Genomic DNA, 119,533 nt, shown 5'->3' on the forward strand with positions numbered 1-119,533 from the left:
CGTGTCGGTCGTGGGGGTTGTTTGACCATACTTCACCACGCTAGGGATCACTTCAGATGTCGCTCGCCACCCACGTGAGCAGTGGCTTGCGAATTAAGCTCACTGTGCTAACCACTGCGCCACCGCTCCACCCTGCCACCATTATGGCTATCAAAGTCCTCGACGTGTGCTTGCGAGTTACGTGGAGAAGTTCCCATGATGCACCGCGCGTCACAAAGTCGCCAACCCTTGTGCATGGTGTTGACAACACCCCAACGTAATTGTGATGTCACGTGATGTTACAATGACGGTAACAACTCAAATTCACATGGCCATTACTTTCAATTCTTATTAACAAAGCTTCAAACCGATTTTCGACATCCCCATGACATTTATCTAAGACTTTTTAGTTTTTTGGATTGCATTTTCCTTTAGGTTTAGCATTTTTCCATCAACACACTTTGGAACTATTGCCAAACCAAAAAAATCCGTTACGAGTCAGACCTCCCATAAGGCAATCCCAAGATGTCCCGGTGAGACACATTGAAGATATCAACATATCCACATCACATCCGCGTCCTGTCTTTTTGGATTTCAATTGTGGGTTTGTTCTGCTTCAATCTCTCAAGAGTATTACTGAATTATTATAATCATGAGCTCTCAGAATACAACAGCCATTTCATTATTTCAAAGGTCTTCTCCCAGACTACTGTGATAAAGAACAGAAGTAATGAAATGATAACAGTGGCTTAGCAAATTATTTATTTTCTAATGCAGAAAAAAATATTCTTTATTTTTATATGGCATATTTAACATTATGTAATGGTGTATTTATTACCTGGGCGAAACCTTTATTTATAAACATATATTTACGTTTTTATTTCTATCTTGGACTTTCTTACGTTTCACGGCAAGGTATATTAAGTAAGCTTGTTACAATTCTAATGCACACGAAAAGAGTGTATTTGGCAAACAAGAAACTTTAATTGTCACTCATTACATTTTTGGTACAGGCTTTCCATGTTTATTGTAATATTGCCTTTGAATTAAAATGCAGTATTGCAAATCTTTAAATACTTTAGTTTGACTCAAAATGTATCTGTTACCAATTGAACACTACATCACGAACGTAAAACAAAAGGCAAACTAAGTGCTTTCAAAGCATGCTAACAAAACCTTAGCATGTGTGTCTATTTAAGGTAACTAAATATAGATATCCAGAGATCAAAATAAAGTATACAAATTAATTCCATGTCATACTTTCACCTCTTAATTTCGGCAGCTTTTCACACGAGTAGAGCCTGTATTATATAACCAGTGTTTAATCAAATCGTTATCTATTGGAGCGAGCTATTTACAATGATAGCTTCCAGATGTTAAGTAAGATGATCGTGGATTGCCTCCATGTGTGTTGAATGTAATCAACAAAAACGTTACTCGTTAAAATGTACTTAGTTACTCTAAATATTTTTTGTTACCGAAAATTTTAAAAAGGTATATTTCGGTAACATTACATTAGATTAAATTGGATACCCAGAGAAAAAAAACTAGTAAAAATGGTAAATAAATCCCTAGCGTCCAAGTAATGGTGCAACAGCACGCTTGGACAAAATTTCCACTCATTTGTACAATCAACCATCGTACAAATACATTCTATACACAATAAATTAAAACGCAATTGCACACGACACAGCTTCGAAGCTAGTTGTGATTTTAAAAAATATATCATCGTCGATCCGTTATCTGTGGTGGGCCCCGTGGCGGTTCCACGCGGTGAGCAGAGATGCGTCGACGAGGCTTCAATCGATTCCCCGGAACAAACAAATTGCAAAGATCATGGCGAAGAGCTGGGGAGAGAAACAGACATAGAAGCACGGAGAATCAGTGACAAAGAGGGATTCATGGTTTTCACGCCTGGGTGAAAACAATGAAAGCAGGTAACTACGGAGCGCGTGTGTGTCAATCAACCCGTTGGCGTGTGACCTTGTTTAAAGGGGGAGGAAGCGGGCGACGCAAACACTTGGGGGCGGGCACAACACTGTCAATGCACGCAGACCTTAAATGAATGTGAACCACTAAATAGAGTGAATAACGATACAAACTGCTTGTGTCTATCGTGCGTCCTGCTCCATATGATGGTCGTCTGTGATGCCCATCGCTTAATTGTATCGGGGGCTCGGTCACATCCAGAGAACCCACCCCCCTCCCTCCCCACCAACGTTATGGGGCTCGTATGTGTGGGTATACAAAATCGTAGCGTTATGATCTTGATGAACTGGGATTGCACTAACCATGATGCCACATCGCTCCACAGCGATTGGAATAACTCTTAAAAATGTATTCATATGAATTGAAATTTTGACATCACGGAAATCTTATAAAATGTGATTTTGTGCATTCAGCTACTCTTGCAATGCATGGTTCTAGAGTGACAGACAGTGGCAATCATTAGGCTCATGTGTTGATGCATATGTGCGTGTGTTGGGTGCTATGGACCCCCGGTGAAAGTTATGAATGCTAATTAACATTTACGGCACTAATCCTAAACAATCTCATTGCCACACTCAGCGGTGGTGCGGATGTGTCTGAAATGTGTCACGGTGGGGGAAATGTCAGTACCTCTATGGCCAGCACTCCGATTCCAACCGCGCCGACCATGTACACGTACATTTGGAAGGATTTCAGCATGGTTAGGTAGCAACCCTGTGGACATGGTACATCGTTAAGCAACCTTGCAGAAATGCACACGGTGGGTTCTGTTCATTAATTACATGCAAATCACATTGGGCTATTCCACGTTAACTCATGTTACGGAGAAGCCATCTCATGCTGGGTTGTGAGCCCAGCGACACGCCACCGTAGCGAATGCAATCCACCGTATCATAGCTCCTGGTTACACAACAGCTTAGAGACACGAAAGTGCAAAGCCAGCTTACTGAAGTTCCATTTGATCCCTGTTCTGGGAGGAAGCATGGCATGGGATATTAAATATTTCAGTCCCATGAGGCGAGTTTAGAGGTAGTGCGATTTATTTTTGCACTGCACAGGATTCTGAGATGCACTTTTAATAGATGTCATGAGTTAAGAGCTCAAGATGAATCGCGTTGCAGTCTTAATGCACATGCAGTTCATTAATATATTCATGTCAGACAGTATACATGCGTGTGTACTCACACTTTGCCCCATCACACAGGAACTGCTCTCTTATACACGACTGGGTGGAGAGTAGGGTGGGAGATTTAAGCAACTTGCTAAGAGGTCAACCCGGTGACCTCTGGACAGCAGACCCAGTGTGCTAATCCTTACGCCATGGCAAAATCACATTATACACACTGAATTCAGCAGATTTCAGCTCTGAGCAATGTAAATGTATTTGTTTCTGCCACGTGACAGAGGCTCTTTAAAGGACGTGTAAGTGTGCCACTCTGCGCTGATAGATGCAGTGCTGTGAAAGTGACTTCTGACGTAGCCGTGCGATGTTAACTTCTCCGACACAGGGTGGTGTGACGCGGCTCTTTTGAAGACCCCTAAATGGAAACGTCCACCCATGACATCGTGCCAATAGTACGATTGGGAGAGGCACGAAGTAAAATATCTCGAGTGGACAATTTTACAATGAAATCGTCCACAAGGCAGGTGGAGCTCATGAGTCAGCTCAAGTGCGGGGACTTTAATACTCCAGACAACACAGGGTGAACAGTGACCGTCTGCTGAGGGTGGTGATGGAGAGCAGAGTGGACGCTGCTAAGGGAGGAGGAAGACCACCCTCTGACTGGACGTCAAACGTCAAACGCTCGACAGGATGGAAGTTTTCTCAGTTTAAAAGACACCACGATGGACACAGAGAGGTGAGCAGATTTTGGTGAAGGAAATTGACACGCGCCAAAACACCCCAAGTGGCCAGTGGACGAAAGCCGTTGAAGACGAATATAGATACCTCTTTATTGTAGAAGTCAGGGTCTTGGCTGAAGCACCTGGTCTTGTTGATGAAGTGACCCTCCTGACCGTTCATCTGCCGCTTGCAGCAGGCCTCCGGCATGGGCTGCATTTGGTAGAGCTCATGGAAGACGGAGTCCTTCCCAAAGTCATCCACGCCACTCACTCCGCAGCATTTCAGCTGCAAACGGAGACAGGGGTGACAGGGTGGGGATGGGGAGAGGAAAGGCTCATCGCACATCCTGAGCAGCGCTCAGTCAGCATTTTTTTTATTGAGCTCATCTTGGGATTGCGAATCGTGTGTGTGTGTATGTTGAATTAGTTTTGCACCGTACGTAGCCAGCCGTGCTAATCGGAAGTGTCATGTGGCTGGATTGTACATCATCATTTTTGATACAGTGTCAACTGTCTGGATTGTATGTTACCAATTTGATGAAAGTTTGGGAAATGCGGAATACGATGCACATTTGTTTCGTCAGGAACGATCATAAAATGAACGTTTAAAACGTGCATACTGTACATGCACAGTTGCCCACCTTTTCTGAAAATACATGGGGCACAGAAGTGAGGGTCATGTGTCAGCAACTAATCAGCGTAAGTGCAAGCGTAATGAGCAATATGGGGGTGTTTGGCTTAGTAATGCACAGAGGGCCATGGGTAAAATTGTACTGCAGTGCTTTATATGTGCATAGCTACGCTTCCAATGCCAAATACAATAAGTTAATGGCACGAGATCTGGCCAGGAGGCACTGTGGCTAGTGCTCGGCTCAAAATGTCATGGTTTCGAGTTCAAAGCCTGGTTCGTTGCCAGCTCAACACATTAACCTTCTGGGATGGAGGAATTATACCACTTTGTGGGCTGTCTTAACAGTGATTGCTATAAGAGGAGACTTACCCTCGTCACAGGAATGTTCAATTTCAACCACTGGCTCTGAGCCTCATTGCTGGTGGCCACTTCTACTCTGACTGGCACAAGGCTCTCTGGGATAGTTTATCCACCTTCTTCTATGTTCATGACGGAGGGGCAGCCACCATATTGTGAACACACACACACACTACACGCAGTTGCCACACAAATATACACAGCTAACAAAGACACAGATCCGGCCTATAGCATTAACAGCAAGTGCTGTTAGCGAGTTTATTTTTTCTGTCTGCGCTGGAATCCTCCCATATACACATCACATGTGTGGCTGGCCGTAGAGATGCTGACACTTATAACCCAACGTTACACGTCTCAGACACGGCCGCAGCAATGGGAGTGAGTGAGGTCGCACCATCGTTTGTGTGTATTGGGCTCATGCCTGATGGGAGGGATGCGAATGGGCAGAACGCGTGCGAGTAAATTTGCATAAACGTGCTGCTCGTGCCGTCAGATCAGAGCGCCGCTTTCAGAATAAACCCCTCCTTCGAGGTCCAAACATCACACCTCCTGGCGTTGCCATTCCTCTTCCTCCTCGTCGAAGACACTGGAGCAACCGTCAACCACATGAGAACATCACCGGCAGGCCGATGCACACCTCTCCTTCATGAATAGAATATTAAAGATACAAGCCGCAGTAGTGCGATGGTCGCCACGCAACCCAAACTATGGACCGTGAGGAAGAGCAAAACTACACAAACTCACTCTTGAAACCTCTGGTTTAGGCTAGCAGACCTGGACATTGGCGTATGCCTCCTGAACAACATATTGCTGCCACACGCACGAATAGAATAGAAAGCCCGCTCATAATTGAAGCGCAAATACATTCAAATGCACCAAAAGGCAAATTGCATTTGGCCAGATGCTGGGCATGCAGCACTGTGCTAACGGTATGCAAGACGCACCTGAAGGCAAGAGGCACATTTACGGTGAAGTCTACCGCAGAGTGTTCACAAGCGACGTTAACATTTGCCAGTCCATTGCCTCCAGTGGCTACTCTACATCTGTCGTTGTGCGGTGAATTGGAAAGCCGGAATTAGGAGCGGATGGAACAAAAGATGACGGTACAGCCCTGCAATTAGGGGTCGGCACGGTTTGAACCGACTCAAACTGGTTTCAAATTGAGCAAGCCAAACCAAACCAAACCAGCGACGACTGAACCAAACCAAACCAAAACCAAACCAAACTAAGCTAAACCAAACCTCTTGAGTTGGCTTGAACCGAAAAGATGCGCGGCAAACAATATTCGCATTCAATACAAATATCAAGTGTATTAATCGCTAATTTCTACGCAGGCTTTCTTCATATTGAGATTCACTAGCAAGTACTGGACGACGATGTCGTCCACAGCCATCTCCTCAAGCTTGGCACGCCCAATGTCCTTGAACGCAGTGTGGTAGTTCAATGGCAGTGAAACCCCAACACTAGGCAACATCCGCGCCCACGAGCGCACACACATCTCGGCCTTGAACGTGCACTTGTGCAGGTTTGGTCGGTCGAGAAAGGAGCGCTTGGCGGCCGAGTTTGCTCTCTCGGAGGGCACGGACGACGCCGGGATAGGCAAATAGTCGAGGGCCACGCGTCGTAGGCGCGGGTACTTGCCGCCGTACAGCTTCCACCACTCGACGACGTCCATGCTCAGGTCCTGAGTCGGCTCAAGCAGGAAGCGGTCGACCTCGGAGGCGGCGCCGTCGTGAGCGTTGGGCGCGTAGACCATGTCAAAGAGGATGTTAATGCCGCCACGCGGCGCCGCCTTCGGCGCCGCGTCCGTCGTCAACGCTGGGTAGCGCTGGTTGAGAATGTCCGTCATCATGTCCTTGATATTGCTGTACTCGGTGCTCGAGGCCGCGGGCTTGGGGTGGCGCAGGTCGAGAAAGCGGGCGACGCGGCTTGGTTCGGACGAGAGAAGGTCGCTGTACTTGACCATGTAGTCGGAGATGGTCACGGTGGCCGAGCTCACGACCACATGAGGACTCGGGCGGTGGGTCATGCAGTGGCTCAAGAGAGCCTCCTGTGCCGTGATGGCGTTCGAGATGGTGCAGTACTCCTCGGCGCCCATGGCATCGGAGATGGCCGCCGGCTTCTCCAAGAACTGGCAGAGCAGCGCCGCCTGCTCCCACTGCTCGTCCGACAAGCCGGCCTGGCTCCGCGACCAGCCGGGCTCAAGGCAGATGGCGTCGATCACTTGGCGCTGCCTTAGCGACGCCGTGAGCATCACGTACGTGCTACCCCAACGTGTGACCACGTCGAGGCAAGGCGGCTGCAGCGGGCACTTGAGGTAGTGCCGCGCGAGCGACGTGTAGGCCGCCCTCTTCGTCTTGCTCTTGCGGATAGCGCCGAGCGTCGCGCGGAGGCTGCGCAGCAGTGTCTCGAACGCGCCGAATGAGGCCTTGACGCCGAGGTTGACGCAGTGCGCGATGCACCGCAAGCAGCACGTCGAGCGCAGGTTGCTCCCCTCGAGGAGCGTGAGGGACTTGGCGGATGCGACGGCGTCAGAACCGCTGTCGGTGACGACGGCGAGCAGGCGCGGCCACACGCCAAAGTCGTCGAGCAGCTCGTGCAGGCGCTGCGCCATGCGCTTGCCCACGCCTTCGCCCGGGGCCACCCAAAAGAAGTCAATGATGCAGTTGCACATGGAGAACGACGCCGGGTCCATCCAGTGGAGGGTGACCGAGAAGAAGCCGGTCATGGCGTCGTTTGTCCAACCGTCGTAGGTCAAGGAGACGCAAGAGCCAAAAGTAGTAAAGTACTGTAGCACGAGTAGCTTGAGGACGACATACATCTCGAGCATGCGGCGCTTGACCGTGCGCTCAGACTTGGGCTCGTAACCCGGGGCAGCTCGTTGAAGAAGAGTCGTAAAGGGATCCGATGTTACGTGTTTATGGCCTAGACCACTCGTCGCGATGTACTCGGCGACAAAGCTGTCCATGGACTTGCTCGCGTGCGCTGACATGGGCGTGGCCATCTTGGACTGCACGAGCAAACCCTTCCCCGTCGGCGGCGACGTGACGACCATGGGCGACTCGGGGTCGACGATCCCATGGGTCTTGAGATGCTTGATACGGGTGCCCGAGGAGGTGGAGCCCGCGTACTGGAGGGTGCAGATCTTGCAGGTCCGGCTCTGCACGTCGCCCGCGGCCTGGCTCGTCTCAAAGTACTCGTCGTGCCACAGCGCTCGGGACACACGGGCCTTCTTGGGCTTGGGCTGCGTCGCGGTCTGCAGCGCTGTGGCGCCGAGGGTGCGCATGAGGCTCTGCCGCGTGTCGCCGCGCGTGGCGTCCGGGCTCTCACGTTCGCTCGCCATCGGCTCCTCGTCGCTACCGGCGTGTTTGGTCTCTTCCACGTCGTGGATGAGATACCTTGTGATGCTGGAGCCGCCGGGGATGGCGCCGTCTTGAGCCGCTCGAGCCATGGAGATGCAATTGCAAAGTGAATTCGCAGGCAAAGGCAACTACAACATGTCCTTTCGTGTCGCCTTTACAACCAACCAAACTAGTTTGAGCCGGTTCCACCCTGTCCGAGCCAAACCGAGTCGGTTTTCGTAGCCCCAAACCAAACCGAACCAGTTCAAACAGAGCCAAACCAAACCGATTTGGTTCGGTTCAAACCGCGGTTTGGTGGTTTGAGCCAAACCGTGCCGACCCCTACCTGCAATGCCTTGCTCATGCCACTGTTGAAGGGAAGGGTCTCCGCGAGAGGAGGCTCTCGAGAGCCCCTGTAGAGCGGATTTTGGGTTTATTTTCCATGCGAGCCATGAGACTTGCAACAGCCGGGAGTGCCCACAATGCACCCCACCACACGCGACCGATCGATGGCGGTGTAATCCCTTGAATACTGCTTTTGGCTGAATGTTAAATCGTTGAAACGTTACAAAGCCGCATATTCATGAACGTAGTTACGTCAGTCTATTATTTTAATTGTTTCACATGTTTGCATAGGACATAAATTAGCCATAAATTGCCCGTGGTGGTCACATGACACCGCGGGGTTGGGAGGGTGGGGGTGTGTGTAGCACCCTCGTGCATTTGTCTCTCTTCAAGAGCGTTAGTAGACTTCTACTTATTAACACTCATCTATCTCGCACGAGCACATGTTCAATGTCCACCAGAGTCATTGTTTCTCTCATATCTCATCTGAATGCATCTCTCTGTCTTGTCTGCGTAACTTGTTTTCGCGTGGTCTTGGAACTGTTTTGTTGCTGTTGTTGTTTTTGCTGCCTTGCGCAAGCTTGATAAATCGGACATAAATGTAATAATGTATTATTTACTCACAAATAGAGACGATTGTCTCTATGTTTCACTCCTGTCGTTGTGCGTATTGTTTGTTGTTGTAACTTTCTGACCCACCCCAACTGGACATCTGAAAAATAGCTTCATGGCTAATCGGATTCCTCCATTCTAAATACACATTCTGATTCTGATCTCACAACACTACTATTCTCTTTCTCTCTATGCCTCCTTTTTTCTCTTCTCTCTCTCCACATCTATTCTCATCTCATCACATATCCACCTATTGTCTGCATCTAACTGATCAATCCTGCTGTGCACCTACCAACAAGTATCTCTCCTCGTGGCATCTTTGTCTTTTCTCAAATCGCTCTCAATCTCATCCGTTCTCCAATGATGTCTGCCTCCGTCTCGTCTCTCACCTGCCCTTTGCTCTGTTTGTCATGTGCCTGACGTGTAGCTCTCACGTAAAAATGCCGCTGATGTTAGCCGCGAGTGAGAATCGAACACGGGCCGCGGCGTCCACAGCGCAGTGTGCTGACCACTCCGCTACTACTGCACCCTTCGATACAAGTCGGTAAATCCCCAAAAGAGGAAGGGGCTGATGCTTGTGGCTCATGGCTGTGGTCATGTGTGTGCTAATCAGAGGTGCGGGAAAGGACAAACATACCCATGGCTGGCGCGGCATACGGGGGAGGCCTTCATCCGATGGCGAATTGAGAATGGCACTACGTATTGACAAACACTGTTTGGTGGTAGCGCTTGCTTTCGTGCTGGCTCTTGTTGGGTGCTTAAGTTTCGAATGAGTCTGATGAAGTATCACACCGGTGTTCGTTCAGATCATTGCTATTGGGAGCGCGCCTTCGGGCTTTTAGTGAATGATTTGAAACTAAAAACTGTGAAACAATTGTTTTTATTTTACCAGGTAAGGCCCGCTGAGCTCTGAAGCTCCTGGTCAGACATGATAGCTCAACAAAGTGGCTAATTAAGTGGAAATGTATCGCAACCAAATACTCCAAACGGAAGTTGCTAAATGGTGGGTGAAAAAAACTGAGGAACCAGAGAAAAATCAATCCGACCACGGGGAGAACATGCAAACTTCAAATATACAGCAGCAGGAGTCAGGGTTGGGAACGAACCCACGACCTCCTGTATACCAGGCAAGGTACTTAACATCTCTCGCCCCCGTGGTGGTACTGCGAGCACCATTCACATCTCCTGGCCTCTCTATGTGCTGTGAAAAAGGGCCATCGCCCGAAACGTCACCCCTTTAAAGGCCACAGCATTATTGGCGAATGTGTTGAGTTGTTTTTTGTGTCTGGCTTGAGTTGGCGTGCTTGCTACACCGCAGAGCGACGGGTGTGATTCCGGCCGCTCTGTGTGCCATGGCAGATGCCTGTGGGGCAGCGGAGATTTGAACGGCAAGGGTAGCTGGCTCACTTAAAGTGCTGGGCGCCCTCTGGAAATGTTACCTTAATCTCCACCAGTTACTCGGTGATGTGTGATTAGTATACAGTGCTGTATACGTGTCTCGTTCTGCAAAAATCTGAATTCGTTCTGCAAAAATCGGAATTTCGTAAATCCAATCACCGTTCTCCAACTGTAACGCTCAGATGAAAGAGCACCTGCCCAAAGCATCGGGTTTTCAATGGGTTACGGGGATTATATGACGTGGTTTCATGAAATCGGAGATCTTAAAGCACCTCCGATTATCATAGTTGGCTACGTACGGCGCGAACGAAGTTCAACATCCATACATACAGCGCATATTTCGTCTCTCCCAGCCTGCTGGATCACGAGGCGGCCAGCAGATGGCAGTACAGCAAGTGGATTAGTCATCTGCTCTGAAGTTCCAGGTTGCGGTGTATCATTTCCAGAGCTTCCCCTAACAGCTAGCATGACCGTAATAGGTCAATAGCAATTAAAGACAAAGTGTTTTCCTGCTCATACGTGAGACGGGGTGGCATTAATCTTCGTGAAGCAGTGGGTGATATCGCCTGTTCACATTACATCTCAAGGATGCCATCTGCTCACTTTTCACAAACTGGTACTTGTTGAAAAAAGACCTTGTCCCCCAATTATAATTCCAATTGCGCTGTCGGGATAATAGCACGAGGCAAACTCGCGTTACTCCGTGTTAGAGAAACTAAATAAGCAGCCAATGTCACATATCCATCTCCACGTAAAAAAAAGTATTTCTAACACAACCCGCACCTCTGAGTAGCATGGCTGGCTATACGTACCGTGCGAAAAAAGTTCTACATACAAACAAACCCATCAGCCGCAGGGCCTTCTGGGAGTGCGTAATTTCAGCAACATTGCTTCCATACAAGCGAACTCTGCAACCGATTTCGACACACGGAGTCGGGGTTGCTTGAATTACCAATCTTACAGGCGTGGACCCCATTTCGAGAAAGACCTGCAAAAGGAGACTACAGTGCCTGCGTAAGATAATATCTTCAAGTGACTCCTTTTATCCACGCGAAGAGAGGCGCCGTACACTCCCACAATCCTTGCTACAGAGAAGTGTTCCTCCCGCAGCAGTCACCATCGCAGAGACTATCAAGTGACTGTGCGGTGATTAAACTTGAGAACCTCGTTAAATATCACAGGTCGCCACCTGTGATTACAAGTCAGCAACTCGGTACTCTGACCCCAGTGTACTCGGTACTCTGACCCCATGGTACTCATTTCAAATAGCCCAGGAGAATGACGGTGCTAAGCCAAAACAGAAAGGTGACGCGACCGGGATTTGAACTTGCAAGCTTCCGGTTGTGAGTCTAGGGCTCTAACCACAACAGGGGAAATAATCACAGTCATTGGTTACTTACACTGACCTCAAATAACTGGGGGAGGGAATCACTGCAACCCCACTCTCTGCACATTTGTCACCGCCTGCGGTCACGGCATAACACACCGTAGCTCCCCGTGACCAACCGCTTTGAGCCATGACAAAAGCGGCGGTGTAGAATGTGCTTGGCCTAATGTGGCGCAGTTCATCATCACAACATCGTGGTGCACTGCAGCGCTGGGAATGGAATCGGAGGCAGGCCGGCAGGTGCATTGCATTACATTTGGAGAAAAGAACGAAAAAAAAAATCTGCTAGAATTTACTTACCAGAACGACGGCATTCCGTTCACAGTTCGAAAGGATTAAGGTGGCGTGGTGTTAGCTATTACCAAATGGCCATCATCTACGAAAGGATTGCCTCGTTGCTTTGGAGACAGAGAGACGTGATGCGACGTAATCCTTTATTTTTGAAAAAATAGCCTCAGAAGATGATGGGAGCCATTATTCATGCAGTGGCCAGCGTTCACGTCAGTAAGTGGGAGAGCAATGGGTTCACGTGAGGCCAGACAATGCTCGCCATGCTAGCCAGTTCTGTCTATTCTCTCATCATGCAAACAGGTGGCTTCATGGAGAACACTTTCCACATTAAATGAAGAAATTGGCATAATTTAATTACAATCGTGAAATGTGAATAATTGAACATATATACTGTACTATCCGTGACTCCACAGAATAAAATGACAATTTAGTGCCAAATAATTATAATTGGTAACTCAAAGCCAAATTATCTCCAAGCAATGGGTGGTGCTCATTTCTGTGGTGGAAATTCCACACTACTCTGTTAGGACAGCTGTTTCCATATTAATTACAATCACTGTTGAATTCCCACAGAGTGCTGTTAATTCTTTCTACCCTGGGATAAAAAAGAAAACAATGGGCCGAGTCTTTGCCAGACTGTTGAACGTGTGAGTCGAACGCTCTAACCACTTCACTGCCCGGTCGCTCAAATACCAGTTAGAGCGATCTACATCAGAGCTTAACAATAATCAAGTTAAAGAGCGCGAATCAGCATTCAACATTACTATACTTGGGGCCAGTCTCCCCTTTATGGCTTCCCAGAAACTGTAACCCATACCCATAATAACCAGGCTCAGCCATGCCTAGCTTCTGAGATCTAATGAGATTGCTACATTCAGGGTGATTTGGCGACATGGATTCAATTCCTGGCCACGGCTATAACGTCAGTGGCCAGTAACATCGGAAACGGTGTTGGGCTCTGTGCTTCATCTGTCGAGCACTGACCTGCATGGTGAAGTAGGGTCAAATATCCCTCATGACCAACGCAGCATGGGGAGGCCCTTATTCAGCAGTGCATTGACACGGGGCTCTGCATTATTGATTATTAAGGGACTTGAATAGGCTACCGTGCACTTACTGAAATCATGATGGTGTTCCAAGTCTTCGAGAAAACATCTGTGTTGTTGTCTCCACGGTACTGCTTTTTCAGGTCATTCTTGAAAAAATCTTCATTCAGCTGCAAATGAAAATAAACATTGGCATGAGTGATTTTTTTTTTATTGAATATGAGCACATAACTACAAATACAATTCTGTGTCTGTGCTTGTGCAAGCACATCTATAGGTGTACGTGCAAATGTGTTTGTGTGATCAGCAAAACTTTGCTTTCACCTAATTGAAGCATCACAGTTTCGCCCATTCCTTCCTCTCATCTATTTTATTCACCTCACCATTACATTCATATGCACCATTCTTAATTCTCCGTAAAGCGCCTCCGCTATGGCACTATATGAATTACGTTAAGGTAGGATAACAATAATACTCACTATTCAGACTCGCGATGTGCATGCATTAAATGTATCACACGGCATTCACTCACTCGCGAAGAGAGACAAATATTTAGGGGTGTGCAAAGAAACCACAGACAAGCGGAGAGACAGCAGACAGGCGGTGCGCTGGCACCAAACTCCACCTCCCCCCCCCCCACAAGCTCTGCCGTCCGCTGTATATGAAGTTGTTTTCGGCTAATTAACCCTTCCCTATTCCGAGACGTTTGCAAGTTGCAGGGTGGGTGTCCCGTTCACCTCTCAATCTCGGAACGTGCAATTGGCTCAGTGTTAATTTTACTTAGAGACGCATTGTGCTGCTGTTTAAAAAAAAATTGTACTCACCACAGATAACTGTAGCAACACGACCGCACTCAATGATAGCTGGTGCCAAACTGTGCCACACGCCCTCCTGCATGGCCTTGTGGGAGCCTCGGTACCGATAAAGTTATTTTTATTTAAGCTTTTCGTCCGCTTTAGTTTTGATGATGTACACGTACGTCATCGGAACGGGAAAGGGGTTACTGCGTCGAAGTGTGGGAGGAGATCGGAGCACCCGGAGAAAACCCGCACGTGCGACTGACGACCATGTGACCTGTACAGATGGAACAGATGGAGATGTGTCTGCGTCTGCTGTACTGCTTGTTGAACCTCGACACCCACGGGGATGGAGTTTCACAACATTTGTGTGATCCGCCAACCCTAGTCTCCAGTGTACAGGCTTGCAGAGCCAGCACCCGTGTATGTGCATGCATGTATTTACATGCATGCACATTACATGCATGCACATTACATGCATGCACATTACATGCATGCACATTACATGCATGCACATTACATGCATGCACATTACATGCATGCACATTACATGCATGCACATTACATGCATGCACATTACATGCATGCACATTACATGCATGCACATTACATGCATGCACATTACATGCATGCACATTACAGTAATTGTAAAAAGGTAAAATGCAAAACTGGATGACAACAATTCTGCCCACCCAACATGAGATCAATGTTCACAATTTGCAGTCGCAATGCTATTCATGGATCAATGACTACGGCGTTGCCAGCCTTTCAGTGTGGCATTTGTAGGGTCTATCAAATTCACATCGTCCATATAATCTACCGTGGTGTAAACTTGTATGAAAAACAATTGATCCCTACATGGGCAATTCAGTTTGTGTATCATGAGCGTAACACATTTAACGATAAAAATATCCCTAAATTTGACCTACGACCAAATCACACAAGAATACGCCAGCCCGACCTCATCAGATATCGGAAGCTAAGCAAGGTGTAAGCCTGGATAGTGCTCGCATGGGTGACCAATATGCACACACGAGGTGGTACAGGCTGCTATGTGCTCATGTTGCCACCAGACAGCAGTGCAACATTAACCATTGTTGTACTGCACTATGCTCCAACATCCACCCCCACGTAACAATAACCCCCATGAGTTCCATGGTGAGGGAAGGCAATCATCCAGCAGTGGATCAACAAAATGGGCTGGGCATGTGCATCTTATCGGACGAAAACCCACTGAGACTTTGAAAGGCTAACCTGGGTCAATAAGTGACAACCAAACCCGTGCAACGCAGAGGTATAAAATACCAAACTAAAACAAAATAGCAGACAGGTGAAGGCATATGCGCGACTAAACCTAAACGTACGTGTCAAACCGTGGACTATATTTGTTCGGAAAGTTTTCCCATGACTATGGAGATGATAATAAAAAAAAAATCACATTGAGGCTGCAGCTTTCATGTAATCACTGTCACGCAGCACCGTACTTTATTTCTTCATGTAGAAAAAACCCTTTGCTTTGAGCCCAAATCCAAATCAATTTTAATTTGTTTATTATAATTAAGACGTTGCCCATTATGGCTCATTGTCTTGGCATTACAGCACAATGGTTTATATATAATTGCCGTGTAGTCAGACCCACTATAAATCCATTGCTGCAATGCTTCGACAAGAAGACCACTCAGGCTGTTGAGTGGTGTTACATGCACAGCGCAAATCCCGCTGATGATGATGAAGCGGCTGCGTGAGCACGACTGGAGCGTGTGGACAAGTGATGCACGCATGTATGGTTGAACTTCTTTAGCACCGTACCTAGTCAACTGCGCTAATTCGAGGTGCGTGCGAAGCACAACAAACTAAACACAAAACGCAGTTCGAAATAAACGAGTTTTCAATCTAGATTTAAAAGTGCATAGCTCCAGTGGCTTTCTAATATCGGAAGAGCGTTCCAGACGGCCGCAGAAGCTCATCTGAACGAGCGCGATGCAGAGACCGTCTTGTTTTCGCCTCTTTTGTGAAGTGCTTTATCATGACTAGACTTGTAAATAGTTTGTTTAAAGTAACGCGTGCAACAGATTTGAAATTCCCAAGGATACAGCAAAACTTCACGAGTCCCTGTTTGGTGCCGTAGTTATGAAATAACAGGTCCAATAAAATGTTTAATTGCCCTCATATTCATTATATCGGTTCAATGGAACAACAAAACTTTATACATCGTGATTAAGTCGTATTTAATGATGAAACCTAATTTCTTGCTAATATATCTTGATGGGTAGCAGTGCACGTATGTAATGTGTAGACGCTAAAAACTGTTGAACATCACCATATCTTGGGAAAACCCTGACCAGCCAACATTCCCCCTGATGGCTCCAATAACCTCAATGAAACAATAGCAGCTCGTTGGCAAACCATTGAATTGAGGATATTTAATCTTTTCTTAAACCCACAATTAACAACTTTCCGACTGCGAGTTCATCACTGACATGGCAGGACCAACTGGTCTGAAAGTTCAAAGCAACGTGACAAACCTTTGGGCAATCATCAGTCTGGTGTAGAACTGCTTGTTACCGTCTGTGAATGAAGCTTCCAAGCATTTGAATGGTCTCATAAAATTAGCTATCAGCGTAGCTCGTACAAATATATGAGGAGCTATGCGCGTATATTAATAGGGCACCGCAGTAGCGAGATGTTAACTCTCTGGCTTGGTATGCAGGAGAACGTGGGTTCGATCCCGACCCTGAGGTCTGTATGTTTGGAGTTTGCGTGTTCTCCCTGTGGTCGCGTGGATTTTTCTCCGGGTCCTCCAGTTTTTCCCTCCACATATTTAGAAACATGCGTTTAGAGTATTTGGCTGCTATACATTTCCACGTGATAAGCCACTTCGTCGAGCTATCATATTTGTGGCCAGTCGCTTCTGAAAAAGAGCTATATAGCTCAGTGGGCCTTACCTGGTAAAATAATTGTTTGAATAGTTTTTCGAAATATGCTGTATCATGCCTTGCGCTCAAAGTTTATTTGGATGTTAGACCATTCTTAGACCATTCTTAGACCATTCTTGGTGTGTTTTTGATAGACCACTATAGGATTCAGAAAGTGGACTTTAACCAAAGCGATTATATACAACATATATTCTGGCCTTTGAATAAAAGTGCATGTCGTAATCTAGTACTGCTATTGTCACGGAAGGACGGGGTAAGCAACTTGGAAGTTTTGAATAAAACATGGCAAGAAAGCCTTCCTGATGTCACTCATAAAGGGGATACATTTGACGGCTGGGGCGTTTCGGAGGATGGAAGAGGCAGACCACCGAGACAGGGATCAACATTGGCGCCCAGAAGTGTGGCGGCCACGGTGAAGAGTTAAAGCCAGGAGGAGGCTACCGTGCGATCAGAGACCTTGGGGGGGTCAAGTGTTGTGGGTTATAGCAGAAGGAATAAAGCCATGGTGAGTTGTGGTGACATCAACAGCGGCGGCAGTAAAGACCTCTCGGTATTGACCTTGCAATATGCGGTGAGGACACTGGGGTTGAGAGAGGGCACTGCGGTATTCCATCGTAACACTGCGGTTTTCAAGGGGCTCTGCTGTTTCTAATAGAAGGAGCAGGCGTTTTAACGAGATAGTAGAGACTCTTTCCTTCCCATATATCGTTACCATTGAGGTACCCATTAGTGTAATATTCCCAGCCAGGCTTTCTTAACAGCAATGAGTGCCTTTTTCTCTTGTGGCTTACTCTTATCTCGAGTGCTGCATACAGGATGTTCGAAATGAACATTAACACATGTGGGGGTGCGGCCTCAACATGCTATGTAAACCCATGAAACACACACACAAATGTCCTCCTTATAGCCTAACACAGACTGTTGGGGCAAGTGCTGTTTGCGAGCACCTATGAAGGCCGGCACAGCACACGAGGGGGTGGGTGGCCAGGACCACGCCCGACCGCCTTTGTCTCCCCAGTGGTGATGTTTACTCACCACATCAGGTACTAATTAGAGGCTGAGTCAACCTAGGGGTAGTCCGGGACCGGTTTAGATAATCGTCACAGTTGTTGGCCGTGAACGGGAATGGAACTCAGGTCGCCGGATTTGTAGCGCAATGTGCTAACCACTGCACCACCGCTCCCCACACACACAAAGGCAAAGATCCCCCATATAGCCTGGACAGACTGTTTGGGCAAGTGCTGTTAGCGAGCACCTATGAAGGCCGGCACGGCACACGAGGGGGTGGGTGGCCAGCACCACACCCGGCCGCCTTTGTCTCCCCAGTGGCGATGTTTACACACCGTACCAGGTACTCAATTAAGGCTGGGTCGACCTAGGGGAGGCCCAGGACCGGTTCAAATAATCGTCACTGGTGTTGGCCATGAGCGGTAATCGAACCCGGGTCGCCGGGTTTGTAGCGCAGCGTAGCGCTAATCGCTAGCCCACCGCTCCCCACTGACACACAAGGCCACACCCATCAGCCGCAAGCATCAGTCCCTTCCTTATTTGGGGATATATCGACTCGAATCTGGGGGTGCAGTAGGAGCGTAGTGGTATAGCACACTGAGCTGTGAACCCCTCGCCCTATGTTCCATTACCAGCCACGGCTATCATCAGTGGCGAATGATACCTGAGCCCATCCAGGACTGCCTAATTCACGCACCCACACTGAGCAGTGGAGAAAATTATGATCAAACAACCGCCACGACTGAAATGTCATGGGCAGGTCTTCATCCAGAAAGCGGATTGAGAAGGGGCTCTACATTACATGAACGCTAATTATAATAGTGCAAACTCGAGTTGTGTGTGTGTGGATGTCTGTGTAAGGCGTATTGTATGCACATCTGTCAATATGGTGGCGTAATGATCGGCACACTGGCCACAAATGCTTGTCACCCTTGTTCATTTCCTAGTCAGGCACATCACCGTTAATTGGGTTCTGAACCTGGTCTGGGCCTTCAGCCTAAAATATAAATCTGGTGGAGAGTATCAACTTTGGGAGACAAATGTTGGCAGGCATGAGTGGCTTTCTCCACCATAACCATAACTCATTTACCAAAACAACTTTAATCGGAGAATGCTTTTTTGCGGCCAACTGGGATGCTTTTTCTTCCGATATTAGGAAGGCACTTGAGCTCCGCACTTTTAAAACTCGATTGAAAACGAATTTCTTCAGAACTGCTTTTTGTCTTTAGATTGGTCTTCCTTCCTCCGCTCCTCCGATTAGCACGGTTGGCTACGTACGATGCAAAAGAAGTTCCATCATTTATACATGGTAATACAGTATCAAGTTTAAGGTTGTTTTTTTTCAGGACGGTCCTGTTTTGAGATGTTTGGCAAATTCCACGTACGAGCGTTTAACATGTGGGAGGAAAATGGAGTACTCACAAATATTCCACACATATTAGAAAACAGCACGATTTTTTTATTGTGCATGGCAATCTATCCAGGAACAAAATGCCAAAGTCGAGGTCTGCGAGCAACAACGCGAGGGGTTCCGGAAAGAGTTTGTGTAGTTTTGCTATTCCTCTCCTGTTGAAGGAGCGGAGGCTCCAGGAATTTACGATGTGGTCCATAGTTTGGGTTGCGTGGTCACAATCGCACTTTGGCTTGTCTATCATTTTCCATTAATGAAGGTGTGCACATCGGCCTTTTGATGTTCCGATGGAGTTAATGGTTCTACCAGTGTCTTCGAGGAAAGTTGCGGTGGCGGGATGTTAACTACGTTGCCTTGTATACAGGAGGGTGTGGGTTCGATCCCGAGCCTGATGCCTGTTGTATATTTGGAGTTTGCATGTTCTCCCCGTGGTCACGTGGATTTTTCACCGGGTCCTTCGGTTTTTCCATCCACATTTAGAATGAACATGCGTGAAGTAAATTTGGCTGCTACAAATTTCCAGATGATAAGCCACTTAATTTACTTATCATTTGTGGCCAGGTCGAGCTCAGTCGGTCTCACCTGCTAATATATAAATAGTTAGTTTAGTTGTAGTCAAAACGCAGGAGGTTCCGTTGTTTGGGTCTGGAATGAGGTTTTTATTTTGGACGTCTGTGTCGTTCCACTCTGTTCGCCAGCGTTCTTCCGGACCTGCATGAGATTCTAGGATGGTGACAGCAGGAGCGCGATCCCAGAAGGGGGATTGGAACGTGAGTCGGCTGTGCGGTTCGTTGTTGAAGTCTTGGTTGATGGGCCTAAGCAACGTACATCACCGCACTCCCCATGCAGTTAGATTCAATCCACTGGTGAAGTGCCACCTGTTGGTACACCTTGCAAGCCCGAGCTCACCACACCCGGTATGCCCTGGTATATTCACAACGACCCATTCATGAGTGGAATACGCTGCCAACATTTTCCACCACCCATTTGGATAAAATATTTATTGAGGTTTTAGAATTATTAAGAGGTAGAGCCGTAATGCACAAAGGAGCACATCATTCAATAAACATGCCACTGCAGCAGGGTAGGAATGCCACACTAATTTACTTTACTCTGCAGCCTTGAGCGTTGAAGCAGGCCATGCTTGAGGCCCCCTGTTTGGGAGAGTTTTTTCAAGTAAAATAAATTCCTCAGCACAGTGTTCAACCGCAGAAGAATGACGGGGTACTTGAACCCACTGACTGGGATTTAAACTCGCAACCTGATGATTTTTCAGTGGCGCTCGAACCACTGCATTGCCAAGTCGGATACGTACATACATGCGAACATACACATGTACATACATACACATGTACATTGATACACATTGTGACCGCCAAGAATTTCACCGAGCGTGAATGCATCGTATGTGCGCCTTATGAAGTATTACCGAAGCCCTGAAGGTAACGGAGCACTCTGGTAATCCCTTCACTTACGCTGAACGTCTGGGAAGAGAGACGGCGGGGCGACCCACGCGTGTGGCATTCGCGTGGCCCGTCTATAAATATCCAGGGCCGCCTTGGGGTTGACTCTCAACGAAGACGCGTTGGGCACGTCTGCTCGCCGTGCGCTGCGCGTAACGCTACGATGAGCCGCTGCCCCCCCCCCCCCCCCGAGGTTGTCGCATGAGCAGGTTTGCACTGCGTACTCACGGTGCACTCACCCGGGTTTTGAAGACAAAGGCCGTCACAGCTCCCGCCAGCTCCACAATGAAGATGAGCAGCACGAACACGAAAAACTGAAAAATAGACGGAGGGCGTTTTGGATCGGCGGCAAAATAAATAGCGCGCGAGGACTTGCATTTCAGACTCATGTTTCATTATTTCAGCCGGTGAGGCTCCGTTGAGCTGAGCAGCTCTGTTGCAAAGGCAAAGATCCCTCCGTTTCGCCTTAACAGACTGTAGGAGTAAGTGCCATTAGCGAGCACCTATGAAGGCCTCGCACGGCACGTCAGGGGGTGGGTGGCCAGCACCACGGCTGGAGGACGACAGCCCCACAGACAATCGACTGTGGTGGTAGCTACAGAACATTGCAGGGTGGGAATGAAAAGCAAAGACAGCAAGCAAAAACAAGACCAAATATTCACACGGAACATTCATGAGGCGCTTATATTTTCCTCAGCATCTCAAAGCTCCTCACATCATGTCATGTCAACCATTCCGTTGCCCTACGGCAGTGTAGCCTAGGGGACCCCAGTGGCAAGCATCCCTACGCAGCACAGCCCTGCAAGTGGACACTCGTCTGCCAGTCTGGGGGTGATGTTGTCCTTTTGGTTTTTCTCGATTAAGTAATTTGCGGGTGATTTTTCCAACTTGGCGAATTTTTAGCACACCGGAAGACACGGCCTACTGGATCATTAATGTCCACCATGAAGCAAAAGGGTGAATATTCTTTTTATTAATCCAACCAAAGTGCTGGACAATGGTTCTTCTCTTCGCAATGAAAAAAGGGTCATTGCCCCAAATGTCACCTATTATATATGCACGGGGTGGCCCAAAAAGTCAGGATGGAGAAGGTTATTATATTTATTTTATCATATCACACAGGGTTATTTCATTTATTTTAAGAAATGTTAAAACTGACTCCCATTAACATTCACACATGCATAAATTGTCTTTTGTAATGTTTGAACGTTCATCAATTACGCTTTGTCTCAATTCATTCGGGGTTCTTGGTCGAGTTTTGAAAGCGACAGATTTGAGGTGACCCCCACAGGAAAAATAAAAGTTAATAAAATATTACCTTCAAAAATAGACTATTCATATATTGAAATGTCGGTGTTAAAATAAATTAATTTACCCTATGTTTCCTGACTTTTGGGACACCCTGTAGTTGTTTTACCTTTTACAAGGCAATGTTTTTCAATCTTGTGTTGAGTTTTTTTACAACCATACATTATACCCTGAGGTTTTTTCGGTAAAGTCACGTAGGTAAAAATAAATAATAAAAATTAAAATAATAGAAATAATAATAGAAATAAAATTATAAATCACGACGTTTCGGAGGCAACACAAGTCTCCGTCATCAGGTGGGACCGTCACAGCTAGATTTACTGTCTCAAGTGATACAGTAAATTTAGCAAGTGATACAGTAAATTTAGCTGTGAGGGTCCCACATGATGACGGAGACTTGTGTTGCCTCCGAAATGTCGTGATTTATAATTTTATTTCTATTATTATTTCTATTATTTTTATTATTATTATTATAATTTTTTACCTACGTGACTTTACCGAAAAAACCTAAGAGTATGAATCCTTGCAGTCACGAAAGCTTCAAATCTAGAACCATACTTTACTTTTTCAAAAGTAGGCGTATGTGATTCATTGAAACGTACGCTCAGCTAAATTGAAAGTGTCCCCTTTTTTGTCAACTGGTAGAAAGATATATAATTCACAAGTAGAGCAAAGTGTCCTCAAATGAATAGTTTATTTCTGGCATCTATTATTAATAATTAGAATTATTCACTCGTGTATATATATAAGGCATTTTAGTCTGAATATGCATGTTGCACTGCGGCATGAAATTCAATCCGATGTCCTTTACCTATTTAGGTCAGGGACGATTCAGATTGTTAAAACATTTTTTGCGAGGAAGACAAGAACATTCCACTCATTCGTAAATTGCCCAGGAAATTCTCATGGCGTCTTAAAACTCTTCATCAGGAACATCCTACTTCGGATTTGTGATCATTTAATTATTTTAGTTTTTGCATGTTTTCTTGCATCCCAATTGCTGCGCACATGGCCAAAACGCCGAGCAGCCAGCAACAAACAGCACCCGTGAAGATAAGGGTACATGCTCCTGGAATTGAGCGAGGTTAATTATTTTAAGAACATGAGAAAATAGACGATGGGAGGGAATTCCAAAGTTGAGCAGTGCGAGGAAAGAAACATACAGAGAAGTGGTGTGACTTGCAGTGTGGTGAGTGGGTGGGTGAGTGGGTGCGTTGGTGTGACCTGCAGTGTGGTGAGTGGGTGGGTGAGTGAGTGGGTTAGTGTGTTGTTGTAACCTGCAATGTGGTGAGTGGGTGGGTGAGTGAGTGAGACCTGCAGTGTGGTGAGTGGGTGGGTGAGTGCGTTGTTGTGACCTGCAGTGTGGTGAGTGGGTGGGTGAGTGAGTGAGACCTGCAGTGTGGTGAGTGGGCGGGTGAGTGCGTTGTTGTAACCTGCAGTGTGGTGAGTGGGTGGGTGAGTGAGTGCGTTGGTGTGACCTGCAGTGTGGTGAGTGGGTGGGTGATTGAGTCAGTGAGTGAGTGCGTTGTTGTGACCTGCAGTGTGGTGAGTTGGTGAGTGAATGAGTGCGTTGGTGTGACCTGCAGTGTGGTGAGTGGGCGGGTGAGTGAGTCGGTGAGTGAGTGCGTTGTTGTGACCTGCAGTGTGGTGAGTTGGTGAGTGAGTGAGTGCGTTGTTGTGACCTGCAGTGTGGTGAGTTGGTGAGTGAATGAGTGCGTTGTTGTGACCTGCAGTGTGGTGAGTGGGCGGGTGAGTGAGTCGGTGAGTGAGTGCGTTGTTGTGACCTGCAGTGTGGTGAGTGGGCGGGTGAGTGAGTCGGTGAGTGAGTGCGTTGTTGTGACCTGCAGTGTGGTGAGTGGGCGGGTGAGTGAGTCGGTGAGTGAGTGCGTTGTTGTGACCTGCAGTGTGGTGGTTGAGCACAGTATGGATGAGGTGCCACAGTCGGCCTGGTATAGACATCATCCTCATCATGGGTGGAGGAATCAATAAGGAATCAATTGCTGGTGTTTTTTGCTGTGTGTGTGTGTTTTGCAAATCAACGTTACTCTTCCCAGTCAAAGTATAGGTGTCTTATTGCCCTCAAGGGGCATTGGGATAACCTCATAGGAATATTCTCGATTGTACAGAGCATCAAAGGTCTTTTGTTTTTTTCATGCACCAATTCAGCGTAATTTCGATCACTCTAACTGGGCAGTTGTGTTGTCACAACTCCTAGTTTGAGGCCGCATTTACAAACGATTATTGCTTTATCCCTCTTGACATTCGTCAACCGCAATGCACCAAGTTACTCATGTGTTAATGCCATTGCATTTGAGATTGTAGCATGGCTGAGTGGTATTTTTCTAAGCCCCGAGAACACAAGCCCACACTTTGGGGGATCAGTGTCTTTCAATTATTTTCCCATGCTGGATTTCAGGCGAATTTTGTGGCTTTGAAAAAAAAAGATTATGACTTTTGGTTGAAATATTCTTGGGTCTTTCATAGATCGGCCAATGTGTGTATTTTTGTTTAATTTCTTTTGCACCGTACGTAGCCAACCGTGCTAATCGGAGTTGCGGGGAAACGACAACAAACGAAACACAAAAGCAGTTCTAAAGAAACGAGTTCATAGCTCCAGTGGCTTCCTAATATCAGAAGAGCGTTCCAGACGGCCACATAAGTGCATCTGAAAGTGCGCGATGCAGTGACCATCTTTGCCCGATGGATAGCCAAAAGCCACTGCGAGGATGACCGGTATTCATGTGATGGTTTATGCTCCTTGACGAGATCAGCAAGGTATTGTGGTTCATCTGTGGCACAAGCACTGTGTGTGTAATGAGTGTCACCACATAATATATTCGTCTGGCAACTGGAAGCCAATGCAGCTATTTTTGTCAAGATTGAATCATGTGTCTGCGCTCTCTGGATTAAAAAAAAGGATAGTGTCTGTAAGCATCTTTTGGAGAATTCAATCTCACACTGCAAATTTTATAGAATATACTGAAATAAGTCAAGGTGGCAGCTTGAGTAAATACACAGTGTATTTGTTTCTCTTTAGAGCCGAAATGTGCAGAGACAACACATTTCAGAGGGACACTTCATGAACTGTGAGCTGGAACTGCGCTCAATTGGGCCTTGAGGGACGTCGGCAACGCGAACAACAATGCCCGGTTGAGATTGTCTCGAGTAAAGCCACGGCTCCTCGTGAGTGAGCACACTTTGGCACGAACAGATGTTAACGCCTCGGGAAGAGAAATGATGCAATGTGTGTCACCGTCACCATTTTAAATCAAACAATATCTAGCTTAGTAATGAACAGTACACTAAAGTGTGGGGGTGCAAGGGTAACAAAAAAACCCGTTAAACTATACGTAATTTTTTTACATTTTAAGTTACCCGAAACCACGCAAAAACACACATAATCAGGAAGAGGGAGAGGGGTGAAAATGGAAGATGTCAAACAAAAAGATAGAATACACAGAACTCTGCAAAATCAGCAGGAAAGGAATAATAAAATAATCTCATGAAACTTGATTTCGAGCCAGGAAAAAGTGGGATATTTGTTGCCCTAGCAGTTATGGATTTAGCACACGGAGTCTGTAAGCCATAGGTGCACAGAACTGAGTGGTAACCTCAGCCTTATAATAACGTAAAGTAAAATCTCACTGCCTTCATTATTAACATTTGCCTCATAACGCTTCGGGCGACGTTTCCCTTCAGGAGCAAAGGGAGGGCAGTCAGACTGCCTGGCTTGTGTAGTTGGAGACGACACTTTCACGTTCAGGGGAATTTGAAAATGATGGGGAAAAAACAGTGGGGGAGGGTATGAAGGCAGGTAATATATGAACGAGTCTTCCGTGAGCAGATGTAATGGAAAAACAAACAAGCTCCTGCACTGTCAAAGCTGACATTTAATAAAAATGGGCAAAAACCGTGTACACATTGTACATTTATAAACGATATAATGGAAGATAAACAGACAGTGTCACTGAGGAGCAGCATTTAGTTTAATTGTACTTGTACACCACCTACCAACGATGCCCCATGTATAGCGACACATTAATTCAAATTATCACAATTTACAGCCATTTGTCAATTCAGCACTGGGTAACGGCCTCCCTTATGCCATGTCAGTCAAGGGGGTTTGTTTGACCATACTTCACCAAGCTGGTCAGTGCGAGTTGAAGGTGAGCCTATTACCTGTTGTGGACATCACTCACTACTGATGTTAACCACGGCTCGGAATGAAACCCATGTGGTCTGGCTCATAGTGTATGGACCGCTGTGATACTGCCGGCGATTTTTTTAATCGTTGCGATTCAGCATCGGGATTCATTTGAAGACACAAATGTATTGTTTTACTTTGTGGAGAATGGTGGCACCTTCAGTGGATGCAGAGGTGAAAGGAAGCCATGCCATGTAAGGTATAAGAATTTAAAAGTATTGCTCCTCACATGTGCGATTTGAAGCGTGTATCGTGAGTTATGATAATCGCATCAATGTTCATGGACTTGTCAGTTCCACCCATATTTAAATATCATGGCCCTATTACTTTATTTGCATGTTTAAATAATCAATTGCACGTAATTAGCAGCTGCCTCAGATCACATACTACCTGTGCTGGCCTCCCTGCATTGTCTGCCAATCTTACATAGGATTCAGCTTAAAATCATATCGCTAACCTACAAAGCTCTGAACCACCTCGCCTCAGCCGACATCAGAGACATGCTGCACCCGTAGATAGATCCCTTTGTATGCATGTTGAAATACGTAGCCAAACGTGATCATCAAAGATCTGTAAGATTTGGAGATGCAGATGTTATCCGCGTTCCCAGGTCAGAGAGGCTTCGGTCGATGGGTCACCGAGCTTTTTTCCCCATAGCCCCCCGACTCTGGGCTCCCTCTCTCTCTATCTTAATTTGGAGCTTTCGTGACTGCAGGAATTATTCTTTGGTTCTTTCGGTTAAGTCACGTCTACAAATAAAATAATAAATTAAAATAATAGCGACGTTTCGATTGCAACACAAACAATCATCATCAGGCATAAAAGAAATAGCAGTAAAAATCTAACTAGAAAACTATAGACAGACATAAGCAGACAGACATCACAAGGACACACAGAGAGAGGACACATATCGGCACAGAGAGAGGGGTCGTTTCTGTGACGGTCCCCGGATCTCTTAGTCTGATTCATCATTCTTTTTCTTAGGCGTCAGAGTGCGTGAATAAAATGTGTCGTAAACTTTCAACCACCCGACACAGCCGATTAGTAAAGTTTTCACGTGATGAACAAACGTGCCAGTTTATTACTGCTTCAGCAGCACCACCGGTGTATTTTAGAGCAATGTCACAACATTTAACACTTGGGTAGTCTGACGTTTCGCATTATCAGGCAGCTGGTCGAATTTGCCGCAAAAGCCTACATCTTCAATCTCTGAATGTGTGGACTTTTTAATGCTCATAAAAACAAAACTTTATACGCTTCTGTCATTCAACTTTGAGCTTATTCAGCAAATGTCTGTTAGCATTTATTATATTATTTTTTGTTTCATGAGTTATCGTCATGCTGAGTGTCTTGTGCAGTGCTTTAAGATTTTTGATGAAAGATATTATCGCTATCGCCTGGTATGCGGGAGGTTGTGGGTTCAATTCCAGACCCTGACGATGCCTGTTCTATTTTATGCGTTTGTGTGTTCTCTCTCTCCCCATGGCCGCGTGGATTATTCTCTGGGTTCCTCCGGTTTAGCCCCCCTCCGCATACAGAATCAACACGCATTTAGATTATTTGGCTGCGCCTATAAATTCACACACGTGATGATGATGTTGATATAAGCCACTCTAAAGAGCTTACTTTATTAATATTGTTATTATTAATTAGCACAAGCATTTAGAGACAATTTATTTTTGCATCGAAATGTCTTTCTAGCATGTGCCAAACGATGCCATTCAAACATCTTCATCGTCACTGAAGAGAGCTTTGCCAGGGTGTGTAAAAAACAACATTCATGTTTACATTTACTGACGTGAAAACCAAAAAAAACACTTTGAGATGGTTCTGATATATATCTCTGGTGCCGGGTTATTTGCTTGTCCGTTAACTACGCAAACTGCCGGTGTATTTCCGTATGGCCCCATTGCTCAGTTCAGTCAAAACAACACCCAGGAACAAGCCATACATTCCCAGCCGTTTCCAGCTTTGATTTCTACAGTCCCACAGAGATTTGCTAAGGGGGGCTGGGGGTGGGGGGTTCTGTAACAAGTTAAACGCTATTGACAGCTTGGCGATTTTGAAGGTTGCAGTGCTTTCTCAAGGTCTGCGTATCCTGCGCAAGGTCTAATTCCAAGAAGTGAATCATAAACAGATTTCGCTCCTTTTAGAAAGAAAAGAAAATCTTCTAAAAGGCTGGCTGCTTTCGAGCAGGCGCAATGGGAATCCTTGTTAAGCCATGCGGCAAATGTTGTAACGAGCTTGTTATTACCTGCAAATGACTAAATCACAGCTCTCGCTGTTTATTCGGAGGCGCGAGCACATGTATTTTAATGCGTTGCACATTTTTCCTGCTTTTGGAGCATGGTACCAAAGACTTGCACGGGGGGATCACCTGTCTAGATGTCCTTGGGTGCATTTATTGGTTAAAAATATAAAGGACATGTCAATGGGATGTCCTTGCTTTGTGCTGGTGAATTATACATCAGCAGGATATAGAGGAAGCAGAGAAAGTGTTCCCTTTCTAAGAAGCCAGGATGTGAATGGACATTCAAATTAATTATATTTTCTCATATATACATATTCTTTGGAGAGTGGAACCTTATACAAAACACATGTGGAAAAATGAAAAAAAATACATTTAATGGAATATTTCACCATGAAAGGAATCTGATGTAAGATTGTATTTGTGTGATAGGACATTGATTCTTTCTGTCTACGAATTCAAAGACCTTCCTCGTCTCCTTTGACATTTCTCTTTTTTCCATTTCTGAAATATGACAGTATCTATTTCTTTAAATAACAGCTATAAATAAACAATGATATTTCAGTTTAACAGAGTATGGAGAGTATGCGTGTGCAGTTTGGAATCGAACTGAAAGAAAATAAATGTGCCGCGCTATTATTATTATAATCATGCAGTCGTTCACTTAATGGGAAGTAGAATAAGTCAATATTTGAACACATGGGGTACTTTTCATATTTTACTTGAAGACGAACGTCTCTCAGCTCAAAGACTGATCTCTCCTATTCTATCCCGAACCTATGTAAGTGAAGTACTGCTACCAATGGCTGTCCACTGCTACCAAGTACGGTGTGTATATATACGTACAGTACGCTGTCTGTGGTTGTCCTGTGCAGAAAAAAAGCCCTCTGCCCTGGCTAAGTGACATGTCCACCATTGGTGGCCAATTGCGATGGGCAATGCCCATTGGCCATTTTTTGAAGAAGCTCTCAGCACGTGGAACGTGCTGCTGACGAAGCTCCAGGCATGTGCAGTGAAGCGTCGGACTTCTTGCATCATCTTGTAATTGCGATGAGCACTGCCCATTGCCCATTTTTTGAAGAAGCTCCAGGCACGTGCAGTGAAACGTCGGACATCTTGCACATCTTGTATCATGTTTCGACATGATTAAAATTGCGCTATTACACTTGTGTAAAATCCCTCACATTGTATGTTCCTTTTATCATATACACATTGGCATCGGTGTGGACAATTTCTCTTAACTCGTGAACTGTATAGATATGCAGACAGATCACATCTGAAAAATAAGCTAGCAGCTGACTGCGCTTTACCTGGTAAGATAAAATAAAATAGTGTAGTTTTAATTGTGTATTTTTTATAAGTGATTTGTTTACCTTTCCTGTTCTTTGCACACATGTCGTGTTTTTGTCATGTTTGTTGTAACATTCTTACCCCCCCCCCCTATTGGACATCTGTGAAAAAGAGCTTCATAGCTCATCGGATTCCTCCAGTTATAAATACACATTCAGATTCCCCTGTAAGGAAAGATGGCCAATGGACAACACTGGTGATGGAATGACAGCCAAAGGACAGAGACTCGCTCGAGGGGTGGATCACCGTGCAGGTGGAGAGATGAGATCATCTCGTGTGCGGGAGCGAGATGACTGCGGAATAGCAGGACATGTGAAGGATAGCGACGGCGTGCATAGGCCTTCATCCAGCAGTGGATAATGACCGTTGCTGTCGATGATGATGGTGGTATATAAAAACTACAAATGTCATTCATTCAGTCAGCGCATGAAAAACATTTCCTCACGTGAATTTTGTATGACATTACATCAGTCTGCATGCATGTCATTCAGTTGCAAATGCCATGAACATACGGGAACTTTTTCAACATAGAGGACCACACACGCGGTTTCCCACATACCGCTAATAGGATGCTTGCGGTGCCAATTTAATGGGAGAAATGTTTTAGGCACCAGAGAATAATGGAGCAGAAAACTCAATTTACTTGCATTAAGTGGTTAGGGTAAAGCATTGAGATGTGTTTCAATTTAACTGTGCTTTAAAGGGAATCGCCAATCAAAATGTCCACATTAACAGCAGCTGTAAACACTATTGAACAATAAGTTGGTTTGTCGTATAAATAACCACCGACATTTCTTGAGCACTGTATGCGAATGTGGTTATCTTGGTTTGTATCGTGCTGGAATATATAGAGCAGAAAACTTGCGAGAGTTTAAATGTCACCATCGTTATCATTCTTCTGGAGTAAATATGGTGAGCATCATCTGGTGAGATTGCACCACTTGAAGGAGAAGGGGGAAGGGAATTTTCTATTTTTAAAAAAATCTGACTAACGACCCCCACTGGATATGACCACTGCCTGAAGCTCATTTAAGTGCCGAGACAACTCACGAGTTTGATGATGATGATCATCATGGTCAAAGCTGCCAGTGCCACTGCACCTCACCAACGCTATCTGCCCTCTGCCAAATCTAGCAGCTGACACGCAGTAGGCACCCGGCCTCCAAAACTTACCCTGACGGTATCCCACCATCTGGCCTGAGGTCTTCCCCATGGTCACTGGACGATATTGATGATAATAACGATGAAAGCTTGCAACTTGGAAATGGGTCACGTATACATTGATTCACGAGATGTAAATGCTCGCGCGATGACAGGACAGATTGAGAGCCCCATACGAGCCAGACATTGTCTACAGTTGCTCCGATGTCCTGCTGTGCACACAAATACTCGAATAGGAATGGTGCCAAATCGCCAAAGCAAGGTCCTCCTGAAACAAATCATGAGGCGTCCCCAAATGAACGATGGGCAGTGCCCACCGTTGTGAACGGAGCTCAGCCAGATGTAGAAATCCCACATTCCTTTCTCTTGTCTGTGTGTCTGTCTAATAATAAAAAACATTACTTTTGTCTTTCCACAAACATGGTACTCATTTTATCAACCCAGAATATCTGAGCCAATCCTCGACAGGACTTGAACTCATGTTTTCCATTCGTAAGTTAGGTTCTCTTAAAGTGCCACGTGGCCAGCTAACCGAGTTAAACAAAACAGTGATAAGTCAATTACTTTAAATATATGTAATGATCTACAGCCCTCTGTTTTCTCTTGAAGGGCTCCCCCCATCATCACTTAATTCACGCAGGTTGTTTAACTGTACCTCACCACACTGGTCAGTGCGTTTTGGTGATGGAGTGGGCTCACATTTTTGGTGGCTGTGCATGGAACTGAGGTTGCTGAGTTCATGTAGTACGTGAACCACTGAGCCACCACTCATCTAATGATTAACCGTTGTAAACGTCAACTCAATTAAATTCCAGGTCACACTTGAGTTCTTTCATAGGTGGCCCCATCCATAAATGCAGCGACCCAAAATCATTTCATGTTGAATCTCGCTCATGAGTTTAGCGGAGGCCAACAAAACCAAACATCAGAAACAATGCCATGAGCTCCAATATCACACTTGCACAGAGCATGCAGGAAAGCTGCAAAAGAATAATAATAAAATAAAAATATAATAAAAATACAAAATCACGTGACACCTTGGTCAGCAGTCTGGGATAAACCTTCCCAGTTCTGGAGGCGCCTCTGAGACTGTGATTGACAGAGGCCCTCCTGTTTGGAGACTTATTTAGTTATTATTATTACTACTTTACAGGCTGTCCGTTTGTATTCCCCGCAGCGGAGGCAACTCAGGACCGACGGCGAGGCTTTCTGTGGCCTCCCGCACGCCTGGATGAAGAGGGCCTCCGCCGACTGGGGTGCAATCGGGCGGACAGGCATCACTTCCCGTTATTCATGGCGCTTGCATTACGGCTCACACGCGCCGCAGCTTATCGCGAAAGGCTTTGTCAGCAGGCGCACAGCTCTGCGCTGCGGAGGGAGGGAGGGATGGCTAACGTTGCAGCGCACTAAGTTGGAGTTGGAGCGGGAGCGGACGTTTGATCACGTTTGTTATTTTTCCATTGTGCGCGTCAACGTGCTCTGTCAAATAACAGCGACAACAGCAACAGCGGTGTTGTCCCACAAAATGCCACCGATACAAATAATAATAATCTACTGTTATTTTTGACGTGGATCATTTTGTATGCCAATTCGCTGACAGTTTCGTCGGCATAATAAGAATGTGCGAGTTAAATTGTGTTTGATGGTCAACGCAGCTTGTCAATGTTGCAGCGTAAATAAAATGAGCAACACTCTTTGTGATGATATACTGGCCTCTGCCATGAGAATGTGGAATGTTCACTGCAAATCCAGGGCCACCAATGGAGATGAGTGTCAGCGCATTGCTAGTTCGAGCATGGAAACCCTTTGTCTTTCAAATGTATTCCACATATTTCATATTAGAGCTATACATATATATGTAGCAGGGACGTGCGGTCAGGGGAGGCAGGGGAGGCAGGGGAGGCAGAGCCTCACCTGTCATACTCCAATGAAAATAGCTGTTACGAAAAGTAAAAAAAACGATCAAATAAAATAAAAATTAAATTTTCCACTGATCTGTGTTATAAATGTAATTTCTGTACGATTCCAATCATTTTTATAGTCAAAATCGCCAAATTTGTAGAGCTCCGCTGCAAATACAGGAAGAGACGAGAGGTGAGGCAGCGACGAGCTCAGCCTCCCCTCTGATTGCGCAACCCCTCAGTAACTGGACGGAGCGTGGGCAATAAGCGCGTGCCTGTTACTATCTCAGTATGTCACCAATGTCATGTTTATAGACCCCTTCATTTCATGTCCTCGCCTTCCAAACTCCAAGTAACTTATTTCACGTACGTGTATAAAGATATTTAGGCTCGCTGGTCTTGTCATGAAACTGCAATGAAAAAGCACCAGGGGAGGCAGCTATCACATCTGCCTCACTGAGGAGGATGTGTCTAACACGCCCCCCTCAGTGAGGACACGCCCCCTCAGTGAAGCCACGCCCCCTCAATTAGGACACGCCCCCTCAGTGAAGCCACGCCCCCTCAGTGATGCCACACCCCCTCCGTTAGGCCACGCCCCCCCCCCTCAGTGTGTGGATCTGGCTCTGACACTAGCCAGTGCCTCCCCAGCCATTGACCTCACCGCACGTCACTGAGGGGGTGCTACATTGTATAGCAGGAGAGGTAGTTAACATCTCACCACCGTGGTGCCCCATAGGTGTGGGTACAACCACAGGTATTCAATGGACAAGTCGCGTGTGGTTCTGTAAAGCATGGGTACTACGACCTCTACCGAGATGGCTGGCCAGCATGGAGGAGGAGACCAAAACATCATCTAGAGGGGCTGTCCAGAGCTCCCTTTAGGCAAAGCCCTTTTCTGCCAGCTCCACCTTTAGCTCATTCACACGTCGGTGGAGCGGTGGGAAATTATCGTATGAGACTGTGAGGGATGTCAACGACTTGGGAAAAAAAAAAGCTTCCATCCAGCAGTGAATTGACCATGGCTGTTGAGGGTGATGATGATTAAATGTAAGTACAAAAGCATCTTGAGTGTGCAAGCCGCCTAACGCCTCAAGACATGGTTGCATATGGTGACGACAAATGCGGTCCCGATGGAAGCCGAGTTAGTGTCAGAAGGTTACACAGCAATGAAAGTGGTGGGTTGACCTTACACCTTGATGGAATGTTTGTATGAGGCTGCATTGAGTTAACCTCCATCAAAGACTGCAACAGAGCTCTCTCGGCCTGGAATCATGACAACCTTGAACCAACCAATGCATTGACTTTCCTTCTTCGTTACTGCACTTGAGCTGCATTACCGCTGACTGTTTTGCGATCCTGAGATAGGATTTTTTTTGCTGGTTAATTTACTTAAATATATTACAGTAACGATACTACCACAGGATTGTGGAATTTTCACCACCAGCTAAGGACAACCAATGAGATGAACACCGCCCCATTGCTTGGTTGAGCGAGGAGACACTATAGCCGTATTTATTATCCTGTACAAATATTACCTTTCAAACCAGAGATGTCTCGATATATGTATCCACTGGATACAGTATCCCCTCATTATTTACGAACTTGCTATCCACGAATCGCATCTTGAACTCTACATGACTGCATCGAGAGAGAGAAAAAAAAGTGATGGGATAAAACGGTGAGAAAAAGAGGCTTGTTATTATGATCATTGTCATGTCTTTAATAGCTTAGTTACGTGTTCATTTAATTCGAATTCGTGTTTCGTTCCCATAGGGCAGGGGTCGGCAACCAAAATAACAAGAAGAGCCATTTCTTTACAATTCGGTACAAAATTCAGTATTTCAAGAGCCGCAATGCATCTGAGTACATACTGTACTCACGTACATATCGTCAAGAAGCAGCCCGTAAAGAGCCGCATGCGGCTCCGGAGCCGTAGGTTGCCGACCCCTGCCATAGGGCAATGTCATTAGCCTCCCAATTTGCTAATCACGAGCATCTCCGGAACATATCCCTCGCTAATAATGAGGGGAAACTATAATTTACTGAGGATACAAAAGAAAGTTAATGTTAAAGACGTCTGATCAAGTTTCATATTGGATGGGACGGTGGTACTCTTCATTCGTGACCAACACAGTGCAGTGAGGGCATTGTCCAGCAATGGATCGACACGGGGTAGCAACACACATTTAAGAGCTCCCGCTGCCAGTTTTTTGATGCACAAATTGAATAGTTGCTTGGATATGAAAAATAACATACGCATTTTTCCTGATTTTAATTCGTTGCTTTACGAAACTTTACATTCTGTTTTAAACGTTATACTTGCTAGGATGAGTTTTTAAATCGGCTGATATTAACATATAGGTTATTTCTATTTAACATTTTCGCTTGCACGCTGTTGGTTTTTAAGTAAATGTTTTATTGTGTATTGCATTTTTTTATAACAATGACCCAAGTTTCCCTTGAAAAAAATATGCTTGTTAATCCCAGTGGGCTTACCCAGTTTGAAATAAAGACTTTGATCAACTGACACGTTCGACTGATTGATATTTGTACTTAGAGAATGTGGCCAAGGCACAGTGTCTCCGTACTAATTGGAGCTCTCTAAGTGATCCTGGCAGGCCCTGTCTGAGCAAGTTGTGGGAAGTGTGCATTCCTACGACAGGAGTCTCTTTATTCAGATGATGAGTTGATTCAACTCCAAACCAGGGGCTTTAATTATAAAACATCCTTCCGACTACAAATCGAAATAGCTGCCAACAGCACCACGCAGCCAGTTTGCGTAATCCTCAACACATCGTTTTATTATTATTATTATTGCTATGGTTATCAGCAACACACATTCAAGTCTAAGAGGTCTTTGACTGATCTCTCCTTTGGGAACATTCAAAAGCTTAGCGCTGCACCCACCACAAAACATAAAATGCTTCGCGTATCAAAAAACAGTGCGCCATCGTATTCCGCACTGCCGCACTATGCCACTCCAGCCATTGAGAAAGCGAAATCGCTTAACCAGCCACTCATTTGTAATTGTATCTGAGAAATGTGTTGTTTGTAAGACAACGCTTGCGGGCTGCACACCCTTAACGATTTGAATATTTTTGACAGCACGTGCGAAACGAACGCAATCGTATTTGCGGGAGAGGTCTGCTGTTTGCCAATGGGACTGAACAAATGGAATGTGCGCAGAAGCTACGGAGGGAGCCGCGTGGTGTTCAGTGGTGGTGGATGCGTCACTTTAGATCGCACAGTTCACGCGCATACTCTGCGATGCCGCCGGCGCGTATTGGCTGGCACACTGGACTTACACTCTTACTTGCGGTCCAGAGATCGCCAGTTCGATCAGTTGAACGAATGGGGCAAGCATGTTAAATCTCGCCGCCGACTTCCAATCAGGAGTGTAAACCGGTACGGCGCGGTGAGCTCTACGGGATTGTGCATGGCGGTGGTCCCTTCGCCGCTTGTAGCGGAGGTTCACGGTTCGAATCCAACAGCCGCCCTGGTTATTACTGCGGCTGTATAATGACCATAAAAGTACCACCCACCGTCTGTTTCGCAGTGGACGTCAAACATCTCGTGGCCGTCATATGCATGGGGTGGGCCATTGTGTACCAGCGTCACAGTCCAAATTTGATAAATTACCAGCAAATGACCCAATTGGGATTCATGCTACTTTAGTAGATTGTTTTGTATTTTACCAGGTAAGGTCCACTGAGCAATACAACTCTTTTTCAGAAGTGACCAGGCCACAAATGATAGCTCAACGAAGTGGCTTATCATGTGGAAATTAATACGAGCCAAATATTCATGTTTCTAAAAGTGAGGGGAAATACCAGAGGACTCAGAGAAAATTCTCGGGACCACGGGGAGAACATGCTAACTCCAAATATACAAGCGGCAGGGTTGGGATTGAACTCACGACCTCGTGTATGCCAGGTGAGGTAGTTAACTTTTTTTACCACCACGGTGCCTATCGCAACAATTGCACCCGGCTGCAAAAAACTTGGGAGGACTATCTTGAAAAAGGCTCATGAGACCCAGTGAGCATTTTATGGGTAAACAAGCATAGTAATAAAAAATATAATGATAGGAGATGCATGGTATCATTACCATTAAACACCATCTGGCCCGATAGCTTTAAAGCACATCCATCTGTAAACATGTGTTCAAACACCCGACTCAGTTTTGTCTGTTTTTTTTATGTTATCACCAGTGAGTGTGCAAGGCAGAGCCAAGCAAATCACGCTTTGGCCAAGTAAGAGGCAATTTCAGCAAAAATTGTGGATTACAAATGAAACCTGGCATGTGATAAAAGTGCAGCCCTGCAATGTCTTGCTCTTGTAACTGCTGGCAGAAGAGCCTCCACTGAAGTCTCCCTGGAGGGTATTTGGCCTACTCTTCCACACTGGCCAGGCAACTTGGAAGACGTGGGAGTACCCACACTTTACTGCACTCCACGTGACCTGCCGATGGACTGGAACGACTTTACTCTGCTGGGTGACAGAAACGATGGGTGACGATGGCGAGATGTTAACTACCTTGCCAGGTATACAGGAGGTCGTGGGTTTGATCCCGACCCTAACGCGTGCTGTATATTTGGAGTTTGCATGTCTCCTTCCACGTGGTTGTGTGGGTTTTTCTCTGGGGTCTTCGGGTTTTTCCCTCCACATTTAATAACACCTGTTTAAGAGTGTTTGGCTGCTACACATTTCCACGTGATAAACAACTTGGTTGAGCTATCAATTGTGGCCAAGTCACTTCTAAGAAAAAGCTACACAGCTCAGTGAGCCTTACCTGGTGAAATGTAAATCAATCTTGATTTGAAACTTTCGTGACTGCAGAAATCCATACTCTAGTTCTTTCGGTAAAGTCACGTAGGTAGAAAAAATAAAATAATAAATTATATTTGTTTCTATCTTTACCGAAAGAACCAAAAAAAATGTAAATCGTTTAGTTTGTTTTTTGTAGTTCAATAAATGTACACCGTCGTGTCTACTGCCGAGCCGCGAGATCAAATCAAAGCCGGCGACCTCTGCATTGCAAGTCCATGGTGCGGACCATTACACCCGACGGTGGCACGTGCGATGTAACGTACAGTATGGTATAAAGTATATAATTGTCGATAAACAAGGAATCCAATCACAAACATCAACAAAGAGAAGTAAACAAAACCTCACTAACCTCTCTCAGTAATATGCATGCATTTTCTGAATGTAAAATATGGTGCTAGCCTACAAGCAAAACATGAGCCAGATACAGGCAGTAACATTTCCTTTGTAAATATGAGTGTTCATTTTTCTCAGAATAATATAGTTCGTAACATTTTCATGGGCCAGAGACTTGCTGTGCATATGCCCTGGAGATCACTGTACGTGCAAAAGACAGCAGCATATGGTGTCAACAAAAAAAACCTATCATGATAAAACACACACACCGTTATTTATTTAATATATTCACTGCATTAATGTTTGTCGCCAATCTACAGTCAATGCCGATAAACAAGGATACACCTCAATGAAGATTAACCCTGCATGGCAACTATATTAACACATCTAAATTGTGTTTATTAACTCCAAAAACTCGACACATTCGTGAATTACGCTATTTAAAATGAAATATATGAATATTACATTTTTGCGTGATGAAGAATGAATATAGCCTAAAACGTCACCTCATATATATTGTTTCTGTTGAGGCTACGCAGTATTATTGACTAATGTGTTTTTTTTCTCGTATTCATTACGCTCGATGTGCCACCGCCAACGCAGCAACATCGTCACCCGATTCTTTGTCACATTACGTTGCAAATGATTTGACCGTAGCCTCCATAAAATGGGAGACGCCATTTGGTCCACGATAAAATGTGGAAGGAGGCACTGAGAGGACACACAGAAGAACACGTGGATTAAGGAACGTAAGGGGGATAACCCTTTCCTGTTCCCAGACGTCTGCAAGTTGCAGGGTGGGTCCTATTCACCGCTGAATCTCGAAACACGTGAGCGGTTAGAGTTAATGTTATTTAGAGAGGCATAGCGCCACTGTTTTAAAAAAACATTGCATATTGTATTCACCACAGAGAACTGTAGCAACACGACCGCAATTTATAATAGGTGGTGCCAAACTGGGAGCCTCGGTACCAATAAAGTTATATTTACACATACGTCATCGGGACTGAATCGGAAGGAAAACTGATAATGTACGCCATCGGAATGGGAAAGGCTTAAGCAGTGAGACTACGCAACACCAAAGCCTCTGTGTTGCGCAAATACCTCGAGTGGTATTGATGCAGATTGGGGAACGAGATGTGCGTGCGAGAGAGGTGGTCGAAAGCAGAGCTTATCAACCTCTCTCACCCCACGGCACACGCTAGATCCTCGTGTTACACCACGCCAAATAAGCACTGTGGGGCCTTCATCCAGCAGTGGATTGATCCTGGCCAATTATGACGATGATAACGACGTGTGTGTGTAATACGCCGCTACGGACGGACTTGGCGCCGTCACGGTAATGCGGAATGCCCACAGTCGCAGGCGTCGCTCTCGCCTGATTACCCTGTGTTACCTAGGCCTCGTCGCGACTCAATTAGAACCGCGGAAGCGTGAAGCTGGGGGTTTAATCAATCGCTCGGAGCACACGGCTCAACCGATTTGTGTGTGTTTCGTGTCTTTGTCAGTCAGTGCCTGTGTGTCTGCAGAGAGCGGTGGCGAAACGGTTAGCACGGCCAACACGAGTGGTGATTATCTGAACCGGTTCTGGGTGTGTAAATATTGCCACTTGGGAGACAAAGCTGGCCGGGCATGCTGTTGGCCACCCACCCCTTCATATGCCGTGCCGGCCTTCATAAGTGCTCACTAACCGGACTTGCCCCAACAGTTTGTTTAGACTATATGGGTAATATTTGTCTTTGGTGTGTTTCTGTCTGTGTGTTTAATTCGTCATTGTTCGGATGGCCATCTGTTTGTTCATCTATTTCATGGTTTTATGTGGATTTCCGTCTGTCTATTGTGTTGGCTGTGAAATAGTTTTAGGGCTGTGCGTCTGTACCATGGTGGCAAGATGTTAACTACCTCGCCGAGAATACATAAGGTTGTGGGTTCGAACCCGATCCTGACGCTGGTATATTTCGAGTTTTCATGTTCTCCATGTGGTCGCGTGAATTTTACTCCGGGTCCTCTGGTTTGTCCCTCCACATTTCGAATCAACAATAGAGTTTTTGGCTGCTATGAATTTCCACGTGATAAGCCGCTTCGCTGATATATTTGTTTGGCCAGGTTCGCTTCTGAAAAAGATCTCTAGATCTCAGTGGGCGTTACCTGGTAAAATAAAATAAAAATTGTTGATTTTTTTTTGTCTATTTTATTTAATTGCCTGTTTGTGATTATTTTTAAAATAGTGCAGCACACCGGTTGCGAAGCACCAATCTGTTTGTCTCAATCCCAACCCAAATTAACTATTTTATTTGCTGCCCAAACCATTTGATAGGAAGCGCGCACATGGTCAGTGGAAAGTGGCATGGGTCTTCGCACTGAGTCCATTGGATTTTCTCTAGATTGTTCACCGGATGTCTCCACTCTCAGACTCAATTTCAAATACCCGGAATACATTACAGAACTAATCTATTTCTATGAAATTGGGTAATGATGCTTGAATAAATAACGTTCACACTTTGGGGAGCACCAACCCCTGACCCTGCAGCGTGACTTCGTTTCAACGGGGATGGGGGAGGGGGCGACACATTGAAAAAAGAAAACTCTCAACAAATGTTAAATGCAAAACGAAACGAGTAACGCTACGGCTATCACGCTCCCTTTGACTATCATGCAAGCTCTCATCTCCTCCGTATATAAATAAATTAAGCTGCAGCCATCACTTAATTTTACTCTAAGCACAGGTGCCACGGTGGCGAGATGGTAACTACCTCGCCTGGTATACAGGGGATCGATCCTAATGCCTGCTGTTTATTTGGAGGTTGCACGTCTCTCTCCCCATGGTTGTGTGGATTTTTATCTGGGTCCTCCGGTTTTTCCCTCCACATTTAGAATGAACGTGCGTTTATTTGGCTGCTATGAATTTGCACGTCATAAACCACTTAGTTGAGCTATCATTTGTGATAGCCAGGTCACTTCTGAAAAAGAGCTATGTGGCTCAGTGGGCTTTACCTGGTAACATAAAAAGCAGTTCATGAAAAAAATTTGATTGAGGGGTTGGGAGGTAACCCTTAGTAGGGGAGAGGGGGAGAAATCACCCCCCTCTCCCTCCGCAATGAAACGGTGCTGCACACACCTACCCTGAGCAGCTATGGGTGGGGGTTCTTTGTGTGACGTCCCATTGCATAGATTCGCGTGTTGCTCATGTATTCCACAGCCAATATTCTACCTCTGGATGGCCACACAATGGGCCCCTTCATGAGGCTGGTTTGCAGTGTTTGCCGACCTCTCTCGAGGACGTACTGTAGGTCATGCAGAGAGATGGACGAAAACCCACCGTTGTTTTCCTTCCAACCCCCAATAATGTCCCGCTTTGCAGACCGCGGCAGCGATTCTAGATTTGAAGCTTTCGTGACTGCAATGATCGCCGCTCGCCCTCCGTCCCGACACGTCTCCATTCATTGTGTTGAGCACTACGTGCAGTCTTTGATCACCGCTCCTCCTCCCTCCCGATACGTTTCCATTCATTGGCTACCACAGCCTGATAAGCTCTCCACCCCCCCCTCTCCACCTCCCTTCAACTTGCTTATAAGGGATTACATCTTGAATCATTGCTTCACTTGATGCAGCTAATTCGGCTGTGACGGTCCCACCTGATGACGGAGACTTGTGTTGCCTCCTTATTTTACTTTCATTAATTTTAATGTTTTACCTACGTGACTTTACCGAAAAAACCTAAGAATACGCGGCAGCGATGCCAAGGTCTTGCTGTCATTGTATTTACTTCACTGGCAAACGAAAAAGAACCCCCCCCCCCCCCGCGTTTGCTCTAAATCCCGCATGGGCTCTCTCAGCGCGTCGCCTCAAGTTCGCAATGTGTTGTGACCCCCCCCCCCCCCCCTTGGCAGAGGCGGCTGCCTGGCTCAGAGGGATAATTCACAGTGTCAATAGTACTCAGCCGCGCACATCCGAGACCCCGCGTCTAGCGCTGGGAATCACCTTTGCTATGGTAACATTCGGCTGTGCAGGAAGAGTGCACCATATGTAACTTGTGCTATTCCTGAAACGTAGCGTGGGTATATTTGTCTTTGCATGAATGCGTGTGTCAGCGATGCGCTACGAACTCTCGCTCACTGCCAACACCAGTGACAGTTATCTGAACCGGTACTGGGCCTCCCCTAGGTCGATTCAGCCTCAAATGAGTACCTGGTGCGGTGTGTAAACATCGCCACTGGTAGGCAAAGATGGCCGGACGTGGTCCTGGCCACCAAATTCATCGCGTGCAATGCCGGCCTTCATAGGTGCTCGCTAACAGCACATTGCCCAACAGGCTGCACGGGGGACCTTTATCTGTGTTAGTATCTGTGCGTGTGGGGGGTTGTCAATCGGCACTCGGTAATCAAATGCAATCAGGGGTGATGATGACCACACAGTCCCTTTGTGTACCGTGCCGACCTTAAGAGGTGCGTTCTAAGGCATTCGCCACCACGGCCTAGCAGGGTAAATTGGGCATCTTTGCCTTTGCGATTGTATGTGAGAAAGCAGAGTTACAGTGGTTAGCAGGCTGCCCGAGAATCTGTTGGCCTGCGTTTGATGTGTGTATGCATGTGGCTTTTGACATCCCAAACTCTACTGTGCATCCACAACAACGATGCAGGGACTTCACATGCACGCGTATACTCCTCGTACACATTTGCACGGCATTATGCCTGCATCTTCAGGAGATTCAGTTAAGATTGTTTTGATCGGTGTTTTTGTTTTTTACCATATGTTCTCTGCTAAAGGATGCATAATTGATTAACTTTGCACTTACATTTTCCAAGTAGTGCTCTCAGGCAATCCGCTTACAAGCACAGCGAGGTGATTAGTTAGAATGCTGAGAGTGCCTAGCAAACAAGGCAGAAGATTGTAATTTATATTTGTTCAACACGAGCACAGAATTCATAGCAGAGAAAAGAATTGAGATATGAACCCACACACTCCTGCTGTGTTGCTAATATTCACCAAGCCGGAAATTGCTGGATTCACAATGATCTACTGGGTTTGACTATTTCTGTGCCATAAGTTGTATTATGTTCTGGTACAGAGAACAGACTTTAATAACAATGATGTGATGGTTATTAGGCTCATCACCATTATTACTTTTGAACCTGGGAATACATTGGAATGTGATCTTGCAATCCATGGACAGAACATTTCTGAGCTCAGCACTCAACCAGGACCCCACCTGGCCAGGATAATACATGTGCTATGTGACAATAACGATTACTAATAATGTTGTATTTGTGTTATTTACGCGAAGGTGCTCCGTTTCACAGACGAGTAGAGTCTGCCAGCAGGGGGAGACCTTACGATGGAGATTCATCCAACGAGGTCATTTGCAAGAAATGCAACAAAATATTGCGCATCGAGACTCCGGCACGCGTGGCCTCATCTCTCTTGCAATAACGTCCCGGGATCTTCAACATCCACCGTAGCGGCACAGTTGAGGTGAATACTACGCCCTGGGCTTGAGCCACGGAGCCTGGCGTGGGCCAAGTCATCGGCCGAGAGACGCGCCGGCAACTAACGCAGGGTTTGTTCGTCCTCGCGTGCCTTTACTCGCCGAGGAAAGCCACATTGAGCCTGAGGCTTTGTCACAGGGCTCCTCCTTGGAGCACGTGGCCAATTAGTATCTCATGAGCGCAGTAAGTAGCCTTCGCCGCGATGGGAGGAAACTGGAGTGGCGCGAGACAATCCACGTGGGAAATAACAGCGATGGGTCAGCGACCTACTTTGTGTACTGCATGCTGCAGGTGCCACACACGAAGGCTCTATCGCGGTGTGATCCACCAACTTTTCCTCTGAGTTGCTACGTTACAGTGAAGCATCTCCACTAATCAAAGACGTTTTGAATTGTTATATATAGAGAGCTGTGACCTTATACAGCCTAGATAAATATATGGCTTGTCCTAAATAATAGAGATGTTATCATTCACCATTGTCATGAACACACAATGCCTTTATACAAGAGATACCATTTTTAATAGGATACATGGTTTCATGCTGTAATATGAATTGGTTTATCCAAAAAGTTTCAAACAAGAAACAGCCCTGCATGAGGTGTGTTACTATTTGTAATTCTCACGTTTAAAAAATATATATATCTAATGCTCGCTTAGTTTTTTGTACGAACAGTTTCGTCAAATCATTTGAAATAGGATGTAAATGTTGCCAGCCTTTTAACATTTCCTCCGAGTTGGCACGTTTGCCCTCGTGACAATTTGATTTGATTGGCCCTGTCGGATGATGGAGAGTTATAGTTAAACGTTGGCATTATACTTTCACAATCTAACCAACCAAGACACCAATCACGAATCGCAATATTGGTTGTGAAAGTTTACGCATGAAATAAAAATGATGTACGGGGAAAGAAAAAAAATTCGGTCTAAAAATATTCTACCACGTAATTTTTTTCTTCATGTATGTTTCTCAAAAGAAAAATGCTCAAGGGCAATGCATTCACACTCCACACGCGAGAATAATTATGTTCAGGCCACAGAAGCCGCCACCGTGAGTTTATATAATGGGCACTTAAACATTTATATCGGAATCGATGTTACGGAAGACACCAGCATTAAGATAAAAAACACACACACACAAGCGCGCAAACACGCGGTCCCAAATCTAAAGTGACTTGCTGGTGTATTATTTATGGTGAAGGGAAAGTGTGTCAGGCAGATCGGGATGGAGTGGGAAGACAGAGGAAAGCAACTGCAACAAACGGTGCCATAAATAAATAAATTGATGTACGCGTGCATCAGGCTCCCGGCTGTCGGGTAATGCACCTCCAGTCTCCACGCACCGTGAGCGCTTCGCGCGTTGCACGGTCACGGGTCCGTACACAGAAGCATTCTGCAGCATCGCAGGCGGTGCTACAGGTGGGCAGAGGGGCTATCGACCCCCCCCCCCTCTCGCCCCCCCCCCCACCCCATTTAGCCACCCATCCCCACCTCCCCACCTTTTTAGCGACACCATTCAGATGCCCCTGCTCACGAATTGATGGTGCCACTCAATATGTTTATCACCATCGAATTTCATAATTACAATGACCAGCCAAACACAACCTCGTGCTGGATTAAGGCCTCCCCAATCAGGCTATGTCACCTCAGGGTCTACATGTGTAGCAAAGCACCCATAGTCGTCAGTTTTTTAAAATATATTCTTTATTTTTATTATTTTCATTTAATTTCATATCTACGTGACTTTACCGAAAACACCAAAGAATACAAAGCACCCATGTTGAGGACTCGGTGTTAGCAGACTGACTGTTTCATCTCATCCACACTCCGTTCAACCACCACGCTGCAGGTCACAACAACTCACCCACTCACCCACTCACTCAGCCACCCCCTCCACCACGCTGCAGGTCACAACAACTCACTCACTCACTCACCCACCCACTCCACCACGCTGCAGGTCACAACAATGCACTCAACTCACCCACCCACTCACCCACCCACCCACTCCACCACGCTGCAGGTCACAACAATGCACTCAACTCACCCACCCACTCCACCACGGCTGCAGGTCGCAATACTTCTCTGTCCGTTCCTCATCTCACTGCTCAACTTTGGAATTCCCTCTCCAAACGTCTCTTTTCCCAAGTTCTTATAACAGCTTAAACTTTGCTCAATTCAAGAAACGTGTTACACTCCTATCGATGAAAACCGTGACGGTGATGTGCGTTTGACATTTTGGGTCCTAAGGGCTGTGCTCAGCGATTGTGTAAAAAAAAAAACGATGCCATTATTTCTGGAGCAAAAAACTTGAAGATGCTCTGGCTCACTTTCCTACTCGTACATCGCATGGATTATGAAATGCTGGACTTGATCAAATGCAGTCAGTTGTGGCTTTGTAATCCTAGGTGAAGGCAATTGTGAGATGCTAGTTTCCATCGGAATGAAGAAAAGTTTTCTTAAGTTTAAAAAGTTTACTGTGCAAAGTAATATTTGAATTATAAGTTCAGGCCCGATGCGAGCTTCGAAAGGCCTTTATCTAGCAGTGGATAGAAGGACAACAAACTGAACCGCTTTTTGTGTTTAGTTTGTCCATCCCCCGCACCTCCGATTAGCACAGTTGGCAACATACGGTGCGAAAGAAGTTCAACATACATACAACAAAAATGATGATGATGATAAATGATCTAACTAAACCATCCTCTGTGATTTTAGTGTCTAAATCTTTCCGCACATCACCTCCCCGCTTCCATTTCCTTTCTCTATCTGCTTCCCCCCTTTTTCTACTGCCATGAAAAAAAAATCACCAATCATATCCACAGTGTTGCCATTAGAGTTAGAGAGATAAAGAGCTAACAAGAAGGGGGTGATGATAAACGACGGCAAACAAACACTGCCATGAATAAATGAGTGGATGTGCACGGTGTGCGCAACGCCTCCAGGCAGCGCACGCGCCGACGTGACGTCAGGGAACAGCCCCAAGAACACGACACCGCAGGACTGGGGCAGTGAGTATCAAGTAACCAACTACCATGAACTATTTTCATTTGACCAGGTAAGACCCACTGAGTAAAAAAAAAAAAATTTCTAGACATCCCCTCCAGAGGGTTTCTGGTATACTCTTCCATGCTGGACAGACCTGAAATGAGTATAATTTTTTAAAAAAATATATAAAATATGTTGTTTTACCTTGGTGTACTTTTCATTGCATAGAGAGACTGGCTACCGTCACAGAAATGTCGAATGTCTCGGGGGCCACAGCGGAGATGAGCACTACCACGCGCGTGCGCACCCGATTGGGCGGAGTGACGACTGAACGGTAAACGATCTCAAAATAAAAGAGCCTTCATTTGGGTTATTGCTTTCGTATTTTTTTTTTAAACAGTGTCGCAATGGAGAAAGGTCAAGGTTGAGCCTGAAGTGTCTTGCTTACAACACTGCTGGAGGAAGGGCGTCCACCAGAGGTCGCTCGAGCGAAAGCCCCTCTGGCTTTCTTCCACAACAGCGAGGCATCTTGGAGGCGAGAACCCACTGCCCACACTTTACCCACTGCACGAGATCGGCCGATCGACCTGCGTTGTGCCCATTGAAAAACTGCCCGGTGGCCATAGGCGGAGAGGGGATTTCAAGAAGCTCGCTCCGTTGTTTTGACGAGCCGCACAGGGAGATTGAACCGCCGGGCTCAGAATTGCGTGGTCCATTGGTGCCAAGCATCACACCGCAGCACCATCCCATTTGTACAACATCAAAGCGCGCAGATGCTTGTTCAGCTACTGTGGGCAGCGTTTGCTGCAGTGTTGTCAAAAAATAACTGTATTTTATAAATGGAGCCTTAAGCAAAATAAGCAGATGGTTTGCAAAATGAGAACTTTCTTTATTTTTTCGGAGCTACAGTGGTGGAAGGGTGCGGTATCGGAGGGAGGGACACATTTTAAATAAAGACAAAGGGAGATTTTTAAAAATACGATGAGAGACAGATAGACGTTTACAAAAATAGATGGATACAGATGATAAAAGACAGAAACAGGACACTGAAAATGAAGCAGAGAAAACATAGACAGAGAGAAATGTACGCTTAGAAAGATGCAGTTGGACTGTCACGGAGTGAGAGAAAAATCGGCAACACAAGTCATGTTACACAGAATTAAGTGACACGGAGAGCTGTGAGTGATAAAATATAGACAGACAATCAAATGGACAGCCAGAGTATATAGACTGTAACGATCAGACACAGAGTAACATAGGAGAAGACATGCAAATGGATAGGCAGACATATGGACTAACGCGGCACAGATAGAACGTGAGATGTTAAGCACAGCCCAGAGCCGATAAGACACAAAATGAGAATGCAATGAAAATTAAGAAATGAGGCCAGCAGAGAGAGAGCGAGAGAAGGTGCGTGAACAAGGACCGTGACACAGGCTCACACAACATGCACTTAGCCCTCAAAACACCACAGGACACACGTCAGAATGTCACGTAACCCGAACCACAGCACAAACACAGCACAGGTGCACTATCTCGCCTTTGTTGGGCTAAATGCATATGCACTGCCACTGACCGGGGGCATATATTTGTACCTTGCATTATCGGGATTACTTCCCACATGCAATCCGGATGCAAAGACCAATTCCCAGACTTTACATGTCAGCCCTGAATGAGTGTCAACTCGAGCAGTGATGCAGAAGTACAGTAGTTTGATTTGTCTGGACTAAAAACACATTGCCATTGGCTGGAGTCCCAGATAGGGACGTGGTATTATCTACATTTCCTCTGATGGGCAGAGGCTGATTCCCATGCTGAATATTTCAGATGTGGATGAGTTGCAGCACTTGTGGTGGCACAATTGAAAACTAAAAGCACGAGGAACATGAACTGGCCAAGGACCCCATTTAAGCTGTTGTATTGTTCAGGGTTGCTTAAAAACAAGTAAAGCAGACAATGTGATAATTGCTGGACCGTACGAGTTCAACCCAGAGTCAAGGATGTGTGGCAACTCTAGCAGTGATAGAGGCAATCTGATTTGCAGGCTAAACACCCAAGCCGTGCCATTTGGCTGAGTTGTAAATGCAAGCTTTGCGTCAGCCACCTTTCTTCCTTTGACTTTTCTTTATTTTGCTAGCAGTCTCATGCAATGACAGAAAGATACGTATTTTTGGACTTATCACAGAACAGTGCATGATCTTATTTTACAGAACTAATTCTGTCCTCCTTTCCAAGTAACCTCTTGTCCACACTAGGGGTACTGCTGTTCCCCATGTACCCTGCTACAGGGATAGCAGAGTGCAATTAAACAGACATTATTTTCATTATTTTATTCTCACAGCTGGAATCTTGCCAAGGTACACCGACACTCTGCAGCTGAGCGCCCCATTTGTATCGCCACGGTGGCGAGATGTTAACTGCCTCGCCTGGTATACAGGAGATCGTGGGATCGATCTCAACCCTGACTCCTGAATGTTTGTAGTTTTGCATGTCCCACTCCCTGTGGTCGTGTGGATTTTTCTCCGGGTCCTCCGGTTTTTTGCTCCACATTTAGAATCAACATGCGTTCAGAGTTTAATTCTAGATTTGAAGCTTTCGTGACTGCAATGATTCATATTCTTAGGTTTTTTCGGTAAAGTCACGTAGCTAAAAACATTAAAAAGTAAAATAAAATAAAAGTAAAAAGTAAAAATCACGACATTTCGGAGGCAACACAAGCTTCCGTCTTCAGGTGGTACCGTCACAGCCATGACAGCTGTATCAAGCAAATGAGAGATTGCAGGAGTTACCACTGCGTTTATATAATGGTTGGAGAAGGTGGTGGGGCAAGGGCCGCATACTTATTATTAATATGGTAAGGTGAGGCTTGAGACTAAGAATAGACTGCATAACAAAGGCTGAGCTCTCCATAACAAAGGCTGAGCCTTTGTTATGGAGAGGTGCGGTTTGTGACTCAACCTGTAACAAGAAGGCCACCACTAAACATGGAAAAACAGTAATGGTTGTCTGTCAAATAAGATTGGCAAATAAGTGTAGTTAAATCTTTTTTGCATGGTTAATCACATCTTTCCAATGATTACTCAGTTTGTAACCGTCATCACGGTTGAAATTATGTCTGTGTTTGTATATTTGTATGGCTTCGTGTACAAACCTTTGATGGTAGCCAGGAGGTTTGCAGAGAACCTTGGTCTCGGAAAATACAATTTCATGAGAGCCCACCGAGTTGTAGCAATGATCGGCAACGGCCGAAGAATCAGTTCTGCCGTGTTTCAGATCTGACTTGTGCTCGCGGACACGATCAGAAACATGACGTTTCGTTTCTCCAATGTAGCAATCACCACAAATGCAACTCAATTTGTAGACTCCAGGATACTGTAAGTCAGGATACTGTAAATCCGTGATTTGATTCCATCTGTGAAGGTTGTCGTTCCTGACTTACAGTATCCTGGAGTCTACAAATTGAGTTGCATTTGTGGTGATTGCTACATTGGAGAAACGAAACGTCATGTTTCTGATCGTGTCCGCGAGCACAAGTCAGATCTGAAACACAGCAGAACTGATTCTTCGGCCGTTGCCGATCATTGCTACAACTCGGTGGGCTCTCATGAAATTGTATTTTCCGAGACCAAGGTTCTCTGCAAACCTCCTGGCTACCATCAAAGGTTTGTACACGAAGCCATACAAATATACAAACACAGACATAATTTCAACCGTGATGACGGTTACAAACTGAGTAATCATTGGAAAGATGTGATTAACCATGCAAAAAAGATTTAACTACACTTATTTGCCAATCTTATTTGACAGACAACCATTACTGTTTAACCATGTTTAGTGGTGGCCTTCTTGTTACAGGTTGAGTCACAAACCGCACCTCTCCATAACAAAGGCTCAGCCTTTGTTATGCAGGCTGTTCTTAGTCTCAAACCTCACCTTACCATATTAATAATAAGTATGCGGCCCTTGCCCCACCACCTTCTCCAACCATTATATAAACGCAGTGGTAACTCCTGCAATCTCTCATTTACTTGATACAGCTGTCGTGGCTGTGACGGTACCACCTGAAGACGGAAGCTTGTGTTGCCTCCGAAACGTCGTGATTTTTACTTTTTACTTTTATTTTATTTTACTTTTTAATGTTTTTACCTACGTGACTTTACCGAAAAAACCTAAGAATATGCGTTCAGAGTATTTGGCTGCTTTAAATTTCCACGTGAGAATCCACTTCGTTGAGCTATCGTTTGTGGCCAGGTCGCTTCTTTAAAAAAAGTCAGTGGACCTTACCTGAATAAAATAAAAGGTTTAGTTCGTATTTTTTTTTTTGGATCAACCAGGGGCAGCCAAAAAACACGGATCGGAGCTGGCGCTTTCCGGGTCGAAAGTGGAACGGGTGAAGAGGGAGCTGGCCTACCGTCATGAGCAAGCCACGGCTCTCTCTGATGGCGCCGCAGCAGCCCAGGAATCCCAGCAGGAAGAGCACCACTCCCGCTGCCAGCATGATGTAAGTGCCGGTGAACAGCAGCGGGTTGGACGCGACGATCTCCCGGAAGCCACGCGGGTCGGCCGCCACCCAGATGCCGACTGCCAGAAGCGCCGCGCCTCCAAGCTGCGCACGGGAACAATTGTTCGTTCAATCATTCGTTCATTTTATTCGTTCAACACACAGCTTCAGTCATTCGATCACTGCGTACAGGCGTTGTCGGAGATGCACTTAACTTTTTGATATTTAATTTTACCAAAATTGCATTACACGGGTCTTATCGGCATTGTCATCATCGTCAGCCATGGTCAATCCACTGCTGGATGAAGGCTTCCCCAAGCCCCGGCCACCTCTCTCACAATCCTGCGATGTATTAATCCACCTTGCACCGGCAAACGGGAAGTGATTTTTTTTGTATTACTCCATCCCCCCGGTTGGATGTAAGCCGGTCATACAGCAGGCAACACACTCTCCAGCAACTCTGCACTCGGAACTATGATAATATAATTAACCTACGTATGCTCTCTCATGCGTGTGATCCCCTCTCTGTTTCTCGATGTAATTCCAAGCGGCGGGCATCTGTCCACGCTTCTTTACGCGCTTTTCATTCTTTGTTCCGTTTTTGTTTTGTCTTAATGATCGTGTTTCCGAGCCACATGTCATACAGCAGGTGGCTTGCACCCATTAAACACTTTATTACTCTTTGGTTCTTTCGGTAAAGTCACGTAGGTGTAAAATAAAATATAAATAACGACGTTTCGATCGCAACAAAAGCGGTCGTCCTCAGGCGGAAAAAAATGTATCCAGCAGTTTTTTTTCCAGCATATTTTTAATATATTTTTTCTGCCTAAGGACGACCGTTTGTGTTGCGATCGAAACGTCGTTATTTATTATATTTTATTTCACACCTACGTGACTTTACCGAAAGAACCAAAGAGTATGGATTCCTGCAGTCACAAAAGCTTCACATCAAGATTAAACACTTTCTTATTTAGGCACGTTGCGATTTTCAATAGCACTCCAACCTGCTCCCTTACACCTCTATATGTCATCATTTTGATTGCAGACCAACGTCAGTAGCTGTCCTGCGTACGCATCTTCTACTGTGCTTCCCGGTTGTGTGGATGTTCAACTTCTTCTGCAACCGTGCTAATCGGAGGTGCGGGGGAAGGACAACAAACTAAACACAAAAGGCATTTCTAAAGAAGTGAGTTTTCAATCTACATTTTAAAGTGCATAGCTCCAGTGGCTTTCTAATATCGGAAGGAAGAGCATTCCAGATGACCACAGAAGCACATCTGAAAGCGCGCGATGCGGTGACCGTCTTTGTCCGATGGCTCGCCAGAAGCCACTGCTGCGAGGATGACCAGAGCTGGCGTGATGCTCCTTGTCGGTTGTGTCCCTCCAACAGACGTGTCCAATTGTTTTGCAAACTCGTTGTACCTGACCTTTGCTTTGTTCGCATTTAGTTGAATAAAGGGCGTTATATTAACCAGCGAGAACACCGCCCCGATCTGCCACATTAAAAATACGGCATATCATTCCAGCCAGATGTAGGATCGTGTGTTGTTGAGCAGGTGGACTTTTCCAGTTCACAGTCAACGCTTGAAATCCACACACTGCTGGGTCAGCTTGGAAAGGCCACTCTTGCCTCAGCAGTCTAAGAGAGCTGACAAGGCCAAATTGAGTGTCAAAACAACTGTTTGAGGATTGTTTTGCACTGTTGCCTAAAGTCCACTTGAAACTGCGCCAAGACTGGTACAATGAGCCACACGAGTGGAGCTCTAACAAAGCCCCGAAATGCGTTGCCGCCAATTCAGTTTCCACGCGGTGGAATTGAACGAAGGAAGTTAGACTTAGCAGCTAAAAAAAAATCTGCGAATTTTGTCAGAGTTGTGATGCTTTGTACCGCGCATTGTTCGGCTCGTTGTCGGAACTTGAGCTCCACGTGCTGGCAGCTTCTTCAGGAACTTTGGTTCAAGTTGAAATGTCAGACATCGTGCCAAACAATACAGCTACAATACTGGAAACTAAAACTACTAAACTATTTTTTTTTATTTGACCAGGTATGGCCCACTGCGTAGCGAGCTGGCCACAAATGAGAGCTCAATGAATTGCCTTATAACGCGGAAATTTAATGCAGCCGAATGCTCAAGACGCATGCTGATTCTAAATGTGTAGGGGAAAAGCGGAGGACCCAGAGACAAATCCACGTGACCATGGAGAGAACGTGTAAAGCCCAAATATACAGGCATCAGGGTCGGGATCGAACCCACGACCTCCTGTGTACCAAGCGAGGGAGTTAACATGTCGTCACCGCAGCACTCCTTATTTACTCAAACTCATTTGGGACACGTGGGTGGCTCAGAGGTCGGACCGCCGAGTTGGCACCACTCAGGTGCTGGGATCCATTCCGGATAGTCACCTGTGTTTTAACGGGATCCACAAATCCAGATAATGTCTGGCTCCAGCCCGGTCACCAATGATTGCACAAACAAACAAAAAACCCTTCGCACGGACTTAATTTGGGATAAATTATAGCTCTGAGAATTAATCTATTTGACTTTTATATGAGGTCAATTACCATCAATGGCAGAGCGAGCAGAAAAGTGGGTCACTGGAAGGTATCTCAAGGGTAGCTCTGTCATGTCTACTTCCGTGGGCTGTTTTCTAACACAATGGGGTTCAACTTCGTGATCTGAATCAATTCTACATCTCGTGACATGAAGCCAGTGGCACGATGAGGGAAAAATATGGGAAAGACATTGAAAGTACACAGTTACGCATCACTTTACTAAATTATTGGAAGGAGCTACGAGTTCTAGTGTATTTTTACTCATTTTCCAGTGCGTAATCAGGTTACCCTTATTCAGCATTTACGTGGTCGATTACTTTGTATAAATATTCCTTACACTCTTGTTTTACCTTAAAATTATTCCAAACTGAAACCGGGGGGGGGGGGATGTTCGTGTCAGCAGCTTGGGTTAATGCCAGTAAAGGAACAGCCAATGCGTGCAGATCACGCTACGAAGCCTACAGCCAGCATAGCACTGTGTTATAAAGTGACACGAACATCACACGTGGTGATTTGAAAATATTGATCATGAGTGTTTTACATTGAAATGACCGTTATTGCAATGTGCTACATTGTTTATAATACTTCGAGTCGTCAGTCGTCATGGAATAATTATATTTAAAGTAACCCCATCAAATGGGCATTCTCAGCGGCCGCCCCTAGTCTCTGGAATAATATCACCGCAAAAATACGGTGTTGACTTTTTTCATTGCTGTATTTATTGTATTTATATTTTCAATTTACAGTTTTTCTGTTTTGTTGATGAAACCCGATTCAAGAGCTTCTTATCTCACAGGGCAATTCTAAATAAACTGTTCAACTGTGCAACATCTCCTACCACGAGTGTATTTTCTTCTCATTGTTTGCAGTTTCCAAAGTTTAACAATTCCTAGTCTGAATGCTCCATTCATTTCACAACCAATAAAGGCATTGTAATCCAACAGAGATACACTGTAGCTGAGAATTTTGTTTGTATCAAGTGAACTCACAAACTGAAGCATCCCGGCTAATACATCTGGTGATGCTGCTTTGGGAGTGGTGCACAAGCACAATAATTAATAACAAAACTCAACAAATGTCGTCAATAACACACTGTGTGGCCGTATAAAAATTAATCTAAATATACAATGGCCGATGCTTCAGGGAAAGGGCCTTCTTCATAGGACGCATGTGCGTGAAATGTGACCTCGTCTTCTTCCACGCGTTTGTCCCACTCATGTCCGGGATCCGTTGTCCTTGCCAACCTTCTCCACGCTGCGCTGTCCTGCGCCATCTCTCTTTCCGCTCCTCTGGCCACCGTGTCCCATCGCATCACACCCCCCCCCCAACCACTTCTTCTGCCTTCCTCTTGATCGCTTTGCTTCCACTTGCATCATTTGCACCTTCTGACCCATATACTTTTCCCGTTGTCTCTCCAAATAACCCAAACCACCCTTTCGCCTCTCATCTTCTCTGTGATTTCTACCACCTTGAGGCTTCCTCTCACTTTTTCATTTCTCACCCTGTCCCTTCCTTGTTAAACCCAACATCCACCGCAACATCCTCATCTCTGTGACTGACATAGCGTGGTCCTCCCTCTTTCTTATACACTACTCTACACTACTATACACTACACTATACACTACTATACACTACACTATACACTACACTATACACTACTCTACACTACAATACACTACTATACACTACACTATACACTACACTATACACTACTATACACTACACTATACACTACTATACACTACACTATACACTACACTCTACACTACTATACACTACTATACACTACACGATACACTACTATACACTACACTATACACTACTATACACTACACTATACACTACACTATACACTACACTATACACTACACTCTACACTACTATACACTACTATACACTACACTATACACTACTATACACTACACTACACACTAACTCCCTGCCTTAGCAGTGCTTCCACCATATATTCTCAGCAGCTCTCCCGCTATATTTTTCACCTGATGACGATTGCTTGTGTTGCGATCGAAACGTCGTGATATTGTTATTATTTTTATTTTTTTCATTTGTTCTATCTACGTGGCTTTACTGAAAGACCCAAAGAATACTCTACACTACTATAAACTACACTATACACAACACTGTACACTACACTATACACTACTATACACTGCACTAGACATTACACACTTTTCCCTTCAACCAAACTGGGACTCTCTTATCGCACACCACACCAGTCATCTCTCTCGCCATTGCAGCCATCCAGCCCCTGTTCTCATCTCTCCTTCGAATGATCCATCAGCACATATCGTTGCACCCCATATATTGCATTATTATTGACGAATATGTTTATATATATAACTGGCTTTTACAGCCTTCTGAACAGTTACAAATGTTTAAAATGTCATCCACCGAGCCAAGCATGGGCGTTTACCTGTCAATCAGAAAGGTTGTGAGTTTTAAATCCAGGTTTGCTGGTTGATACAACTCTTCACGACTACCGTGTTTAACCTAATGCGTATAGATGATCCCGAGTTAGTGAGTTACTCATGTAAATTCTGACGGTGTTGTACAAGAGCAATAAAGCTAAGCTTCCGTACAATTCTAGTCGAGTCTATGTTCAGACCACACTACTATGTACAAGCCCGTCTGTCAATCCACTGCTGGATGAAGGCCTAGACCACAACGCATCGATGTTTAGTGGTGTTTTAACCATACTTCACCACGCTGGTCAGCGCAGGTTGGGTGAAGTGGGAGACCAGGATGGGTCCCGGTATAGCTCGCCATTGATGTTAGCCGTGGCGAGGAATACGAGCAGTGGTCACCGGATTCATAGTCCAATGTGGAGGGTGATTGGTATTACTCCTTCAGTGCAGGGTCAGTATTACGTTAGAAACCAGTTTCAGTCCGATGCAAAATATACTTAACAATGTGCGATCCCCATTTAGCGATGATGCAGATGATTAATCTCTTGTAGCGGGTAACACTAATGCCAATAGAAAGAAAGTGAGCACTGCCCAGAACCAGTTATTAGTTTAACATAAGGACATATTTCATAGAACACGTTTTCAGGAAGACATAAGAAAATGTTAAAATCTAAACATGAATTAATTCATGTGTTTAAGTAAACATTAGGCACTAACTACAAAGCCCCAACTCATAAAATAGCTAAGTGTCAGTAAGTACTTGTACACTTACACATGTATAGTGCATATATTACCTTGCATCAATACACAATGATAACTGAGCATCCCCTTTCCCCTATGTATATATGTGTGTGACTATCAAGTAGCTGGCTGGGTCACACTGTGGTTTAAAAATCAAATCTCAGTCCACGGCTGTCAGCCTATCATCACTCGATGGTCCATAATATAAAAAAATTCACGCCATTTCATCGGAAACCTGATAATGGTTGATCGATAGAATGACTGCCCCTACCCCCTCCGCCCGCCATAGCAATGTGGAATGTCCACTGGTGACTCAAGGCCATCAGCAGGGATGAACAATGCCTCCCACCCTCGCGAGCAAGGAGACGCATGCGACTTGTCGAGTTAATCTACATCAGAGAAACGTATCCGTCACCAGCGTTTGCATTTTAACGTTGATGCAAAAATCGTTGCCGACATTCGTTAGGATTACGGAAAACAGTGATACCTCCAAATGCAGGTATCAGTGTTGACAGTTTGACATACAAATTTGATGATATGTTCACTGGCACAAATGTGCAACGTACGTTCTCTCTTGGTGAAGCTCATTTAACACACAATTTCACCTGCTGCCCGTATCCAATCAGTATATCAATCAATCAAATTACATAGCTGGATGACAGTCCATCGAGATTCGTTATCTCTTTTGAATTAAAAAATCTTGACTGTTATTAATATTTAGTTATTTCATATTCGGACTGTTTTTCAAGTAAATATGTATCCCTTCTCAAGCAAGCATCGAGGGTGGCACTTATATCCATTGGGTGTCCCTGAGCCAATTATGACAATTCCACATTCCCATGGTGGGTACCAGTCCATCCATAGAACAACCGCTGTTGAAGTCCCACAAAGTGGCACTCGTGCTATCGACCTCGGGATGGATGACAGGCTGAGTCGAACCCTGACTGTCATTTAAACTCGGCAAACAGAATTTGAATGCACACATATCGATGAGCAACATTTTTAAAGTATTCGGCAGTAGTTGCATGCAATGCATCGTGAATTAATTAATTCTTAGTTAAGACATGACGATTCAAGACATTTCTGTTTGCACCTCAGGTCTACAGAAACGACAATTTCAAGGTCAAGTAGGAGACCATTATTTCAACGATAACAAAAGCATCGGCAAGCAATGATTGCTGAGTGTCTAATGCGCGCGTAATCAGAGGGAAGGAGACAATAAGGCAGGCAGGCAGGCAGAACAAAACACAAACAGGTGACGAGTTAAAAACGACTGTGCGATCCGCCCCAATTACCCCGACAAATCTACACGACGCAATAGCGGGAAAGCCACTTCAACGCGAGTTCTCCCCCTTTCGACTGAACAGCGGGCGCATCGGAGCCGGCAACGGCGCGGGTGGCGTGGCGTGGCGCGGATGCGTAATCGCTTACGAAGATGAGAAAGTTGAAGAAGAACATCAGGTATTTGACGCAGGACAGGCAGTTGCTCTCCATGTTGGCGGCGAGGCTGCTTGTGGCAGCGCGACTTGGTTGGAGTGGGAGATCGCCCCAGCCGTCGACGGTCTATCTCTGCCGAAGCGGGGCTCTGTGGAACAGATTCACGCGCGCGCGCGTACATCACTCTTAGCACATCGGCTCTCTCTCGCTGCCGTGCTGCCATGACAACGGGCTGCTCACTCTCTGCCAAATGTAAACACCCAACATTTTGCACGCACATCCAGACGGACACGCACGCTCACGGACGTGCGGACATGCATAGATGGAGTCCTTGCATGGAATCGTACAAAGGCGGGGACAAAGGCACAGGGACACACGGACACGCACACAGATGCAGGAGATTAGTTCTAGTCTACAGAGGTTGCTGGGGCAAGTGATGTTAGCGAGCGCCTATTAAGACCGGCAAAGGTGCATCGGATACTCATTTAAGCTGAGTCGACCCAAGTCTGGTTCACTTATTTTGGCTGAGAGCAGGAATTTAACTCGGGTTTCCAGGTTCATAATGCTGCAATACACGACCGCCTCCACATTCATACACAGAGAAACAAAGAAAAAAGACAAAGATCTCCCGCATAGCCGACACAGACTGTTGGCACACGTGCTGTGAGCAAGCTATGAAGGTCGGCACGGCACACCAATTGGTGGGTGGCCAACACCACGCATCGGGATGCCTTTGTCTCCCGAGTGGCGATGTTTACACACCGCATCAGGTATTCATTGCAGGCTGAGTCGACCTAGGGGAGACTCAGGGCCGGTTCAGATAATCGTCACCGGTGTTGGCCGTGAGCGGGAATTTAACTTGGGTTGCTGGGTTCGAAGCGCAATGGGCTAGCCACGACACTTCCACTCCCCACAATGTATATGCACACACACGAGAACGAATACATACACACGTGTCCACACATGCAAGTACACAAGCGCATGCACACAGACGTACAATGTCAATTTGCTTTCGGACTCAAAGGCGACACTATGCACGCAAGGGCAGGACAAACGTTCCACTCACAAATTGGGAAAGGCTAATATTAGCGAGCGCCTATTAAGCCTGGCATGGCAAATATGTACCGCCTGCTTTGCATTCCCAAGTCCTGAATTCACGTTGTCCACAATGTACTCATTTTAGGCTGAAACGACCTACATTACCGTGAAACCCAAGACCAGGTCAAGATGTCAATAGCCACTGGTGATTGTGCATAACCAAGAATTTAACTCTCTTAGATAACAGTGCAGTTTAGTTTGCAGACCATACATACCCTGGCACGCTAGGAGAAGACAGTACAGCAAGTGGACTAATCTCCACATGTTTATTTCTGTACAGGGATAGAGTGTTGTCCCCTCGCACGCATGCATTTTCTCCGGGTGCCACGGTTTTCTCCTACTCGTACAATAAACACTCATCAATAATTGGCTTAAAATATCAAAATATAAAAAATCCAATGCAGGACCCTCCTGAAAAAAAGGGTCATACGACTCAGTGTGGCTCTCCTGGATAAATAAGTCAATCATTATTATTTATTGTTATTACCACTCTGTCAGGTCCCCCCCCCCATTAGCCATATAAACTGCCGAGGCAAGCGCCGAAAGCGAATTACTATTTTGATCATAATAGCACACAGGAGAGCGCTGCTGCCAACACGACACCCGGCCACCTTCGTCTCCCCAATGCTCCGATGCTGACGCTGCGCCATGCAGGAATTACACTTGGGCCGATGCAATGCTAAGATCTGCGCGATGATGTTCAGATGATAATTTCCCACGGGCAGGAGTCGAACCAGGATGGCGCTGGGGCTGTGGGGCAGTGGCGCTAGTGACACGAATGCCCTCTCACCGTGAGTCGTGCGTGTAGCGCACTAATAGCACGCGCGGGACATTATACACGCGGCACACTCGTGTGAATACAAATGTTCACCAACAAAGAGAGCAAATATATTGTCACATTGATCACGGTGACAAGGCCAACAACAGCGCAGAGTTTAAACAAACTCTGGTGATTCTTTGAGCTTATATATTTTAAGCGGTAATAGCCAAGATTTGTTGTATGTTGCTATTTTTACAGTCACACATCAATCTCCACGTCGCAGCATTTAGAAGCCTATCTATGTCACACGCACAATGTTTGTCCGCGTGTTAATTCTACGTGAAACATTTAACAACGCCCACATCAAACATTGTGATCATATTAACGTCACTTCATTAAACATATGGATGTCTTAAATATAGCGGAGTAACAGCCACATTAGCATAACATCTCAGCACATACTCATATTGCCTTAATGTGTTAACAAATCAAATGAAACACCACTTTGCCCTCTTTACGTGTAAGATGTTTTATTCGCAATGTTCAAGTCTTTTGTCAATCCACTGCTGGATGAAGGCCCTCTCCACATGCCGTGTCGATCATGGGCGTTGCTTGACCATACTTCACCACGCTGGTCAGCAGAGGTGTGGACTCGAGTCATGTGACTTGGACTCGAGTCAGACTCGAGTCATGAATTTGATGACTTGCGACTCGACTTGGACTTGCATAACAATGACTTTGTCCCACCTATGAGATGTGGACTCGAGTCATGTGACTTGGACTCGAGTCAGACTCGAGTCATGAATTTGATGACTTGCGACTCGACTTGGACTTGCATAACAATGACTTTGTCCCACCTCTGCTGGTCAGTGTGGGTGGCTGACCAGGATTGGTTCGGATATTACTTCGCACCGCTGTTCACTGTGGCCAGGAATCAAACTCCGGTTGACGGGTTCATTGCGCCGTTTGCTAACCACTGCACCACCACTCCCTACTTTAGTAATACTGTAGTACTGCATACACTTTCATATATAACACATATGTATGTATGTTGAACTTCTTTCGCACCGTACATACCCAACCGTGCTAATCGAAGGTGTGGGGGAAAGACAACCAACTAAACACAAAAAGCAGTTCTAAAGAAATTAGTTTTCAATTATCCATTCATTTTGCTGCATGAATCAACATTTAATTTGTAATAAATTATGCACAATTGTCAACAGAGGTTATGGAAGCCTAATTGCGAATGATGAGTCCCATATATATAAAATCAATGGGGATGTTGTAAAATAAATACATACATATACACTCGCTTGTGTAAATTACACAAATGACTGGTGGTGAAAGCCAACTGGAGTAGTAAGAAAGAGTTCTGAAGGTGGGTGGACATGCCCAGGAATAGCCCTGTTTGTTGATCCACTGCTGGATGAGGGCATCACCATGCCCGTGTCATTGGGGGTTATTCGATCATACTGCACCGTGCTGACCAGTCGGTGAATGCGAGGAGTTTTTTTTTTATAATCGACGTTGGATCACAGTTACAGTCCAACAGTGGGGTTTCCTGTTCATTTCACAGAGAGGGCGGTCGCTCATCTCGGCACTTGTGCAGGCTCAAGGCTGTTTAGCTTCTGAGATCTGAGAGATTTGGTACGTTCTGGATGAATTAACACAGGCAGTGAAACACAACCCAATGCAGCTGGGCAGTGTTACATTAAAAGGCCACTATCCCTCCAGGGTTGATACAAAGAGTGCCGACTTCATGGGAGGTCAAATATAGTCATCTTTTTTTTGTAAAACAAAAAAAAACCGTCTTCCTATAATGAGAATGAGGATGTAACGCCACTGTCTAGGCATCACAAACAGACGCGAGCCCTCTATCAATTTTCTCATTTGAGCGGCGAGGAGAATCGACCACAGTTTAGACGTCAGAAAACGCGACCAGCGCGCCTGTTTTCAGGTGCTCTGTCTGTCTTGCAAGTGACCTTGAGAGGGAATTCCCAGAAAGCGGCGACAGGAACCCTGAGAACAGATCCCAATGTCGACCTCAGGTGGCCCAAAGATGTTCACAGAAGCTGATTTAATGCCTTGCTGTTACAGATGCTGCTCATGGGAAACTCCCCGGCTCGGGAAGCAAGGCAAACGAGACCACAAAAGGGCTATTGTGCAGCTTGGTTTAGCTCCGGTCAAAGAGTCTACATCCTCAAACAAGCAAAGGGGCAGTGTTTATCTCCGGATAATTTCCACGTTTCCACTGTGTCGGCCATTCTCTCGCAAAATGGTTCGTAATTTCTGAACGGCCTGAAGAATGATGGGCTGAGTCCACGGTGGGACTAGGACTTCAAGTTATAGCCTTCGGATTGCAAGTCAAATGCTCTAACCAACCAATTGACTTGATTTAACGATAATCTCATTTTCCTAGTGAGACTTTCAAAATGACAGTGGTGGTGGTGATGATGATAGCTTCTTGCACGAGTGATTGTGGCAGACCAGTATGATACGTAAATGCATGCACGGTTTGTAAGAGGACACGGACATTACGTTTTATTGGCAGAATGGATGTTCATGATCAACTTGGAGTGTACCTTGTCATGCATTAATAATGCAATTTGTGCCCATCTCAAAAGCCTCTGATGGTTTAATATTCGTGTTTGTTCAAATCTGAGAGCACGCATGTGTGGCTTTGTTTTTGGAGAGCAGTGGCGGCGTGGTTAGCACGTTGAACTACAAACCCGGCGACCGAAGTTCAATTCCCGTTCATGGGCCTCACCTGGGTCGACTCAGCCTCAAATGAGTACCTGATGCGACGTGTAAACATCGCCACTCGGCAAGCAAAGGCAGCTTGGCGTGGTGTTGGCCACCCACCCTCTCGTGTGCTGTGCCGGCCTTCAAAGGTGCTCACTAACAGCACTTTCCCCAAAAGTATGTTAAGGCTACAGGTGGGATCTTTGTGTATTGTTTGTGTGTTCGCATGCGCTTTGTGACCAATGGCGGTGTGCTTTAGATTACATCTGAGTGCGACTACAATTTTTTTCATTGGAAAAAAACAACACATTCGCCGTTGTGTGTTTCTCTGCGATAGAAACCGATCTGACAGATTTTTCAATCTTGAACGCGTTAACTCGCAAAGGCACCTCAATTCCTGAAAGGAATAATTCTCTCCCGCCCCCTAATGCGCTGATGGATTAAATCACCTCTGACACAGGACGACATTCCCACCCTTGCCCACATATCTGACCATTGCACTCCAAAGGTTGGTCGAAAACATGAGAACAAGATTAAAACAACACAGCTGTTTGGCCAGATTTCAACAAAGCTGCCACTGCTTTTGTAATTCTTGATTCATCGCTTTAGCTTTTCTTCTTGACTATTGCTTTTTTTTCCCAATTGAATTCCTAGAATCATAAAATTGTCAATTTAGCTTCGGCTATTTGAGGCAACCATTACTCCCCATACACCACACCGGTAATACAATAACAGTTTTGCTCATTATCCGTATTGGTTTTACTTTACCAACGATAATACCGCGTTACTCAGGTGGTCCGGATAGACTTCATTCGGAGAAAGTGGGGACCCCAAGCATCCCGGTTGTGCATTAACATCAGGATCTTCCCAATAAGCAAATAAAGTTGGACCAATGTTGGCATGTGGTAGGAGCCATTGGAGTGCTCCCTTTGTTCTCAATCCGATGGACCAACCGTTCTGTGAGAGACGGATGCCTACACTTTGTTCACACGCTGTAAAAACGACAAGTTTGTGCATGCCACCGTTGTATAATGGTGAGCTTCACGGTTGTGAGATGGATGTAGCTTAGCGTCTTCTGACGGCGTATTCAGTCTATTTGTGTTGTAGCAGCCCCAAGGAGTTTGTCTGAAGTCAGTAGGTCAGACTTTGTGCGAGATTATTTCTTTACTTCAAGTGTTATTATTGTTTTTCGTGCCCTTATGTTCGAGCGTGCACAGTGTGTACGCACTGCGTGATTGTGAGTGCACGGTGTGAGACCGCGTGTGTTACCTGCCAGGTTGTATACTCCTTCTCTGGGCGTTGATTTATATCGATAAATTCAGAGGCCGTATCTTACAGCCCGTTTGTGCTCGCGATTCCATTTTTGGGAGATAAAACATGGCGTTATTAGCTGCCATCTTTTGTCACATTTACAGCCTTGTAGTTAATGAGCTCGTTGATATACGTTTATATACGGCTTGTGTACGTTTTACTGTCAGTAGGGTAGTGGTGTCTCTCTATTGGACCAAGATTTGCAGTAATTTGATGTTGGCCTTATTTAAAGAGCCCTCTCTCTTCATGTCTTAACGGTGACAGAATCAAGATCAAGAGGGCATCATGGCTGATACAGTTGATGCCCACTACACTTTCGCCATCACTTCCTTCCTTCTGCCAGATCATCCAACCACTTCTGAGTAGAAAAAATACCTCCGATGTCTTCCTTCAAAAAAGCATCCCGCCGTCTGGCTTAAATAGAGTAAAGATGATGTCATTGCTGTTAAGCCTATCAGGAAGATTTCTTTACGATTCTGGCAAAATCACCTGATGAAGCTAGTTGTAATCATCAGCGAAACGTCGTACTCAAATTGTAAATGTTCTAGATTTAACTCTTCAACACATAACCGGTGTGCTAAAGTAGAACCCATTGGCAAGTTTCGTTTACGTGACAAATCTTGCTGTGTCGGAATTGGTGGCGGGTTAATGAGACATTCATGTTAACGATATCGAATAATAATGCCAGCCAAATCTTGGGTGCCACCCGACCGCCTGTCCCGGTAGCCTGCCCTCCCCCATCCTCTGCGTGCATCCCACTCACCGTCACCTCCAATTCTGAAATCCCTGCAGCCCCACCAACGCCTTTCTCTTTACCAAAATTGCACTGTGAGTTACCAAGTTGCCTCGCTCATCGTGCCAAGAAATGTATGGTATCCTCCACATGCGCGAATTATCTAAGGCCAGAAGTTTGTTTCATAGCAGCTTTGTTATATGGTCTGTTCCTTGGACAAATACAGTGGCAATAGATGTGTATTAGTGTTGATAAATGCACACGCATGAACACAAATTTTACCGAATGGTTTTCCTTGCCATCAAAAGCTGTATATGATGGGAGGCAACGGCAAACATCAATTGTGAACGTATTGTATTGACGCTTATCATTGCTGTTGTGTGCAATTGTTGACCAGGATGCGACCATTAAACTCACCGCGCACACGCTCTGAACCCTGCAGGACAAAGAGATACCATTTATTTTCCACTCGTCAATTCCGTGCACTTGAACGTGGCATCTCTCAAGCGTAAGTTGACCCGGGAGTCTGACAGCCCATCATTTTCTGTGGCCCACTCAAGCAAAAACATCCCGTTCGGTTTCAGCACGAAAAATACACACCACGCAACTCGTGAACACCGCCGTGTTGCACACAAGCACTCTCCAAAATCTCGGCTTCAAATTTTCGGCCTTCCAACCAACCACAACTAAAAGCCACTTCCTCTTTTTGTTCCTTGAGTGGAATGCATCTTTTTGTTGTTGTTGTTGTTATGCTCGAAAACAAAATGTAACGATGTAGCAATGGAAGTGAGGAGCAAAACGATTTTTTTTTCTCTTTTAGAGCTCCTACAAAAGGGCCGAGAGACGACCCCGCAGCCGCTTGCAGTGCGACACCAGTTTCAGTGTATGCATGTTAAACTTCTTTTGCACCGTACGTAGCCAACTGTACTAATCGGAGGTTGTCGGGGAGAAGGACAACAACTGCTACGGCACGGATCACGATGGTGAGGCCATCACGCTGCGTGAGAAGCTGTTAATCGCGCATTTATCATGGAAAGGGCTAAAGAGCCTCAATGCTTGAGTAAGCACTGGATGCTTCTCATCTCCAATGGCAGCTCTGAGCCATCCCCATAGCATTGTGGGGGTGTGTTGACTGGGATGGAGAGCGAGTTGATGGGCTGAGCCAGGTTACCAATGGCTGCACTAAATAAACAATCGTACGAAATTTAGTTGGTCAATAAATGCAACGCGTTCCACATTCCAGCTACGTCGAATCAAACAAGACGTTGCAATTCCATTGTCAGCTTGCCATGCGACAAGTCCTCTTACGTAAGGTCCACTGCGTGTTGTGTTTCGAGGTCTACTGACGTGACTTCAGAAGTACTTGCTGTGGCATCACATCTTCCGGGGCTGTTACACAACATGAAGTAATGGTGCACTGCTCCTTCTGAGTCACACAAACGGAATGTGAATGTTGTCAGTCCCAAGACCTGGTGCTGACAGGACAATTACAATGTAATTGGAAGGAAAAAATACACAACAAAAATTGGAAAACATTCATGCATCTTCCTTTTCAAAACATTCCGTGGCATGGTTGGCCCTGAGCTAATGGTGGACATTTCGCATTCCCAAGGCAGAATCAGACTATCCATAGGTGGAGAGTAGGTCACTGATGACAGTCCTACGAGGTGCTTCTGATTGTATAATTCCTAGCGAGGTGATATTCTACAAGTTCCAACAACACTGAAGATTGCTTCTAACGGTGTAAAAGCCTAGTTGTAAATAGCCGAGTGCAATATAAGAATAGTGTTCCAGTCAGTATGAGGATAATTGATAACATTTTAAGTTAAAAAACGTATTCTTCTTTTCCACGGTATATTTTTCTTTTTTTAAATGTTGTTAGTTGTTACAGCAGCGATAAGTCAAGAAGTCGGTGCTCTCCGTTTGCTCTGGGTGACAAGTGGTGGTGCTGTGCCCTTGCGCAACCCTGGCCCAGCCTGACCCCACAACTCATTAATAAAACAAGGAATTCTCATTCGGTGAAAGGTGACGAATTACTCTACATTTCGTTTTTCTTCTTCTTCTGCGCGAGCACCGTAAACGTTGCGCGAGCGACCCGCAGGCTCCCAGCAGGGCCCGGGTCTCCTCCTCCACAGACAGGGGGGCAGTGAACGGTGAAAAGGGCAAACAGTGGGCGCCACGGTGGCAAGATGTCAACTCCCTCGCCTGTTATATAGGAGGTCGTGGGTTCGATCCCGACTCTGACGCCTGTTTTTATATTTGGAGATTGCAGTGTCTCTCTCTCTCTCTCCCCCCGTGGTCGCGTGGATTTTCTCCGGGTCCCCCGGGTTTTCCCCTCCACATTTGGAAACATGCGTTCAGAGTGTTTGGCGGCTAGAAATGTCCCCTAATAAGCCACTTCGTTGAGCTATCATTTGTGGCGGGATCGCTTCTGAAAAAAAGCTACATAGCTCAGTGGGCCTTACCTGCTAAAATAAAATAAAGTTTAGTAGTTTGGTTTAATAGCTTAGAAAGTGGGGCGTGCTCCTGGAAAATCCTCGCCCTCAGCCTAGGGCGACAGTCACGCGCGATGCCTCCGGCTAGCGCGCGTTTCACGCCGGCGTCAACACAGTCACCCATTGAGAATAGGTTTCACCCCTTTTTTCTGCCAACAAAACAGCTGTGTTAAGATGTTAAAACACCAAACTGAAACCTTTTGCAAGGAATCATGTCTGCATTGACCACAGATACAAAGGGAGGTCCAATGATACAGTCCACCCATTGTAGCAACAGGTGGCGGACATTTCCACCTGAGCCATTTCACCTGCCGTGGACGTTAATAAATGAGCCGCGCTGCTTTGCAGCTGTGTATGCGCGCGCGTGTTTGTTGGGAGCCTGCGTGACAAAAGGGGTGGTGGAGCGGTCAGCGCTGCGCTGCGCTGCGAAGCTGACCACCCGAGTTGGGTTCCCTTCCCACGGCCAACACCACAGGGACAATTACCTGAACTGGTCATGGGTCGCCCCTAGGTCGACTCAGCCTCAAATGAGTACCTGGTGCAGTGTGTAAAAATCGACACTTGGGAGACGAAGGCAGCCGTGCGTGGTGCTGGCCACCCACCCCCTCGACAGCCACTTTGTGGCAACAGGTTGTCCTGTGGAGAAAGTGGCTCCTCACCTTCATCGCTCCACCGCTGGTTCAGGCGTGGAGCGATGGAAATGAGCGCCATGCCCTGCTGGATTGAGCGTGGTTGACCTATTGCGTTAGATGGGTATTAGATTTCGTTTCGTTTGCGTTGATTTGCTTCGCTTGGAGAACCTCAGTGAATGACAAGAATATCCCTCTTTGGGCTCCATGACGCTTTGACATTTAACTTCATTCACCCCAGGATAGCCATCGTGTGCCTTGCCACCGTTCTGTTGCCTTGATTGCGGCGCTTATTGTCGCTGCTTACGGGGGGGTGGGGGAGGAATAGGAGAAAATCACAATCTCTGAGAGGATGGCACGACAACATTTAAGTTGCAGTCCATCCGTGAGTGTAATGCATTGCATCTGACCGTGCGGCACAGGGCTTAGAGCAACATGAGGCTGACATTCGGAAGGTGGTGATTTGAGATCTCAGCCAGAGGGTGGTCTGAGCGTCGCGTATAAAACGAGTTACCACTTTGCGTGAAGTCACCAGTAGTCGTCCAAAATCGTGAGAGAAAACAATGGCCCTTGTCGTAGGAATGCAGAATTTCCAACACGAACTCGGAGCTGTGAATGGGGTGAAAGCAACTCACAGCTTGTTGGGGCAGGGACACACTGACATTTTACTTCTCTGCTTCCCTTAATATCACAGTGCGTGCAAGTGAGCATCTATGCACGCATATTTAATTAATCAGCACTGAAAATCGAACTTCACGAATTAATGAGCAGCGTTGTCATCGTTCATTCGATTGGCCGTCATCTTTGGATTTCATCAATTGCCACGTACAGCGCAAACGGACATGTCTTTTCTTCTGGGCATCATCTAGGTTTACTCAGCCTAAAATGGCGACCTGATTCAGTGTGGTCAACATTAGCAGTGGGGAGACCGCCCTGCCATGTGACTTGCCGACCCTGAACAGATGCACACCAACAACACTTGCATTGACTGGTTACAAATGTAACCAGAATATGGACACAAATGATTTGCATTGTCATTGGTGCACGAACACATTCATCAATATCACTGCCATTATAAGGTATATAATATATATATAATGGATATAATAGTCGACGTTTTAGTCAATGGCTTTTCAAGCAATATCTTGAGTTTTTTTTAGCACTGACGTTATGTAAGTGTACCTGGGGTGTATTTGTTTCTGTGCTGAAACTGTTTAAAGCCTACATTGTTGACCACAGGTGAAACATTAAAAAATAAAGAACCGCAGTGCATAAAGCAATTGTGCAATTGCCTTGGAAATGTTGTGTGAAAGAACGCCGGCAAACCCTGTTGCAAATCAACGTAAACAAAATCTACATTTGCTGCGACTCCATTCAAAGATGGACAACGTTACGAGCACCATGATGGCTAACCTTTTGCCGATTATTTTGCGTCGTGCGCATGAGCTACTGCGCGCGCTGTGACACATGTTGGATGGACCTCTTCGGGTCGTTCAAGATAAAAAAAAGAAGACATGCCACGTCATTGTTACATTTAATGAGGAAATTATTTTTCGAATAAAGATTGCGAGATCAAATCCGGCACAGGGGTTGACTTGGCCATTCATCCCTCCGAGGTTGATAAAATAGGAACCGTATTGAAGGGCGTCGGCAGTGGATGTACACGTTTCCCTCCTATCGTGTGTGTGTACTGTTTGTTGTTGTTACGTTCTGACCCGCCAATACTGGACATCTGTGAAAACGAGCGTTATAGCTCATCGGATTCCTCCAACATAAATACACATTAAGATTATGAATGGAGAGACGACCATTGCGATATTCTTATTTAAGCAACACTGACGCTTTGCTTTGTAATAGAGCACCCTGGTATAAAACAAAATGCTATTGCTGCCTCAGTTCACCAAATATTACTTATAAATATTCTTGGTTCTTTCGGTAAAGTCACGTAGATAGAAAACGAAAATCTAAATTAAAAACAAAAAACTCACGACTTTTCGATCGCAACACAAGCGGTCTTGTTCAGGTGGAAATAAACTATTTGACAATTTTATTTTACCAGGTAAGGCTCACTGGGCTATGTAGCTCTTTTTTCATAAGCGACCTGGCCACAAATGATAGCTCAACGAAGTGGTTGATCGTGTGGAAATGTACAGCAGCCAAATACTCGAAAAACATTTTTCTAAATGTGGAGGGAAAAATCGGAGGACCCAGAGAAATTTCCACACGATCACGGGGAGAACTTGCCAACTCCAAATACAGCAGGCGTCAGGGTCAGTATCGAACCCAATACCTCCTGCGTACCAGGCGAGGGAGATAACATCTATAGCTGCACAGACATTCACAGCTGTGCTGTATTGCTCTGCAAATTGTTTTCGAGTTGTACTGCCTGTTGTTTGGAACAATGTCCGACGTTTCAGACGGTTACTGAAGAAGTTCTGAGCACGTCGGACATCGTGCCAAATGAGATGCGATAATATAAACTGGCCCACAATTTTTTATATATATTTGTTGATGTTTACATATAAACAGATCACTTAACATAACCCTAACACATCACTCGCGACACTGGTATGACAGCAAGAGCAGTTCATGTGAATGCTGGCACAAGAGGTCACATTTTCTGCAACGGTCCTTCACTGACTATTCATGATGAATGAATGAAAATTTTAACAAGTAAGCTTTTGCGACCAATATTATCCATAGTATAGCTTTTTTTTGGGTTAGCTCAAGTAATTATAAATGTGTCGTTAAATCCGCCACCGCTCGACACAGCCGATTAGTAAGGTTCGTCATGTAAACAAAACGTGCCAATTAGTGACTAGTTCAGCACACCGGTGCGTTGGAGAGTAAACCCACAACATTTACATTAAGAGCACGACATTTCGCCAATAATTACAACCGGCCTCATCAGACAACATGCATAATTCTGGCTTTCGCCTCATCAGGTGTGTGCACCATTATTTTAACCACTGACCCAGAGTGGATCACATAAATGTGATGAATACAGTTTGATTATTCAGACTGTAAACGGTAATGCCTCATTTGCAATGGGATCGTTAAAAGTTTAAATTTCCTTCCTCGCACGGGAATTTTTTTTTTTACAGAAAAGTGTTGAGTTTTCTTCATTTGCCATCATGAACCCAATCGCCGTCAGCAACACAGATCAGAGAGAGAGAGAGTGGAGCAAATTCTAATCAGGTGGGGAGACAGAGCTGGGTAATGAGCGCCAGGGTTTAGCCGTGGCACGTGTGAAGAAGGAGGCCAAGTGATTTGCGAGGTGGGTTAATAAGGCCCTTATAAGGTCGCTCTCATCACTTGTCACAAATGAACCACAATACCCGGCTGATCTCGTCAAAGAAGCATAAACCATCACGTGACCTCTGGTCATCCTCACAGTGGCTTTTCCCTGGCCATCGAACAAAAACGGTCACTGCTAGATTTGAAGCTTTCGTGACTGCAAGGAATCATATTCTTAGGTTTTTTCGGTAAAGTCACGTAGGTAAAACATCAAAATTAATGAAAATAAAATAAAATAAAAAGAAAAATCACGACGTTTCGGAGGCAACACAAGTCTCCGTCATCAGGTGGGACCGTCACAGCCAGATTAGCTGCATCAAGTGAGGCAATGATTCAATATGTAATCCCTTAAAAGCGAGTTGAGGGGGGAGGAGAGGGAGGGGGGAGCTCATCAGAATATGGTAGCCAATGAATGGAACGTATCGGGAGGGAGGGGGGGCGGGGCCAAAAGGGTGGGCGATGGCGTGGAAGCGATTGTGCGCAAGCGACAGTAGTTTGTCGCTAGGAAGCCACTGGAACTTTTAAATCTCGATTTAAAACAAATTTCTTTGTAACTGCTGTTTATGTTAAGTTTGTTGTCCTTCCCCCGCACCTCAGATTAGCATGGTTAGCTACGTACGACCTGAATGAACTTCCGCATGCATATGTGGTAGCATAACATGCGCAGAGTTTGCAAACAGAAGTTGCATCATGTGCGGGGTTGCAGACAGTGAGATCAGCTAAGGTTGAGCAGGTGCAGGCGGGTGGCCCGGGTTACAGCAGATAGAGAGACGCCAGCAACCAGGGAAAGAGGCGGTGATTGGCTGGCTGCAAATGAAAACGCGGGGTCGGCGCCACGGAGGCGAGAGATAGTGGCGATAAGGGGGGGAACACGTGCGTCAGGCGTGGGGAGGACGCTGGCTTAATGAGGGCCATCTGGGGGCACTTAATGAGGAGGAGGAGGAGGATAAAAGGGGAATGTGTGAGGCAGAGGAGGTGAGTTGGTTGGAGTGAAGACAATGGAGAATTCAAGTTCGGGACCCTGCACTCCACACCTCGTCCTCTCCAGCGGTGTTGGCTGATCCCCCGCTGGAGGCAAGGGCGAGGTCGGAGGACTGAGGGTAGACAGGCTGGCAGTAGAGAGGCTAGCGGAATCTTGAGTGTGAGAAGGCTAGCAGTAAAGAAGCTGGCAGAGTGTATAGTAAGAGGCTATCAGTGGAGAAGCAAGCAGAGTGCAACATAGCAGGCTAGCGGAGCGAGCGGAGCATAGCAGACGAGCAGTACAAGAGGGAGAGTTGCGATGGAGACGCGTGGTGTTGAACGCGAGGAGTTCTGTACGAATAAAGTGACGCAGCATAAAAATAAGTTGTCCATGTGAAATAACACCACTACACATACATACATACAAGGAGATGTAATTCATAAGCACCATGAAGAGATAATCACACGAGTGGGTGGGTGGACAGAGAGAGAGAAAGAAATGGGTGCAATAATACGACAGAGTTTATGCATGAACTGACCAAATAACTACAAGTACAAGGGCAAAAGGAGGCAACAGGATAATAACAGCATACATGTCTGAGATTATATGTAAATTGAAAAATACGTGTCTTCATAAATAAATTAACCCTTGTTCTTGAGCCTCGCCCCAAAATATGCATGATTGGTCTGTCGGCTTACCATGGCCCACACCGATGTAAACCAGCGCCACCAGTTGTTTATGCGCAAAAACTGTCGACTGGTCTCAACCTTGTGGGGTTCCATCCCCAAAGTAAGGTTTGCAGAATACATAGTGCCGGTTAACCGGATGTTATTGGTAAGAGTGCTCCATCTGAACAACTAGGCGACAAGCGTGCACAAGATCTCATTATGCGTTGGTGTGGAGCATTGTGGGTAATGGACTAAAGAAATAAAATGTTACGCACTTAACTTAGATAAAAATTGTCTGTTTAACGACCATTTGATGAGGCAATACGGGTGAGTAAGTTCCACCCCCTCGTGTGGATACGAGGTCACTTGATATTTCTGATGCAGTTCTGTGGTATCTCCTTCTGTGGATCGTTCTGTGACATAGGGGTAATGCACTGCCATGTGAGAGTTCCAAATGGATTATTCATCTCGTGACATAAAAACTGAAAGCACAATTTGGATTAAATTGAGGGAAAAGTACTAAAAAAAACTCATTAGAACATCAGGCAGACTGAACACTAATCAAGGCGTTAATAAGAAAATCTGTTCCCAAGCTCAGGAAATATATTTTTTAAAAACGTTATTCCCGTTATTTTGAAATTATAAGAATTGCCAAATTTCCCAGCGCTGCAACGTCTTGTAGGCGAAACTAAACACGCGGAACATTCTTCATAGCCGCGAAAACGTCGCGATTTCAAACATCCCGCATGATTCCATTCGAGGCCGCTCCGCCCTATCACACACGATGCAATGCTGGCACCATCGACCAAGATAATCCAGTTAAACCACACTGTTTGTTTGACCTCAATGGGCGCATTATACTCTACCCACCGAGCCGGGCATGTGATGCCGTTGTAATAATAATAATTCAATACATTGCTGATGGGGTTTTACTCAAGAGCCCCCTATTGTGGCATTCATCACATGCCTGATGAGTCGTGCATTATTTAACGCAAGGCCTTTTTTCACTCTCTCTCTCTTCCTCATGTGTTCTCCGTGAGTCCACACCCGTGGTCATTTATTTTTTGTTCACATCATTTTATTTTTTGCACGGTGCATTGTGTTCCCGCTGCGCAAAAAAACAATGATCCGACGGTGTCCGTATTTGACGCAAGAAAACGACACCCCCTTTGTGATGGGCTGCTGCCGGTCGGCCGTGGCGCTTGTCTCTGCCCCAAAAAAAAGATACCAAGGTGCCCGTGAGAATCGTTGGTGATGAAATTGCAACTGGTCGTCGTTACTATTACTGCGAGAGGAAAACAAAAATCCCAATAGACAAGAGTTGTGATCAATGGCTCAATAATATAACACGCGATGAAAAGAATAAGTAATATTTAAAAACACTTTTAAAAAAACACGCTTTTATGAAATGTACTAGTAATGGAAAAACTCCACGACTCTAGGAAGTGGCCCCGAAGCTTGCCATAACGTAAGGGACCGTGGCCAATTACAGCCAACGTCAGTTTACTGTGGACAATTAGACCCAAGCCGAAACATAACATATAAAAAATAATGTAAAAAAATAGATATCTTTTTATTTTTTTTATGATAGAATATAGTATTATCATCAGTATGACATAAGTATACCAAGTTTGCAGTCGATACCACATTGGGAAATGGGTTTAAATTGAGTTACAATATTTGATGATACAACGACAACAACAACGACAACAACAACAACCAAAGTGAGTTAAATTAAAGCGTGTAAAAAGTCTACGTGAGTTAATGTGAAGATGCATACGCGGTACGGTGTTAGTGATTAATTTGGTTATTGCAGACACTGAACAGTGTCCACATATCCAGGGACTAAAGTACTGTCTCGGCGGATATGCGAAAAGGTCGGACATGTGGACCTCTGTAGAAAGTGACGCTTGGCTCATCGTGCACGAATGATCCTGTGAACTACTCTCTTGTGTTTCGATTTAAAGCTTTCGTGACTGCAGGGATTGATATTCTTGGTTCTTTTGGTAAATGCAGGTAGAAGGAAAAAACAATAAAATAATAAAAATAAAACAATAAAATTCTCACGACGTTTCGATTGCAACACAAGCAATTATCATCAGGTGTGAAAACCACAGCAAGAAAGAAACAATAATATACTCTCTTTTTGCTTTAGAATTAAGGTTGGATTTGTGAACATCTGTGGAAAATCACAGATACACCTGCACAAATATTTCCTTGGGTGTGTGGGCTGTTAATGATTGTTTTAGCAGGTAAAGCCCACTGGACATGTTGCTTCTGAAAAATAAACTAATAGCTCAGAGACCTTCACCTGGTGAAATTCAAATATTTGTGATTTACTTACCTTTCCTATCCTGTGCACTCCTGTCCTGTTTCTGTATTGTTTGTTGTTGTAACTTTATGACCTGCCCCAACTGGGCTTCTGTGAGAAGGAGCTTCATAGCTCGTCGGATTCTGATTCTGAATTGGTCTTGGCGGATATTTGACGGTCAGACATGTTACATTGTAGTGGAATGTATTATTTTGTGGTCAATATGTCTCCATCCAGAAATGAGTGTGGGGTGATACACAACGCCATTGGAAATCCTTGGCCGCTGGGATATCGGTATTAATATAGGATGATCACCATTGATTTCCCACAAAGTGTTACTCATTTTATGAGGCCAGGAGGGATGATGATTTTAATTCACAAATTTTCCGAATGTGAAAATGCTCGAAAGATAATGCCACCTGGTTGGAAAAATATCATAAAAGTAAACATTTAATGTGGAAAATATCATGTTATTGTAGTATAATATGGCCACATATATAGGGACCATAAGTGCCACTTGTAAATTCCCGAATAATATATGAAAAGTAAACCAGAATGATATATAATTATCACAATTTATAAAAATGACAAATGAAGTCTACCCATTCTCAATCCACCACCGATGGATGAGTGCCACCTGATACCGTCTCAGTCAAGGGAGTTCATCCTCTTGGTTCTTTCGGTAAAGTCACGTAGAATGGAAATAATAAAATAATAAAATAAAACATAATAAAATAATTCTCACGACGTTTTGGCCACAACGCAAGCAGCTGTCCTCAGGTGAAGAACAGGTCTGTCGAGAAGACAGAGTCTGAATGACACACCCCAGGCTTGGAGCGTCTATTTAATCTGGGATGGAGGGGGAAGAATTTGCATATCAAGAGGAATTTAGCATATTTACATGATAAACAACTTAAGGGAGTTGTTTGACCATACTTCACCGCAACGGTGACTGCGGGCCAGCAAAGGGGAGATAAAGCTGGATGCCATTCGATAACCTTCATCACGGATGGCAGCCATAGTCGGGAATCGAACCCGGGCGGGTGGGTTCATAGCACGGAGAGACAATCACTCATCCGCCGTTCCGCCCCAACAACATTTACAATTGCTACTTGCTACTGCTGCATAAAGACAAACAGTGAGAGGTCAACGATATAGGAATATTGAATTCCCAGCACAGGGTAAGGGTCAGAATCAGAGGTGAGCACTACACTCTGTTCACCTCTGCCGGGGCGACACATTTGTTTGAGAATCTCGTGAGATGCAGTTTTCCCTTGCGAAATAAATCACGCATTACACTTGGGTCTTCACAGGATAAACAAATTAAATAAGGCGCTTGCTTTATTTACATAGCATAATAATGCGAGTACAAACGTGAGTGTATATGTAACGGTTCATGGAAATTAAAAGACGAAAATAATTCAATCGTAGCATTAAAGCATCTGATAAAATATTGACGTGATATTAACGGGAAGTGCATTATTTACGGGAGACATTTTCATAATGACACCATAACCTGGTGAAAGAAAACAACATTATAGACTGCCTTATGCTGCAGCAATAATGTCTGGCTATGAAAACACTTAGCCCCTTGTTAGGGAACATCTATTGATGAGTAGCGTTGGGAATTAATGCATAGTATGAATTGTTCAGTGTGTATGCAGATTACAGTTACTTAACTAGTACCAGTTAACTCCAGTACTTTTTTTACACCTGTTATGCTTTCTTATTCTTTGGGTCTTTCAGTAAAGTCATGTAGATAGGTTCAAAGAAAATAACAAAAAATAACAAAAAAAACTACGACGTTTCGATCACAACACAAGTGATCGTCATCAGGAGGAAAAAAGACAATTGTGTTGTGATCGAAACGTCCTGTTTTTTTGGAATTTTTTGGTTAATTTTTTTGAACATATCAACGTGACTTCACCGAAAGACCCAAAGAATATGAATTCCTGCAGTCACGAAAGCTTCAAGTCAAGATTTGTTATTCTTTCACGACAACAGGTTAGCAGTGGCGTGATGGTGGCTACGCACGGGGGCTGTAATCCGGCACTGTGGAGGCAGTGAGGCTTGGTGGATCACACAAGCGTTGTGAAACTCCCTTCTCGCGGGTGTCGAGGAAGTGCCGTGCTCCGGCTTGCCAGGAGAAGGCGGCACAGCAAATGTGAATTTCACCTGCTCCCTCGGTACGCATTTAATCGAGCCAAGAAAAAATGATACGCTAACTTGATTTCTAACACATATTGGACTGTGTTGTGTTATTATTAATATTACGCTTGTTTACCCAGGAAAGCTTCACTTAGTTTAAAGAGTATAATTCTTTAGGAGGCTCCTGCCATGTTTTAACTGCGGAGGGCGATGTTGCCTTGCTGCAATCCCATTTCTTGTTAGAATAATGTTGAACTTGTACATGCACAGTATTTGCTCACTCTTGTAGAGAGACAGGACGATTCAGCGGTGCGAGGAGGAACCACAGACAAGCAGGAAGACAGCCAGGCAATGAGTAGGCGCCAACAATTGCCCAATCTCTGTGGTCCTCTATATATTAAGTTGCTATCGGCCAATTCATGAGTGTTTACATGTGGGAGGAAACCCACAAAACAACCCACGCGTACGAGGGCGAAGCACTCTATCCCATACAGACCGAACAGGTTGAGTCCACATAGTTGCTATACTGCCGTCTCCTGGTGAGCAAGGGTATGGCACCTCGACGTCGATGAGAACCGAGTATCACAACGTTTGTTTGACCCACAAACCCTCGCCTTCACAGTGATGGATTACGGACCATGTGCAAAGCCACCATTGGGCGTCGCTGTGGCGAGATGTTAGCTATCTCGCTTGGTATACAGGAGGTTGTGGGTTTGATTTGAAGTTTGCACGTTATCCCCGTGGTCGCGTGGATTTATCTCCAGGTCTTCCGGTTTTTTCCTCCGCATTTAGAAACATGCGTATACAGTATTTGGCTGCTAAAATGTCCATGTGATTAGCCACTTCGTTGAGCTATCATGTGTTGCCAGGTCGCTTCTGAAAGCAGCTACATTGCTCAGTGGGCCTTACCTGGTAACATAAAAAAAGAGTTAGTAATTGCGTAATTTGCAGGTACATTTTCATCATTTGGATGTTTGGCCCAATACCAGTGGCATTGTATGCGTGTGTTTGTTGTATAAGCTTAAGGCTGAAATTTCAAGTAATCAATAATCGGGACTAATTATTGTAAGTAACCCTTCCAATCCTGTTGATTAGATATTGTGCCTCGAGACACCGATGCTATCTCCTGCAGAACAATAGCCAGCACACAGCACCTGCTACAACAGCCGCATTGCGTGTAAACAATGGCTCACCGTGTGCACCAACAACAACAGTAGAATAGAAACAATACAATGTCAATCTTGATTTGAAGCTTTCGTGACTGCAGGAATCCATACTCTTTGGTTCTATCGGTAAAGTCACGTAGGTAGAAATAACATTTAAAAAAACACGACGTTTCGATCGCAACACTCAGGTGGAACAACCACAGCAAGAAAAAATGCCTAAGTAGGCGAGAAAGCTGCCGTGACAAGAGGTTATATAGGTAAGAAAAGGGGGAGGAGCAAGGGGGTGAGAGAGAGAGAAGCGGGGGGGGGGGATCAGGGGAAAGGGGGCTGCGTGAGCGCTAGGGGGAGAAGAAGCGAGCCTGGGGGGGAAGTAGGCGGGGCTAGAAGTGGGAAGCTGAGTGTGGGACACGGGAGGTGGGGGGGGAAGTAACTCGGAAAAAAATTGACGAGTACCCGGCGGGTATGATGGAAAAATAGACGAGTACCCGCGGGTATAATGGAAACAACCAGACGACCACTTGCGCAGTCTGCCCGAAGCCAGTCATGGCTCTGACATTTACTTTACCGCAATTGTGTTTCCTTCCTGCGTTCAGTAAGCCGTAGATAAGAGCGATAGTTCCGTGCTATTAGTCTTCTTGTTGGCATGGGTTTTTTTAGACAATAGCCAGGCTTGCATTCTACCGTGTTGCTTGCTAAACACTCGCTCAACGAAATTACATCATTCGTCCATTACAAAAGCCCGGCGTTCGTGTGTCCGTTTGCATGAGAGCCTTTCACACCAGGCCTGAATCGAAAAGTTATGGAAAGTGGACCACCCACCCCCAGATATTAGATATGGGGAGTAAAAAGTTGATCCAACAGGCACAAAAATGTCGACCCCCCCATTTTTTTCACTCCCCCCCCAAAAAATGAATTTGTTCTGTAGGCATATATGCCTATACACCCTACATACATACAATAGAGCCAGTAGTATCTGGGGAAGAAGAGGACATCAGTGGGGGCGACGGGCGATGCGCCCTGGAAAGGTTGCTATATAAATCCTAAACAGAATGAAATAAAGACGCCCTCCGCATGAGCTCGAATTTCGGCAGGCCACAGACCACAGGCCGCCGAAATTCTGGTTTCTTAAATTCGCGTGCCGAGCACGCAATTTTCTTTTTTTTTGCTGAACTCATGTACAACCACCTCGTCAAACCACTTCTTGATCAAGGGCTTCAGACCCCATGTCCTGCAGAGGGTTTGTTTGACCATACTTCACCACGCCGGTCAGTACGGATTGGTGACAGAGGTGGGTGGGAGACCAGGACCAGTTCAGATATCGCTTACCACTGACAAGGGCAATCGTGGGGACTTTAATTCAGCTAGCCGGTTTTATAGCAGAGTGCTGCAAAGTCAGAATTCCACATTCTTACGGTGGGTTAGAGCGCGTAACTCACCATCAGATTGTCAGCAGTACATGCTTTCAAATCCCGGTCAGTGATTGACTCAGCCAATCATCCGTCTTGGGTCGATAAATTAAGTGCCACTTCATGGAATGCCAGAGGTGGTCTTTCTGTGAAGATTGGTCTCTGTCATGGGAATGTGGAGTTGTCAGGGCTCAGGCGAAACAACCACGAGCATAAATGCTACGAGCGCAGCCTCCTGTGCTTGTTTGAGCAGTGACACTTTTGACTTGTATGGAAGTGGTGGCTAGGATGTGGTTCTGTAAAAAAAAGAATCTGAAAAGTAGTAATGAAGCGTCTGCTCCCAGGAAAGATCATTATAGCCCGTTCGCGCTCGCCAAGGTGTGAGCCCGAATTCTGACAGCAGCTGTCGTAGGATGCATCAATACTTTCGGCAGCATCACCTGCTCAGACCATCATTACCTGGTGATGTTCATCGCCAGCGATGGTGCTACCCAATTGCGGGCTCTAAGCAGAAATCAATGTTAGTCCCCCCTCCCCTACCCCTTTCAGTTTAAACACTGCTAATGAGATGACAGCAGAGGCATGGGGTGCCACCGTGGCGAGATGTTAACTACATCGCCTGGTATACAGGAAATCGTGGGTTCGATCCCGACCCTGAAGCCTGCTGTATATTTGGAGTGTGCATGTTCTCCCCGTGTCCGCGTGGATTTTTCTCCAGGCTCCTCCGGTGTTTCCCCACCACATTTAGAATCAACACGAGTTTAGATAGTTTGGCTGCTGTACGTTGCCACGTGATGATAAGCCACTTTGGTGAGCTATCATTTGTGGCCGGGTCGCTTTCTGAAGGAGAGCTGTACGGTGTAGCTCTGTGTAAACATGACAAACCCAGTCATAGCGTTGTGACGGCTTCACTGTCGCCTGTTGGTTGGTCGCACATTCTCAACTCTTCGAGTGGGTCATCTCAAACGACAAAACGGCCATGAGTGCAGTTCTATTGAGCTGGTGGTCTGTATGAGGCTGAGAGGTTTTTGCACAAGCTAACAACCTCTTTCAACAACGCCACGCAAAACAAGTGGGCGGCACAGAGCAAAAGGGGTCTGTGCGGAGCTAGGAAGCCGTCTTTTCTGCATTAAAAATCCGCCTTGAAAAACATGTATCAAATTTGCCGGTCGCCCCGGGAACACAAGTTCTCACCTTGTAAAGAAGGAATGAAAATAAATACTAAATCCATTAGGGGTTTTTTTAGGGACGCGAGTACAAAAAGTGGAAGCCGGCGCTGGGTTGTTTTCGCACTGTAAAGTCACGCAATTGGCACCAGGACAAGACAATTAGTCGCATGCCCGCATGTTTTGCGACTCTTATTCTGGCATAAGTGCTTCATGTGCAGGAAGGAAATTGAAATCAGATGGTTTTGCGTTGCAATAAATGTTATCCCACTGTAAGTCGCGTGCTCGGAGGAAATATGTATTGTTAGAGAAAACATTTCAGCAGGCGGCACTGAGAATGGTAATGCATGCACGGAGACTCATGTAAAGAATATTTGAATCGCGTTTGCTGAGCAGACGAAAAGTAGGAGTAAGTGCTGTTAGCGAGCACCTATTTTAATGCCAACCGCTAGGAGCAGTGTTTGTCGATATTGCTGACTACATTGTGACCTAGTCGAATGCCTCGATTGAGTTTAAAATCGCAATGGACACTGGTGCTAGATTTTGACTGGGAATCAAACCCAAGTTGTATGTATGTATGTTGAACCTCTTTCGTACCGTACGTAAGCCAACCGTGCTATTCGGAGGTACGGCAGTTGTGCTAACGACTGGAAGGGGGAATGATGCAAGATTCAATGATTTATTTCGATTAATAAGCTCGGAATGCGTGTAAATCAAATCGCGTGGGTAAGAATTGATTATTATATTTGTAGATGTTCACATGGCCCATATTCTCCGCTCACTGCGCTACCATCCACTGCAATGTAATAACAAATCTCATCGGCAATGTGCTGAATCGTGCTGATTCATCACATTGCCGATTTGGCAAATCTTCACAAATAGCAACTTTATTATCCTGCCCTGTATTCACCAAATGTACACGCTGCGTGCAGTGAGCAACTACGCATTTCTAATATATTTAAACAATGTAATTTCCTAGAAATCCACTCACATACCCCCTGCTTATAACGTTTCCATATATTTTTTCTCTCTCTCAAATGACAGCGTAGTGAATTGAGAAAGTGGTCGACAAAGCACGCCCTTTTTACAACCACTGCTTTCCCAGAACAATGGCTATACATCTTCCCCATTAGATTAGTGTGGAAAGGTCTCTTAAAATATGACCTTAAACATTCGCTCGAGGCAACAGACTTCCCCACAGACGAACATTCATCAAGCAACGCACTCATATGTTTATCGACACTGAACAACAACACCATGCCCCCATATATTGTTCTAGACGAATTTCCGTCACACTACTTGCGATTACTATTCCGACCGTAGGCTGGGTCACGTACATTTTACAGTCGAGGACTGCACGCGAGGCTGGTTTCTCACGCGAATCCGGTGCCCATATCCAACCGGTGGCCATTCCACATTCCCCGTCTTTGGGAAAGTCTGTCCATACAATGACAGCTATTGACTTGCCAACATAGGCGGTACCAATGGATCAAGCTCAAATGGGATGAGGGCCTTATAGTCTTAGCTACAAGCTGCAAAAATATTGATTTTAGTTCGTCACAGATTAGCTCCACCGACGGAGCAAACAGCCGCCCGGTCAACACGAAGCAGAAGAATAAGAACGTCACAAAGCACTGGGCTTTCACGAGCACGCGAAATGGGCACAAATAGTGGAGCGAGTTTAATGGTCTCAGCCCGGCCTTGGATGACAATAGGACGGCCACTGTTGAATTTCCCACAAAGCAGTGCTCGTTTGTCGACCTCCAGAGCGACGGTGGGCTGAGTTAGACACCTACCTGGGAATTCAAACTGCAGCCTTCCGATTGCGACTTGGTGTCTCTGCCCACGTCTGTCACGCGGCCAAATCGCGATCACGACAGCACGGCGCTTAAGTGGTGCATGAAGTGAACATGTCTAGACTGATCGTTACTTCAACGATTGTTTCTGTCTTCTCCTCAATGTCACCCCGCATTGTGCTACTGGCATTATGTCACAGTATGAAGAAACGTCCATCCGTGTAAGAACTTCTAAGCGGCGCTTGCGTTAAGAGTACGGCGGGCGGAACGTGACATCCCTTAGGGGGGCTGTCCATAGCCGAGGGGGGTACCAGACCAGGGGCGAATCACACTAAACTGGAACTATTACATCTGATACCACTGTGACGTGGAAGCACGGGGCCCCCCAAAGCACGGGGCCGGGGCGGTCTCCCCCCATTCGCCGTACCTCTAGGGACAGCTCCGTCTGGGTTTGAATCTGGGCAGCTGCCTGCGGATCACCTTGCATGTGAAAGAGACTTGACTTTTAAACAACTTTTATTGCCGCCAACAGCAACAGCACTGGAGGCGATTCCGATATGAAATACACAAAGTCACCAGCAAACAAATGAAAACAAACGCTATAGATCCACACGCTGTGGCACTTAATGCCCCGCGCACAACACGAAAGAAAAGTCACGTGGTGGTGTTCATTGCGCACGCCACGGTGACGAGCGAGCGCTTCAGAAGGTGAACATGAGGGTGCCGTCCACGCTGGTACAGAGAGGGGCTTTTCCAGCTCCCCAGCGTTCGAAGAAGACGTGCACATCACCGGCATGGGTGTGGTATGCGTGCTCCAGCTGGAGCTGCGCCTTAAGCAGGCCTCTGAACACTGGAAGCACAGAGCAGCCGTCAGTGTCACCTTCTAGCATCTTTTTCTCGTTTTGTACACCACCAAGAGAGAGAAGTGCTTACCATTCGTGTCAGAGAATTAGCCGCTGAAGTGAATTTTGTAGAAATACACCGGAGATCCCTTCAAATTACTTATAATCCGCACAGTAGGGGGCACTTGCCCTGCTACAGACAGTCAACCACTCAGAACTAGAAGTTTGCCAAAACAAAGTACAGAACAAAACTTAATGGAATGTTTTTTTGTGTTTTCAGTCATTAGAGATGCCCTAAAACCACAAAACCTCTACGCTTGAAATCCCGGTTTAATCACAGGCAGCTGCCCGCATTCGAACCCAGGATTTCATCGGTGCCAACTCAGCACTGTGACCTCTGGGCCACCTGCCCACCCCAACTTTACTTAAAAGTACAATGTTAACATCTGCAAAAGCACTCAACGCATAAACATTACCAATCTTTATCACCTGAAATGTTCATTGCATGAGAGTCAAAGCAATACCTTTCTATTTACAATTTCTTGGACCTCAAAAATGCCGACTCGGTGATTCTGACCCCACAGTGACAGTTGCTGGCACTGTGTAAACGCTGTTCACGTATTTTCAGAGTTACAGACCACATTCATGCTTCTTTGGGTCTCCTTTACAAAACAGACAATGGGGTCTCCATCGGGCTGTGAATATAGTGCGAGGAGTCCATAATAAGTGAACCGAGTGGAGAGAGAGAGAGAGAGCGAGACAGGGCGGAAGATCGGTTGTGCTACAATGACGTAATGCTGGCTCTGCTAAGCTGTTTCCCAGAGCAATGACACACTGCAGTGGATGTCCGTAGGGTGAACCCAGCAGGTGGTTTGGGGAGGACAGAGGAAGCAAAGCTGCCGAGTGCTCAGCACAACACCCACTGCGAGTCACGCACGTGGGAGTGCAGACTGCACCGTGTCACACATTTCCATCGCGCAAGTTCAGAGTGAACCAGTAGCGATTTTGCGGACATTGCCTCCCCAACTCCCAACCCACCCAACACCTGTCTCCATACATTTCTTCCCAAATGTTCCTAATTCCAAATGCCTCACATGACCAGCCAACGTGGCCGGCCATGGTTAAGACAACTCGACTCAACGACGAGCTCAAGTCCCGGTCATGGATCAAATTCACTCACAATCACTCCGGTGTCCGTGACATCAGTGCTTTTGGCGCACACATTAAAGCTGGTTTCTCGAGCACGCTGCCACCACGTCTCACCGCCGCCACTCGCGCGCACATTACTCACGCAATTTGGCATTGTTGCAGCAGATCTGGCCAGATTTAATCAGTGAGATTACTGAGAGTTGTCGGTAATTGAACTCGGAAAAATGAATGCCGCCTTGTGGGAAGTCAACAGCGGGGTTGTCCTTTGGATAAACTGGGCCTGACCAAAGGTATGTGGAATTTCCAGCACTGACGCAGAGCCACGAACAGAGGAAGGCATGGCCCGATTTGTCGGTTCGAGCAGGAAGACACCTTGACTTTGACTGGAGGTGCAGTGGTTCACAACTCCGGAGATTTTGATGAACTGTGGCGATTCAGGGTCACATATCTAGTCAAAGATTCAATCTTTTCTTTTTTTTACACAGAGATGAGTGGAAGCGCCTCTAGTGATTGCATGAATGATGTGAAACCTGTTGCACAACGTGAACATGCAAAACCATCCATTTTTACACGTGCATTTGGATGTGTGTACCGTGCGCTTTGGAATCAATGTTCATGGATGAATTGCTGCACTTTCACATTCATAACACATTGAAACTATTAACGTGCCCTACAGTGTTCGCTAACTCCCGAATAGAGAGCAATGGCTCAGTTACACGAGGAGGAACCAAAGATAAGCGGGAAGGGAAAGACAGGCACCGAGTTGGCACCAATTACACCCCCTCCCCCTAGATCTGCAGTCCTCTATATATTAAGGTGTTATTGGCCAACATCGGCCAATGAATGAGTGTTTACACGTGGCAGGAAACCAGAGTGCCCGGACAAAACCCACACATTGCAAGGGGGGAAACACATTCCCATTACAGATGGAAAACTTGGAAGTCGGTACTTTCACGTACAACCTTCTCCTGGCGAGCCAGGATATGGCTCATCCTCGACGCCCACGGGAAGGTAATTTCGCAACATTTGTGCGATCCACCTACCCTGTAGCCCATCACAGCGATGGGTTCCAGGCGTGCATAGCCACCACCACCCAGCTTGAATGCGGGCTTCTGGGGGTATATAAAAGAGGTCTATTTTGAGCAGGGGTAACACAGGACATCTGGATGCATTGCTCCAGATTCACGTTCCTGCGTGTGTATGATATTTTTTTTCTCTCGTATGAATAATGGGGCTCTTGACAGGTCACATGGGTGCTCCAACAAAATTAAAAGTGAAAGTCGGCAGAAAATGGTGAAAAGGCTGATCTGGAAATTGCATACTTGGAACGAACTGCGTCTCTCTCCAAAACCCACAAATCCATCTGAAGCCAGCAATCACTTAGGGGATTTTTTTTTTAATAAACAAAATAGTTATGAAAACATGTCCAAAGGCAACCCTTTTGTATGTAGGCTTTGTACAGATTGCACGATTTGCTGCTATACTGCATCGGCATTGATGCGCAATCAGATACAACAACAGCTGGGTGATGGTAGCTACACACGCGGCCTGTAAACCAGCACTGCGGAGGCAGCGAGGGTTGGTGGAACACCGCGAGAATGATTTGGAACTCCCTTCCAATGAGCCTCCTGGTTTGGCAGAAAGGGACGCAGAACAAATGTGCGCTCCTCCTGTTCCATCTGCATGGGATAGTGGGTTGCCCCCTCGCACGCGTGGGCTTTCTCTGGGTTGCTGGTTTTGTCCCACGTGTAAATGCTCATTGGGTCGGCCGGTAACAAACTAACATATCTACAGAGAGAGGAGCACACAACTTAGGTAATTGGCACTGATTGAATGCCGGCTCATCTCTGCTTCTTCACGTCTCTTGAGTGGTTCTCTCTCGCGTTACAAGTTGAAATGATTATCGTTCTCAGCTAATCATCTTATTTAACTAAATTATCTCACCGAGCCTCATGTTTGGATAATTCCTCATATTCGATAAGCCGGGTGTCCCATTTTAGCATTTGGTCTTAATTATAATATGATATTTTATTACTGTTCCATTATTCCGCATCGGGTACAGGATGTTATGCTAAACATATTTTATTTCGCATATATTATAAATGTTGGACATCCACGTCAACTTTATCGCATGCAATGCACTTTGAGATGCCCTTATTACCGTGGCATGTATCGCGTGAATGAAGGCGGATTGATTAATCGATTTTAAACGTGGGACGAAACCAAAGTGCCTGGGAGAAAGCTGCGCATGGCGACACAGGGTACCGTGCTACCAGCAACCAACTTGATGTTCTACCACCCCCGCTTTGACACCTCGCTGCATGCGATTCCTTGCACGACCCACGAACACCCCCTTCCAAATGAGCAGGTCCTCAGCGGCAGCTGCGACTGACATCTCCTCTCGGGAGTACAAAGTGCCGCGGCAACGCCCCGCAGTGTTGGGCTGAGTGGCGGCGGGGGCTGTAACCTTCCCGTCTGCCCGCGCAGCTACAGCGGTGGGTGTCTCTGTGTGTGGATACACCTCGTGGGGCGCAGCAGTGCTGCCGCTCGAACCGAGGGAGCGGCGGTGTAGCGGTTGGCGCAGCGCGCTACGAGCCCGGCGACCCGAGTTCGATTCCCGCTCATTGCCAACACCGGTGATCATTTTCTGAAGCGGCGCTGGGCCCACCCCTCGGTTCGAACCGGCCTCAAATGAGTCCTTGGTGTGGCGTGTTAAACATCGCCGCTCGGGAGACAAAGGCGGCCCGGGCGTGGTGCTGGCCACCCACCCCCTTGTGTGTCGTGTCGGCCGTCCAAGGTGCTCGGCATAGCACTTGCCCCAACAGTCAGTTAAGGCCACAAGGGGGGTCTTTGAAAACAACTTGTGGATCCTGGGTGCACGGGCACATTGGTTACTAGGCAACTTTATAAGCAAAGAATATTTTAATTTGTTACGTGGGGAGACAGATGTATGAAGGCCACGTACTGTCGGCGTATCTATTCTGTTGCTTATATTCTCCACAGCGATGCTAATGATTGCTTTGTGTTAAGTATGTGTTTTGTTATTTAGCATTGAACTAGGACCAGTACCTTGTCTTGGACATCTGACAGTTCACCAGCAATGATTCAAGCAAACCTCACTTTGCTAATGAGACACTTTGAATGTCAAAACCGGCCCAGAGTTTGCTTGAACTGAATCAACGCTGCTGAAATGATACACTCCCAGAAGGTCGTGAGGCTGATGGTTGTGTAAAAAAGACATTTATTTTCGTTTTGCAGAGAGACAGACATATGAAGGAGATATATTATCTGTTCAAGTTTCCTGTTACATGACATGCTCAGTTTGACAAGTACTCAACTTCCAACTCGAATGAGCCTTGTGGCCAGCCCCATCCACTTTGGTGGGTCTGAGCCACTGCTGTGGAAATTCCACATTCCTATGACGGCAGCGAGTCTCTCCATACGGCAACCGCTGTTGAGGGCTTACGAAGCGGTGCTCATTTCATCGACCGGCTTACCCCCTCCGCCCAGCCAGATCCATCCATTGATCCATTCATCAGTAAACAGCTGCATTGTGAAATGAATAAAGCCGCACGGTTCCAATGAATGAAGGCACGCGACGCTGAGTCGTTGCATTTGAGCAATAGAGTCGTTAAGATGCTGCCCGAATGTTCACAAATGTTGGGTTGTGTTTGGAAATGGCACGTGGAATGTATGAAATGATGGTGAATTTGCGGCCGAAATTGCCCCATTATATCAGAACACAGTTGTATTGTTCTGTCATGAAGGGGAGATTAATGTTCTGGTGGTGTGGTTCATTTCGTTCTCCGTGACAAAAAAAAAATGGAACGCACATCATTACACAAACATTGTATGTCTCCCGGTGGAATCGCGGGGGAATGTCTGCGTTAAAATTGCTACCAAATGTCGTTTGTAGAATTTCTTACACCTACGCATACACCGCAGTTCATACATATCGCTTTGTTAACATGTATAGCGCTTGTGCAACTGCCTTTTTTTTTAAATGCACATTTTAAAATATGCACTAGCTGCTTCTGTTGTTGTTGGCACGTAGTCAAGAACCCTGGATGTCCAATGTGTGTTCAAACTTTGCGAGTGAAAAGAAACAAAAATACTTTAAACTACTCTTAGTCATATTGAGAGAGCTGCCCATGTCTCGCGTCTTCTCGTGGAGTCACTGCAGACTTAATGCAGAAATGGAATAACAAAGCGGTGATGTCATCATCACCGACCAGAATGAATCTACTGCTAGATGAAGACCTCACTAGGTCTAAGCCACCTCTTACAGCCATGCAATCGTGTAATGTAACAAGCCACCAATTGATACAAAGTTGTGACGTAGTTGTATTAAAATCGAACCATCCCAGTAGAGGTGGAAGGTTGGGTCAACGTTGAGCCAACGTTGAGCCATAGGTTCCAACCGCATGCCAACGTTGGCCCGACGTTGGCATGTTGACTGGGATGGGCTGGCTGTTCTCAAACAAAGGCTGTGTGTGATGCACTGCTCTGCAAGTGCTTCGAGTGGACACTTTGTCAACTGACCTTGATAACGAGAGCATATTTTTTAATTATTTGTAATAAAAAAAAGTTAAAAAGACAAAACAAATGCGATATAAAAAAAAGAGTTCACAGGCATCGTGTTCAGGGTTGTCAGTTTTTACGGGTAAATGTTTGCTTGAAAATAGTAACCTCACTTGATGCAGCAAATCTGGCTGTGACGGTCCCACCTGACGACGGAGACTTGTGTTGCCTCCGAAACGTCGTGATTTTATTGTTTTATTTTTATTAATTTTAATTTCATTTTTTACCTACGTGACTTTACCGAAAGAACTAAGAGTATGAATCCTTGCAGTCACGAAAGCTTCAAATCTAGAATTAACCTTTAAGTGTCGTCACGACTGATTGATTACAGGAGTTAATAAAGGGCAGGCATATCCAGTATCATGACGCTAATACAATTCTAAGCTTCCCTTCTTGTAGTGGGCTATCACGTCCCGTCACTCCTCTGTGTTTTATAACTCAGTGAGTGCGAACAAGTGAACCGCCTTGGTCTGGACTCATGGGGGCTATGTTAAAAGGCACTTGTTCCCGTGTTCATAATCCTGTCGTGTCACACGTGTTCTTGTGTACACGTGCCTGGAGGGCTTTACGGCACATCCGCCCAATGTTGACGACTGCCGCAGCAAACACTCTGGCTCGCAGCATTGCTGGCACTCGCCTTGATTAATGCAACGCCATCCTTACACGGACTGAAGTAAAACGCCTCGACAAACCACACAGCGGCTTTAAAAACAACCTGTCATGGGCACGGCCGTACGGCGTCCGTGGCTTCACTAAAAAAACTTACACTTGCCTCTACCATCAAATCAAGGACACGGTGCAACATCGCTATCATGTGCCAGCTCTCTCTCTCAAGGTCTCCCGCTATACCTCCCCAACCTCCTCTCGCTCCACTGACCACTGCAAACCCCCACGTCCTACGGAGTACGTCCAACGACTCAGTCATCGTGACCAGAACCACGACTGCCCTGGCAGAGCGGCGTTTCTCCGCAGTTGTACCAGCAGCCAACTGCACGTGCTCAACACCCAAGCGCCATTGTCCATCGTCAAGTAGCAGCTCAATGCTCTCACCCATCCAGGCCCTCACCTGTTCAATCCCTCACCCATTCAGACTCTCACCTGTCCACGATCTCACGATTGTAAAATACGTGTTTGCTCTAGAATCTGGTATGTTCATCTGTGTGCCCTTTCTCAGCACATTGGTGCAGCATTACGAATCGCAACCCCCGCCATGTGGCGCTGCGGTTGGAGCACGTGACTACCCAGCACACATCAACACCCCTGCCTCGTCTACTCCTTCTCCGCCTACAAGGCCTTCTGCCAATGGGCACAAACACTACAGACACACGTGCTTGCAGTATTTGTAGGACGATCACTAAATAGCAACACTCTTTTATGTGCTATGAAGAAGTAGCCACTGCCATGAATGTTGCTTATTATGCGTTTTATGTTAAGGCCACGTAGTGTTATTGACGAAATTGTCGAAGTTTTTTTTTATTTTTGGTAATTGTGCTTCTGCACCACTGCCAAATCGACAGCACCACCATTGTTTTTTTTATTTTACCAGGTAAGACCCACTGGCCGATATAGCTCTGAACGCGTGTTGCTTCTCAGTGTGCAGGAATAAAGCAGAGGGCTCGGAGAAAAATCCACGCAACCACAGGGAGAGAGACACGCAAACTCCAAATATACAGCAGGCGTCACGGTCGGGATCGAACCCATGGCCTCCTGTATACCAGGCGAGGTAGATAACATCTCGCCACCGTAGGGCCCTGACCAAATACCTGGGATGAGATTCAGATTACATTGTTTTTTTTATTTGGACGTTGAGATGTTGAGGGTAAAGTTGTATATTTTACTGATGTAAAAATATATATGTAATTTTAATGACTTTCATGTAATCATCGTAAACATTCATATTTTAATATTTTTACGTGAGGTTCCATGATTAAAAACAATCATTGTAATATGAACGTTAGTATATTCAACTTTTTTTTAAACGAAAAAGCGATGTCAAACATCGTCGAAATCAGGTCACGTGACGTCACTTTCAGCGTGAAAGTCACGGGCGTGACATCATGGGAGAGACACCACTCCCTGTGCCGTCACACCTCTGGGTCAAATCGAAGCAAAGCCAAACTCGGATCATCGAAACTTTTGTATCTAGGCCTGATTTGTTTTTATTATTTATATGAATATCGGGAACAGATCTGTAGTATGCATTGTTTAGATGACGAACACTACGTACACGTTTCAAATGGTGCAGCGCCGTGTTAGATACTATGTCTGTATGTTGAACTTATTTCGCACCGTACGTAGCATACCGTGCTAATCGGAGGTGCAGGGGAAGGACAACAAACTAAACACAAAAAAGCACTTCTAAAGAAACGAGTTTTTTTATCCAGATTTAAAAGTGCAAAGCTCCATTGGCTTCCTAATAATTAACATCTGAATAAAGAGTCACAGAAGCAAACGAGACAATGGGAAATTTTTATTTGTCTACCCTTACAGGGCAAGTGTGAATTACAATCAACATTATTCAGCAGCCTGGCGTCTGCTCTAATAGTCCACCTATGGGAACGTTAGACTTGATCCTTGGGGCATCAGTAAAAGGGTTGAACATTACAGAAGTTGCTGTCTTGGGACAGACGCTCATGCAAAAAAAAAACAGAGTGCATTCTTTAATTAACAGCTGTGAAACTGACAATGACAGTCTTGCAACACATGATTAATAACTCCAGAGTGACGAATATGCATGCTCTTTTTAACACCGCGGTATGAACACTGCAGGCGTTTCCAATGCTCACATTGACGTGTGACGGGGTCTGCATTGCAAACCCTGCGAACATCGGACACCCGCTGGAGCTGCTAACGTTCACCGCAATCACGCTACATTAGACGCAGAAAGCTGTTGCTGGCTGCCTGTGAGTCCTGTATTGACTGCTCACGGCAGGACAGCAGAGGGCCTGGAGAATGCTCACACTGCAGTGGGGAATGAATCTCCACCTCTGCACAATGAGGTCAGCAATCTATCCTGTGGGCCACGTCTGAGAAGCAAAGACAAATATCCCCCATACAGACGTACCGATTTCATCATGAAGCCTCCTTTGCCAGTACCAAAATATACTAATAGGGTTTTTTCCCCTTTTTTCTGGCAACAAAACTGACACCTTTTGCAAGCAATCATGTTAACATGAACCACAATACTTGCAGTCAAATGCACTTTTGGTGTGCCTTTTGGAGTCATCTGGTCGAAAACCATATGAGCCTTGGCTCTAAAAAAGCTGTCTCTGGTGTGGACCAATCAGTTTCAAGGACAATGCATAAATTATCAGAGTATTGTTTTTTGTTTGCATTTGACTGCAAGTATTGTGGTTAATGTTAACATGATTCCTTGCCAAAGGTGTCAGTTTTGTTGCCAGAAAAAGGGGAAAAAAACCCTATTAGACATACCGATTGTTGAGGCAAGCACAAATACCGAGTACACTAGGAGGTCGTGTTTCCAGAAACATGCCCGACCGCCTTTGTCTCCCCAGTCCTGATGTTTACACATCGCACCAGTAACTCATGTAATGCTGGGTTGATTTAGGGGAAGCTCAGGACTGGTTAAAATCTTCGCCATTGGTGTTAATCATGGCCAGAGATTGAATCGGCTTTGAAGGGCAGTGCGCTAGCCACTGTGCCACTGCTCCACACACTGTCTCTTCAAGAGGCATCTGCCGTGATGCAAGCGAGCTCCTCATGCACCAATTCCACTGTGGCGCTGACACGAGAAGGCAGATGGCCTGAGAAAACGTTCACCAAGATTTTAACTCAACCATTTCATTTGGAGTCGATCACTCTCTAACGTAGCACCACCAGGCTACTGAGTTTACTCGTGGTCTCTGCCATAGTAACGGGGAATTTCCGTCACTGGCCCAGCACACCAGTTCAAAAGTTGTATAACGATTGTTTTTTAATGTATTGCTTTTATTAACTTTTTTTCGGTAAGACTTTGGCGGATTTTAAGTCACGCTATATAAAAGGACAGTCCTGTGAATCAAATCAGTGTCGCCCTCGGGCATGTGAGCTGTAACGCGTAATGTCTATAAACGCAGACGTTCTGAGAACTACACAAGGAACATTTGAACAGTGATGACCTCTCACTGCATAGCGTCGACAGAACACAAACCATTTGCATCGCTCTGGGCATGTGCATTGCTATGCATGAAATGCAATTGCATGGCTACGTATTGAATTGACATGCAGTGTACCAGTATAACATAAAGATAGATAAATGTCATCAGACCTGCAATTAGTTTCCATGCAGAGCACATTATACAAACATTATTACACTCAATCGCTATGCTTTCCCACCTGATCTCCTTTCAAAGTGGGCGTCATGGTGGTGAGATGTGAACTACCTCGCATGGTGTACAAGACATCGTGGGTTCGATCCTGATCCTGACGCCCGTGTGCATGTTCTCTCCGTGGTGGCGTGGATTATTCTCCGGGTCTTGTTTCCCTCCACATTTAGAAACATGTGTGTAGACTATTTGGCTGCTATAAATTCCCACACTATGAGTCATTGCGTTGTGGCCAGGTCATTTCTAAAAAAAAATGAGCTATGTAGCTCAGTGGGCCTTAACTGGTAAAATAAAAAACATTCAAAATAAGACTCACCGCCTTATTACAGTCAGTGTCTCTGGACTGAAACGTACAATCAAGGTGGCACTCAGCTCTGTCAAGGACACTCGGAGTCAGTGATGGGAAATTCCACATTCCTATGGCACGCACCAGGGTCTCCGCTCTTTAATGACCGCAGTTGACCTCCCACAAAATGGTGCTCACTTTATAGAGTGTGGGCATAAAGCAGAGTTTGAGAAAACCATAACCATTTTAGTTTTTGCTGCGGGCAATTTAAATTAAATAAAGGAAGTGATAGACTAACTTAATTTGGAAATCTGCAAAGAGTTGGGGGCTCGACAAAAAATGTGAGCAAAACAAGAGTGTTGTCCAACGAGCTTGTTCAACAATCGAAGACATCTGCCAGAGAGACACGCCTGGGAAACACACGAGAGTATCGGCACCGAGAACAAAATGATCAACAACAACAAAAATAGAGCGAGGGTTGTGAGCCGTCGTAAAAAAAAAATAAAAAAGTAACATGTGTTAAAAGAAAACCCGTTTTGTTTTTAGTCACCACTGTGTATTTCGCGCTGTGAAATATGCATCAGGTATGTGAGCATTGACAACGAAAATGGAACAAACCCTTGAATAGCGGCTCAAAGGAAGCGTGAAGCGGTAAATGCTTGGCGCTACGCTGAGACGAAGAGGGAGGAGCACATGGATCAGGGGACATATTGCAAGTTAGAGACGTGGCACGAAACCACGTTGACCTGCGTGGGTCACGTCGCTAGATGGGATGAGGCCCGCTGGTTCCGAGACTAACGACAGAGCAGCAGCCAAAGGAGTTAAACTCGCCCGAGACCGCATCCGCCGTGTCCATGAAACCAGCTCGGAGACGGCGAGATGGATTGTTAACATTACGGAACGACGGCGGGGAGGCGTTCACCCAACAGTGCTGGCGATGATGAGTCAAAATTGACCATCGGCTTGTAAATGCTACCGTGGAAGCGCCATCAGACTGAATGTCCCCCATTACACAGTGGGCGCTAATGTCCACCGTTTAACATGCTAATTTGGCTTTCAAGTGAGGCTTACATAACACAGGGACCGTTAATTGAAGTTGCATAACCTGCGTTGATTTGCTTTCGTTACCTACACTTGCTTACTCAGTTAATTCACATGTTTGTCCGGGGCTTTTTGCATTTATCAATGATTCACCTTTTCGTGAGCGATCGCTGATTGTCGCAGAGGTTCCTCCTCGTGCACTAAATAATGTATGCAGCGAAAATTTTCCACACGGCACATACACGGACGACCTTACCGGTTTACAAAGCTCCGTGGTTATTAAATCTCATTGAATTGATTCGAGACGAGAGCACCACATTTAATTAAATATTTCGTCTTGCGAATTACCTTGTGCAACCGCATTAGACGAGTTAATGCATTTCTGTAAGTCGGAGTGATTTCATATGTTGTTGCAATTTGTATTCATCTCGTAAGCGCGATTCTTTCATTTGCGGCAATGCAATAAAGGCAATACATTGACGGGGGGGGGGGGCTCACTTTATTATATTACATGTAAAGAATGAATTCACAAGAGAAACATTACTGCCTTTGAAAATGCCCATAATTGAAGCACTAACTCTTACAAACACTATGCGTTCAAAACATAACATCTATGCTGCACGTGTGTCCTTCCTCACACCACTCTCGACGGACCTGTGCCAGTGGCAAAAGTTCCATGTCCCCATGACAGGACCAGTCCATCCAATGTGCAAAGAGTGTTGGCTACCCACAATGCAATGTCTTCTTGTCTATTTTTTTTTATATGTCAAGGTTAGAGCACTGAACCAGCACCGCTGAGATTTCTGGGAAAAATCGTGAGTATCTCCTGCGATTTAACGGGTTTCACAAGTACAGAGAAAGATGGTGATCTCAACACGTTCACCAATGACTGCACACACACACACACAAAACCCGATGGATTCAGTTTGGGTTTCCACTTAATTTGGCTAGACATCAGCTCTGGGAATTGAAATTGCCACTCTCATAGTGTGTGTAGCAGGGTGGGTGGGAATGCCATTGGCTGGATTCGAGGAGTGCTTCAGTGAGATCTACTTCCGTGAACCATTCTCTGTGCAGTGCTCCTCTTGTGAGTTCCAAATGCATGTTTCGCCTCATGACATGACACCAATAGCGCAATTGGGATACATCTGAGGGGGGGGGGCGGGGGATTAAAATGAAACCATCCCTGGCTTTAATATGTTTGAAAGCCATCATTGATATTATTTAACAATTTCAGCATGAGCAAAAACCTTTATTATGAATGAGCAATGTGTAACCATCCCAAATATATATTAATTCACATTGATTTCACAAAGCCAGGGGGAGACATTTTCTTGGCCAGATTTGACACTTTGTGAAAAAATAAATTGTACATTCTTTAAGGGGCTGTCTGGTGTCGTTAAACTGTACACGATCTGATTCGTTTATTTTAAAGTCACACGTCAGGATAATTACTCAACACTTTAATGATTTATTCAGTGATGGAGAGATGCGTCGCATATACACACACGATTAAAATGAACACATGCACACACCCCCATAAAGGCAACGACTTCAGTGTTGTGGCAAGTGCTGTTAGCAAGCACCTATTAAGTCCTTCAGAGTGTGGCCAGCACCAGCTCCATATGTCGATGTATCAGCGCTGATGTCCACGCACTACGTCAAGTACTAATTTAAGGCTGAGACAACCTACAGGTGGCCCAGGACAGGTTTAGATACCGCTTTCAAGGTTCGCAGCACAGGCCAAAAAAACAATGCCACTGCTCCTCATGTACTCAGAGACAAAGAGCCGCCCTGTAGCTTCCACAGACTGTTGGTGGCCAACCCCATGCTGGGCTACCTGTGGCTCTCCAATGGTGATGTTTACGCACCACACCAGGTACTAATATGAGACCGAGTAGACCAAGGGGAGGCCCAGGACTGCTTCAGATATTCGTCAATGATGTTGACCATGAGCAGGAGTCGAATTCGGCTTGCCAGGTTCATAGCGCAGTGCGCTAACCACTGTACTACCCTACCCCACATGTATGCACACATACAAAAAGACAAAGATCCCCCTCATAGCCTGCTAGACTTTCAGTGCAAGTGCTGTTAGTGAGCACCTATGAAGGCCAGCATGGCACAAGAGGGAGTGGGTGACCAGCACCAAGACCAGCTCCCTTTGTCTTCTTAGTGGTACTCATTTGAGGCCGAGTCGACCTAGGGGAGGCCCAGGACCGGTTCAGATAATCGTCACTAGTGTTGGCCGTATATACACACCCACTCACAGTTGCATTCTCAATGACAGTATGCATCTGACACATGCTAAATGTCTTGGCCCTAGGAGACAGCAAATTTTCCGTTCTAAAACCAAATCCTCAAAGGTGACACTTTTCATGTTTATGATGAAACATAGCCAGGTCAGTGCATGATGAGTGAGTCATTGAGACCTGCCGTGCTTGGCCATGCTATCAATGGGAGTGAGGGGCAGTTTATGAGTTGCACTGTAAGACTGCTATTGTTGGCTAGATTCCATTCCAATGCTAGGCTCTCCTTCCGCGCATGTTGCCCATGTTTTAAAACCACCACGTGGGATGGCACCAAGAAGACCAGTGCCTTATTAGTCCGACTGGGTGGGGCGCTGTTGGCAGAGCCCTTGACTCCAAGGTGCTGCTGTGTTCCAGTCTCGGTCGGCGGTTCACTCAGCCCACCCACCGTCCCGTTCCCCGGGAGGAGGAGGCGGAGAGAAACAACCAAGCCACAGGTGTCGAGCCCAAGTGGCTCAAGGCGAACCCGATTCGTGAACACAATAGGGGTGGATACAAATATCAGCTCGAACCTAGATCGTGATAAAACTAATACCCCTAACATTTTCATGACGGTGATATCATCAAGTTGTGCGGCTCGTGCAATAAGTACGGTGCTAAAGAAGTTCAACATACATTACGATGTTGAATCACGTGAAGCACTCAATTCTGCATGTCGAGATGAACTGAGTGAGAGCGACAAGTTTTACAATAAGTCCGGGGTGGTTGCCCCCTCGGAAGGACTTGCCCCCACCGCGGGAATGTGGAATTCCCACCAGTGGCTCCGGCTCAGCTCACACTACCCCGTCGCTCGCTTGAGCAAGGGGACACTTGCCCGTTTGAATACCTTATTGCTCATCAATAATAAATGCCGGACGGACCGGCCGACGTGTAAGCGGCGGGATACCCTCAGGGGAACGCCAGGGCTCCGGTAACATTTCACAACCCGACACGCGGGTCTGAAATGAAGTTGCAGCGCAAGACACGGTGTGATCTGCACTCGCTCATTGCCAGGAGGAAAGGGCAGCGAGCGAGCGGTGAGTTGGGAAGGCAGTGGCTATCATGTAATACCGTGACCCATCGGTCTGCAATCGTATCCCGACTCTGAGCGGCCGGAGGAATGTACTCGAACGCGCCGTCCTTTGGAACGAATATTACTCCGCACGCTCCTCCTCCCCAAGCACCCCGCACCTGCCGATGTTGAGGATATCGAAACAATGCCAGAGTCTCGTTGTGTTACGGCGTAGTGGCCAAACTAATGTTGCTAGGGGTTTTATTTTCTCTCTTTTTTTTTAAACGTTTTCAAAGTGTCTCCCCGCTCACCCGAGCAACGGGGCCCCATCACGCACACACCCTTTTGAAAGGAGCAAGCGATTCAGAAAGAAAAAAAATAGAACGTCGTCGATAATGAGTCTCCGCGATTAGTTACTCACTTCGTAGGGCATTTCCAATTCGCCAGTGTTGCACGCGGTGCACGCATCAGCATGAGGGAGAGTGACCTCCGGTCACTGGAGCCTGCGGCAGCGCTCGTCGGCCGCGTTGGTGGTGATGTGAAGGTGTTTGTAGGGGACGGTGCATCCACGTAATGACCACTATTAACTTGCTACAAAGTGGTACTCAAGTTAATAACCCGAAAGAAATAGTCGACCGAGCTGAGCCCACATTAATTTAATTGAACTAAATTGCTATAGATATTTTTTAATGTATTCAGTATATATATTCAGAATATTTACTTAATATTCATATTCATGAAGTAAATATGAAAATAAATCTTCTTTTTAATAACTTTAAGCTATATCGAGCTAAGAAACATTTCACAGCAACACAGGAACCCGCACCGCCTTTACAGCCACATTTACCCGACAAACACCTTGTGGCTAAACTTGTCACGTGCAGAAGAATGTGGAATTTCCATCTGGCTCAGGCCTTTCAGTGGAGGTGACCGCCACTCTAGTGGTGATTTGATGCAGGAGTTATAGCGATGCTTTTTGCATTCGATGCCCTTCATTTAACCTCATTATACCATCATCAGGTTCAATAGCTAAATTACCAAGGGTATCCAAATTGTGTTAATACTGACCGCTAGAATGGATGGATTATAGCTCTTGTGCCACAGGCATTTTCCACAGGTTTACGTTTAGAAAGGGCGGTGTTGTCACCAGCAAGATAGAGTAGGCTGTGGTGGGTGGGGCACACCAGCAGGATAAAGGAGGTTGTGGTGGGTGGGACACACCAGCAGGATAGAGGAAGTTGTGGTGGGTGGGACACACCAGCAAGATAGAGGAAGTTGTGGTGGGTGAGACACACCAGCAGGATGGAGGAAGTTGTGGTGGGTGGGACACACCTGCAGGATAGAGGAAGTTGTGGTGGGTGGGACACACCAGCAGGTAGAGGAGGTTGTGGTGGGTGGGAGACACCAGCAAGATAGAGGAAGTTGTGGTGGGTGGGACACACCAGCAGGATGGAGGAGGTTGTGGTGGGTGGGAGACACCAGCAAGATAGAGGAAGTTGTGGTGGGTGGGACACACCAGCAGGTAGAGGAGGTTGTGGTGGGTGGGACACACCAGCAAGATAGAGGAGGTTGTGGTGGGTGGGACACACCAGCAGGGTAGAGGAGGTTGTGGTGGGTGGGACACACCAGCAGGATAGAGGAAGTTGTGGTGGTTGGGACACACCAGCAAGATAGAGGAAGTTGTGGTGGGTGAGACACACCAGCAGGATAGAGGAAGTTGTGGTGGGTGGGACACACCAGCAGGTAGAGGAGGTTGTGGTGGGTGGGACACACCAGCAGGATATAGGAGGTTGTGGTGGGTGGGACACACCAGCAGGATAGAGGAGGTTGTGGTGGGTGGGACACACCAGCAGGGTAGAGGAGGTTGTGGTGGGTGGGACACACCAGCAGGTAGAGGAGGTAGTGGTGGGTGGGACACACCAGCAGATAGAGGAGGTTGTGGTGGGTGGGACACACCAGCAGATAGAGGAGGTTGTGGTGGGTGGGACACACCAGCAAGATAGAGGAGGTAGTGGTGGGTGGGGCACACCAGCAGGATGGAGGAGGTTGTGGTGGGTGGGACACACCAGCAGATAGAGGAGGTAGTGGTGGGTGGGACACACCAGCAGGGTAGAGGAGGTTGTGGTGGGTGGGACCCGATGATGGGCAGCAACATGAGAAGACCTAATTCCAGATTCTGGGACACATTGGTGGTTGGGTGTCGACCATTAAACAGCTTGGGATCTGCTGGAGTCGTGTGGTGGCATCAACAGCATTAGCCACGATCACCTCCTGGCATTGAGTGTTCGAGGAGGAATCACCTTGATGATCATTCTATCAAGAGCAAATCAAATCTTCACAAGATGAGCATGGTCGAGGCGGGTTACTACTTAGATGAGAGACTGCCTGAGCATACCCAGTGTTTGAGACTAGGGCTGCGAGGTGGCAAGGAAATGCAGTACAGCACAGCATTCTTATAAGTATATATCATCACTCGTATGTGTAGGTTTCCTCCAGGTGCTGTGGTTTCCTCCCACGTGCCAAACGCTCATTCACGACATTTGGCCAAATGTCCCAATGCAAGACCTGCCTGCTCATCTCCTGAGACTCTGTGAGCTTTCAGTGGGTAAATATGATCATACTTCCTAAAAGATGCCTTTGTGTGCCAATTGCCTTCATTGGAATAATAAAAAGCACACTTTGTAGGTACTAGATACAATAATAACAAAACATAAAAATGTGACAAAATAGCTTTTGGAGAGACACATTGAATTCTCTAGAAAGTTGTTTGCATAAGTACTGCATGGGTGTATTCGTTTGCATATTTTTCATTTTCCCACGTTCCTTCCGAAAAAAATTGAGCACAATTGAAAAAATAAAATTATATTTGTGCTCGAAAAAATTCCTCTCCGCCATAGTCATATCCCGTCATTAACGATGCAAGGCCTGTTCTTTAACATGGTCACATGGACAGCATGCCTCTTATATTTTCTATAGCACACTGTTAAACAGCTGTTTTACAACTTATTAAAACACTTTGTTTGTGTTGGAATGCTAATATATGTAACGCCACACAATGACAAGGCTCACTTACGATCGACTAACTTTATTAAAAAAAATTGCATTGTCATTCTACGAGTGCAGTGCCCACGAGATATAATTCTTGATTTTTAGAAACTGCGGTAATGTTTGCTGAAACTAAATAAATTAAAAGTTTTAAGTGTTATCCCATTACTTAAACAATTTCTGGGCAGCGTTCATCTCTGTTGGTGGTCCTAAGACAGCGATTCAAATAAAGCATTCCTATTGTGGGGACCAGTCTGTCCATAGGACACCCTCTGTTGACTTGCTACAAAGTGGCATTCATATTATAGACCCCCAGAGGGAGACGGGCTGAGTCGACCTTTGACCAAGATTAGAACTGGAAACCTTCTGATTGTGAGGCAAGAGGCTCCAAGCCACAACGCCACCCAGCTGGATAAACAGATATCAACACACCAGTCACGAGAAGAGGCTATTGTGCACCACCACCATCAGGGCCCCAACTCCAGGATTCAACGTTACCCACAACCAAGCGGGAAGAAGAATGACCGACGCAAGTTGGTTCGTTCACATGCCCCTTGATATAGAAATAATTGGCGATCGCCATCGGCGAAAATGAGAGTTTTAAGATGGCAACAATGCCCTCGTTATAACAAATAAAGACCGAGTGGGTTTTTTTTTGTATCGCTTAAATGAGCGTGTTGTCATTGAGGAGGTTCTCATCTCTTATTTACAGCCCTGAGCCAGTGGCAAAAACATTTCACATGCCTATGGCAGGGGTGAGGTCGTATACGGGCAAACCACTGTTGACTTCCTCACAAATCGGTACTCACTTTATAGACCCTGGAAGGATGATGGTGCCGAGCTAACACCGATTGCGAGGTGCTCGCTGAGCCACCCAAAACGGTTTCATTACGAAATGCGACTTGAAGTATTGTTACCGTAGGCATTTCGTGATTAAATTTGAACCATCTGTTTTACTGGGCTCAAGGGTAAAAATATTTAACTTTTTTTTTTACGCCAAACTGACAAAAGAATGGCTTGTTGGCATGCGCACACACCCGTTGACTCAAATGAATTATAAATACATGTGGCGCTGGTTTATGCAATGTTCCCCGTCGTCTATTAACCAAACAAGGGGGTTTGATTCGCGTGTGGGCAAATGTTCCTCTTTGCCCAAACGTCTTTTTTGCAGAAATCGATCCGATCCCTCCATCGTCAACGAGGCAAATCGCCGAGGTGACGGGTCTCAGCCATTTCCTCAAAATGAGAATCAGAATCTCCAAGTGTTTTTTTACTTTCACTTTTCAATCATCGCTTTGTGACCACTCTATTTTTCCAAGCACCTTTCTTAATTCGAGTCCATGACACGGAGTTCATACTTTTGGTACCAGCTCATATCATTGCAAAGAAACTGTCTCCACGATCGGTGCCTGTCTCCGTTGGTTATGCCCAAGTCACCCGCGGATATTCCGCATTCTTATGGCAAGGGTCAGTCTATCCATGAAGTCAAAGTCAACGTGATTTCCTGCTAAAATCAACATTGAGGTCGTGCATATCTCCCCCATAAAAGCTGGGAGCCCGTGGTGGAAATTCCCACATTCATCTCGCAAGGACCGGTCTCTGCATAGGACAAAGTGAACTTCCCACAAACTAGTACTTGATTTATCAACCCTGAACAACATGATGGGCCGAGTCAATCCCGATCCAGGATTTCAACTCGTAACCTTCCAACAGCGAGTAGAGTGCTCTGACACCTGCGCCACTTGCCCTGCATTGTGGACACATTCATACTCTGTGCATCACACACAATCGCGCACACACGTGATCATGGATATATAAAGGGAACTAATATATACCACGGGTGTATAGTTACGCGATCTAACCCAAAATCACCTCGTTTGTGGATAATATTGGTCGCAAAAGCCCACGTGTTAAACTTCCATATAGTTCCGAATTTACCATACAGAATACATACACAAAGCATCCAAAGACAAAGGTCGCTTTCGTGTAGATCGAGGCAAGTGCTGACGATGACAAGCAGCGCACGCTAGGATTGCTCTCTAGCCCCTGTTGCTGCCAGAATAAGCGCCGTTTGCAATCATCCATTAAGGAGGACGCGCGCACACACACACACGACGTCATAAACAAATACATGCACGTGAGCATGATTCATTCATACTACGTGGCAGTTCTGTGCACGTAGTGCAGCTAATTACCTGGTTCAAACTCTTAGGTTTTTTCGGTAAAGCCACGTAGGTAAAAAATAAAATTATAATTATTAAAAGTAAAATAAAAATAAAAATCACGACGTTTCGGAGGCAACACTTGGTTCAAAGTTGCAGCCGGGCTCACACTCGGATTGCAACAAGTCAGAACGCACGCGGACGCGTTTCGCCGTCTGCCGTGACTCGTAAAGCCGCCCAGATGGGCATGTGTGGGCACAACACAGAGCTTCATTGCTCATCGGATTCCTCCAGTCTACATAAAGATTCAGATTCGGATCCGTGTCCCCCCGTGGAGCGCCTGGTCCTGTTAGCTAACACTGAGGCCAGCAACGCATCGCCAGACGGGGGTTGTGTGGCCAGCACCACACCTGGCCGCCTTTGTCTCCCCCCGGGTACTGCCGTTGACACGGCACCCCAAGGACTCGCTCGACGCTGAGTTGACCATGAGAAGCCAGAGTACAGTCCCGTGTAGGATCACCAGATGCCACTTTCAAGGTTTGTAGCAGAGTGCTAAAAGCGAGTGCCGCCCTCCCCACGCACACAGAGACAAAGATCACCCGTATAGCCTGTAACAGACTGTTGAGGCAAGTGCTGTTAGCGAGCACCTATTAAGGCCTGCACGGCACAACCAGAGGGGTGGGTGGTCAGCACCACGCCCGGGCCGCCTGACGGCTCAATAGTGGCGGTGTTTACACACCGCGACAGGCACTCATTTGAGGCCGAGTCGACCTAGGGGACGCTCAGGACGGGTTCCAAACATCGTCACTGTTATTTCCTGCAGGCGGGGATCGAGCTCGGGTTGCTGGGCTCGCATCGCGATAACCACTGCGCCACCGCTCCCCACACAGAGACACACAGAGACACACACAGAGACACACACAGACACACAGAGACACACACAGACACACAGAGAAACACAGACACACAGAGAAACACAGACACATAGAGACACACAGACACACAGAGACACAGAGACAAACAGAGACACAGACACACACAGACACACACAGAGACACACACAGACACACACACAGACACAGAGACACACAGACAAACAGAGGCACAGAGACACACAGACACACAAAGATACACACAGACGCACGCGTACAAAGGTGTCACATTTACCGCCGCAGTCATTCGGCAATGCAAAAGGTGCCAGTGTTGTTGAGTTGGGGATGATACGGCCAGCCACTCACTCGCGCGTGCATGTCTGGGATCCTTAACACGATGTCCGAACCAACTTACTATCAAGAACACAACAAAGACAAAGATCCCCCGTGTAGCCTTAACAGACGGTAGGGGGCAAGTGCTGTTAGCGAGCACCTATAAAGGCCGGCACGGCACACGAGGGGGTGGGTTGCCGGCACCACGCGCGGCCGCCTTTGTCTCCCTGGCCGTGATATTTAGACACTGCACCGGGTTACTCATTTGAGGCTAAGTCGCCCTAGGGGAGGTCCAGGACCGGTTCAGGTTAACAGCCACCGGTGTTGGACCGCGAGCAGGGAATCGAACCCGGGACCGCCAGGTTCGTTAGCGCAGCGCGTTAACCGCTACACCACCGCTCCCCACCATCAAGAACACACAGACACACACACACAGGCACACACACACACAGACGCACACTTACGAAAGAGTTTCCGCTCCCGTTCGCCGTGAGAGTGGTGCAGCACATACCCAAACTCGGCTCTGCTCCGTGACTCTGAAGCGCCACAGTCCAAACCCAGCGCGTGGCGCAAAGGAAACCAGAGCCAGGGACAAGCCTCCCCCACACGCGTGCCGTGCGTTCGTGTGTGCGCGCCGACACGAGGCTGAGCGCGACTGCGAGTTGAGAGCCCTCCTACTCTTCCTGCCTCCCTCCCGCATGCCCTTCCCTGCCTCGTTCCCTTCCTAGCTAGCTCCATCCCTCCCACCTTAACCCCCTCGCTCCCTTCCCTACCTCATTCCCTCGCTCGCTCCTTCCCTCGTGTTTTTTTACGTTCAGAGGAAACAAGAAGATGCTCGGTGTAGTCGGCACTTTGCTTCGTTCATAATTTCGGTTTTTTTTTCAATGCTTTGCGTTATGTGCCCTCCCCCCCACTTTTAAAATGAAAGATTTCACAACAGATTTTACGCTCTGCTCTCCTCCTTCTAACTCCTTCCTTCTCTCTGTACCCCCTCTCTCTCTACCCCCTCTCTCCCTCCTCTAGGTCTATGTTCCCCCTGTTTTCTATGTTATTTGTTTTCTCGCTCCATCCCTCCCTCCTTCCCTCGCTCTCTCCATCTCACCGGGCTCCCACCCTGCCCTTCCCCGCACGACGTTCGCTAAGCCAAAGGGGGCTTCTTGCGAGCCAGAGTTCAGCGTCTCGACCAATCAGAGAGGCGAGAGAGACAGAGGCACGGAGTGAAATGTGGAATAAGAAGAAACGCAAATTTAATGGAAACGGGCCCAAGCTTGCGTGGCCCCAGCGACCAAGAGAGTCGATCGTGCCCATTGTGTGCTTCACAACGCATTGTCGCTGCAGCTTTTCTGAAATGAGTGGGCAGTAGGGAGTCAATCAATCGCTTATAAAGTGTGGGGAGGGGGCATTTTTTTTGTTTTGTTTAAGGAATGCCCAATGAAATTCTCCTCCATAGACAGAAAGGAATGCACTGTGCTTATGCATTCCTGTCGGAGCCTCTGCTGTTTTTCTGTCGGGTTTTGCGTTGGGTGCTCGTTGTTGGGTTACTCACTATTTAACTTTAGTTGGGAGGGGGTTTTGTTGCGTTATCAGCAATGCTTTTTTTTTCAATCGGATTGTCAACTTCAATCTATTTTAAAAGCACGGCGTTCCGTTTGTTCGTTAACTAAGTGATAAGAGCCTTTCAGAAGACTTGAATCAAAAAGTTATAGCAAGTGGACCCCCACCCCAGATGTGGGGGTAGAAAGTTGATCCAACAGAGTTACAAAAATTGTCGAACCCTACCTCCCCCCCCCTAAAAAAAAATGCCTCCTGTAGGCATATATACCTACACACTCTACATATATACTTACACACTCTACATACAATAGAGTCCAGATGTCGTTGTGGGCAGGAGCTAGAATTTCGGCGGCCCGAAATTCTCGTATTTTAAAAGGGAAGATTGAAGTATCACGTGGTGCTGTGACGGAGTGCGCAACTCACAATCATTGACAACCGTGGACAATCCTCGAATGGATTAAGGCCTTACCAAACCCGCACCTTCTCTCACTTATCCTGCGGTGTAATAGTGTAGCCTGCACCTGTACACGGGCTGAATCCATCGCTCCATTTCAACGGTGGACGTGCTCCCATTAGCCTAGAACGTCGGCCACGTGGCATGCCTCAGCCCAACGTCTCTTAAACGTCCGCTGTACGTCCTCTAATGCGAGCGCTCCTCTCTCCGTCTCTCGATGTCACCGCAATCGCGCGTCACCTCCGTGCTCTGTTGTGCAGCTTTAAAGTTGACATGAGCCATTTATTTGTTATTGGCCAGGTTTCTGTGGAGGGCGTCTGTCGTAGCGGGTAGTACGCACCGCTCGAACGAGTCACTGCGGTGGCGCTCATCCCCACTGATATCCCTGGGCCAGTGGTGGAAATTCCACGTTCTCATGGCTGATGGTCAGTCTCTCCACAAAGCGATACTCATTTTAGCAGCCAAATAACCTCACTCACTTCATTAGACCTCCTTTGCCAGTACCAAAATATAATAATAGGGTTTTTCCCCTTTTGCAAATATTATCAAGTGTGTTTTTGTTTGCATTTTGACTGCAAGTATTGTGGTTAATGCAGACATGTAAAAAGGTTTCAGTTTTGTTGCCAGAAAAAAGGGGAAACCCCCTATTATTATTATTAAACCTCACTCACTGAATAAAATCCAAACTACGATTTGGTAAAATTTACGATTTGGTAACTTTGGACAATTGGGCAAATCTATGACGTAAGTACCTACCCTTGAAAATGGTGTGATAAAAGTAAAAAATGTCCACATTACAACAAAAGCTTTGCTGAAAATGAAACGACTGGATATTGCTGACTATCATGTGCATGGTGTGGCATGAATGATGGCTGTTTTGCAAAATCTAATTTAATTCTGACACAGACTAAAACAGATCCATTTCCATTGGACGAAATATACACACGGAGCGTCCTTTGCAATTTCAAACTCATGCTGTCATATTGAATATCATGACAATTTATCATTTTCATAATGATGTACAACACTACACTGTAATTACATTTGAGGGATACAAGTGGGTTTGGGATCCTTATTTAAATACGCTATTCTTTTTTCCATCACTGCAATCAGGTTTGAATCGCTCTAATTGCCTGACGTTAAACATGTACTGTAGTCCAGCTTTCAGTCCCATTAATTATCAGACTGATAAATTGAAACGATTCTTCCATCTGTTAAATCTAAACTTTTAAATTTCACAAGCACAAGATAAAATACATTTACATTTGAAAGTTAGACGAGTGTTTACTTTCAGCTGGATATTAAATAAGTGCCGAGAATTTTTTTTAAAGTCAAGAAAACTGGACACCCAATCCTTTCTGGTTCCAGTCCAAATATATGATTGTCCAAACGTGCAATAGAATCAAACTCTTCATTTATCCTGAGAAATCCGATGAGTTACGAAGCTATTTTTCACAGATGTTCGATAGGTCGAGCCTGAGCCAGTTCTGGAAATGCCATGTTGATTTTCTGGGGACAAGTCTCGACATGCCCCGAACACACATATCACAATTCAGACTGGCAATTTGGATTCAATAATTAATATTTTTTAATTATACCCTGGTGAATGCATCAGCCACCAATGCCTCGAGCGGTCACGAGAACCCATTACATGCAACAAATAAATAAATAACAATGATTCGTGCAGATGTGATTCTGCTGCTGGTGCCGCGGTGGTGAGATGTTAAACACCTCGCCCAGCATGCAAGAGGTCGTGGGTTCGATCCAGTAAGGCTGACGCCTGTGTATTTGGAGTTAACATGTTCTCCCCGTGGTCGTGTGGATTTGTCTCCGGTCCTACGGGTTTTCCCTCCACATTTAGAAGCATGTAGAGTATTTGGCTGCTATAAATTTCCAACAGATAAACTACTTAATTGGGCTATCATTTTTGGCCAGGTCGCTTCTGAAAAAGAGCTGTATAGCTCAGTGAGGCATTACCCTATGGCTGCAAGTTTGGTCGTACATGTTATGTATTTCGTTTATTGTTAAATTTGAATCACAGTTCTTATGATTACTGTTGTTACATTGTTTTTATAGCTTTATTTTGGTGATTTCGAAAACATATGGTTAAGCTATGTTTCTTGCGGAAGTGCGGAGTTGGCATGATAACTTAAATCTAAATTGTCTTATGGTTGTTATTGTTTGACTTGCATCACACTGGGATTTGTTCACACAGCGTTGTAATACGGTGTTTTTTTTCTGGAAGATTTGCTGGTTTATCCAGGATGTTTCTGCTGCGCGTCGTCGCTTTAAGATGTTCTCTGTTCATATTTAGTTTGTTTTGCGGTTGCACCCGACTCAAGAGCCGCATGGCTCACAGGGCTATACCTAATAAATGACACTTGAAACTTGAACCTAGTCAAATAAAAGAATACAGTTTAGCTTCTAGTTTTTCAACTAATGCAGAAATTGTTCTATCTCCCTTGCCACCTGTCACAACGGTCAGCCTATTAATGCAGCACCTGCGCCATGCCTGACCGTCTTTTGTCTCCAGCACTGACGTAAACGCACTTGAGAAAGCGATTGATCACGACGAGAGACCCAGCCCACTTCAGATACCCATCGCCTCTGGTGTGGTGCATGGCCTAGGATTGAACTTGGAATAATGGGATCGTAGTGCAATGTACTCACCCGTTGGTGGGCAACCAAAATAACAAGAAGAGCCATTTTATTTTCAAATGCGGTAAAAAAAAAAACTCACTCTTTCAAGAGCCTTAATGCACGTGAACACCAGGCTGTCCTTAATAACGCCACGAAGCAGTCCTTAAAGAGCGGTTCTGGAGCCCTGTGCTATCCACTACAACAACAATAACCGCCATTCGCCACTATGTGGCGGTGACGTCACCACGGCGCTTGTACCAGGCTACGTGCACTTTGAGGCCACGTGAAGCTTCGAACGCCCGCTGGCAGGAGGTCACGGGGCAGACTCAGGTGCTATGGGTTGACTGACGGAGACGACTGGCCGATGCACCACATTGTGATGTTGATGTAGTGGCTACACGCACACGTTAAGATGAAGACAAATCTCCCGAGTGTAGGCGACACAGATGGTTAGGCACGTGCTGTTCGTGAGCATCTATGAGAGCCGGCACAGCACACAAGCATGGGGGTGGTGTGGCCTTGTTTCCCCGGTGTTGATGTTTACACACCACATCAGATGCCCATTTTTAAGGCTCTGTTGATTTTGGGGAGGCTCAGGACCAGTTCTGATATCAACCACTGATTGTTAGCTGTGAGTGGGTATCGAATGTTGGGACAATGAGTTCATAGCATAGAGTGCTAACCACTACATACCAATACCCGTCCTTTGCCACTAAATGACGGTGACAGCACCACGGCGCCTGTGCCAGGCCAGGTGACCGTTGAGGCCACGTGAAGAGTCGAAAGCTCGCTGACAGGAGGTCTCGGGACAGACCCTGCAGGTGCAATGGGTTGACTGACTGAGATGACCGGTAGATGCACCAGCTGTACACCCTACTTTGCCAACTTGCTGCATTTTATCTGCACGGTGCTCCGCTCGTTGTTGTGAGCGTCGCTCCTCTCAGGCCGATCTTGAAACCGCAGGTACCATTCGTTGACAAGTCCACTTAGCTCCACATGCTCCCGTACCGCATCAGTCCATCTCTTATCCAGCCCATGTCGCACTCGTTAATCCCCCTCTATACGGCCAAACAGATGCTGCTTGGGCATGCGGTGGCTGGGCATGCGGGCTACATAACCCAGCCAACGCAGCCTTGCCTGTCGGAGGAGCTCACTGATGGGAATGTGTCCAGATATTTAAAGGATTTGTGAGCTCTTCACAAAATCCAGCTTGGTTAAACCCAGGATGGATCGTAGGCATGCCAGCCTGAATGTTTCTAACCGGCGCAGATGTCCCATTGGAGGAGTCCACGTTTCACAACAATAGAGATTGGAGGGCATGACTGTGGTCGAGAAGACCCGAAGCTTCGTGCGGAATGACATACCAGGTATCTTCCACGCAGCATTACGCAGCCGATGAAAATATAATGCCACCCGACTGATTCTGAGTGAGACCTTTGCTGTCAAACCGGAGCTGGTCATAAGCACATTGCTCAGGTATGGGGAAATCTCCACTTTCCACAACTGCTCCATCACCAATGGGGAGCTGAGGATGTGGAGTGTTTGGTGACACGAAATACCCAAGCAGGTGCTTCGTTTTGGTGGGGCTGATGGTAAGACCCCATCTTTTAGTGCCACACTCTAGATTCAGCAGCAGCGCCTCTAACTCCTCCTCTGAGTGAGCAGCAATCCCCACACCATAAGCATACATAACGTGGTTGGCCAATCGGGAGCCATCCCTCCACCGCACCCGGGCATCGATCAGCCTCCAATTGTATCTGTACCAGATGTGAATCTCCAAACACACACATAAAAGACAAAGATCCCCGTATAGCCTTAACAGACCTTTAGGGAAGTGCCGATAGCGAGCACGTATGAAAGCCGGCACGGCACACGAGGGGGTGGGTGGCGTTGTTCGCGCACCGCGGCAGTTACTCATTTTAGGCTGAGTTGACCTAGGGGAGGCCCAGAACCGTCAATGGTGTTGGTGAGTGGTAATCGAACTGGGGTCGCCGGGTTCGTGGGCAGCGCACTCGCGGCTGCGCCACCGCTCCCCACATACAAAACAAATACAAAGATCCCCTGTATAGCCCTAACAGACTGTTGGGGCAAGTGGTGTTAGTGAGCACCTATGAAGGCCGGTCGCCTTTGTCTCACTAGTGGCGGGTTTACCCACCGTCCCAGGTACTCATTTGCGACGGAGTCGACCTAGGGGAGGCCCAGGACCGTCACTGGTTTTTGGCCGTGAACGGGAACCGAACCGGGGTCGACAGGTTCGTAGCGCAGCGCTCTCCTCCACACGTACACACACACACATTCACGCACACATAAATCTTGAAACGCCTATGAATAGTTTATTTAACGAAAAAAAATTCCCATCGCAAAACGGCGCGACGGCCGAGTGGTTCCAGCACTTTCATTTAAACATCCAGGGGGGGCTCTGGAGATCAGCGAGCGCTGTTGGAGGTGGCGCGCGTTCGCGTGTGACACAAGGAACGGGGGGGGGGGGCACGAGCGAGGCTTGAAGCGCCATCGCGGGCGTTAACGGGAGCCCAGCAGACAAAAGGAGCAAACTCCGCCTTCTGTACGCGAGTATGTTGAACTTCTTTCACGCCATAGTAGCCAACCGTGCTTATTTTAACTACCACTAGTTTCATCTTCTTGGTTCTTTCGGTAAAGTCACGTAGAATGGAAATAATAATAAAATAATAAAAATAAAACATAATAAAATAATATAATAATATAATAAAAATTAATATAATATATAGTTTTATTATTTTATTATTTCCTTTCTACGTGACTTTACCGAAAGAACCAAGAAGATGAATCCTTGCAGTCACGAAAGCTTTAAATCGAAAAATACTACTAGTTTATTTTACCAGGTCAGGCCCTCTGAACTGTGCAGCCATTTTTTCAGAAGCGACCGCACCACGAGTGACAGCTCAACGAAGTGGCTCATCACGGGGGGGGGGGACATGGAAAGCAGCCAAATACTCCAAACGCGTGTTTCTAAGTGTGGAGGGAAAGACCGGAGGACCCAGAGAAAAATCCACGCGACCACAGGAAGAGAGAGACACCGCGAACTCCAACTATACAGGCGTCAGGGTGGGGGATCTAACCCACAACCTCCTGCATACCAGGCGAGGTAGTTAACATCTCGCCACCGTGGCGTCCCATGGTGGCGAGAGGGACGCAGAGACGAGAGCCACCCTCACAATGGGTTACTGCAGCGTTCTTCACTAATTTTCAGGGGACACACTTTAGACGATAAGACATCTTCGGTGTGAGGGCCACCACACATTTGAAACCATTGGGGGTGTGACAGCACGATGTGGGTGTGGTCACTCGTTGTGTATCGTCGGGGGCCGCACGTCAGGGGCCGCGACAAAGGCCACCAGGGGTGGCCAGTGGCCCGCGGGCCTTGCAGTGAAGATCACTGGGTCAGAGCGTCCACGGGGCAGAATGACACAGTGCAATAAAAACAAATGATTTGGTGATGCTGCTGCGTTGACGGTGGTACACATCCACACGTTGACCCCAAGAGAAAGAAAAATAACCTCAGCACATTCGTCAATAACGCTGTGGCTTTAAAATTGTATATATATATTTAATAGGCGAGACTTCGGGCAATGGTCCCTTGCGTACGTGGGACGAATGTTGAACGTTTTCAGCAATTGCCCTTCTTCATAGCGCGAAAACATAGGGGCCAGAGATAAATACTTTGTAAGGGTTAGAGACTCCACTTAACATCATGGGGCCTGATGAGATGTTTTTCTTTCTGATGACCAATTTGTAAATACAGCATTTCGCCCTCCCATGCCTGGGTTTTCTCCAGGTGTTCCAGTTTCCTTCCACGTGCAAACACTCATTGATTGGCCGATAGCATCTCCGATGAGCACGGTTGGCTACATACGGTGCGAAGGAAGTTCAACACAGAGTACGCACATTAATATATAGGGGACCTCAGAGCTTGGGGCACTTTTTTAGAGCGCTCGGTCATCACGTGGCTGCCTTCCTGATCACCATCCGTGTCTCCTCCTCATCTTCTGAGTCGTCCTCTATCTAAGAGCGTGAGTGAGTACCGTGCATGCGGCACGTTACAAGTGTAGTGTCAGTGATTCTGAGACGAGTTTTGCAGGAAGCAACTTATTTTATTCAAAACATTCACGGTCTCGTCCACACACTCTCGACAGTCGCTCAGCCTAGCCTGTAGACAACACTAGCCGTCTAACACTGACGGCGCTGACTGAGACAGCCAAAGACTCTCTGGCAGCGCAATGTCGAGCGAAGACGGCAATGACAGCGACGAGACAACAGCGACGACGAGACTAATCCAATCCCAGAACTAGCAGCCACGAGTTCCCGCTCCCGGCTCCTTTAATCCTCCCAGCGCGGCCTAACTCCGCCCTGGCCATGCCTCCCTTCTCGAACCTACTAGCAGGTTCCAGAGGCTTCCAGATGGCGTCCTCCGTGACCCTTGCCCCAGTTCTTCCGCTCTGCCATCACACCCATGCACACGCTCACCAGAGCATGTGCTGTCTGTCCATCAGTTGCCGCTGCTGCCCAGTAGCCGGCGCTATTACACTACACAAGTTTGAAAATAGTCTCAGTTATAATAATATGAAGTTACCGAATACAGTAATAGCTATTAAATAACAGAGAGAGCCTACAATATATAATCAGAAAGTACATTTAAAAAAACTCATTTATATTGAAAGTAAAATAGTACAATGTTGCCGGGACATTTCACTGTGGTTTTTACATAAATGTGATTACATCTCAACACTGCTCTTTGTGTTTAATTTGTCATCCTTTCACCTCCGTTTAGCACGGTTGCCTATGTACGGTGTGAACAAAAATGCAACATACACACAGATAACACACTGCACAAAATATCGGTATGTATATCGTGATGAAAAACTAAATATGCGTCCATAAACAATGTATATGGTGACTCACGTATAGACACCCTACGAACATATTTAGGGAGACATTCTACAGAAAACTACGTTTGATTTCAAAGCCTCTACTTTTCTCCCTTGGTCTAATGGTCAGCACGCAGGAGACGATTACATCTTCTGGCGCGACAGTGGAAACACGGTGCAGGATTCTAATACCACCCTCCCGCCTCTGTCCTCAGCCCTGCAGTACAAATGGATTTAATCGAAGTTAGTCATTCGGCAGGTGGCACGTGGTGGGGTAAAATGTGGGTACGCCCACCGCTGCCAACACGAATGGTCCACTTGAAGAGTAGACCAAATCCCCTTTTTAGAGTTTGTTGTATGTATGTTGAAGTTCTTTCGCACGGAACGTAGCAAACCGTGCTCATCGAAGATGCGAGGGACGTACACCAAACTAAAGATAAAAAAGCAGCTGTAAAAAATAAAATCTATCTAGATGATTTTAAGGTACATAGCTCCAGTAGCTTCCTAATATTGGAAGGAAGAGCGTTTCAGACGGCCGCAGAAGCGCATCTGAAAGCGCGCGATGCGGTGACCATCTTTGTTCAATGCGTGGCCAAAAGCCGCTGCTGCTAGGATGTCCGGAGTCCACGTGATGGTTTATGCTCATTGACGAGATCAACAAAGGTGTCGTGGTTCATTTGTGGCGAGCACTTTCTTCTCGTAGAGGCATTTCCGACACCTCATTACTCATCTTCCACCAATATCAGTACGGCCCACTGATTGTATCGTTTAACAGTCTCCTCTGTAGCACACGGAGCCACCAGGTTCACGGTATTCAATCCCCTGTTGAGAAAATATTAAGACGGTCATTAAAAAATCAGTGGGTATCTAAAAATCTATAAATGGATTACCCTCTATAAAAGAACAGACATATACGTTGACAAGGGAAAGTCTTGAACAGGGGCATGAAGCCAAGAACACGGATGACTGGGTAGAGATATTTCAGTCCATCTCACACACACGTCTTGTTTTGTCGAAATGTTTGGAGATTTCAACAATTCTCAAAACGAGTCATCCGGCTTGGACGGTGCTGTGGTTAGAGCGCTTGATTGACAATCGGAAGATTGTGAGTTCGAATTCCCTATTAGTGCTAAAGGGTAAATGCATTTCCACCACGATCAAGGTATCGGCGAATCTCAATTCAGAAATAATAGGCCGGGAAAAACTGGAGGTGCGATGAAGAACAAGGACCAGAATCTGCATGCTCCAGCTAAGAGGGGACAGGAATAGATGCACGCTGACGTTGTTGGGCCCAGCGGACGTTCACATTCACACGGCCAAGAAAACCAGGGTTTAAATCGCGACACTGTTGACCTCTTGGAGCAATGTGTCCACGGATCAGTAGTGTAGCCAGAGCAATCCTGCCATTTGGCATTGCTCAGTGGAGCGCGGGGTTAAGCAGCGAGGCGAGGCTACACACGCAGCCCTTTTTTTCTAAATGTCACGCAGGGCGGTCGCGTTTGCGAATCGTGGGCCACTCTGCCAAAGTGGTTTCAGTGGTAGCTTGCGAGTCGCACTGGTGGCGCATGGCACGTCACGTGTTTGCACGTCGAGTGCTCGCGCGGGGCACAAACGAGGCCCTGGGAACAGAGCGGAGTGGCAAAACATGGGACTGCGACGTTGCAATAGTTCCATGAGGTGCAAAATCAACTCAAGCTGTAGGATTCTAGATTTGAAGCTTTCGTGACTGCAAGGATTCATATTCCTAGGTTTTTTCGGTAAAGTCACGTAGGTAAAAACATCAAAAATAATAAAAGTAAAATAAAAAAAATCACGACGTTTCGGAGGCAACACAAGCCTCCGTCTTCAGGTGGAACCGTCACAGCCACGACAGCTGTATCAAGTACTTGATACAGCTTACTTTTATTAATTTTAATGTTTTACCACCTGATACAGCTGTCGTGGCTGTGACGGTTCCACCTGAAGACGAAGCCTTGTGTTGCCTCCGAAACGTCGTGATTTTTTATTTTTTTTATTTTACTTTTATTAATTTTAATGTTTTTACCTACGTGACTTTACCGAAAAAAACCTAAGAATATCAAGCTGTACGACTTCCCAGCGCGGAACTTTCCTATATGCTTCATACGCCGCACCACGTGCCGTGGGGTACACACTCCGCAGCTTTGTTGCTTCAGTTTTGCAACAAATGTGCACATGCCCGAGACACTAACTTCAATGATGGCCTGTCATCATCGTCATCATTTTCAGGATTGAAAACTGATTTCTTTAGAGCTTCATTTTTTTCTGTTTAGTTTGTTGTCCTTCCAACGCACCTGGCGTTAGTACCTCCACCAGAGGGAGCTCTCGGTAACCCCTTACTATTCCGCGCCGGTCAAATGCTGTCGCAGGAGGTCACGCGTTTGGCACCAAAACGGTCCTTCGCTGACTATGCGTGACGAATGAATGAAGGGATTCCACGCTGACCCGAGACCTCTTGGGAACAGAATCTCTGAGTACTCCACATTTTACTCCACCACGTGTCACCTGCCGATCGACTGACCGCGGTGTGGCCAAACCTCCTGGCTGGAGAGAGGTGTGGAGTGAGTCAAGACGCGAGCACCGTTGGCTTCAACTGAACCCCGGCGTCCCGAGGATTGCAAGTCCAGTGTCCTGCTAACCATTGCTCCATTTAATACAGCAGCAGCATCTTCGGGCAGGAGCGTAACTCACGTGGGGGCAGGGGGTGCCTCGCCTCCCTACCGCCCCCCTTCCCCCTGGTGGCCAAAGCTACGAGTTGGAGCCCCCTTGACAACCGCCGTGAGATGTGTTTTCAACAATCATATTGCAAAGAGGTACTGCTACGGAGCTCTAGTGGCTGCATGTTGCGAAGACGGAGCGCACCTACAGCGTTAAATGTCCGAGACCGTGAGCGGTCTCAGACAGCAGCATGGTCTCGGTGCGACTGTGCGTGGCGAGTCAAATATGAAGTCCCCACCTGACCCATTGCTGCACCTCGCTGAGCTGATAATGTCGTGGCCACGGCCGCTGAGTTGGAGCATCTGATGATGCCAAGAAGGACGTTTCACCCACCCCCCTGTCCCACAGTTAGGGGTCGGCACGGTTTGAACCGACTCAAACTGGTTTCAAATTGAGCAATCCAAACCAAACCAGCGACGACTGAACCAAACCAAACCAAAACCAAACCAAACTAAGCTAAACCAAACCTCTTAAGTTGGCTTGAACCAAACTAGTTTGAGCCGGTTCCACCCTGTCCGAGCCAAACCGAGTCGGTTTTCGTAGCCCCAAACCAAACCGAACCAGTTCAAACAGAGCCAAACCAAACCGATTTGGTTCGGTTCAAACCGCGGTTTGGTGGTTTGAGCCAAACCGTGCCGACCCCTACCCACAGTACATCCACCCCCTGCTTCCTTTGTTGTACGGGAGAAAGCGCGCTATTATTGAGGAGGTGAAAGTCGCAACACCTGCTTGTGCGCCCAGCGCGAATCAATCAAAAACCCGCCAGTTTTTTTTTATTGCAGCGGCTGGCTAAGTGCCAGCCGCTTTCCTTTGATTAATTACGGCACGGCGGAGTCCCCGTTTCGGGGAAACGGCGCCGTGATTCGGCTGAGTCAAAAGGAAACTCCGGGCGCCTGGCGTCGATTGGAGTTCAACTTTTGAAAGGGGCAGGAGTCGATGTACGTTTCCCCCCCACCCCTCTTCGCGACGAGTGTGAAGAACGATAGCCCCATTGTGAACAACAAAACAAAGAAAGAGAAACGCATCTCGGTGTGTCCTCGTCTGCTTGTAAATAGAGACCGCGCAGAGTGAGGTGGGGAACAGAGGGGATGACAGAGATGCCTTGAGAGTGAGAGCAAGGATTCGATGGAAATACGGTGGTGAGATATTTGATTCGAGATAATAATAATATGGTAGGAACCTCCTGGTTACGCCAGCCCACAGGGGATTATTGTGTCCGTCCGTCGTGAATCCAAAAATGGGAGGGGTAGGGCTGCGTGGAGAGGGGCTGGGTGGGGAGGGGCTGGGTGGAGAGGGGAGGGTGGGAAGGGGCTGGTTGGGGGGTGGGAGGGGTGGGGCTGGGTGGGGAGGGGCTGGTCACCCCGTGATGCCCTTATAAAACTCAACGTTTAACCTACTCACGCCGGCTCGTGCCCGCCCTCACAGTCGGGCATATTTGCGGAATACACCACGCCGCCGTTGACCCTGGCCATTGACCGAGCAACCCAACGTTCCTACCAGCTCCCTCCGCAGGAATGTGTTCATAATAAAAAGTGACTTCGTAGCGTAATTGATCGTGACAGTACTTATTTACCAATCCACTGCTGGATAAAGGCCTGCCTACACACACCATGCGGTTCATGATGTTTGTTTGACCATACTTCACCACCCCGGTAAATGGGGGTAGCCCATGGCTGCTTCACATGCCGCTCGCCACTGATGCTAGCCGTGGTTAGGACTCGAACGCAGGTCGCTGACTTCAGAGCGCAGTGCGATAACCGATCTGTGCCACCACGCTACCCCGACTCTGCTGATCACCGTCGAGTTAAAGTATTGTATTTTTCACGATGTGTGGAGCTGGCTCAGAACATAAACACCGCTGAGATCTTTGGGTTTAACTGCGGGCTGTGTGCTTCAGCCGGCTTTCTCAAGCGTGGCAAGTTGATTTTCACAGGTAAGTATTAACTGCACTAAACATATACGCGAGGGTGTGTATATATATGTGTGTACACTATAATACGTGTGTTATTGTTTTTTTATTTGCTCGATTCAGTTGAGTCAACTCTGATGGTCAAAATATAGAAATGCATCCAGTTACCACTGCGCCTGTCTTCGCCGTTGTGATGTATAGCTCTGCGAAGTGTGTTCGCGTGGTATCGAGTGCTGTTTGGAACAATGTCCGACGTTTCGCTCCAGGACCTCCTGAAGAAGCTCCCCAGCGCGTGGAGCACAGGGCACGTCCATAACCACTCGTCGAAGAGTCCATGTCGCTGATCGATTCGGCAAACCACCCTGACAGAGAACGAGTGTGCAGTGCTGGTTAGAGTGAGGCCTCTATTGATGTGGCTCCAGAATTAG

The 119,533-nt window shown here is 46.2% G+C and overlaps 1 protein-coding gene across 1 annotated transcript; it reads right to left on the reverse strand.

The window, feature by feature from the left end:
- Positions 1-941: 941 nt before the first annotated feature.
- LOC144720223 (tetraspanin-18-like) lies at positions 942-105,565 on the reverse strand. The gene is made up of 8 exons (XM_078596746.1): positions 105,420-105,565; positions 58,283-58,436; positions 51,044-51,238; positions 21,073-21,147; positions 13,290-13,388; positions 3,917-4,096; positions 2,599-2,682; positions 942-1,826 (listed from the first exon to the last, which is right to left on the reverse strand). Exons 2-8 carry the CDS (start codon positions 58,343-58,345, stop codon positions 1,779-1,781), a joined length of 744 nt encoding a protein of 247 aa, XP_078452872.1. The 5' UTR covers positions 58,346-58,436; positions 105,420-105,565; the 3' UTR covers positions 942-1,778.
- Positions 105,566-119,533: the final 13,968 nt, after the last annotated feature.

The sequence above is a fragment of the Lampetra planeri genome, chromosome 8, assembly GCF_965212315.1.
Source record: "Lampetra planeri chromosome 8, kcLamPlan1.2.h2, whole genome shotgun sequence".
NCBI lineage: Eukaryota > Metazoa > Chordata > Hyperoartia > Petromyzontiformes > Petromyzontidae > Lampetra > Lampetra planeri.

Excerpts from the sequence above, each read along its gene's own strand:
- LOC144720223 (XM_078596746.1), bottom strand. The coding sequence starts at position 58,345 with ATGGAGAGCAACTGCCTGTCCTGCGTCAAATACCTGATGTTCTTCTTC. Across the intron at positions 51,239-58,282 it reads TCTTCAACTTTCTCATCTTC|CTTGGAGGCGCGGCGCTTCT; the intron begins GTAAGCGATTAC and ends TCCCGTGCGCAG. Across the intron at positions 1,827-2,598 it reads TCGGAGTGCTGGCCATAGAG|CTCTTCGCCATGATCTTTGC; the intron begins GTACTGACATTT and ends TTCTCTCCCCAG.